Source organism: Chaetodon trifascialis, chromosome 8, assembly GCF_039877785.1.
Source record: "Chaetodon trifascialis isolate fChaTrf1 chromosome 8, fChaTrf1.hap1, whole genome shotgun sequence".
Lineage (NCBI taxonomy): Eukaryota > Metazoa > Chordata > Actinopteri > Chaetodontiformes > Chaetodontidae > Chaetodon > Chaetodon trifascialis.
The window spans coordinates 3,716,513-3,848,524 of record NC_092063.1 but is presented as its reverse complement, the minus strand read 5'-3'; the positions used below and the strand labels follow the sequence as shown (position 1 = coordinate 3,848,524).

At 43.9% G+C, this 132,012-nt stretch overlaps 1 protein-coding gene across 1 annotated transcript; it reads right to left on the bottom strand.

Annotated features, from left to right (window-relative positions):
* Positions 1 to 33,204: 33,204 nt before the first annotated feature.
* LOC139334872 (teashirt homolog 2) lies at positions 33,205 to 131,738 on the bottom strand. The gene is made up of 3 exons (XM_070968107.1): positions 131,389 to 131,738; positions 72,926 to 75,356; positions 33,205 to 36,942 (listed from the first exon to the last, which is right to left on the bottom strand). Exons 2-3 carry the CDS (start codon positions 72,963 to 72,965, stop codon positions 33,902 to 33,904), a joined length of 3,081 nt encoding a protein of 1,026 aa, XP_070824208.1. The 5' UTR covers positions 72,966 to 75,356; positions 131,389 to 131,738; the 3' UTR covers positions 33,205 to 33,901.
* Between the last annotated feature and the right edge of the window lie 274 nt (positions 131,739 to 132,012).

Sequence of the window (132,012 nt, the reverse complement as noted above, 5' to 3'; positions counted from 1 at the left end):
AGTCAGGACAAATCCAGTTTGAGAGTGAATTACAGAAGTACAGTTCAAAATACAGCAGCGCTCATCGCCGTGATCCTAAAACACACGCTTGTCCTCATTCCAGAAAGCTCCTCTGCTCGTTCTGCTCCCTTTGCTTTGAAGCTCACATTAATAAATCTGCTGTGCTCGTGGTCACACCCTGATTGCTCATGTCACACAGGTGTTGCCTATCAGGTGTCAAAGGCGACACACCTGGCAGCCTATGACATCACCGATAGCAGCCCTGTTGAAAGTTTCAAGCGGAGCAGTGCGGCTTTTTAAAGCGTCTCCTTTGTGATTTCATGAGAATTCGCTCGTTAAAAAGCTTCCAGAGAGAGGTTTGGTAACAGCTTCCGCATCTGCGAGACATGAGGACGCTATTGTTGAATTTCCACACATCTATAAACGGAGAAGGCTGACAAAACCCATCGCGGTGGCGCATTCAGTAAACAACAAATTGCAAAGGACAATCTTCAGCACACTGAACACTTTAAACTTTGATTTTTTCCCCCCTCCTCCCTTTCTGAGTAGACCACATCTGTTTGCTGTCTGTTCCCCTGGGCCAACACTGTGTAATCTATTGCATTAGCTCACATTAGTGCACATCGCCCATGGGCCCTGGTAATCACAAACGCAAAATGAGCATTTCACTTAGCATCACCCTCATATTCCCCCACACTATGGCAAACTTAGCGCAAACGCATGGCAGTCGACAACAGCTCATGACATGCATCCCGTTACTCTCCGTCCCCGTGTCCAGAACGCCGCGAGGGCGCCCGTGTCAGCGCTCCCTTTGATGGGCAACGATACACTTTGAGTTCTCCCTGTTTACTTCCTGTTCTGTATGTTTTTGTCAGTAATTTTGCGGCCCTGCAGAAATGTTAAAAAGGGAGCGTTTCTCCCAGATTTGTCCTGACCTCTACCTTCGTCTTCACTCCTTGCGGATGAATGGCACCGCAGGCTTTCCTTTCATTAAACTGCATCATCGCCGGCTGAGAGACGCCTGAAATAATGTTTGACTTGAGCCGGTAATGCAGCAGAAGCAAACACGCAGCATCTCTCAAGTTACACAAAACAGATTTTATTGATGATTAGGACTTTATTTATCTGATCTTTTCATTCCCAAAGACCTTGCATCACTGCCAGTTATGCGCAGAGATTTCGAGAGGGACAACCGGAGAAATTAGCCATGTTTCATGCAAATCCACTTGGGATTTCTCCTTTTTTGGCACAAAGCACCTGGGGTCTTCACAGCTCCTTATCGAGCTGCTTTCATCACATTAGCTTTTGTGTGATAAGGATTCGCGCAGCAGCCATTTTGGAGCACAATTCAGTACACAAATGGCATTTTATGCTTGCATTGCCACCCATTCATCTGTTCAGAGTGTTTGGTTTTAGAAGAGGTTATCAGTTGTGGAGACATTCATCTGTGACTGAGGACGTGTTCGGCAGTCCCACCCTCTTTCTCTCCAGCAGTGTGACTATCAAACCTCCTGCCTCCCTCCTTCCTTGTAAAGTAAACTTCATGTTTTTCTGCTTCCCCCCTAAGTGCTCTCTCTCTTATTTTCAGTCCTTTCATCACTCATAATTGTTGCCTCCAGATTGTCAACTTGCATGAATTAGCAATTGGGCCAACAAAGCGGATACGGTCAATTGTTGAATATCCTGTCAGAATTTGAGGCAGAAAGTCTGCTCTGGCTGTGATCGCTCATCATCGTCACCCCATTCCTCTGAGGAAGAGGAGCAATGTAATGGTTCCCACAAAAACAGCCCCTGGCCTGAGGAAAGGGATTTGAGTGTCTGGAGACAACAGGGGCCATATGGAGCGGGCTGAGATAGCAAGGCACATGTACAGAATAATGGATGACGTGTCATGTTTCATGTTGCTGAGAAGCCTTCAAGAGACTTGGTTTGGGGAAATCAAAAGGCTCACATACAGCAGAAGAGACTGTTGGACCATTTAGCAGTTTTTGTTTATTTTTATGTTGGGAGAGTGCTGAACATCCGTGTAGTCTTGAACAATGTGTTGCTCTGTTTTCAGTGCCTTTGGTCTGCTGAGGTTATTTGGAAATAAAAACGTGATGATTCTGGTTGACTGGTGCAGTATGTTTATATATTTATATGTATAATGAGCTGAAGAGGAACTAAAAGGGGCATAAAATAGATATGAAGATGACTTGTTCGGTTCAAAAGATGGATATTTTTTCAGTCGTGGTCTCCAGAGGATGAACCCTAACGACTTTACTGACCCCTGACTTTTCCTCTCTTCTCGCCAGCAGGTTGACATTTGTGCCTTTCAATGGTGATCTCCATATTTTTCACACAGCGCCATCATCAGGTCAAAGGAGTCCAGCGCTTTGCTTCATGACCATGCACCACATCACGCTAACTAGCAAATGTTAGCATGCTAACATGCTAAAATAAGACGATGAACATGGTGAATGTATCTGCTAAACATCAGCATGTTAGCATTGTTATTGTAGGCATGTTAGCATGCTAATGTTAGCATTTAGCTCAAAGCACCGCAGGGCCTCAGTACAGCCTTACAGAGCCGCTCACATGGCTGCAGACTCTGTGGCTACGCTCCAGATCAGACACTAGATCTTTTTCCTTCTATTACATACTACAGCTGCCCATACAAAGATGCACTGTTGCATGCAGCATGCACAGAATTGGGACACACTATTAAATATTGCACCTTGGAATTTGACCGTATTGCTCGTAGGTCTGTTGCAGTCTGTAGCGCGATATTTGAAGCAGAAAGGAAAAGCATGCTATGTGGAGCAGGAGCCAAGACTTTGTATGAACCCTCCTCTCAGTGGTGCTGTCGAGTGACGTGTCCTCCACTGTGCAGAGGATTGTGGGTCAGAATAGCCAGGAAGCATGCAGGCTTGCGTTCTAACAAAATGTGACCTGATGCAGTAGGACGTCGTGGTACGTTTGACATACTGCGTGTGTGAACGTGTACTATTTCTAGCATAGTGATAGTACAGATATTAGAACGCAGCATCACGCTTGTTTCATTTCCAGCAAATGTAAAACTCACACTGCAACAAAACATATTGAAGAATACAAACCGTGAAATTCACTGCTCCAAATCAGCTGCTCTGCCGTGGAGCTAAAAACTCGTCTGTCCAGAGCTCCCCAGTCAGAGGGGCACTGTATACTTAGTCCCTCCCCCTCCTCTGTGCTGTACCTGCATGTGGAATAAGCCCAGCACCTCACCACTGTTTTTCTCCCAGTGTCAGAACTACACTTAAGTGCTGTTTCCGATACCCATGAGTAAGCCCCATAAAAGCTGCCCCATCGCCGCAGCGTTATTGTTTCTTGCGGATGATTGATTGATGGATGAGGGCTGACACTTCAATGAAGCCATTTTCACTGGCATCTCTATCCGATGATGTGCAGCGTATATTTTCCATCCACGCCTCATTGCTCGCCTGTGTCATTCCTGGAACTTCATTTACACCATGTTCCCTGAAGGACCTTTTTTAGCCCCATCTCCCTTTTTCTCTCCCCGGCTCCTCTTTTTATCTCCTCTTTTTTCCATGCCATAAAATAATGCTATTTCTTGTCGACTCTGGAGGGGCCAGGAATCATTTGCAGGGAATGATAAAACCAAAGGCATGGAGGGGTTATTTACAGGAAGTGTAACACTGACAGGGTCCCACTGTTCTGCCTTTTTCACTGTCAGATGCCAAGTCCATGCTGAGACAGGGCAGGGCTATGATATACATTTCAAACGCGCTCGACCTACACCGCGTGCACACACAATCATTTACTGTTATCTCCAGGAGCCAAATAGGACTTCCAGCATTGCAGATTCTTCCAACATGTTGTCCAAACATACCCGAAAAACATGTTAAAGTATATTAGTTCAATGACAGCGTGATTGAGGTGCCTTCTCTGAGACAATTGCCTGTTTTTGCTCATATGGGGAGCAGATGGTAAGCAGGCATCAGTGCGGCAGGCTTTCTGGGATGACAGCCATGAGATTCCCCCTCAGGTGCCATTGGAGCCCCTTTAGAAGGGGAGAGTGATTGGTAGGACATGGCACCTCCTAAGCAACTGTTTTTTCCTGCATCTTACAGTTCTCATCAACAAGCTACAGTGCAGTAAATGTACGTACAATGTCACCTAATTATCGCTTTGGATCACACATGCAGTGAATTATATTTCTAATTCATGATAAGGTGCTTTTCAAGGCGTATTCGCCGTCAGAAAGGACGAGCTGTTTAGCTCCAGATTAAATAATCAAGGTTTCTGTCTGTTTGTGCTGCACTCTGTTTAGCATCGCTCTGCTTTAACCCATCTATTTAGATGGTACATAAACAATTAATCAATGGCTAACAACACTAAATAACACTGTGTGCTGTAGTTGTAAGCAGATATGAGGACATTTATTGTGTTCATTACTGTATTTGTTGCAATCATAAGCAATCATATATCCTCAGTGGCTTTATTTACATTTATGAACGTTTTAAAATCTGCAGCACATGTTTATAAGCAGTTCAACTGCTTTAGAATAAACTGTAAGCTATCTACTCATTCATTTATGACAGCTTAAAACACACATTATTAACAATTTCACATGCTAACCTTAAGCCTAACAAAGGATTTGTGCGTGTGCATGTAACAAATGTTAATTAATTATGACAAAGTTGTCGGAAGTGATTATAAGGATATCTTGAATTTGAATATTAATATTTATGAACAATACAAACATTAATCAAACATGTGCATCCACCCATCCTTCTTTATTTAGAAAAATGTTTTGGCTAAGTTCTTCTCTTCCTTTAACTATGGATTACTTTCCCTCAGTGTGCTGTTGGACACTGATTATTTCTGTAAAAAACTCTGAAATTTACCGAGTTTTCTGGATAACTTTGCAGAGCAGAACTGGAGAATGAGCATTTACCAATTCATACTTATAAATGTTGCATAAACGCACTTGTTAAATGTTTATTACCATGAGAACAGAGCTTCAATTAAACTATGGTTTTTGATAAACTCATGATTAATGTATTTTAAGATATATTTCTATTAGTTCATAATAATTTCACATTGTGTTGTAACAGCTTTCTGTGCAAACCACGGTAAAGGTAAAAGTGTTTATAGATGTTTAAACGTCTGAAATACATATATTTATGTATGATTACAACTATGTTATACTGTGCTATCGAACATTCATTAACTGTTTAACACCTCATAGAATGAGTCACTTAGAGAATAAACACTTTAAAATGTCCTTATATTTGTTTACAACTACATTATAGTGAGCTAGAAGCCATTAATTGTGTATAGACAGCCAATAAATTCTAAACAGAGGGAGTTAATTTACTCTCCAGCTCGTAGATGTGATTACAGAGACAAACAGTGCGGTTCCAGGTTTAAACACAACTGCCTGTAGGCCACATTAAACCATGTTAATGTCAAATTTTGAGCCACCACGTTTGTGTTTCGTTCGAAGCACCTTGAGATCGAAACGAAACGAAATGAGAGGACATAATGCGCAGTTGAACACATGATGCATTTACTGTAGCTGTGTGTCTACCTGAGTGTGTGTGTGTGGGGGGGGGGGGGGGGGGGGGGGGCTCGGTGTACCTGACCTTGGCTGCTGTAGGACATTTTGGTTCATCAGGAAAGATGATTGTTTCCTTTAAAAGATATTAGGAGGACTGTGTCTAAAGGAAACTGACATGGCTCCCTGCATCCCTGATGGTTTCCACTCCGTTTCTTTTATAGTCACTCAATAGGTATGGGAATAGTGTCCCACCACAGTATTTATACATTAAGGTCTCCCTCTCCAGAAACTAGAGAGGAGCAGTGATTGGCCCCAGAGTATAATTTCTCCCGTGTCTACAATGGCGTGCGATCCTTTATCAATAATCACCTTGAAGGGAGGCTGCTCTTGTTCGAGGGAGATTGACCTTTGTGGTGATGAGGGTACGTGCACGGTGGTCATCCGTTACCACAACCATACTCAACCCCGTATAATATCCCCAGATGGGGAGTCTGGCAGGAGCCCCCTTATAGCCCATGATGGGATGAGAGTGGGACCACATACAGTAGTTCCCCTCCTGGCACTGTCACCACTCCAGTAAACCCATCTCAGATCTGTCACTTCCACCACATGCCTGGAAGAAGGAAGACAAACAGTGTCCCTTTGGAGAGAGAAAAAAATGGAAAAAAGTAAAAGAGGGGGCGCTCAGGCCTGTATTTCCCTTTTAAATACATCCCTTAAATCCATTATCTGATTGCAGTGCATTTACATTTGATCACTTTGTTCTATGCGGTGGTGGAACGCAAACAGCAAAAAAAACCAACAACATGCGAATGAATGAGCAGCTAGATGTGGGAGAGGAGGAGCGAGGAAGTTACACATCCATTTCACAAAGCAATAGCCGTGCTCTTCTAATGCAATGTGACACTGAATACTACACACAGAGAAACAAGTAACCTCAAATTGGGTTATTCTTCCTACCTGCCAGTAATCCAGTTGATAAGCACTATACATGTAGATTTCTAGGGAGCAGAGAAATCAGATTACCCTGAGCTGAACTGGGATTTTCAGTCTAAATTGGCTGTTGTTCCTCGGGTCTCTCATTCTATCAGGATGAATGAGGGGAAATAAATGATTTGACTTTGCACCACATAAATTGTCTGCACGGGAGCACGCATAAAGAAAACACTGCGAGGGTTATTTTGCATGCAGAGATGCACCATATGTATACGTTTAATGCAAAAATACAAGTTTGAAAATCTGCAGAATAGTTGGATGATTCATGTAAAGTTGTCTCTATGATGTTTAAAAAAGCAATATGTAAGAATTTAACTTAAACAAAATAAATCTAAATGAACTAAAATCATCAACAGAAAGTGAAGAAATGATAAAGACAACGACATCTAGGTGTTGTCTTGCAGAGATATCAACTGCAGTTAGCATGCTAACCAGCTAGCCCTGGCCTGTCCTGTCTCGCAATACCACTTTGTGCCACATGAGGCAACAGTGAGTCACTGTGTGTCCAGCCTATCCTCAGTCCAACAACATCAAGGTGGCTTTGTTGCCGGTGTCAGTGATTGAGCTAAATGCTAACATTAGCGTGCTCACACTGACAATGTTAACATGGTGATGTTTAGGAAGTGCAAAGTTTTATCAAGTTCACCATCTTAGCTTGGCGTGTTAGCATGCTAACATTTGCTAATTAGCACTGCAGGTATTTGGTCATAAACCTATTTTGAAATAAAACTGATGTTCCTGTCCACAGAGCATATACTAAATAACTACATAAGCAGCTTGTGGTAGAACAGCAGTGACCTCATATTTGCTCCACTGAACTATAGCATAATAGCTCATCTTTGGCTGCAGGTTTGTTTTCAACTAAAAGGCGATAGATATTTCCTCGAGGAGTTGGTAGAGACCACAAACAGAGAATATTGTTGAGAGCTGAGTAAATGGCAGGACACAGATTCAGATGGTTTGGATTAAGAAAAGGATTAACTGTCACAAAAGAGGTAACTGATCACTGGGAGACAATCCATACAGATCCAGGTAAGAGCAGGCAGGTGAGGTGAGACAGCAGGATTTGGACAGGCTTGGCAGGTAGATACACAAGGGAGATGATCCTGAGACACAACAGTTTAGCCATTATTGAAAAGGTATACAGGAAAGCTAAATGGCCGAGACGTGTTACTAAGACAGAGAGCACAACGTTCTGGTGAAGACTGGTGAGGACATCCAGGTTTTTATCCTGCGGCTGGTGATTCGTGGATTGGCTGCAGCTGTGGTGGCTGATTGGCAGGAGGATCAGGTGTAAGTGAGCCATGATCGAGGAGGAACCACCCAGTCCAGACACACATGATCAAGAATAGACACAAAGAGAGGACTCACAACACACAACAGGACAGAGGAAAGGGACACAGGGAGACACAAAGAAGGGGAGGACGAGACATCCTGACAAATATCGGACTTTTTAGTTGGCCAAATGAAATTTAAAAGTAATATGTCAGGGTTGTGTTCACAGCTTGTTTCTGCTGCCCCCAAGTGGCCAAAAAAATCAGCGATTTCAGGTTAGTGCAGGTACTTTGTAGTATCAAAGACAACGCCAGATCATTTAATTTATCACAAATAAAAACATTCTCTGAGAAAATAAAGTTCTTTCCTCCTGGGTTTGTACAAGTGAAACAGCAGCCTCCACGAGGCACCAGATAAAAGATAATTATTTGATAATGTGAGGCATGTAAAGAGAGAACAAATGTTAAAAATGTCACATACTGTGAGGCTACAAGGGTCAAGTTGTTTATTAGCTTTATTTTTACTGAAGTGAATTTAAATACACATATTTTGACTTTGCATATGCTTAGTCTGAAAAAAGATGTGGGATAGGACTTTAAATACACCATAAAAACGTGATAACTTCGACCCGTACTGCAAATTTGTTCATGTTCACAATACAACAGCTGAGGAACATTTGGTGCGGACATGTGTTCGAGTCCGGCTAAGCTGCCCAGAACCTGGCAAGTCTGGAGCAGTAAGTGTCCATAAGTGAGGTCGGACTTATTCAAACGACTTCATGAAAGAGATTTCCTTGAAACTGAGCCTGGATTACTGAAGTAAGCCTGGCTTAATTAGCAATCTTTCTAAATGATGAAGGCAGTCGGCACTGAACATATTTGTTGCCCATTCGTAAAGACAACAACTACAGATTACATGCATTAACACATGCATCATATATATATATATATATATATATATATTCTTTTCTGATGGATGAAGCACCTACAAATGCATGACTGAAATGAATAGAGATTAAATTCTAACCTTCACCTACGTGGTTTTTGTTAATAATGGTGCATTTAATGCTCTGAGAATGCACTGTTTAGCCAGAAATCATTACAATTCAAGCTTTTATACAGACTCTGTGCATCTGTGCATGTGTGACTTGCATCTCAGCATGATTCATGTCCTAAACGGCATTTTCTTGCATTGCAAATAGCAAGAGCCTCAGCCTCTCCTCTCCTGTTTTTGTATTTTCTAACATGACACATGAATCCCCGGTGGCCCTGGAAATCAGACAACCCAGGTGCAACACTAATATCCTCCCAGTATCCAAACATTTCCTTTAAAAGTAACTGGCACATTGGGGCCCATAAATTAGAGCTGAACGCTGCTCAAGATGTCTGGCTTCCAATAAGACCGTACCCAGAGCAATAAACTTTGACATTGCTGCTTGAAAAATGCCTGCCCTTTTTCATTGTCAAGTGTTACAAATTGATGAAATGAGTTCATCGATGTTCCCTGGTCATTATCTCTCCAGTGGCACTTTGTTTTACAGACAGTGGGAAAAGGGACAGTGCAGATTAGAGGCCCAGGCACAGTTTATCAAACAAAATCTAATATCATCCATAAGAGAGGAATCTGGAAATCAATACTTCATTACTAAATTGTTAGTGGGGATGAAGAGTAATTGTGTGAGTTCAGAGATGTGTCTCGGCGGCCGGGGCATAGGAAGTTCAATGTCACCCGGGAAGTGATAAGTAAAGGCACTGATGGGAAGAAACATTTCTGTAATGGGGGGTGCTGGAGGAGGGCAGTGGCCTGAGCACAGAACAGACAATAGACACTGGTTTGCCATTGATTGGCTCAGCTATAAAGATGGAATGGTTTAAAGAGCCAGAGAGAGAAAGCGGGGGAGACAGAATGAGAGGAGGGAAGAAAAGAGCACCACCTTCTGAATTTACCCTTGTCTTGTCACCGGTTTCTGTGCAATGCGTGAAGTCTTCTTCTGTGGTCACCGCGATCAATCGTCCTGTGCATTTGCATCCTGACAGAGATAAGTGCAATGATAAAACAGTTCCTCTGCAAAAAAGGAAGAGCGCCTGATGACACGGCCATTACCGCCGGCTGAAGGTTTGTCTGTGAAATTGCTCCGTGTTAATGAACGTTAATAAATAACTTCGATGATTAATCCTAGTCGCTGCTGCTCGGTGTTTACAGTACTGTACATCCGGCTGTCTGGTAGGTGTGCGATCTTAGCCGAGCCCTCCAGCTCCTCTTTTGTTCACGCTGTGTGTGAGGTCACATCAGTGCAATGAGCACATCACCTCGGTGCAGCCTGGCACAGCCTCATCCCTCTAAAAGCTTGTGTCTGGAGTCCCTCTGACCTGTTCCCCTGCCTCACCATGTTCAGCCATGCAAATCAGAGTGCCTTCAACTTGAACATTCATGAGCCGAACCTGCAGCTTGTGTCTGGAGCCGGTGGGAGCTCGGAGGGGCCACGGTGCAGCCTGATGTGGAGCGGCGACTTTTACATTTTGGTGAAAGGACAAAAAGTGAGGTGCCAAACCAAATGTGGAATGGCATAAATTTTTCTACATTTATGTTTTTGCTTTCCACTTTTGCTTTGGGGATTTTTTTTTTCCTTCATCTTTGGTAAAGTGAGACATTAAGCAGAGCCAATTAGGGCTGGAACAGATGATAATTATGTTTAATTAACCTCTTAATTTTTTTAAATTAATTGTTTAGTCCATAAAACGTCACAAAATTGTAATAATACCCATTAGAACCTGCAAGAGCCTAAAGTGACATATGTAAATGGATGGTTTTGTCATACAAACGATCCAAAATTTAAATATGTTTCATTTACAGTCATATAAAACTGAACACAGCAGCAAATATTCACATTTTAGAAGCTGGAACCTGCAAATGTTTATCATTTTTGGCTAATAAATGACTTAAACTAGTTACTAATCATGAGAATTGCTCTTAAAGGCATCAGTTTACATGTTCGTATGGATTATTTCTATGCATTATGGGAGCTGATTCAGTATTTCTGAAGCTTGACTCAAACTAGAGAAAAAAAGTCAGGATCTCTTTTTTTAATGTGTCTCTAATTCCAAGTTGTATAACAATAAACAACCAGATGATCCCTTTAACTTAATATCTCTTGGCCAATAATGATTTCATTAATAACCAATATATGTATGTATGTTCTTCTATGTGAGGACTTATACATTAGTCATTTTGTACATTTCATCCCATGAATTTGAGATGGATGGATGAAGTGCAGGACATACGGATTCTTTAAAAGTGCATTAACTGATGTTTTAGCCACTTTTCGGGAACACTGACATGAAATTTTAGCTTGAAATGCTAGCAGTTTTAGCTAACAGTTGCATCCAGCACACATTGAGCAACATTATCCTTCGTTTGGAGTCGTGTTTGTGTCCATCTGATCAATGTAAATCCAGTAGTTTCTCTCTTTTAGCTCCGTTTTTGGTCTCCACCAGCTCCTTCACTGCTCAGCAGCTAGTTGCTAACTTTGCCTGCCGTTTGGTGCTGAGCAGGTGGGGTCCGGTGTCTGGAAATGACGCTGATGAGATCGATGAGATTGAACCAAAGCAATGAGCTGAAAGACGATGAAACTCGTGGAAATGTGGAGTTTTCGTGATAATTCTCTGCGGGTTTGTCTCCACAGGCGACGTCTTTCCGATACACTCGGCCATTTGATCCATTCTTAATATAAAAATATTGATTATAGCGGCTTTAAATCTTCCGACCACCAGAACTCGGATTATGAGCGAGCGCGAGGCAGTAAATTCTTCCACCTTTCATCCGAGGTATGTGTAAATATCCACCGCTGCAAATTCTACAGATGGAGTGTTTTTCTAATTAACAAAAACACCACCTCGCTTATACATCAAAAACTAGTGGCGGGACTGATATAACAAGCTGCTTGAGTCCAGATACTCTCATTTCATAACATGTTTGAATGTTCAGCAAGTACACTGCTCCATTTAAAAAGAGCCTTTCGCCGCTGTTGACAGAGATAAACATTTTTTTATCGCAGTGCTTTGACGTCGGTGAAGTGGAGCTGACAGTCCGGTAACAGGGGCCGTTTGCTAATGATTTTTGAGCAGCCCCCAACTGAGTCCTAAATGTCTGCAATATCCATAAACAACTCTATACTGTCCAATTAGGCAGACAGAGATGTACTGGGCTGTCAGACAGATTTGCATGGCTAAGCACCTGAGATCCAGAGGATGATGAGGGGGATGGTTCACCGGCCAGGGAGAGAATGTGCACAATGGATGACTTTCATTACAGCATTACCGCTTTACATACACACTCATCCAATTACTGCCTGGATTAATTGATCATCGTACCTTTCTTTTCCCAGCACCGGAGCCGGAGCTGGTGCGTTTTTCTCCCTTCTGCAGCAACTACACGACCCGCTGCTTTCATTCCTTCTGCTCTATAGCTCCTGTCCCAGGTTTACAGCCGGGGCTCTTCATAAAAAGTCTGAGGGGACATTTTGAGAAGGGGGAGGGGGAGGGTTTTGTTAGAGGAAACCGTCGCCGGCCACCACTGCGAGGACGGCCATTTGCAGGATCGCATACATTGGGAATAATTAGAATTTATGTGTGCTCGTCAATCCCGCCTCATCCTCTCCTCTGCTGTAGACCCATCAGTGGTCAGAAGGGTTCACCGGAGCATGACTCATCCCTGAGTGCGTTTGATCAGAATGAATTATGCCCTTTAGATTCATTATGGCACTTTATTTCTCCTCTCTGTCCTCCTCCCTTGTCCGTTCAGCTCCGGGAATGAAATGTACAAGACAGGGTACATATTTTATTGTATGCATGCTGTCATGCACGCACAGTTAGGGATAAGAGGTAGGCAGCGGCGGTTTAGCCGAGCCACCCAATATAATACACTTCACCAATCTCCTCTTATGAGAGACAAAGTGTTTCAGAGGGAGCAAAATAGAGATATTCCAGAGTATCTGTGATCCCGGCGCACAGGCCTGAAACCTGGCCGAAGATCCGTCGGAGGCATCTCGAAGATAATTTGGAAAAAGCACAACTGGAAGACTTCAAAAGTGGCATCGTGAAACCACTTTAATGTGACAAAAATCTAATTGAACTCACGCTGTTTAGTGTACAGGACTATGACAAGTGCTAATGGGATCATTTAAGATCATTTAAAATACAAACGAGTCTTCGCTTTCTGTTCATTAATTACTGCTAATTATGCGAACAGCTAGCCTTGTCGGGGCAGTGCATTTGGCTGTCTGAGTCGAGAACATCAGGTCTGAGCGAGAGGACGTCCCAGTTCCCGCCCGGATGACTGGCTGAGGGCTGCTGCGATGGGATGAGGAAACGTCACAGTGCTGGAAACTGATGACGCTCTTATGTTTATGCTTTTATTTTGTCTTTTTTTCACGTTGTAAATGCTGTATCAATAAAGTTTGTTATCATTCATTCTGCTAATTGCGCCAAAGGAGTGAGATATTTGGACACGTGACTGAATTTTAAGCTTCTTACCATCATTTATCTTGAAAACATTGGACACTGTCTTTCAGGTATCAGCGTTTTCTACATGCAGTCCATACAGTGAGATTTCAAGTGCACAGCATCGTTTAGAGAGAGCAGATTGCATCAACTAATTTCTGTATTTTTAATTGTTTTCTTTCTCTCTCTCCCTCCATGGCCTCATTCCCCTCCAGGGAAGGAGCCCAGTCGAACAGAAAGGTTCATAATCTCTGATGCAAGCAAGCTGCTAGATTTCAAATCATGTCAAGTCTTTCCGCGTTAGCGTTTTCAGCCTGCTTAATAATGTAGTTACCTATCCTCGCTCATTTGTGCGTGCTAACACTACCTATTCAGATTAAAACAAAAAAAGAGGTGATATCTGAAATAATTACCACTTCCAAGTGGTCAATCTTTTTTTTAACTGTTGTTTTCAGCTTCTGTTCAGAGCCTCATCAGTAATCAAGGGTTAATTTCACACCTCACTGGATTGCCTGCCTTAATCTCTATTCAGTGTAATTAAATCTGTCCAATAAAGTGAGCTCTTTTCCTCTTTGTTCTCTCCCATCTCCTACTCTTTTTTTTTTATTGTTTTACACCCATCACATCTCATCGTCTGAACTACAGGCCATCCAGCCTCGCTTGACAGGCAGAATCTATCCCTAAAATTAAAACATTCCTGACCGAGATTGCAAGAGGGAACAGAGGGAGGGAGAGGGGGAGTGTGCCGGGCTCGAGCCTGGTGGGAGAGGAAGAGGAAAGGGAAGGCGAGCTGACACATCCAGCGTCTATTTTACTTTCTTTTTTTTTTCTCGTTTCAGCAGAACGGAATGTGAAGATTTGACCCTGTCAATCAGGCCTCTTGACAAGTTTAATCACGGTGTGCCCTCTGCAAAATCATGGCTAAATAGGAATGCAAATAATAGAGCGCTGGGGCCTCTTATAAATGGTAATCAAGAGGACTAATCAACTGACAGGTCCACAGATCTGGCTCGCTCAAGGAGTCACTCAAACTTCTTCCCCCCCCTTTTTTTTTTTTGCATTTTAAGCCCTCAGACACTTTTTAGCGACATTAATGTGAAGGAAAAATTAAGTACATTAACATGTCAGCATGTCAGCTACATGTGTGTCTGTTTTCTATTTTCCAGCATTTTCCTGCACGGGAAATGAGACAAAAGGTTATATTTAAGCCTTGTAAAGGGTGGGATCTTTCTTTTCAAGCTAGACCAGCCTGCCATTTCTGAACAATGTAAATGAGCCTTGCCAATCCACTCTGTGATCTGCCACAAAAGTCAAGGGCTCCATGAAGACTTTGAAATGTTGATTCGGTTGAGGATGGTGACTTCCCTTTGCACCTTTAAAAATACAGCTGATCTAAGTTTTATGTGCGCTTGAAAGTTGTGAAGGTTGCCCCCCCCCCCAATTGTCAAAGTTGTCAGAGCTAAATATGAAATTCCTTCTTGCCCTGACTGCATCAAAAGTCAGGGCATTTTTTGCTTTAAGTCCACAAGATCAGAAAGACAGTTAAAGAAAAACCCCAGCGCTTTGCCACAAGGTCTAAAATCATCCAAGCAAATCAAGTCATCACTTAAAATCACTCATTGGCACAAGTTACATTCATTGGATCCAGAGATACTATTTGTGAAATACTGCCGTTGCTTTAGGTTTCTAAATCTATAATTTCATTTATTTAGAAAACCTTACATTCAGACGGGGTAAATTGGATTTGCCTCGCCATAATTATACATGATTTTAGATGGTTTGGTTTGTCACAGGGAATAAAAGGGGTTATATGGCACGTCAGCTGGATCTAACATTTTAAAGACTTACACTTCTCCGCTCGCTAATGATGGTTTACAGGCCAATTCTCTGGGGGCAGTCTGAGAGCTTCCAAGATATCACGTCTTCACAGGCAATCCACATAACTTAGTCTGGCAATGCCAAAGGGAGGTTTAAAGACGAGCCAAAAGCGTGAGTAAGAGACGTGTCAGAAAACAGCACCGTATATAAATCTGTGCAAACAAAACATTACAAACTCAAATCCTCTTTCACCTTCTCCCTGCTGCTTTGGCTCATTTCTCTTGGTTGCACAATTTAAACACTGATGGGGACGTTTGAGGCTTCGCCGCAAATCCAACGATTTCCTCTCGCGTTGCAAAACGCGGCCGCTGAAGCGCATCCCTGAGCCGCGATGGCATGTCATAGAACGTGAATTAAAAAAAATAAATCCCATCGCTGATATTCGCCCTGTGTTGGATTATAGTTCAGTTGCATTCAGCCACCTACCTCACCTGCACAGGAAGATCAACATCCAAACAATGGAGCAGCCAAGACCAGACATCATTAGGCTTCTTAACACCTCACAAGACACAGACAGACTGACATCCAGCCAATTTGGACATGAGCTGAGATAGCTACTAGTAGTCTGCAACCTCGCTATGGACTAATGATGGTCTAAGCCTGTCTTGGCCCCTCACAGGCCTGTTTGATCAGGTACAGTGGAGATCCAGTGTGACATGAAGTTCACTATACATTCAGCAGTATTTACCTGCTTGAATCCCATCGTGAGCTTGGCAGGTGATCAACGCATGCGTTATTTAAACTGATGTGTATCACCTGTCACCTGTCACTCTGTCAATGCGGGATTATGCACTCAAATTAAGAGAGTGAGAGATTGTCAGGAAGGGGAATAAATACATGCAAAAGCAAAGACGCATGCTCGCGAATATGCTGAATTTTACACACCAAAATGTGCTGCAATTAAGCATTTGTTTCCTATCAAGCAACCGTTTTGTCCATTTTGATTAAATCCAAATAGCAGAGATCATTTGGCAGCGAGCAGACCATCTACTCAGCTCTGCAGGCAGCTGGATGGATGCTACGATGGCAAATATAAGCAGGAATGATGCACAGTATTTATAGCATCCAGATAACACTAGGTTGGAAATTGACAGGCCCACCTAATGATGCTCCTCAAAGTGGCATGGATGCAGACGAGTGGACCTCTTCAAATGGGAGGCCAATCCCTGCTGACACAGGGGATAATAGCCCAGCATTGAGCCCATTGTCTGGGCACCCCACACCATGGCATTTGGAACTGAGCTGCCCCTGTTCCCGCGGACAAATGATCCGCGCTCTGCCAGGGAATGTCAGCCATCACGTCTCTCAGTCAGTCCGTTCACATGAGGGATGATGGCAGAGGCCACTCTCTCGTAACCATATTGGTTTATGAATAATTAGCCCTACAGCGGCAAACAGGGTCACTATTTTTAATGGTATCATACCACATCTATCTATCTATCTATCTATCTATCTATCTATCTATCTATCTATCTATCTATCTATCTATCTATCTATCTATCTATCTATCTATCTATCTATCTATCTATCTATCTATCTATCTATCTATCTATCTGGAGTGTAACACAAAGCCACCATCTGTGTCTGCTCACTTATTCATTTGGTTGGAAATCGTCCTGACTCCTTCATTTGTTTCCACTGAACTGCTCACAAACACATAAACTGAGCCTAAACAGTCTAAGTGTCCATGTAAGTTTTAACATTGTCCCACTGCTCAGACAGCTTAGAGGTTAAAACCTAAATAAAATCTGTTAAAAGGCATAAAAATGACTTAAAGGCTGGAGGCCACGTGTAGAATATGTTTTGGAGGAATTGTAATGGCCCCTGTATTACAGTTTTATCAACACAATGTGGAAATGTTAATCAACTTATCTGACAGGCTGCAAAATGTTGATCCTGAACGAATCAGTGAGATGTTCATTGACAAGTTATTATCTGATCAAACATTATCTGCTCTTGGTAACTGACACAGCGTTTGATATTGAGGCTCTTGTGGGTTAAAGGTTAGTAAAAGATCACTGAAACCACCATCCTTCTCTCATCTTAACCAAAGTGCTTTTTCTGCCTAAACCAAACCATCTAGAAGGATGTGGACCCAACAAATGGGTACCATGTAAAGCTGGTCTGAAAAGCCTTTTTTCATGTACTTCTTCATGCTCTTAATTTTCCCTGTCGAGTCACAGAGTGGCAGGCGTCCGTCCGCCGTCACGAGGTAAAAATAACAGCTGTGCAACATCAGTCAAGCTTCATCCTGCAGCGCAGAACAGATCTGCCGAAACCTGATGAAACGTTTCAATATTAACCTGAAAAACTGTCTAAATATAGAAATTTAATCTACCTGCACCTCTGTGTAGCCTTTGGCCTGTTCCTTTATGTGCTGCAAATCTGCAAAGTCATGCTGCTTCGGCTACGAGCAGATCTGCTCTGAATGTGATGAGTCTGAGAGGAAGAGACGTTTGAGAAAGAGGAAATTATGATTGTGTCCGTCCACATCCCAATAAAATATTTCTTATAGACAAAAAATGCCTATCTATCTATCTATCTATCTATCTATCTATCTATCTATCTATCTATCTATCTATCTATCTATCTATCTATCTATCTATCTATCTATCTATCTATCTATCTATCTATCTAACCCTGGATCTGTATTATAATTGCGAGTAAACAAAAGAAACTCTCTGCAGTCATTATAAACCCACCCACAGCTGCCACTGGGACCTCCATTAAGCCCAGTGTTCCTGAGATGCTCTGGTCTTATCTGATTCATCAACAAGACGTTGGCTGGCATGATTTATCTATGCCACTTACTTGTTTTCATTTTGCCCGGGGGCTGCTGCCAGCATCGGGGGCTTCTTTTTACAATGTGACAGCTCCATCTCAAGAGAAAAGACTCCCCATGCAAAAACAGTGCATCAAAACAAATAAGGCCCGAGCCACTTAAGAGAAGTGGCTGCGTTCAGGACCCATTTTCACTACATGTCAACCAAATGATGCAACGGCACGCACGAATCTGCTTTACTTCTGTGCTTGTGCCTTTTGTCTGGATATTCCAAGTATGAGCCTGAAACCAGGGGCTGCATACAAACACGCTCTATGGCGCCTTTGCTGCTGCTTTTATAAACTTGACCCCAAAATTATGCATAATGATTTTTTTTTGTATTGATTACCTGTGTTTTTGTTCTCCGCAGGCTTCCACTTACCCATCTTCTTTGTGAGGATTCTCTACCTCCTCGTTTACATCTCCCTTCCCCTTCTCCTCTCCCCAAATCTACAGGCAACGGGACGCTCTTGTACATTAAATAAGAACTGTCACCCTGGGCAACTTGCAGCAATGAAGCATTTATTCTGCCTCACATTTCCTGGCACTTAGAATTATTTCCTTCATGCCTGATAACCAAATTACAATATGGCAGGTCTCCCCGGAGCCACAGGATTGTTAGTGCCAGCTCACAACATACTTTCAACTGATGTGGCATTTCATGTACAGCTGCCAATCAAAGCCGGCAGAAGGGAGAGATGTAAATGAGGGCGGGCCCGACGGTGTTCAATTACCGCTCTGAGCTCTGCATAATCCCCCTTCCCACTGACTGACTGACTGACAGCTCCACATTCCTCCTCATCCCCAGCTTTCTCCCCTAATTTCACTACCTAGGTTTTGCCTCATACTGGGACACGGAAGCAGACATTGGAGGGAATTTCTGTCGTTTCCATTTCCATTTAGAACAGCGCAAAAAAAGTATTATCTGACATCTGAAGGACTGAGAAGGAAAGTCGTGTGTATTCAGAAAGTAAATTATCGCTTGCAACAAATTCCCTACAATTTGTGACCCAGAGCTCAAAGCTAAACAAAGTCTCCTATAGTCTTTGGCAGGGCCTCTGTTGAATATCATTTTCTCTTTCCCATTATAAAAGAATGGGAATTTCAACAGCTGAGTGGGCTGAGAGATACTCTTAGCTGCCTACTCAGCATCAACCTTTGGTAAATACTCAGATTAAGAAGATCCATGAATAGTGCTGGTATCTTTTGCTCTTCCTGTCATAAAGACGCCTCTAGATTCCTCTTAATCCCCGTGTTAAAGGTGCGCCAGCCGAATGGCTTAAGCAATGTTCTGCTTGTGACTGAGAAATGATGCCATTAGGCCTGCCGGATTCAAGATGCTATGTTTTTGTGCAGGAGCGTTTTAATACCACAATGTATCATCGGACGTAATTCCATACAGCGCACCCGGCTTCATTTAATTTTAAAATATCAAATTGTTTTTCTCCACAGTCACCTGATTTCGTCTGCCACCGTCTGCGTCATTTTCCTCTCTCGTCTGTCTAAAACTGGCACTTTTGTTGCATTCCGAGAGGTTGATAAATCAATCCATCAAAAAATTCTTTGCGGTGAAACTCAATCAAGAAAGGTCATGTCGGCGGGAAAAGAACAGATTAAATTAGCATTGAATTAGACATGGAAAGTGAGCTCTGTCAAAACCATCACTGTGCTCAGCACAATTAGAATATGTTAATTATGCATTTCATTAAGGGGCCTCAGCGCTCTTTGAATGTGAGATGAAATGTCACTGGTGTAGGCAGCCGAAAAATGGAAGATTGCCAGGCACAACTTTCTTTGTGCAATGTGTGACACCTTCATTAACATCAGGGATTGCTAGTCTGATTAGACTTTTTGTATTAGTTTAAGCCTTTAGGCTTTCAAATGCTATGCCTTTTTTTTTCCTCCGTTTTGATGTGGCAGCTAAGACCCTTCTCCATTTCCAAGCAGATATTGTCTATGGTTCAACTCTTTGTTTAAATTCTCCGACAGAATGCCGTGACATTGGACGTAACATCTCATTGTCTTTGTGCAGATGACGGCATTTGCTGGGTCTTTGTTTCTCTGTAATCTTGGGTCACTTTCAGCGATGCGAGACTTGAGGAGTCCCAAACTGTGCGCTCAGATTGGGGATATTCAGGGTGGCCTTTGTGCTGATGCACACGGTGGCGACAGACACGGTGCATGGTCGGTTGTAATCGCCAGTTTTGGCTTTAGAACATTGGCATTGTTGTTATTTTGATCCACCTTGCACGGAAAAGTACACAGATGGATGGATAGATAGATGGATAAGCTTGGTACTTACACTTCCATATGTGTGTGGCTCTTCATCACAGCAGAGGAACTGCAGGACAGACTTATTTCTCTGCACCAGTGATTAACTTCTGAGTGAACTCAGGAATATCCCCCACACGGTGTTATGGTTGACAGGTCATCATATCGTATTCTGTGGCAGTCACACGGAGAACAGATGATAGGTAAGTGAAAGTTGGACCGCGGCAGCAGCTTGCATTACAGATCAGCCAACTTTTAAAACTTCATTAAAACAAAATGAAAGCACTTCCCGGCACACTTAAATTAAATCGAAATGCTTTGGGAAGAGATGATGAAAGCTAGAAGTGGGAGCTGTCTGACAATTTCAGCGCTCACATACTTTCATGACACAAGATGATTCTTGTGTGCTGAAAGTGAATCGCAGGAATGATTGTCTCTGGAAGACCCCATCTCACAGATGTAATATAGATGTCTTGAATGAGTGACTACCTGCTGGTCTGTCTTTGCACCCATAACTTAGAATATACAGTACCTGTAGAATAGAGCTCCCAACGCTGCAGCTACACCACAATATTGCCGTCTTATGCCAACCACAGGAGGGTTAAAGAGGTGAGACCGAAGCTGGGGATCAATTTCTTTATGTCTTTATGGTTTGCAGTAGAACGGCCATTAATATAAAATCAATCACTGCTTGGATATTACAGTTTAATAGCAAAATTTCCCTTTTTTTATCCAGGACTTGAACCCATGCAGCATCCTCCGCACAGCCCTTCATCTCGGCCTGAAAGGATGTATTACGGTGCGTGACAGTTCATATTTTGTGTGGCTACTCTTCACTTTATCCACCTCGCACGGTCAGCATTACGTTCCACATGAGAGATGGTTCAGAAACATCCACAAGGATGAGGGTCCCGTAAACGATGAAGTCGGATCATTCACTGTCTCGGCTCCGTTTGAGCTTTTGCTTTATGGGGATCCTGCGGTTGATGTGTGCAGGACTGACTGCTCACACGGGAGAAATTCAGTATCTTTCGCAACTTTGCCACAGGTGCGTCATTTGCCTTTCTTGTTCCTCTGTCAAACGTTTGTCACATTAATACCTCAGCAGCCGTGACAGTCGCACTCCTAAGAGAAGTGGAGTAATTAAAATGTATCAATCACTCGTTTCAGCACATGAAGCCATTTTTCCTGTTTTTGATCTGATATGGACAGCGATAACAAAACGAACAATGAAGGCGTCATGTTAGAAAATAATCTACTTACAGGTCCAGCACTGCAGGGAGGCACTCGATCAAAAATGAAAAATGGAAGTCTGTGTCCAAGGCCTAAATGTATTCCATGGCCGGAGAATGAACTTGCTGCCCATGTGACACATGATTTACACAGGAAAAGGCCTGTGACTCTCTACAATGATAGATCTGCGTCTAAGTCTGCCTGGGCTCACTCTATGACATATAATCCTTCTCTTTTAAGTTGTGAGATAGAGATAGATAACAAAATGCTGTATTGATTTCCCTGTCTGCACAGTGGCTGGGTTTTTAAGACTGCACATGTCCACGTCTGAATCTTGACCACTGTGACAACTGTCTCTGCAGCTCACGCCATCGCCATTGCTCACATTTGCATCATGAGATCAATGCAGCATCTCTGATAGCCGATGCATGTTCTGCATGAAAACTAAATAAAAAAAAAACATTGCAGTCGTCTGGAAGATATCGGATTTTTTTCCTCTTTTTCCTTTTTGCAGAACCATTTACCGTGGACACCTGCAATGTTTTCTGAATGTTACAACATGCCCGGCGTGCACATCTAGATTCACCAGTGCAGTCTGGTTTCCGGGCTGATCTCGGAGCTGCTCCTGTCGCTGCTGTTCACGCTTTGAGAGGTGACTTTTTCATAATTCGGAATGTGTTATGACTCTGTGGCATTATTTCTCACACGCGGCTGGAGAGGAGGCGTGTTTCAGATACGCAGATAACGATAAGAGATAAGCTGAGACTTGTGGCTCACTTGATTTAACAGTTCCATGTGTCGTCAGTAGGCTCGAAAGCAGCCTTCCAGGCCTTGAAAGAGAAGGTCCCAAATGTTGACGAATGAAAAACTACGAATGTCTTAAATTCCCTTTGACATTTTGGACATTTACTGGTCGATGAATCATCATTTGTGGCTAAAAATAAACCACTGAAAAATGAACTGAACACATAAATATGCTTGCCTCTTGACTCTAAATCTGTTGATAAGCATGAAATCATTTATTTTTGTATTGCATGTCTACATATAGGCAACAATATGCTATATTACAAAACTGACGATGTGTAGTAGGTGTGTTAATCTGCATAAGAATATTAAGTAACTTAGATCTGAGGCTTATATGTAAAATTTTAATTTGTCAAGATTTCTGTCAAATAAATGAATTGCTGTAAAAAGTACAGTATTTTCATCTGAAATATATGAGATACAAGTATAAAGCAGCATGAAGCAGAAATGCTAAGTATAAGTATCTCAAAATTGCACTTAAGTGCAGTACTTGTGTAAATGTACTTAATGGCATTCCACCACTGTTACAGGGTCATTTAAAGAGTTCTCACAGTGTAATCTTTTTTATCTGCAGGTCTTCCTGAATGCAAATGTGCAAACACACCACAGACTTTGTAAGTAATAAAGGACGGAGCCACCGTGACGTCACCCGTTGGTTTGTGGACTCTAGTTTGGCATTCTGGGCGTCACCAGGAGATGAGAGGATGGAGCCACACCCTGAAGCCCAAAGCGTACCCTGCTGTATCATCTGTTTTACTCTGAATTGGACCACAATTTGCAAAATGAACATCGTGCTGTACAAAAGGAGACTTTAAACGAGGGACTGAGACCATAAACTCATTCAGAAACTGTTTAAATCAGATGAGAAGTAAGATCATTTTCTCATAAGCTTACATACAAACAGACTTCTTTTTGCAACCAGTGGAGTCGCCCCCTGCTGGCCATTAGAGAGCACTGGCTTCTCTTTAAAGGACCAAGACCAAGTAAAGTATCACAGATATGCAAATGTTTACACAGTAATTTGCAGGCTGTAATCACTAGGGGCGCTGTGGAGCAATGTAAACAATGCAGATTTTTTTATATATATTTTGAAAATCTGCCTTGCAAATGTTTTTTTTTTTTTTTTTAGGAAGGAAATAAATTCTATACGTGTATTTCGGTGAGAAATACCAAACATGCTTTTTGTTTGTTTACAAGAAAACTCCACGGGGCACCTTTAATGTTCATGTTCATGGTATCCAGAAAAAAAAGAAAACTGTCTCCACTGCAGAATCAAACCTCCAAATCTGCGACAACGCGCCAATCTGCACAGAGCAGATCGAGCCAGACAGAAAGTCAGATGTTGTAACGGTGTAGTGAATGCAGTGAAACACCCTGTGCAGAGTCCCGTACTTCAACCATTAACGCAAGTCAGGAATATAAAGCAAGCAAAACTCTGAGGGTTAGCCGACGTATGTCGCTGTGGAATTTTTGCCTCCATTTTTCAGAACCTCTCGGCCTGCTGGGAACGATCTGTACGAGAGGATAGTGTCTACTACAGGAACAGGAATTTCATTTCCTCATCGTACACGGGCCTCATGGTAATTCTGTCGTATATCATCAAAACACTGTGCGTCAAACTGATGGGAGCTTTACTGCCTGTGTTTCCTCAGTCTGAAACTGTGTCCTCATCGGGGGCTGGAAAAGTGAGTTGCAGCAGCACGTCATGTCACATTAACACAACCTGATTACCATTCCACATTTAATTGGAGTTATATCACAAAAAAACAAAACATGTCTAACCATATTCAAGCTCTTATGGGTCATTAGACAACATTCAGTAGTTTTGGGTGGTTTTTTTTGTTGTTTTATTTTGCTAGAGGCCCATGGACCCAGGCTGTGTTTACAGACTGAGAGAAATAGCTTAAATCTGCTGGCGTCAATGCTGATTCATGTCAAACTGAGTGACAGGTGACCCGAGAGCCGGCAGCCAGACAGTGAGACGGATTACAAGTGAGCAAAACGCCAACAACCTCTGGCCTGCTGTGGGGCAACAGATGACAGCGGAGGAGGGCAAGAGGTGGAGAGCTCTCTATTCAACCCCCCCATCCCTCCATCCATCCATCAACCCATCCCCCTCCTGGCCACCATCCACTCACGCTGACTGATAGACAAGGGAAAATGAGAACATTCAGTTGTTGAAATAACACAGCTCTGGCAGGTATTACGTCACACGTTACAGATTCAGTGCACTCTTTAACAGAACTGCTACCATAACTATGTGGCATGTGGTTAGGATTAGTCCAAATTAGGCCGAGTGATATTTGTTACAGCACGCGTGCAGAGCGGCAGATTGTAAAAACGCCTGTCAATCAAAAAGCTCATTGTTTGTTATGTGGTGGTAGCAGCTGTAATTACATTCTAAGCGAATACAAATGAGGAATGTGTGTTTCTGGCTGCAAGTCAGGAAGCGATCTAACAATAGGAAGGTGTGAACAGCGGAGAGGAAAGGAAAATGCTTCAGCTAGCTTACAGAATTTACAGCGGCAAACAGAAAGCATTCATGTGCCCTCGGTGACTGCTAGCGACGACTGAGCCAACGCACCCTGAATCCTCCTGACAGCATCTGAGGGTCCAAATCCAATCCAAATCCAATTCTGGTTGTTAGTTTGCGGCGAGGACAACCTTGCACTGTGCTGACCGACAAATTCTCTTTCTGTGAGTTTTATATTTCTTGTATCTCGCTGCGCAATGATGTTAATAAAGAGCATTAAATGTTTGCAGCTGAATGTTCACGGAAATGAGTCCAAACTCTCATATTCTATAATGTCTAAGAAAAATCCGCCATTTGAAAATTTATACTGGCAAGACAAAGTAATAGTAATCATGTTGTCCCCAAAATGTCCCCATCTGGGCCAATCAGCGACAAATGCCTCGCTTTATTTTGAAATGTAATTTCCCCTTGGACCTATCAGTGTAATTCTAAACTCCAGACAGCAGTGGTGAGATGCATCATTTTCCAAGTTTTGTCAAAGTGAGATCAGTCATGTCTGATGTTTTGTGTTTGACACATAAATGAGCAAACAGATGTTGCACAGCTCCTCCTTGGGCTCACCCGTGTAATTCTGAAAATCTGAAAACGCAGCTGTGAGCTTCATCATGTTACCAAGTTTCAGCAGAATCCAACAAGTAAGTAAACACTGTGGTGTTCGTCTAATAGGAAACTCACTTTCATTTTAATAAGGCCTCGCACACAGAAAGCTCCGCCATTCCTCTGACTGTGCCTCTTCCATTAACCCTGAACATTACTTTTATTCATTAAAGCTGCTCTGATCAATATTTTCATATTAACAATAGATGAAATGACTACTACTTAATGTTAAATGACAAGACCACAGAGAGTTCAACTCACAAATCACCCTCAGTTTTTCAGCTTTAAGCTCGCTGTTTTGGTTTTACGACCCACAAGATTACCAGAAGCCAAAGAAACGCTCCAGAAAACACACACAGTGCTACAAAACGCTAAACAGGCAGACATTTCTCTCAGAATTTGGTGGAGACCAAAATAGAGCTAAAAGGAGAATGAGTGGCAGGTGCTGCAGGAATGAGTCAATTCCAGCTCCCTCGCTTCAAAGTCAACTGGCTTAAGAGTTTTTCACCTTTTGTTTTACAATATAAAATACGTCTGTAAATTCTCCGCTGGTGAATTTTGAAGCTTTTACTTGACTTAAAAACATGGCTGCTAATGAGTCTTTACAGCCTTGTGTTTATATTTGTGCTCTTGCAAGCTATTTTAAGTCGAACTTTGTGTCTGGTGTAGTGTAGCAGGAAGCTTAGTAATGGTGACTATGAAGTCATGCTACTGTGGCTAATTTATAGTCTAATGTTAGCTTTTACTGCTGGTGACTGCATTGACGCTTTCAAAATCATAAAAGTGGTGTTCATTTGAGAAGATTTTAGTAAGTAAGCTAAACTTTTGTTTGCCACAGAGATTTATATATTTATATATTTATATATATATTTTCTGTAATAAAATCCAATGGAAAACTCCCTTTGGCGTTTTGTTGAGGGAACCGCGGCGATGCTAAAGTCCAGGTTGGCCTACAACGAGGCATCACACCTGCAGTGCTCCATATTGGGCTTATGTGCAGTCATCAGGTCCAGAAACACGCCAAATGAATGCTAATGTTGGTTTGCATCTGCTACTGTCTACACAGGTGAATGCTTGCTCACATGTTCACCGCAACAACTTAATATGATGATACTGCGTCATCGAATTTAAAGCTGATTTCCAAGTGTCCAAAAATCAGTTAGTGCAGGTTTAAAGCTAAAGGGAACATGCTATGCTAAAGCTCCTGACCTCATCTGGAATGCACCAATCAGATGTACTTGATACCCATCCTACAGGGTGAGCCATCAAGTGAGCCTCACTTTCACTGAGGCCAACTTCAAGCTGGATTTTACACCAACAACACATCCAGTGGGTGCCTGGTCCCGCAGAAAGCTGTAGTCAATTGCTATCTTGTTTCTTTTGGCACTGGCTGTTGAGTTCAGTTTATCTTTGAAGAACATTTAAAGCCCCCTTGTCACACACTTTGGCACTCTCTGGTATCAGAGCCTCGTGAAAAATGGGTTTCTGTTGGCTAGAATCTGACAGAAAGTGACTGGGTTTCTGTTTGCTCCCAGCAATAAGTCTTTATGGTTCCTGCTGGGATATGTTTTGTTTTGAGAGCTGTGTGTCTGTGTTGTCCACACATCTTACAGCGCAGGATGTAACGAGGAAGCTCAGAAACACAGTCTGGACCACAAACGTCTGCACTCAGCTGTAGTTTCTTGCCTTATCCACATACGAGGACCAGTTTGGCATCAAGGCTGTTGGACTCATGACGGACGGTTAAAAGAATTGGATCAAAAAACCTACATTACCCACAATGCAACTCCACGACTGACAGCTTGGTCAGAGATTCAGGGGTTTTATGCCAGTAGCAGCTAATGTAGCTTCAAGCTGCTAGCCTCAAGAGCTCTGGTAAATGCTCACTTCTTTTCTTTTTTTTGTCTTCAGCCTCAACCGAAGCTGACTCAAGTGACATCACTCGAGGCAATTCATTAGATTTCACGCAGCTTCTTCTAGTAGCAGCTAATGTAGCTTCGAGCTGCTAGCCTCAAGAGGTCTGGTAAATGCTCACTTCTTTTCTTCTTCTTTTTTGTCTTCAGCCTCAACTGAAGCTGACTCAAGTGACATCACTCAAGGTAATTCATCAGATTTCACGCAGCTTCTTCTGGAGCCAAAAAAGGACTTAAAACAACTATTTTCACATATGCAATACTACTCCCCGAGACCTGTAAACAGACTTTGATGTGCAAAATCAGTGGCGTTCCCCTTTAATGAGAACTGCGTTTACAAATTTATATATTCACACGGTGTAAATCATTAATGAGCTGGTTACACTGGACTTAATGAAGGAATTACGATTCATTTAAAACATGAAAAATCAGGTCTTAGTGCTCAAAATCTGATCTTTTCATGTTTATTCGGATACAGAAATGCAAAAAGCTGCTTTAGAAATGTTGAAATTCACTATTTTTATCTGCGAAAATGTGTTGACAACGTGTGGACTTTTTTTTTTTCGCTGTCCTCTATGTTCTTTTACTTTTCTTCTTCAGCTCCGTCCTTGGTTGCAGCGCATCTCTGAGATTCCAAACACAACTCCCACACAACTCCCCACTACAAGGTCAAATGCAAAATATCAAAAATATGAAATGTGAATGTACAAGTTGAACAACTGAATAATCCAGTGAGTCAGATGGACATCTGCTTTTCATCTATCAGAGATCCAATATGTTGCAGCACGTTTCCAGATATAATCTCTATTTGCAGCGCATCCGTGGATTACTCAAAGCACAGTCCTGTTACATGAGTCGCACATGTTCTTAGCACCGCGTTCAAGCCTCCTAATAAGCGTAGGTGTCACCTCTGTCTCTGGTGTCTGGCCATTTGTGTTTGCTCTGTGAGTCCAGAGATGCTCGGGAGGCACAAGCAGCCAGTCGGCAAGAATTAGAGCAGCGTCCATGATTGTGCTGACGTCTGCAAGGGGCTAGGCTGGAGATTAAGCCCAATAAAAACGTGTGATTTGTTGCTTTCATATTTGGAAGATGTCAGCTTCAATTTGAGCTAGCACGCTGCCTTGAGGCAGGCTGGGTGACAAATATGAAGGATGCACTGATGAACTGCTGGCAATCAAGTGTTAGTTCTCTCATCCACTATATGATGGCAATGAAAACCTCCACACATTGTTACACAGAGGCTCGGCCGCAGCTAATGGCATCCATGTTTTATATATCATAAATCAGCTAAAAAAGAAGGGATTATTTATTCATCTTTTGTTCACTTGTTGTGAATCAATTATTCATTTATGTTTCTGCTAAATGTTCCTCCTACTACTGACAAAATATGATGCTTCACTCAAACATGCAGCACTGCAACCATGTAAAAAGCAGAAGGTTGGTTTTCAATGGTCACCGTCACCTTAACTGAGCTCTGGATTTGTATTAAAAAAGAGAAAATTTTAAAAATCCAATAAACACAGGGTGGAAACTGTAGGTTGGGTTTAAATAATCTCTATAAACAGATGGATGCTTATGAAGGCAGAATCCGCAGATAAGGGGCACGATTTTGGTATCGGACGCAATCTGGCTTCCGTTTGTAGTCCATTTGTAGTCCGAGTAGCATTAGCCAATCACATTTGAGCGGGTTTTGGTTGCATGCAGGTGAAGAGTCATGTGGAGAGCGGAGGAGGCGGAATGCGTTGGCTGAAATCGACGAGTCGACACAGGTGTTTAAAGAGATTCGCCAAAATGTCGTCTGAAGTAGCTAACTGGAAAATAAACAATGGCCGTCACATGGGTGAGGAAACGGTGGCCCAGATATCTGCTGGCTACACCTGAAGCCGACACTTTGGCTAATGGGTTCCAAGACTGGGGTTTATATATCGTAGATGTAATACTGGATTAATTGGGTTGTTTTCACCCATTTTACTTTTTTTTTACTGCTGGGTCATTTGCCCAAACTGAACATTTTTTGAATGGTTAAGTTTTACAGAAAACGGTCACAAAGGTATTGCAGAGTTGTCACTGCACCAATTAGCCCACAACAGTATTCAAAAATAACGCGAACACTGGGTGAAAACTACCGACAGCTGCTGGGCACAGTTAACCCATCACTGCTGCGGTGCTATGCATTGATCTCGTCAATTTTGAGCCAGTGTGTAGACAAAGCCTGGCTCACTGGTAAAAGTTATAAAATGAATCAATAACCCTTCGCAAAGCAAGCCAGTGGTGAATATTTGCAATTATTAAGCAATCATTACAAGCAAGCGCCTAAAAGACGAGAAAAAAATGGGGAGAAATAATCCAAAAGCCAAACGTGGAAAGAGCTTGGATCATCTGAACGTTATCGGGAGCAGTGATCGACTGACTGTTTAAGATTCTGGAAGTTTGAAAATACCTCATGCATTATAACTGAAGCACTACCCCGAGTTCCCTGAGTTTAATCCTTTTTGCAAGTGCTTCATCAACCTTCAGCTTTTTTGACAAGACAGAAGTTTCAGCATGTATGATTAATAAGATACAAATGTGCAACTGATATTTGATAAATGACTTTGGTTTCATATTCATGATGTACAATGAATATGCAGCACCAGGGGCTTAGGCCTACTTGATTGATCAAATGTATTCCATTCATCACTTATTTTTGCTTAATTAGCATATTTGAAGCAACACCATTAACAGCGGAGGACTATGGGCTATTTGGAAGATATGATGTATGTAGGAGAGCAGACATACATGCATTCTTCTTTGTCTCGAGCTCACGTTCTCAGGAGACAGAATTCATTATAAAGCACATTTTACAGCTTATTATTTACCAAAAAAAAAAGAGAATGAGCAGCATTTAGGTGCATCATTTTTCACTGCCTTGATGTTCTGCATGTATGTTGCTCCTCCACATTTCCAACAACATCACGTCTGTGCATCTGGTAAAAGGATAAATGCTCTGATATCTCTGAGAAAAGGAGCTGTAATGCTCTTTCTGGGATATTTCTCAGAGGGACGTAATAACCTGAGGACTTTGGGGAGAATAAATGGGAGAAAAGGGAGTTAGGATGTGGGTCATTATAGCTATAAGTTCTAAAGCCCTTCATTAAACACATGAGCTAGTCATTACCCTGCTGCTGTGTGATGAACATTTTGAACCCTGCTCCCCCCCTCCCCTGGTTTACAGGCCAGATGATGCAGAGAATCCATGCTTGTCTGGCACAGGGCGAAGCAAAGTCAGGCACAGTGTAAATGTTTTGTGTGTATCCAAGCAGGCAAATTCTGATGCACATTTGGCCTATTACAGCACATCAGCATCAGGGAGACGCACGCTAGCGCGAGCAAGGAGCGTGCACTTATCATTATTTGATAGCATGTTTAATGACAGATTGACAAAGGATTTGCAAATGCGAGCTGGCGTCAATTTTGCTAAGGTCGGGTTTCACTGCGTCTGCAATGCAAGTGTACTTATGTGCATAATTTGATTTTTCAACTACACTATTAGAACTGTTTTAGAGAGTAACTCCAAGCAGGGAAATGCGGGCACGTTTGATGTTTCCAGTCAAACAGCGAGACATTTACGACGCTTTAAGACATTTTGACTTTGGTAAAAATCAATGATAATAATTGTGAAAATTATAAATTATACATGTGCGGGGGTTCTGACTGGTTTCACTACATTCAGAGTGATATCTATGAAGGAAAAGGTCTGAGATGTGACTTCATCCATTTTTTTCTCGTATCGTTTTGTATTGTTTTTACGGAGAGGAACCACAATAAAGGGACAAACACAGCCAAGCTTCATCACTGTCATCTGCCCAGAGCTCTGGCTAATGTAGAGCACTGCAACAACAAAACAAACGTGTTTACTTTCTCTATATAAACTCTGTGTCCATGTATGAGCATGTTACTGTGCTTAATATCTATCATAATCAATCAGCTTAAAACCAAGATTGTGTGTGTAATTGCAGAAAGCTGACTGTGTTCTGTAATTAGCCGTGACATGTCAGATATACAGTGTGATTAACTGTGTTAATATGCAAACATCCAAAATGAATTAATATAAAGCATCAAAAGAATTATGGGTTTATTTCACTTAATTACCTGCGATGTGCTACCTGAAGTATATCAGTATTTAATAACTCAGGTATCCCTCTAGAGAGCATCATGTGCAGCAGCTGATATGTATTTTGATTCCAACCAATTACAGATTATGCACCTTCAAATGACGGCATTATAAGAGTCATAATAACGCTGCAAAGTTTAGAGCGTTTTGTGGACTAACAATAAATCCCACATTGACTTTGACTTATTAGAGCAAATTATGGCTGAAGACAACTAATTTCCTTCTGTGATTGCACTGATGATAGCATTTTTCTTTGGTTAGCTTTGCACGAATCTCTGCTAGGCTGTGCTGAACCCTCAAAATGTACTTGTAGCCTAAATACGCTCTGAGCAATGCTTTGCATGCACGTGTAGGGAATTTGTTGTGGGGGACATTAAGGGAAAATAAAACAAATGTTCAATAAAAAGGAGAAATTCTGTTGCATCGTGGCTCCTTTTGTTAGCAAAATAGCAAAGAGTCTCACTTTAAATTTCAATTAATAAACACAAGCTGTAATATTCTCATCCTTCTCTTTATCTGCAAAGCTTTCTGCTGCATCTTAAGGACAATGCTTGCTTCAATTTAGAATAAGTTGCTCCTCTACAACATAATGGCCCTACAGACAAATCAGAGATCCATCGGCGAAGAAAGGCACTAAATAATTTATAGCTTTAATCTGCTCACTGAGGTGTGTGGTCTTTGACAGTAATTATAAATGCAGGGAGAAATTATAGCTGAATACTTTAACTGCATTAGGAGTCGTCTGATGAACAACGTGATTGCCTGCTCATTTCCAACAATAGGGGGCAAGTTGGTGTCACAGCATTCAAATCACCACAGTGCCCATGTGCTTTTTCCCATTTACCATCAAATGTCAGTTGGCCGTTATAAAATAGAGATTTGATGGGTGGAGGTAATTGAGGACTTGATTGCTTGAAAAGAGATGAATTGCATAAAATGTTTATGAATTTAGAAGGCAATTATTTTTAATAGCCTAGAAATAATAGAGCTGGAGGAAATATGTTTAATTGTTATGATACCATCTTGCAGCAACAGCAACGGCGTTCGCGGGAAAGCAATAAAGTCTGACAAGGAGATGTATCTGCGAGGGGTATCTAAGAGTCACAAGGTAAGAGAGACAATGCAGTGTACAGTGCGAGGATGCTGGCCTTCGTCACTCTCAGCTTCTCCAGTCGGCTAAAAAGAGGAAGATGCTGTGAATGTGAAGACGAGATATTTGGGTTTTATGGGTCCATAATGTCTGAATGTTCTTCTGATAATTCCTCGGATGTTTGCTGGAGATAACTGTGTAATTTGGTACTAATTAAAGGGAAAATGTGATATTTCACTGAAAGAAAGGCTCACTTTAAACCAAGGTAAACATTAATTCATTATTCATCTATTATTGGAAATTTTATGTTCAATATATGTTGAATTGTGTGTTTGCCTCCAGACATATTTCACATTTTTGCATGTTCAGCTGAAGACTCTTCAGGATTCACTGGAAATTAGGTGCATTATTTTTGACTGGAAGCTTTTCTAGTCCCAAAGTACCTGATTCACTCTGGGGAAACTTTGTTGGAATTTACCAGGAAATTAGCTAATAATCTTATTGTCCAACAATGATCTCAGTGATGAGCAGGAAAGTCTCAAAAACAAACTCGAGCTGCTAACTTTTCAAGAGAAAATAAAGATAAACAAGCTGTTATCAAATGTTAACTCTTTATTTGAAGAAGTAAAAAAAGGTGCAGGTATCACAGGTATCATCTGTTTTGCTGTTATCCTTGTTGCATGAAACGCACTGTTTTTTTTGTCTTTTTCTTCTAAAATATATTTACATGTGAAGTATCCTAATCATTTTTGAGCCATGTACAGAATCCGAGTCTAAACTGGTGATTAAACATTTATTAAAGTGCTTTTTTTTTTCTCTTCTATCATTGCAACACAAAACATCTTTACATAGCAATACACTGTACAGGTCTGCGTGTGTGTTATCATGTGTCGGGCTACCTGTTTCAACAGCTGCACGTTTATGCAGGTGGACTGTATCACAGAAGTTGTAAAGTACAATTAGTTCATTATTTTGTCTTTGAAATACAATTGAAACTTGACATATCATACAAATAAATAGTAGTCATAGCCAGGGCTATTGCATGCAAACATCAGCAATTATGTTTCTTCAAGCAGTAATACATTTCATTACTGGTGATGCATTTGAGCAGGGTGCAAAAGTATCTCTTAGTGTTTCCTTATACAATTTCTAACCAGTGTGTCTTTGCTGTACTCCATGAAATGTTTTAAACGTCATAATGATGCACACTACACAATGCTAATTGAAAAATGGTTGAAATATTTGACCCGTGTAATAAAATAAAAAAGGAAAACAAAAGTGACAATAATATGAAAGACTACTCCTTGTCCATCTCCACGTATTGTGAATGGTTGTCGGGGGATTTGCTGTGAGTTTTACTCAAATGGAGTTTGACCGCGTGATTGCTGGCAAATGTCCGACAGCAGAGCTTACATTTGAACTTCGCGTCAATGTCCTCCTCCGTGACCAGAGCCTCTGTGGCTCGGATACCGAGGGCCTTCGACAGTTCTGCGTCCTCTACCTTCGTCTGGTGCTCTACCGGCATTTTGCACATGTCTTTGATTTGGAACCCGAGGTGGGATTCCAGGTGGGAAATGAATGTGCTCGGTGACCTAAACTGGGAAGCGCAGTCATTGCAGTAGAAGACCGGGTGGCCCGTGTCCATGTTCTTCAGAAATTTGGTCCCTCCGGTTTTCCGCAGTTGGTATTTTACATTTGCTAACCAATGGCTTATGGTGGTCATGGACAATCCAGTGAACTTGGAGATGTGCATCCGTTCCTGAGGGCCGAGGTCTGAGAGCAAGAACTTCCCCTCAGAGGTCTGGAAGAGGCTGGACGCGAACTGAGCTTGCAGGATGAGGAGATGGCGAGGATTCCAGTTTGACTGCCGACCTTTACGCTTGTGGACGGAGTACACCTCAGCGGACACGTCCTCAAAGCGCCGGACGTCCGATTCCAGTTTCATGGTCGGGATCCTCGACGGTATGGAGGGTTTTGGCGTCGTGGCTTTCGGAAGAACTTTAACCATGTCCGCGATGTCGGACAGAGCGTATTTCTGCGGCATCGGGGTGGAAGGCTGCAGCAGCGAGGAACTCTGCTTGCTGTGTTTAGATTTCGTCAGGTCTATCGGCTGGTCGTCGCTGACGTACAGAAAGGTGTTATTGGGCTCATTTCTCATAGCTTTTCCAAGCCTTAAAGCCGGCTTCTCACTGCGTCGGTTAATGTCAGCAAAAATAGACTTGGTGTGAGCAGATAGTTTATCTGCTCCTGAGTTATTGGGCTTATTTGCTTTGCCCAGATGATTGTTCAGAACTGACTGCAGTGCACTAAGAGGGTTTATGCCAAGTACAGCTGGAGTGTCACTGAGAGGCTCTGAAGTAGTGCTGCGTCCATTGCTGGCAGAGGGGCTCGGTGTCTTGCCTCTGTCAGAGAAATCTGGGCTCAACTTCCCTTTGATCGCTTCACTCCCTTCATTCACACAGTCTGCATCGAGCTTTGAAGAGGAAGAGGAATCATCCTGACAATCGCTGTCATCATTCTCCACCAGATCAAACTTAATATTCTGACTTTCTTTACCATCGCTAATGCCAACCTTTTCTTTTTTGATGTCCACATTTTGATGCTGTCCCTGGGGAGCCTCGACTCCCACAGCACCGTGGTATAACTTCCCCTTTGGGGCAATCGGCCTCAGCTTGTGGTTAAATGTCTGCTTAAGTTGAGCAGGGGGAGAGGCAGAGAGGGGGGCGCTTTTGATGATGCCGGAGAGCTGATAGGCAGCGTGAATGCTCGGATAGGCGCTCCAGCTTGGCGTCCCTGTTTGAGCTTTATTGATGGCAGAGGCCACTGTGTTGGCTAAAGATTTAAGGATGTCCCCTCCTCCTCCTGAGTCCTGTTCAAGATCCTCCTCACGGAGATAAGGGTACTTAAAAGCTCCATTGCCTGCCTTCTGATCCTCACTCTCTTGCTTGTCATCTTTAGCTTCAGCTTCTTCCATTTTGTCTGATGTACCTTCCCCCTGGCTATCCTTCTCACTGCTCCCGGGGGAAGGGTTTTTTGGAGACACCTTTTCTCCCTCAGTGTCACTGGCAGCAGGCTCAGCTAACACCTGGATCTTCTCTATGGCCAGGGGGTCGAGTGCTAACTGTTTACCCTTTTTAGAGGCTGAGTTTGTGACTTTGATGAAGTGTCCAGTAACCATCATATGCGTGGTGAGTTGCTGAAGGGTGTCATGGGAGCTTCCACACTCCATGCATTTAAGAATCTGAGACTTGCAGGTCTCAAACTGCCAAGTGTAACTGGCTCCGTTCTGATAGCCGTAGCGATTATTGTTAGCATTTGTCATGGCGGCGGCCCGTTGTGCCTCGGTGTAGCCGGACACACCGGTGGTTGAGTCGGGGGAGCAGGGTCTCACCGTTTCAAAGGCCCGTTTCTTTGCTGGTGGCAACAATTTGGGTGTGATTACTGGGATTGGCTCTTTTAAAGGCACTTTTTGGTAATGCTTAGTTTTAATCATGTGGACGCTCAAATCCTGGAGTGAGTCAAAAGAGTGGCCACAGAACATGCACTTCAAAACCTTCTGCGCGTCCTCTTTTCCTTCCATGTCTTGCAAATTTCGTTTCCTAGATTTAGAGGACGAGGCAGAGGAATTACTCTGTTTGTTGAGGTTGTTGTCCTGGTAGTGTCCACTCTTGTTCATGTGGACCGTCAGCTCCACCAGAGTGTCATAAGCAGCGCTACAATCCTTACAGCGAAAGCGGCTGGCTCCTGTGAACACCGAGCCGCAGGGTTTGGTGGTTTGCCTGTACAGGTGGACAGAGCTAAAGAGGTTAGGTTTGGATGCAGGCTTTGGGGAGAGTGTCTGCTGCAAGGTCTTAGAGAGCGCATCCTGGTGCCAGTCGAACTCACTCTTGGCGCTGCCGTTGGTGCTGTCACAGTTGGCTTTGCTGGTGTTTTTGTCCATTTTCAAGTCCATTCCTATCCCCGTCCAGTAGGAATCCGAGAGAAAGTTTGCATAGGCTGCCCTCATTTTCTCCAAGCTGCCGCCCGTCTCCTCTTTATGCTTGGAGCTGCGGCTTTCGTCATCCCGCTGGCTCTCAGGTGGCGAGGAGGTTTTGAAGTCGGAGAGTCTGTCACTGCTGTCGCTAAGGCGGGACTCCAGCTCTGCCTCTTGATTGGAAAGGACACTAATGGGAGAGTTCTGGTTGCTATAAGTGTTGGTGCTCTTGTTGTCGAGCTCTCTGTCCTCAGACACTTTGGGGCTGGTCTTCTCTGAGCATTCCTCTTCAGTCTGAGTGTCGTTCTCTCCGTCTTCCTCGGTGATGGCATCCTGAAGAGCGGCGTCTTCATCCGGCATGTACACTAGAAAAGGAAGACACAGGGAAATTAATGGCATTAAAACACATTGCGTAACAGCAGTTGAAAGAATTCGTCATTTCATTTCCAAAGTACAATATTTAGACACACAAGTAGGATTTTTTTGTGAGAAGTCACAGAAGCTATTTAAGACAACATAATGGCGGCTGCTCTGTGCCCTGGGAGGTTGGAGAGTATAGCTGGACATAATGTCTTTACTAACAGACTGCTGCTGGTGTAACAGCACCATGTGATTCACGACAGGCCATTGACTTAGTGCTGTGTCCAAGGTTTTTCTGGCCTCAAGTTGAGATGTTTACAACAATCACTGGCCACTGAGTGACAAAAGGAAATTGATTCTTCTGGGGCCCGTTAAGTGTTATTGTAAATGACCTGTTCCATGGTGATTATGGATGCCTCAAAACTGCAATGAAAATGTATGCCTTCTGTTCTTGATAACACCTCAGCCCGCCTGAAGCCACATGTGAGGAATGGCCTAACACAAACTCAGACATTTTAATATCCTGCATTGCTCTATCAATAAATTAAAAGGCCTGACTGAAAAGGATGAGAAAACATTACTTTAGAAGACATTTAGCCATTTAGCAAAATAAAAATATCTTTCCAATGCGAATGCTCGTGAAGATGTTGATCAAGCTGGTGGAAAAGCGGACTCAATTATCAGTGTTAAAACCAGAATATTTAAAAAACAAAAAACAAAAAAAAAAACGGCTGGCAATCTGTCACGTCATTAGATTTTCCCTGACAGTCTCATAAACAGCAATTACTTCTTTCATTATTCACCTGTTCATTCTCCCAACTCATAGAGCACAAACATTATTGCTTCAATTAACAGATAATTAAACAACAGTATTTCTAATTGACACATTTCCCATCATCCAATTAGTGGAAACTCTGACTCAGCATCGAGGGCTTTTCATGTGGCTGCAGGGTCTGCTTGACATAATATCAGCACAGCCACAGAAGATTAAAGTGTCCTCTCTGACAATAACTATTTCAGATTATTTAAAATCTAACCATCCGACAACCCACGCAACAATATCACAACCAATGTTTGCATATCTTTTGAAGACATCCTGCAATAAATGCAGTTTGTCAGTGTTGTCACATATCTGAGATATTTTCCGCCTCACAGTCATGCCGGAAAATGTGCATTTTGGGAGAGACGTGGCAGATGTGCTCTGAGTTAAATATGAATAGGACATAACAGCCCTGTCCAGGCACTTATGCATTTCACGTGGTTAATATTTCCTTTCTGAATAGAGGGCACTGCATGTGGGGACGGCTGAAGCCGAGCACTCAGGAGTCCCACACTGGGCGGCCCGTAGAGTGTCTTCCCTTCTTTGCCTTCTGAAAATAAGACTTTTTTTTATCAATATTTCACAAGTGCCTCCAGAGAAACCCCGGAGGTGAATTGCCTGCCAGCTAATGGATGGAGATGGAGATGGGATTCGGACTTTCAAAACAAACATGGAGAATGGGGCCTCGCGAACAAGAGCCGGCACACACACTCGCACCCAAGAGCCCCGATGTGCCGTGACCTTGATCCACCGCAAGAGGGATGTTTTGATTGGCCAACGGAGATCTGTGATGGCCTCCAAAACACCCTTGATGCTAAGGGAGAGAGTTGTCAGGAGCACAGAGGTATGTTTTATTTATAGTCTTATATATAGTATTCACAGCAAAGGAGAACACCAATGGCTATGACAAGCTCCCAGTTGATGTCCCCTCTCTTCAAAGTCGCCACTAAAACTGAAGGACTGGTGAGAAAGCACACCAAAGAGGGGGGAGATGAGCATTTTAGTCATCAGTCCAGTGATGGTTTAATAGAAATGGCTCATTCCTGGTATGTAAAAGCTATTTCCTGCATATTTTATGCAGCTTAAAACTCACCAACACAAGCAGCTCAGTTTCACCTACCCTATTTGTAAGATAAATGTGCTTTTCACAAAGAAGGGCTAAGTGCTGTTTTCCTGGAAATAACCACTTGCATGCACTGTAGTTATATCAGTTTTAATGTGAATGTTTGTGTCTTATCGTGGTATTTGAGGATGGAATTGACAGAGATTAACAGCTGCCCTTCCTGCTGTTCTATGCCTTTCTATCAGATGCCCCCGGTAGCAGACATCCAGAGGCACCAATTAACCTTCTGGCAGGGATCACTCCAAGATACCCGCATGTCTAACTCCGCTCCTCACACCGTTTGTAAATGCGCTCTGCCAGCTCTCGGCCTACCACAGCACTGCAGCCACGCCAAGCCGCATTACTCTTTAACACAAGATCAGATTCAAGGACAATGCCACGAAAACAGGCAAAAGGTCATCATGCCACGACAAACAAGTTTGTCGAGATTACAGATACACTGCCAGCATGCTCCATAAAACGTCTTTGTTCAATGTATAAGAACCGGTGTGTCGCTGTGTAAACCAAAAGCAAAGAACAGCAGGCCTGTTTTTTTTGCTTTTTTTTCACAACTTTTAAGAAAATAATAAATGTTGTCTCTGAGGCCAAGCAAGGCAACTCCCAGCCTAACTAGCCTCAGAAAACAAGAGGCTGGCATGCCTTGCCTGAGATTTAGCATGTCATAAACTGCTGTAAAGCCTCCAATCTGTGTCACTACAAATTTATATCTTCAGACAGAGATATGCAAAGGTCAAAAAACCTGAGGTGTCCATCATAAATCAGGCAGCTGAAGTGTTTATAACCTTTATCCGTTAGAACAGACTCTTGGCATAGCAGGGCCTGGATTTACAGAAGCAGCAGCCTGTTTCTGAGCCAAAAGGCCTTTTTTTCCCTCCTCACATCTAGAGAAACCAGCTAACTGCATAGGAAATAGTAGATTATATTTACTGCTACATTCACGGCAGCATGCTGTCCAGCTGGATCGGTGCAAAAGGCCCGCATGACAATATATTTACAACTCAGCTTTCAGCATCAGTATCTCCATCAGTCCCGTCTCCCTTGTGCGAGTGGGTCTGCTCAAAATGTGTCAATCACATTAGAAAAGTGCGTGTCAGCTGTAAAAGGGCGTTCTGTTTCCAGTGTTAACATGCCAGCAGAAACTTTTGTGAATTTGAGAACGTCAACGTTTATCCCTCGGAAGGTCAACATTTCCTTCATTAATCTGACAAGCCACAGAGAGTTAGCAGCCTGAGGAGCTTAGCTAATGGACAGCTGCAATACCCAGTGCAGGACTTTGTGAGTATCCGAGGTAACACTATCTTCAGAGAAGATTGGGTAATTCATAGGTGCCAGTGACAGGTCTGCACGTCTGTGCCACTTTCCCCAGCGCTCTCTGGTTGTCTCAAGCTACAGTTTTTGCTGCTCGCAAATCAATATCTCTTTTTACTTCTCATTGATTGCCTAGTGGTGGGACCAACCTAAGCAGGACTGTTATGACATTTCTAGATTTCCCCCTGTCCTTGGAACAATCAATTACACGCGCATGGCAATCAAAACCTCTTTGCAAAATGAACCTGCTCCATGACATTTTCATCTCCCGGATTTATGCCATGTAGAGAAAAAAAGGAGAGAGGAGGAGAAAAAAAAAAAAAAAAGGAGGCCTGCTGGATAGGCACGCTAACAACGCAGGTCAGGATCACTGAACAATCTCCAGGCTGTCTCAGGAACCATCATCTGCTTCTCCTTCCCGTTTCCACTCACATGCAAGCAAGGCGCCCAATTAATTGTGTCTGTACATTTAAAAACACTTAGTCACTCGCTCATCTGTTGTTATAAATAGGTGTGAAATGTCAGTCAAAAAGTACTCGGCGTACAAAACATAATTCCAAAGTTGTGACGCTCTTTTGTGCCTGCGATGTTGGAAAGAGGGTGGAGTGTTTATAAAAGTCACCATGATGTGATTTCCTCAGCGAGCTATCATTAGAACGAGACACACATGTCACAGGGTTTAATATTTGACAGTGATATCTGACTAAGTCAGTGAGCAGTGCACGTCAAGATCAAACGCATACATTGTCAGACATCCTGATGATAGTCTTGATGACACATCTGAAGTTGAGTCTGAACTGAATCACATGAGAAATGGCGAAGAGCTAATTCTGAGCCCCGGAGCCATCTGTAAAGATCTGTAAACACCTCTCTCTTCATTGTTCCCTGTCAGGAAACAGTCTCCCCGAGCCCAAGGACACTGCAGAGCAAAGAGAGAACAATCGCATCCCGGCTGCTCCCTTTGACAAAATTTATCTGGAGGTTAATTGATATCAGAGAACGAAACAGTTTTTGACTTGCGTTTGAATAGGAATGTGTCATTAGTTCCCATCTGACCCATTATTTCATTTCACCACTTTAAAGGACTCCGGTGATGCCCTTAGCAGACTTCAAAACTACGCAGACGCGCTGAAACCGAGTCTACATCACGCCGTGTTCAGCACCAAATGGTTATTAACAGTGCTGTGGTGCACATTCTGGTAAAAATAAAGAGGACAATCCATAGATTAGGCAATTAAAGTGGGTTTAAAAGCAGCCGTGAACCCCCACAAAGCGGTTTTGTTGGATCTTTCTGAGGCTTTGGCAACAAAACCATGAGACAGAAACACTCATGTTAATTTTTGTATGCATGAAGGAGATGTTACTTAAAGCGCATTACTTACTTCACTAAACACAAGCTATTCATGCAGATAAATGCCTTGCTTTCATACACCCTCAACTTTAATATTTAATAGTCTAATATAATCAAATAAAACCTTGCAGCTCAAAAAAGACATGGACAACTTGAGGACAGATTGTGAACACAGCAAACGGCGCAATGTGTTCAGATGGACCCAGAGCCAGATTAATATGATAGGATCGCAAATATGACACCATATCCTGCCATCTGGCTGTTCATTTGGGCAAAAATGATCACAATAATTATGGCAATTAATCAAAAATGTTTTCACAACCAACATTCTGTTAACTAAAAACACAGAGAACTTTGGAATGCACAAACAGCACACGAACAGACACGAAAACGCTGTGTGAAGGCGGCCGGTCTGAGCTGCCTTTCAGCGGGTTTGGTTTGAGTTATGGGGGGATTTTTTTATGTAATGATCCAAATGTGGGAATTTCTAAAAGTCTGTCCTTGCACGCCATGCGGATTGCTTATCATTACATTTACCGAGCCGCATCAGATGGCCCCCGCCTGAAGCTCCAGGAGCCCCTTCCCTCCGCGATGTCACCGAGCGACGCCGCTCCTTTTGATGCCTACTAGAAGCTTGTGCTCCGAGACGCATCAGTCGGCCCGCTGCCTAATTGGAAGCGAGCGGCGGGAGAGCTTTGCAATCTGCGCTCCAGCACCTAAGTCGTCGCTTTGAACGCGCCACAGCCGCCGCATCACATGCAGTTGCCTGGTGTTGCATCTCAGCAAAGGGTCCCCCATCAGCAGGGGGAGGAAAAACTCTACACACCCCATCCTGTCTCACAGAGCGGCAGCACAAAGCCAGGTGGACATCTGTGTGAAATACATTATTACAAGCATGGGAAGAGCATTTCTTAAAGGGTGGGCTCATCCAAATGGCCACTTTATTAGATACTCATGGAAAATCTGATGACACTGTTAGAGAGGTATTACTTCAACTCTATGTTTGGCTTGTTAGCATGCATGTTAGTAGCATATTGGCTCTTGCTTAGTCATTATAAAGCACTTATTAATCCCTTATTCTGGTCATTTGGGATTATTAAGATCATAATTCATACACAACAATGTCCTTACTTACTATCAATAAGCAGTAATTAGGATGGAAAACTCTTAGCTCATGGCTAACAAAGAGCTAATGCTACTACTGTGCATGCTAATAAGCAGCTAGTTAGCAGTGACTATGTGCATGTTAATATAAAGTTATGATGCAATAATATCCTTATTGCTGAGGTCGTGGTTTGCAGTGGTGATGAAGCGGCCTACATTAGAGCCCTGAGCTGAGTGAGGACATCTAACTGAGCTGAACCCTCTGCGAAGGTTTTCCCAAAACCTGATTATGACTTTCAGAAATGTGGAGTTTGTGGCAGATCTGTTGAACTGGGCTTGAATTACAGCACAGGTGCAGCTAATGAAGAGGCCGGGGAGTGCATGCAGACGTGCAGCTGCTTTCTTTACTTCAGCCTCTGACACGTTTCAAATGTGCAGTGGTGGGCAGTACCTGAAGTACATTTATATACTGCATATACTACTTTATATACTACTGTACTGCAATTAAGAGCAATTTTAGAAGTAGGTATTTCTACTTTGAGTATTTCCATTTTATGCTGCTTTACACTCTAATATTGTACTTTTTACTACATTTATTTGCCAGCTGTAGCTACAAGTTACTTTTTATATATAAAACATGATCGGTTTATAAAATATGATGCACTGCAGTTTATAATCTCCTGTGGTATTTTAAGCAGTAAAACCAACTACAACATTAAAGTGCAGCTAACACGTTAACGCAGCAATAATACAGTACAATCTTTACACATTCTGGAGTATTTTCGCAGACTCGTAAGTGGTCTGAGTACTTCCAACACTACTGCAAATCTGTGAGCACCAAACAAAATTCCACTCTTCTGAGGAGGCAGCAGATATCTGAAAAGCAGGGCAAATAAATCACGAGCTATCTGCATGGCTGGACGCCACTAGAGATAAGTGAGAAAAGGGTTTTTTGTTGCATTTTGGGTGAACAAGCCCTTTAAAATGTTGTGCTGCTTTGTCTAAGCAGTTGGACATATACTGTACGCGGCATGCCTGCTTCCTATTTGTCCTCTTCTGCTAACAAGGAAAGGTAAATATAAACAATTTGGCGAGCACGCAGGATAACGTTACAAGCGGAGAGGCTTAAAGGCCTCAGTGTATATTTGCGGGATGATCCTTTCTGCCCTGCCTGATGCAGAGTTCCAGTCGGTGGAGCAGAAGCAGGGCGGCTTCAGCTGCACTGTATTTTCCTGTAGAGCGGGAGGGGAGCAGCCTCGCGCCGCTCTGTCACTTGGTTTCTGAAGAGCCTGTGACACGGCTCTCCAGGAGCGACATGATGAGGTCTGATGGTTCCTTTCTGCAGAATAGCAGTTTACCCCTCATTCACCCTTATCAGAGAGTGAACCCATCATCTTACAGCGTGCCACTCAAACCGCTTCGCATATTGGAGCTGACCAGTCGAGCAAACAGGGCGGTACTAATAAAAGACCATCTTGCTTTGGTTCAAATTTCCCTGATTGAATGTCAGTCAGGAATGTTTGCGTGGCAGCAGGGAGGAAAGTGGGCCATCGTTTAAAGGACCACTGCCTCGCACACATAAGGCCTTTGTTCTAGTTTTATGAGATACTGAGTGAGAGGTATGATGGCCTACGCTCGGCTAACGCGCTGTTTGTTTTTCATGCCCACTAGCCCGACTAAATAAAGAGCTTTTCGATCCCAATTCAATCACTGTCTGATGTTTTGTAAACATTCGCTTCATCGTATGAATCTGTTCTATTTTGCATTTGAGGGGCGACACCAAGGATTTAATTATCTTTGATATTAAATCGGTGGTTTATTTCCTCGCGATGGCGTCCGCTACTTTCGTGACATGACGCTAAAGCGTCACAAAAAGCAGCGGACGGCGAGTCCCCTTCAGCCTTCGCTCCACGGGCCGTGTTCCATTTAGTCTTCCCCTGAGATTGGCAGACGTATACAGCACATACAGTCCCTGCATCATAAACTTTGCATGAACCCTAAACACTGGCCCTCCCAAACAACAACAGCACTCCATCAAGGTCAGGCCTTGATGGATCTGATAGTGCAGCTGGAGGAGACTGTGTGTATTCTATTAAAACAATCTGCATTTCACTAACTCTTCCCGCCCGCTCTGTCCCTGTATGGATCTTTCATTAGATTCTGGACGGGCTCCAGCCAAAGCTTTCCTTGTACAAGCAGTTTTATGCAGTTTTCAGCAAAGGGAGGCATTTTTTTACATTCCAAGTTCATTAATAGTAGATTGCCACTTTTTCCCTTCATTAAATACAATGAGGCTACAGAGTGAATTTGCAGCTGAAGCGTGGTACTGTCAGTTTCTAGTGGGACCAAAGGCTGCTTCATGGCAAGCATAAAGGGAGAGAAGCGAGCCCGCCAAACCTGGAGCTCTGTGGGACAAGACGAGCAACAGTAAGAGAGGCAGAAATGCTTCAAAACAGCCCTGCTCCCTCCTATTCAGATTCATTTTAATGGCAAATTTGTTGTCAAGTGTCCTCCACAAAATGATTAGGGCCCGCTGTTTTCTGAAAAGTGCAAACTTCTGGATTTGCCTGGTGCGCATTGTCACTTTGACAGCCCATTCTGAGAACAATGGCTGCCCAAATAGTGAAATGTGTTGGCACCCAATAGTTGAAAGTTTCCCCTCAAAACAGGCTTTCTGCTGTTTGTGGGTATTCTGCTGTGTTGATATCTCGATGTTGATTAGAATGAAAAAAGGAGCCAGTGAATTGGGCTCCCCGGAGCAGGCACATCAACCATTGTAAGAGATTGACAGTCACTCCATTGAGCCAATTATTTCTGTTCATAAGACCTGTTTCTATAAAAACTGGTTAAAGACTACAGTCATTGTTGGAGTGTCTGAATTAAACTACTGGTGGAATTTACAGAACACCAACGGCATTTAATAGCAGCACTGCCCACTTAGTGTTGCTTTCACTACGTGGAATAATTACAGACATAATATTGTTTCCATTAACGGTTAAAGATGAATTTCAGTAATTCTCAGAATGGATGCATAAAAGACAGATCGTGAGTCTCGACTAGGTGCGCGATCTTTAACTGTGGGTTCAATTTTTGGCAAATTATCCTCAAGTCACCTGCAATAAAAGAAACATAATGAAGGCAGATGCATCGCCCTGCATGAGGAGAATATACTGTATGTTCATTAATACCACACTGCAAACATATCAAAGCTGTTCAAATATTTCCACTGCAAAAGTCAGTGCAACAAAAATATTTTCTCTGTGCTATCTCCTCATTTAGCCCACGAGTCAGCGGCGTGACATTTGTAAGGTGTTCAGCTGTAATGGAGGAGGAGTAGGTGCCGACTGCAAGACGAGTGCAGAGCCTTTTTATTCATTGCATGGGAGAAAGTGGTTAATTTATTGAAAAGAAGGTAGGCGGACGGAGCAGCGGAACGGAACTGATACCCTGCGTGGCTGTAGGTTGTGCACCGAGGGGGAGGAGAGAGAGGGGTGGAGGAGGAGGGGGAGAAAAAAGGAGGTTGAGGGAGGCGGAGACCAGAGCGACAGAGGAACGGTTAATGGAAATGAGTGACAGGCTTTCAGAATGATTTACAACGGGTGGCGCTGCGGCAGAGCCAGCGCTTGATGGATGATCCTGAAAGACGGAGACGAACCATAAATCATGTCTTTGAATCATTGACAGAGATAAAGGAGGGGGAGAAAAAGCAATGGCATTGACGTTCATTCTTCCAATAATGTACATTGACGAGTTACACTACGGAGCCTTAATTAAAAAGTGAACACGGGTCTTCTCCCTCTCTCAACTCGCCCCCCTCCCCCTCCTCCTCCTCCTCCTCCTCCTCCTCACCCCCCCGCCGGCTACGCTCCTCTTTCCCTCTCCTCTCTATTGCGATATCAATGGTAATTAAAGATGCAGTATCCCCGGCCCCTGTCCCACAGCCACTTCCTCCAGCTTCCCACAGCAGCCAGATTAGATAAGTGCTCTGCTAAAAGATAATGTCACCCCTCAACAATATCAATGTGGCTCTGGCCCATTTGTTTCTACATCTGTAAACACACACGCATAAACCGAGATGAGCGGGAGACGGGGAGAAGGAGGCTAGCTTTATTTCTTTAAAGGAGAAAACAAATAGGAACTGCAGGCTTTTCTACACATGAATGGAATTAAAGCTAAACACGACCAGTCTTCAGTTACAGAGGTCACCGCGACGCTTTTAACCCATAAAGCAGCATTCAAAATTAAGCGTGAGAGGAATATTAGATTTTTTTTTTTTTATTCTTCCCACCTAAAAATTGTGTTGCTCCGTCTTGAGTGCAGATGGCACTTTGATAAACAGGAGGAGCCCTGTAGGAGCACAGAGCCCGAATGAGTGGCATTCCACATCAGCTGAGCTCCCTTAAAGTGCACACAATAGAGCAATGAGGTGAAAGTAATCCTAAACATCTGTCTTATGTGTCCTACACGCACAGGCTGTTTGTTCAAGTTCTAGGAAAGACATTAGCGCGAGGGGAGAGAGACGGCGAGCGAGGAGGATATATCAATTCATGCACTAGTTCTCCAAAGGGATTAAGCAGGGCCTCTGTTGTCTGCTCTGGCAAACAAAATGGAGAAGACTGCCCCACTAATGCAAATACCCCTTTTCATGACTGTAGCAAGCATGTGTTTAACTGAATACTTAACGCGACAGAATATCGCCATGATCGCTTTTAATTATTCAAACTTTATATTTGTTTTATGGCCCAGTTTGTGAGGCTTCTGCAGGAATCTCGGCACGACGCAAAACTGGCGACTCTTTGTTTCGGAGGGCAGGATTCTGTGTTTCTGGAGGCCTCGTGTGAGAAAAGACAAGTGATGAAAATCCTGCAGGGTTCATGCACCGTCCTGTTTGACGGCCACGCAGGGAGACCGGGGGCAGTCGGTCAGCCCGCTGCGTATGGGGATATTCACCGACACACACTGAAAGACACACAAAGCTGTCGCTCTCTCCATCCCTCTCCTGCTGTGAGAAGACATTTTGGCAAGCTAAAATGGAAATGAATACACAATGGTCATCTAGCATTGAAAAGCTGTGGCAGTAATATTGGTCAGGCAAAAGGCTGCCCTACCCAGTGTGTGTGCGTGCGTGTGTGTTCATGTGTGTGTGCATGTTTATGAATGATTCATGCTGCAGTGCAACACAAAAGCTCGCACTTTGAGAATCGCTCTCATTTGAAGGCTTGAAGTTGTTAATATCATGTTTGATCGCATCCTTGCATCAAAACACAGTTTGATGGACAAGGGAAATAATTACTTGTCATTCATGTGTCTGAGGTTCCTCTTCTCTCCTCTTTTGTTGCTGTTAAACATGTTCCTCTGTTAAACACTTTTCCCTCGCCAAACTCCGAGACGCTACGACTCAACTTTCAAGTCGCATTTTAAGACAAATATGAAACAACTGCGCTCGGTTCACAGAGGAGAAAAAGGAAGAAATCAGAAAGAGCGAAAGTGACTGTTGAGCCGAATGAATCAAAGGGTTTGAGTGTAATGAACTTCTCTGAGTCTCTGCCGTTAGCGGACAATAGCTCCCGTTGATCTTAAATGGTCTTAAAAGATGATCCATACAGTAATGAAGCCAGCTCTGCTGCTGGCCAGACGCCCGAAACAGGACATAATCAAAGTCACAGGGGAGACGCTGGAGCTACTGTTACCAAACAACATCCCCGCACTTACCCACTGCATCCGCTTTGAAAATCAAAAACAAGAGAAATCTGTTTGTGGTTACTCTGTAGATTCTGCATGCGAAATATTCAAATTCATAGCATGTGTTTCGGGGCCGTCAGCTGGGACCACAGAGCAGCAGGACGGCTTACGACCAACTGGGCCTTTTGGAAAAGCAGCGTGCGGTGTCCAAGGCCCACCCTCCTCCTGACTCTTCTGCCTGGACCACCCTGCTCGCCGCGTTACACGACATGACAGGACGATGCTGCTCAGTCCTTGGACCCATCGCATTGTTTTTCTTGGACCATGGTGAAAGCAAATAGCAGCTAAAGGGCCCCGGCGCTCGCAGTAAAAACCAAAAACCCGTGCAGTCATTCATCAAAGCCCAGACAACTCGCTTCTCCCCCACCAACTACCAACCCCCCCAAGGCACGGCCATCTCCCCCCACTCTGGGTTTTAACTAGGACTCCAAATAATTCCAGAAATGACAAATGATACTTATATCTCTGGCCTGTGCCGAATCAATAAGCATGCAGAACAACTATCCATCTTGAGAGGTATCGACAGACGCGGCTCGACATCGGCGGAGAAGCGCTTGGTGGCTTTATTCAGGGTTGGGATGGGAGGGACGGAGGAGAGCGGGAGAAACAGTGCGCTTACTTTTAAATTACAATAAACCACCCAACACTGTCAACGATCAGAAAGCTTTTAGAGGAACTGCAGCATCCGGGGGTTTTTCCTCAAAGGCACGTGAGGGGGGAGGAGGAGGAGGAGGCCGACCGGCCATTTGTGAAAATATGCATCGTGAACTGGGACGGGGGTTATTTTGACAGAAGCACCTGCACATGTTTACATGGCAGTTGTGTGCTGGGTATGAGCTGATGGGTGGCGATACGGCCCCTCTCTGGTCCCCCGGCTGGATCGGAGCAGCTGACAGATAGCACTTCAGAGCAGCTTTAGCTGCAGCTCCCCTTGAGGGGCTGTGATTGATGACTCGCACTGCCACCTAGATCCATTTTCTCCTCCAATCTGACTCCTCACAGGTAGAGTGGAGTCCTGCTCTCCCCCCCCACCCACCCACCCCCGCCCACCCCCAACCTCTCTCTCTCTCTCTCTCTCTCTCTCTCTCTCTCTCTCTCTCTCTCTCTCTCTCTCTCTCTCTCTCTCTCTCTCTCTCTCTCTCTCTCTCTCTCATCTCCCTTCAAATTCAAGTGGGCTCATTTTTGCAAAGGAGTTTACCAACAGAGCGACATCAAAACATCCACTTTGAACAAATTAAAAACAGAATCGCACAGAGGAAATAATTTGAACTAAATGCCTCGCGAAGCCATTTTGATCCTGAACATTAGAGATCAGAAAAGTTAAAGGAAAAAACACACAAAAAAAAGGACGAGATGTTTGCAGGCATAATGTCATTAGCAGGGAAAATGTTAAGACCCAGGACCCCTGCAGGTCTGAAGGCATTTAAGAACAGTTAGCTTAGCCATCTGGTAGACAATTACACAGGAACAAACACACCGCCTCAGCAAATAAAGCTTGGCTCATCAATCACCAGAATGGCCAGAAGTTGGCCTGTTATTCCCTCTGATTTAATAACCCGACGAACTGCAGCGTTATCCACCACAAGTCCTCAACATCCCAACATTTACCAACAGCAATGTGTGGCAGAGAAGCTCAAAGTGTGAATAACACGCAGCGGCAAATTGCTTTTTTAATTTAACATTTACGATATATTTAATCAAATGTAGATGTTATGAAACATCTCCGTGCTTAACCAAAGAATGAAAAAAAAACACAAAGTTGATTGCGTCTCTAAAATTGTACTGTAATTTCCACCAGGCTGCCAATATAAATGGAAGTGAAAAAGAAGTGCAAGGTTAAAAGTAAAAACATTTAAAACATTCACTCTTTCCAGTTTCAAGTAGTTTACTTAATTAACATTTGCCCTGCGCTTTTAATTGCAATCATACTTCCCCATGGGACCTGGACGTGGATTGTCTGGTAATTGCAGATGTTGATATGAGATGGTGACACGATGTCAAGTCTATTTCTGAAAATTACAGAACAAAAAGGAGGATGATCAGCAACGCGGGGCCGCTGAATGAACCTCCACAGTCGCTAACGAGGGGATTTTAGAAACTTTACACATAACAGGAAGGAGCACTGAACCAGAGTAGCGCCGTGCTATCACGGGCGGCGAATGAAACAGATCCCCGAGCGCAAAACGGCAAAGACGCAGCCTGGATTTCACCTGGATGGAGGTCGGTCTTTGTCACTTTCACGGGGTGTTTTCTGAGCCAAGAACACATTCGTCTGTGTTTCTGGGTTGCGGCCTGCGTGGCCTGTGTGGAAGAAAAGAAGTAGGCCACCGCTGCGGTCTCCGATTCTCCTCTGAACACGCGTCACCTGCCAGCTCATGTGGCCCAGCTGAGATGTGAACAGGTCTGGCAAGAACCAAATGTTTTCATTTACCTCAGGGGCATGTACACTCTTCTTTAGCAGGCGGTGGCAGGCTAACATGTCAAGATACTGGCCCGGGACTCCGGGCCTCTGGGAGGGGTCACGCACTCAGAGCTCGGGTTCAGAAAACATCAAGATATAAACTCTGTGAAGAAGGACGGCGGCCCAGGCCTCTGCGCCGAAGCCACATAGCTAAATATTACCAAATAACGTCAATATCAGATGTCTTATTAATGCGGATGAAGGCAGAGCAAAGGTAGCTCTGGATCGCTCTGTTTCCTAGCAGATTCCGACACCTTGAAACCTGGAAAATTTGCTTCATTACACCTTTCCGCTCAGATCTGATGTGTGTTCACATTGTTTGATGGATTCACATTCGACTGGGCAGCAGGGGGTGGCGGCGCTTCTTAGGCTAACCTCAACACATCTATTTCTAGCTGAGGACTTGCTGACAGCACATTTAACTTTGTGATCTGCACATGAGAGACAGCTAACAGTTGCTGACAGCTGAAACGCAGCGAGCCCCATTTCCCTATACGATACCTTATTGACACTTTGCATTTGATGAGGAGTTCAACTAACTTTCAGATGAAAAAAACAAAAAGTCCAGATGGTGGGTACAAAAATATCATAAAGAAAAGGTTGATTTCCAGCCAGCTCATGGAAACCAGTAGCTCCTTTGGGGAGGCTCTGGGAGGGGCGGGGTGGGGGCAGCGGCTGTCTATAGAAGCCTGATTTATGATCTACTCAGTTTTGCATGTGTGTTCACAGGTTTCTGGGAGTTACACTCAATTAGAGCAGCGGGGGTTAGGAGTATGTTTATGTGAGGATAAGTTAAAGCTTGACACGTTTATTTCTGCCAGTGCAGCTGAGGAGCCGATGACAGCCTATCAAAAGTCGTTTTCTTTGATCACTCGACTCAAAGTGTGGGAAATAGTAACCGTCCCTGACAAGTGAAAAGAGAAATCCAAAGGAACACAAAATGTTTATAAAGCACAATCTTAAATACCAGTCAACATAACCGAGAGCAGAAAATAACTGTGCGGCGAAGATGAAAATGTCATCACTTAGCAGGACAACAAGACGCTGACAAACGCGCTGCTAATCAAATTTGTAAATTCAAATTTGCTTAAATATAATTCTCGCAAAGCATGACCAGAGAGCTTGAATCGGACCAAAGACTGAGGGGCGGTTTAATGGATTCAGCAGGACAAAATCCCCAATTACAAGTTAAATGCCATGTCCCCTCACCATTTATATAAAACTAGTAAATCTTATTTTTGAGTCATTTAATGATTGAGCCAGCCAGTGAAACGGGGGAACAAAGTACCAGCGCGAGGAGTTACTCATATCCCTGTTGAAAAACTCCTCCGTTTAATGATTCACCACTAAGGAGAGTCCACACACTTCCAGAAGAATTCAAATCCCTTTTCCCACAGCCTCTTTCAGTCCGTATGATAAATGACACCCGTCATTCCGCCGTTGCCAAACAGCACAGAGGGGAATTGTACTGATATATGATTCACAAGAACAGGAAATAAACTCTGCCTTTCTCTGTAGCTCTCCCTCTTGCCAAGTAGGACGGACCTGGACAGTGTCAAGGCTCTCATGGTGGAGGCAGTGGGAAGGCTGACGGCGCTGAAACTAAAAAAGGGAATAGACAGTGGGTTTCCAAGATGAACTCTCCCCTCGCTCGAAAAGCCGGAGCTTCTGGTGACTGATGAACGACGCGAGAGCTGCCGCGTTAAAATAACAGCGGCGTCTATGGGAACGGGCTCAGGAGGATCAAAAAAATTAAGCAGAGGGCACGCTAAAGTCTGCAATTATCAAACAGGGGAAAAAAATACAGAATGAGCCGCCTCCTTCTGCCCCCAATTACAATGCAGCAAGTGAGGCTAATTACTGCGCCTTGATTATTTCACATTTCTGAGTGAGTGAGAGTGACAGAGACGGAGAGAGACGGGGTGCGAGGTCAGACGAGGCCGCTTCACGCAGATTTAACGTATATAAACGAACGCAGCAGATGCTGAAAAACGTTTGCCTGAAAATATCCGGCTAATTCAATACTCTCCGCTGTCTGTTCTGTTAATGGCCACCGAAGCGCTCGCACGAAGTTGGCGTTCTTGTGTCAGAGGGACAGAAGGAGAGGCACATCCTGCTGCTGTGCGGCTGCTCGCCTTCAGGCTAGTCCCTCCAGGCCAGCGCTCAGCGGTAGGCCTCCCGCTCAGGCTCAGAGCGCGGGGATGTGCCCAGGGCCAGGACCAGCAGCACTCAATCACCCAGACAGCGACATCCTTTCGCCATCACCATCAGAGAGGCCCCTTTGGGGTGGCGTGAGGGGGGGCTGGGAGAGATATTTATGAGCAGAGTGTTCACGCACACGCCCATGCGGCTGCGATTCTGCTGATATACTGTCGGCTGGACGGTGGGATGGAGCCATGTAGTTCATCTCCTCCTCATTTTTAGCCCCTAACCAGACCCCTGTAAGTGCTCCTCTGAGCTTTGCAGGTTGGGTCTGATGCAGGAAGCAGACAGCGAACGCTGCACCACATGTAAATCTTTTCACTCCAAACGCGAACGTGGAAGCGGAGTTGGGAGGCAGTCATTGGACCTCATTATCAGAGATTGCTTTGTTTGAACACGTGAAGCAAATGTCCAAAATAAGTTGCAGCAGAAAGGAGAAAACTACACGCAAGCTGCAGTGTTTTTGGGAATATTTGTTGCAAAAGACACTCAAGTCGAGGCCCTCGTGATGAGCAGCATATGTTTACCTAAGAGGTGTATTTTAATGCCTCTTTACCTTTGATTTCAGAGCAGAATAATTACAGAGGAAGCCATGTAAAACCCTGTGGCAGATTAGGGAAGTGAGTTGGAAATGGGTTCAAATTGTCGTTCTGAAGTAAAGAGGCTACTTTGCACCACAAGGGGTTTCTTTCCTCAGGCAGGCCAGGGGATTAAAAGAAGCCATAAAAGGTCTCTGTAATGGCATCAGTAATGTCTTGCTGCCATTAAAAACGGTGGGAAAAACATCTGCTTTGCATTTTTCACTCCCCTGCTACTCATTTGTCTTTCAAACTATCTTAGAGAGTGCTTTGGTTTCAGCATGCTCATATTTTTTCAGAATAAGGTTATTTTACAGACTTCATCCGATGAACATTCGGCCGAAATCAGGATTTTATTTGCAGAAAACAAGGCCAAACTTGCAGAGGTCAAATATTGCAAAACAGTTTGTATACTTGTTGGGACTATTCATTATCTTCACCCTCAGCCTGTAATCTGCATCCAAACCTGCAGAGCATCAACATTCTTCAGCGGTGCTTTGTTTATGAATATCGTCTCCCCCGCTTTGGCCAAAGATTTTTAAACTATCTGTATTCACACCCAGATCGCATAATGGGAGCCAGCTTAGAGTAAACACCTTGATTGCTTTATGGCTAGCCCCTAACCATTAGAGGTGCGCTGCATCCTCCTTCCCAGGGCTTCTGGGAAGCCGAGGCCCCGCAGTAATCTTTTCTCTGCTAACCCTTTAATAAACCATAGCCTGCTTCATTAGCTTCCCCTCACAGTGATTGATCGGTGCCAGTCACAGAAACCCCATCCTCCTCCTGCCTACCTCTCCGCAACCAACTAAATGAGGCACTTTTTTGTCAGCCAGCTACCACCCATCACACTATTAAAGGAGAGTATTCAGCGTGAGCCAAAGAGGGAGTGGCATCAGCCGTGGATGGCAATGCAACAGTGTTCCTTTTGTTCAAAGGCTGGGTCAAAATCAATTTATAGGATGCACTATACTGGGCTCAGTATATTAGATTCTTACGGGTTCAGATTCTGTCTCGACACATGAAAGGAAAAAGGGGGGAAAAAAATAAAAGATTCAGTGAGATTTCAACAATGAGCTTTTCATATTACGCTGACGAGAACGCAGCCCCACTGAGAAAAATTAGGTGGGATTAAAGGTGCAGTTTATAGACGGGATGACTCATTATTTTGCCTATTGCTTAACAAGTCTCCCATTATTATTAAATTACGTCCACTGGGATTCCATTTCACTCATTTCAAGTGGTGGCTGTTGGGATAAATATAGACAGCTAATCACTGAAAATCAGAAAAAAGTTTGGGCGCATTCTGAAAATGTCCTTGAATTAGACCAAAAATGAGATTATTTGAGAGGGAAAACAGTTACGTGGGAACACGAGAACCTGCACTTGATAATAAATCTGAGAAAACTACCATTTGATGAAAAAAAGAAAATACTATAAACGCTTATCCAGATACAAGATGTGCAAAATACATCTGCAAGAGGAAAAAAGAGACAAACACAGAATTAAGCTGCTAAACTTAAAGCAAAATCCAAGCGAAGAAACATGTGAGATTATGATAAGAGCGGATAAAACAGCATTACTGTAATGGTGACATATCATTTCTGCGTCCCCCTTTAGGAGCAGGACTCTTTTCTCTATAGTAATACCTGTGTTGTGTGATCCTTCACTGCTCTACAGTGGAGGAATAGAGAGATACAGAGGGGAGAGGTGCTAGATGCTGCTCAGCTGCAGTGATAAAGTCAGTAATATCACTATCTCGCCCTCCTCTCCCAAGAATTGCTATAAACCTATTTCGAAAATTGCACCCATATATTCAGCGGAGACAGTTAGCTCATCCCGGTGACAGTGCAAACTTTTAGGCTGAATTATGTCAGTGTCATTCAGAGGGGTTTATCAAAGAGGGTCAATAACTCACAGACCCAAATCTGCGATAGGCCAGCCCAGCGCCTCTCCCGCTCGGCTGCAGGCAGCTGGTGCGCTGCCATGGAACAGCCTGCTGCTATTGCTCAGGACACAAGATGGTGCCCAGTCGCACCACTACATGGCAACGCTGGAAGCTGGACAGCTCGAGCGCAGGCAGACACAGGAGCGCAGCGTGAAGCGTCACGAAAAACGCCAACCTGACGCTCAGCAGCTGACTCTGACGGTCCGACTGCGCCATTAATCAATCAATCGCTTCGATCAGAGCCGGGAAAGAGTGCAAATGCCCATAAAATGATCATATTCAAATCTGTTGTTTCATCCGTCCAACAGTCCAAAAGCTATGAATCTTAAGCTCGCTGACTGATTCATTTTGGACCAATCGATGGATGTTTGCTGCTTCTCTTTGGAGCGAATGCATGAGTGGAAAAAAAGCTCTTCATAAACAGTGTGTGCAGGCATGTGTCTCTCTGTTGTTACACCAAATGAAGTTGTCTGTCTTTCTAAAAAGCAGCATGATTCAGCGCTGCCACACGCCGAAGACGCAGACAAACATTTCTCACCTTCTACGAGCGATCTTGTGTTTTTAGCACGTTTACCAGAAACCTTAGGCTTCACCACCGCTGCACCGAAAACAAAAAAACACAGGACGCCATTTTGCACCATCTCAGGCTCCAAACACATTTTCACCCTGACACTTATCTGCAATTAGCCACGTTAGATGTTTGTCATGTGCAAACACTTAGCAGAATTTGACATTCATTTGATTCTAATGGGCTTTCCAGTGGGGGTTTTGCCTGTAGGACGTTGCAGTGCAAACGCATGACTGTTCACAAAAACGCATTTGTCATTTGGGACAGACTAAATTGGTGTCATTTATTGTTAAAACAGACACTTCATATTTTTCCTCAGTAGGCCAGGCTCGATTCAAGCGTTCCTTTAAATGCGGAGCTTTTCTCCGGGACCTTTTGCCCCCGCGTTGTCTGCAGTCTGAGGGGTGATATCACCTGCAGCTGTTTACAATTAGCTCGACTGTTTCCCGTAGTGGTGCTTAAGTTTTACTCACCCTCTTTAAAAATCTGTTTTTTCCAGATGGTCTAACATTGAAGCTCCTTTATATACTGTACGAGCCCGATGCAGCTCGACCTGCGCAGGCCGGAATAAGACTTTTATTAATTCTGCGACGCAGTCATGGAAAAAGTGACTGGATTTGAAGCGGACTATACGGTTGAGCTCAGCTCGCTTTGTCAGATTTTCTGACTGAAGGCAGTCGCATGAACTGCATTCATTTCCAGATTGTGGAAACTGCTTTATATAAACGCACAGGTGACGCCGCGTCCACCAAAATATCACCTGCCCTCATGCCGAGGGACGCGCTGGCCGCTTTGCGCGAACTACTTTGCCGCGTCGGTCAGCAGGAAAAGTGTGTTTGGGTCAGAGCGATACGTGCCCACACACTCTCTGTGTGGAGCTAAAGCTGCACTATGAAAGAGAGCGAGGTCTATCAGACACCCACAGCCACAAGCTATTTTGCATCTCGCAGACCTCAGATGACAGACAGTTGCATGAGTATCCACATGCTTACTGTACAGAAGGATAATTCTGTTATCATATGTGGCCCAGATTTGGAGCCCAACAATACAGACTGAGTTCTGAGCTCTATAAACCCACTGGTGAAAACTATCAAGCGCCATTTTTGAGAGTGAGCTGTCAAACCGACTACAAGAGACAAAACAGCGAGGCGAGTATCTGATATAAAGTTGTCCAGATCACCACTTCAGAGCGTTTTCACATTTCAACCTTCCATTTTGGAATGAAAAACAGGCTGAAAATCCTCCAGACAGATTAATAACTTCAAGCCATTTACTGTTTTGCAACCAGATGAATTTCCGTGCTCGCTGAAAACCTCTGTGCAAACGTAATCTTTGATTAGCAAGAAAGAATCTCACTTAATTCGAGCAAATCGTAGTTTTGTAATAACTGCTCATGTGCCCCGGCTCCAAATTCACAGAAACAGTCGCATGAACAACGTGTTCTCGGTGCGGCAGCGGGAGTATAAACCTCGGTGAATGGTGTGTCATGAATAATGATCAGTGTGGGATGCTTGCAGACCATATACACGCTCTGGTGTATACGCCTGTAGGGCAGGAGTGCATTCCAGCGAGCAGAGCGACACCGCTCTTTATCCAACCAGAGGTGGAGATGATCCTCTCTCTCAGTGGGGCCTTCCCTTTGTGTACATGTGTGTTTAGGGTTGTCTCGGCAACCGAGAGCCCGCTCCTTCACTGGGCCGGGTCGCCCCGCCCTGAGCGCTGTCGTGCATAGCGGAGGGCAGGATCCTGCTAGCGGAGCTAATAGTCTACCTGAGGTTTGGTTAAGTAGGTGCGTGTGTGTGTGTGTGTGTGTGTGTGTGTGTGTGTGTGTGTGTGTGTGTGTGTGTGTGTGTGTGTGTGTGTGTGTGTTGAGTATATATGGCACCATCAAAGCATGCCAATAATTACAGAGTTGGGTTATTACTGTATGTGACTGTTATTTTCATTAACATTCATTTCCCGTCTCCGGTAAGAGTAAATACCCACCCACCAGTTTAATCACAGGTTTATTTCAGACCAATGCAGTTATCTCCATGATATCATCAGGCCCTCATAACTTGATGGTGAATGAGATATTTATTTTATGAGAAGCAGACGGTGTGAAGTAAATACAGACAATAGTGAAACTCGAGTAATTCAGCATTGAGCCAGTTTTAAGACTAAAGGATTAATATATTGTACTGTGTAATTATCCACACAAAGAGTCTGACACTAACGTACTGTATTATGACAATAATAACCCTGGGCCTCTCTTTTTCTTTTGGACATGGCAAGATACTAATAACACGGAGCTGGTCGTGTCCAAATGGGAACGTGTTTGCAAGTCTTTGCAGATTTACGTTGCATTGAAATGCAGGCAACCTTGGCAGGAAATAAGAGACGGGAAAAAAGCCAGCCTTTCATCATTTTCCCCAAATCAGTGGAGGAAATGAATATGGATGCCCTCAGGCGTGAGGGGAAGGAAATTCAGGGGCTGATGAGGTCCCTAAAGGATGCGTCTGGACAGTACCGGAACTTTTCAGCTGGGTCGCTGCCAGAGTGTGAGGGCTGCCATGGAGCATGTAGGAAACACATGCAAACATAAAGGCGCACAAACAAGTGCACGGGCACATAAACACACACGCGTATGTACACAGAGATCAGCTGAAGGCTTACAACCCACATGAAGAAGACACAAGACAAATGTTCCTAAACCATGTGAGTGAATTCTGACTAAAAGGGGAATCTGTTCATGTGGCATCTGGCTGTGATTCTCAGGTTTCAACAGGACAATCAACAGCACCCTCGTCAACCCTCGCAGACATACCGTACAGAAACTTAATCAAGCCCAGCTAAGCCACCCTCCGTCACAAGTCTCACAGCGGAGGAAGAAACTGTTATCGCGCTCTGCGAGCCGTCGTATGGCAAAACTGGTTGGCTCCAGTGAGCCAGAAGCCGAGGATCAACAGTGAGGCCGGAGAGTCAGAGCGGCCCCCCTGGAAGCTGGGTGCCACGGATCCACCACATCAACAACTAATTCACTGAGGGAGTGAGGAATTCCTGGTTAGGGATTATAGCAGGCTTCAAAGGAAGCTATTCAGTGCTGCAAAAAGAGCGGTGGCTCTGAATGGAAAGAAGCAAACCGCATTCCAACAGGCGGAAGTGCACATCGGGACATATGAAGCGGATTGTGATCACTGATCTGACTTCTTCACATCGCTGAGGTTACTGTTTGCCGCTTTAATGAGGTTTCGGCCCACAAGGTCAGCAGTGCCATTATCCTGTTGGTAGAGACCAACAGTGAGATTAGGAATAATTTGGTGCAATGTTAAGTGTTTCAGCCGACCTGCATCCAACTCCACCCCATGAAACCCAGAGCAGAGTCAAAGCTGAGGGAAGGCGTCTCATCTTTACATTCAATGAGATGTAACATTTACTCCATGAGTCCTGCTAGTAAAAAAATGCACAAATGACTAGTTTATTCAAGAGAGAAAGGCCACTCTGATCCTTTCTGATATTTAAACACTAGCAAAAATTGCATCTTTTTGCTGATCACAAAGTTTGACAGAGCAATGAGTTGCAGCGTTAGCACAGCGTGCTCGTCATTTTCCAGTATTTGAATAATGAGCAACGACCGAACTGTAGTTGTTATCCTTCAGTCATATGTTTAATCTTAAACAGGATCTCCAGCAGCTAAAGTGTAGATGGAGAGACAGCAACACAGCATTTGGAGTTGCCGCCTGTCCCGTATGATACTGAAGAATAAGATCCCTCCTGAATGAACGCAGGAGGCCATTTGTCCCAGTCTAATGCACGCACTGTGCTGTCACATGCTTGTGATGACACGAGGAGTACCAAAAACTGAAGATTTCTCCTAGATTGACATGCAAGTTCAGATCTGAATGGCAGACGGACCGTGAGCGGATCAGTCCTGCCACTGGGAATCAGTTTAAGGCCATAGAGTACTTTCTGTCATGGTGGACTGTCTGACCTGAGCAGGGGACGACCACGTCCGAGCAGCCCAAGGCCGGTGGACGCGGACTGGAATCACTCACTTCATGACATCCGAGACTTCCCCAGAGTGAGCTGCTGTTGGCTAACGTGCGTCCTGTTTTTAGATCGTGTTCAGATTCATCATGTGATCGTTAGCTACGCTGTGCCGTCCTACCAGACAGACAAGTTCACAGCTCTCTGAGGATGTAAGCAGAAGGCCCGCCCCCTCTGCAGGTGAGTGTGTCTGTGCATGAATGACAGAGAAATTTAGCCAATAACACACATCTTCCAAAGGCTGGGCGACCCCTTCAATGCTGACGAGCTACCCTGACTCCAAAACAGTTAGGACGCTCTGAAAAACTTGCTAACCCTTTTAAACAATTGAAAGCAGCACAAAGACGATATATTTAATGTTTGACCTCATCAGCTTCACTGATTGAAGTTGGGACAGGAGCAACTACAGACTGGGAAAGATGTGGAACGCTCCAAAAACACCTGTTTGGAACAGGCTCATTGGTGACAGGTGATAGTATCATGACTGGGTATGAGAGGGGCATCCTGAAAGGCTCAGGTCGTTTTCACACCTGACCAGGCGGACTCGGTTCGATTGGGGAGCTGAAAGTCGCACCACTGTTGCATTTATCGCTTGTTTCCGTTCTGCTTTCACGCTGTGATTTCTAAAGCGCACCGAACTTTCTGAGCAGCATCACGTGGTTGAAAGGGGCGCTCGTCGATTGGACAAAGAAGGAGGGGAAATCCCTCCCTCCCGGCCCGGAAAAACAACAGTGAACGCAACTGTTCCTATAATGCTGTCGTAGCTCGTCAGGGATTGATTCTGTTACTTTTCTAACTTTGATGATCTAACATGTGACAGCAGATGAGCTCAGAGTTTAAGGACTGTGACGGGTGGTAGCTGTGATTTGATTTTGTTTAAATATGCCAAATTGTGAATTTATGGGTTATTGTTGTTCAGACAATTGAGCTAAGTTGGCTAGCAACTGCTAATGTCCGCGGTCACTTGTTGCCATAGCAACAGTAAACATTCACATAAGGACGAATGAGCTGTAAATAGAGATGCAGAATCAAGCTAAATTATTAATGCAGATGAGATACGTTGTGTTTTAGCATGTGTATGCACTGCATATAGCGTCACTACGTATATTTGGTCCTGTGTTTGGTCCGGTGAGCTCTCACACTGCAGACGAACCGAACCAGGGTTCACTTGCAAGCGAACCGAGACCCACGTTTTCAGGCGGACCAGATTTCGCTTGTTTGGTCCACACCAGAGTTCGGATGAGCTTTCACACCTGCCCAAACGAAGCGGACTATCCGAGGAAACGAACTCTGGTCCGTTTAAAGCAGACCAACAGCTCTGGTGTGAAAGCGACCTTAGTCATTCACAAGCGAGGATGGAGCGAGGTTCACCACCGTGTGAACACATGATTGATGATTGGATGAAGGAGATTAATACATGAGCTCAGGAACACCTTGTAAAACAGTTTGTTTGTCAATGATTGAAATCTGTTCTTATTTATGTTTCACAGTGTTCTGACTTTTTTTGGATGAAGGGTTTTAAGCTGACGTTGCGAGCGGCAGAGGACTTTGAGACCGATGCATAAAAAGCACAAAGGGGACGAGAATTCACCAGAACGCAGGAAGTGAAGAGTCTGAGGGAGGACCCCCACACCCCCCGCATGATCTGTGTCCCCCGGGCATGGGACAGCTGTCCTCGGCGAGCCTAAAAGCAGTCACCGCTAAATCTGTGTGCTGCAAAGATTAGAAGAATGAAAAGTCTTTTAGATATAGAAATCAATGTTAGCTGCAGTAGATTTGTCTGGTTTTCCAGATAACATCAAGTGAAACACTGATCTCAGTATTACTGAGTGGCACAGCTCTGGTGAAACACTGTACTCCATTGATCATCTTTTTTTATCCATATAATTTTAACATTTCCCGAAAATTCTCATTTGTATGGTGTAATTGAACTCGTATGTCTAATACAATGTGTGTATTATCACCTTTAGGCCTCTCTCAGATGAGCCTGGCTCAAACACTGCACACTAAGACTTACAGCAGCCTAGAAAAGACCACCGGTCCACCGTCAGTCCCACCTGTCCCTCTCATCCAGACCAGGTCTCCACACACAGACCAGACTCCCTGCGATAGTGATGATGGAGCAGATTACGCTCGTGCTATTTCCAGATCCATCACTGACCAGACGCTGCTCCTGCGCAGGTCACTCTGTGTTAAAGTCAGGGCCTTTGGCGAAAGCAATGATCTGTGCGTGACCTCTGTTACATTTTAGGGATGAGCTGGCCCCGGGCGACAGTTACCAGGGCGGCACTGCAGCACAGAGAGGACATGTCAGTCACTAACAGAGCGGGTGAGACGCAGAGCTGGAGGGACAGGTAGATATTCAGACAGAATGAGAGCTGGATATAACAAGAGCTGCTTCTGACAGACGGAAAAACGGCCACACAGGGCGGGAGCGAATGCAAATATTCAACAGGGCTCCCGCGTGTCAATTTCCCGGGCGAGTTTAAAATCTCCGTCGGCTGACAGCTGAGCAGCCGTCGGCGTGTCAGGTCTGAATGCAAGTTTGGAGATCTGGAAACAATCTGAGCAACGTTTCAAGCTTTTTTAGACTTTCTACGAGAGCCGCGAGTACAATGAGACAGGCATGAAGACAGACAGTGAGAGGCGACTACGCCGGACAAAATGTCTTTAGGGGTCCCAACAGACTCTGTTTCACCAGACTGAATGGCTTTGCTGACTGCCACGGCGCTGACCTCCCACTGACACAGAGAAAATGACCACTTTCTACAACTTTAAAATGGCCTGGGGGGGGGGAGCACGAGATACCAGCACTGAAAATACAACAGACAATTGCTGACTCAATGTTTGTCAGGATATGGGAAGGAGGAAAATGTGTCCTTGACAACTTAAACGGTTTTGGATTGAACACGACTTATTCTGACAGTTAGTTCTATATCAATGACTTTTTCGCAGGCAGACGCAGAAGCACGCGTGCGCACATACACACACACACACGCACACACACTTCAAGACAAAAACATATTCTTCAAAGGAACGCTCGACGTATTGAAAACAAGCTCTGGAAAAAAAAAAGAAGAAAGGATGGAAGGAACAACCTTGTCAGGTCTGATGCACTGCTCTTGTGAGGATGACCAGGTCCGACCAGGTTTCCTGTGACGTGCACACCTGTATTATCATCATCAGCCTAATGAAAAACAGCAGTCCCCGAGGTGCAGCGCAGGCGTATTAGATCCTTCAGCTGATCCATCCACACGCATACTTGGCCCCACACGCTAAAGGCCGTAAAACACCACTGTAACATATCGTACTATTGCAGTTTGCTTTAAGAGGTCTGCCTGTCACTCAGTTAATCTTAAGAATGCTGTTCTGGTTTACAAGTAACAGCTGAAAATCAGGCCGAGAAACGCGCCCTCCTCTTGATGGGCAGGATGACTTACGGCCGGCCTGGCGAGCAACCTCTTGAATGTCTGGGCTGAGATATATGATGAACAGGCAGACGTGGGAGGACATGGAGTCCCTGAAATTCTTGTAAAGGGGGAGGGGAGGAAGGGCGGGGGGGGTGATGAATCTGCATCTGCTCTTAACAGTACAGCGAATGTGGACATACTGTAGATATCATCAGTGAGGTCATGGGTATCGTAACGTGTTTGGTCGACAGACACAGCCTTGAAAACATGAAAAAGGCGCTATTGACGCTAAATCCCATATGCCTCCAGTGTTTCTGGGAGGCTGCTGCCAGCTGGATGCACTACACTGAAAGGCTGACTTCTGCCGTTGCTCAATCAGTTGTGGGCTTAGCGTCACGAAATCTGGGCGACGATGACATCACCCCGCACCCACACGTTTCGGGTGACGTGTCAGCGCAGTTCCTGCTGGCAGTCTCTGGCATCGTGTTTGCTCTCAGCCAGACACAGTTGGACCATAATTAGACATGCTGCCTCCTGTACAAAGACCTCCCTGTGTAATATTAATCATGTGAGGATAAAGTTGTAAATCCATCCTCTGCGGAAATTCCCCCCTCTTTCATGTATTCTCAAAATGGAGAAAAGGGCTCTTTCTGTTACGGCGGTTTAATCAGATGTCAGCAAAGCGAGGAGCTACACGGGCCTGGAGATGCACGAGCGATAAAGGATTTTAATGTGGCGTTTTCTCCGGGGCTGTCACAGCAAACGACGCAAAACAAACAAAAAAAACCCAAAATCAGATTATTGCGATGACTCGAGTGTCTGCCACACGCCCCGATGACCTGATCTCCACTGTGAGAAGTGGGTTTCTGTGACGCTGAAGAACAATATTGTGGGCAGATTTTGCGGGGTATTTAGTCAAATTAGTTAATCTTAATGCAATATCATGGCATATAAAATGCTGCGGAATAATATTTTTGGTTTCCCGGCATTCATTTTCTTCTCTAAATTATACCATTCGTCATGCACTCGTTACAGAGACAGTCAATTCTGAACCAATTCCAATTGCCTCTAATTTTTAACTGAAATAATACAAGATGCACATTTTTCATCCGCCTGACATCCATTGACTTTATTATTGTCTGGAAATGAATAAACACAAAGCAAAGTCAACATAATTCACATTTCTAGATGAAGTATTCTTAGGTGTTCCACTCTCCGAGTTATCAAAATCAAAGGCCGATCAAGCGTGAGTTTATTTTAATACTTTCTCAGTTTGGAAAGTTGTTTATTTCAGACACGCGCGATTACAGCAAATGAACCTGAAGGTGGTCCGCAGGTAGCTCTGTACAGACCGAGCCATAGGCTGCAACGCTGACATGTTGTGTGCTTCTCCTTAATCAAGTTGTAAGTACACCCGAATTATTCTACATTCATCAAGGACACCTAAGCTGTCACTGCTGTTTAATGAGTATCAATTAAGCTGTTTCAACAGACTAGCTCAGCACATACTGTAGACACAAACAGGCGAGCGCAGCCCCGAGGAGCCGGCCCTGAACGCAGCGCGGTGCAGTCTCCGAGGCGGTTTAGGTACAGGATTAGGGTTAAAACAAAGCACATGTTCTGCATTTTGATTCAGATGACAATCGAGAGAAGCCTCGTGTCTTTCAGTTACATAACGCGCTCACACACACTCACACACACCTGCTTCTATCCTGTTAAAACACTATCCATTTCAGCATGTTTCTGACATGTTGCTGATGCTGTGCTGCACTATACGTGTTTGTACTGTAAGTTCATGACAGAAATAATCATTATTTGCACACGCGTTCATCAGATGCATCTTAATCTCAAATCCTACTTTATCAGTCGTGCAGCAAAAACACTAAAGCTGCACCTCGAGGTGTCAGGGGCCGAATGTTAATGTGTTTAATAGGGTGCATGATGCGCCGGACCCCCCGCCACGAGGAAAAACAAACTCTTTATTCTTGTCACTTTACATTCAGTTTGACATTAAAACTTGTTTGCTGCTCACAAAAATTATCAAATGAGCCATTCAGCATTTGAAAGCTTCGCTAATTAGAACGGCGGAGTTTCTTTCCCCCGAATCAGTGTTTCTATTGAGAGAAGAGTTTGTTAGATAACAACACTGAAAGCATTAACAATACATGGAACAATTAGCCAGCTAGCTGTGCTGCGTGCTTTCCAATTCAACTGCACTAATTCAGACGGTTACTAAGCTATCTTTCATTTGTAAATTGAGCTGTTTCAAGCAATATGTACAATTAAAAGTAATAATCAAAGTTAAACCACCTGATTGGTTAAATACTTCCTGTGAAGCACAATGGCTCATGATACAAAAAAAACTTTACAATGCTTTATCTTATATACTGAGATGGTTTAGTTAAGCTGATGTTTTGTTAAATATGACTCGCCCTGCATGCTGTCTCTATGGCTGAGCCACTCAAACACAGCAGTTTAAACCACTGAGCTAAAGCTGTTTACATGGAGTTCATTACGGGGCGTGATTATTCTAACATGCATTGTGAATATAAACAAAGATCAGAGACAAGAAAAGAATAGTTTGGTTTAATACGCTGGATTTTAGAAATGCATTGTTTTTCTCTTCTGGCTGATTGAATGACTCTCTTGGACTGATGTTTTGCCAAAGTCATTCAAAGCAACTGCAAGAACTTCGCAGGTTACATGTTGGAAAAGATCCTGATCTGGCGAGCGCGTGCATTTGTTTTGGAAGATGCAGGATACGTCAAAAATAAAAACCTCTCAAGAAAAATCTCCTCCTGCTTCCTGTTAACTGACTAACGTACGACTAACGACTCACTGGGAAAATAAACATGGCCTCCTCCTCCGCTCTGCATGCCGTGAGCTGCCTGGTGCGATGCAGACATTAAGAACAAGGATACAGAAATAGCCAATCTTCTTACTGATGGTCTGCTTTGCTGCTGGTCTGTTAAGCTGAGATGCTTCACGAGCAGTTAGAAACTCCTTGTAGCTGCTTTAAAACAAACCCACAATAGCTCATTACAAATCAGCACATTCTTGATTGGCTGTAATAACAGATTTTTGCTGCAGTGTGACTGAATTCTACAAAGTGTGAAGCCTCTGTTTGACCCGCGTGGAGAGACGGAGGATCACGGGCCAGCGAGGTCACCGCAGCCGGTGAAACACTGACTTGATTCATCAAATTAGGTCCGATGTAATTGCGCCGCATGACGACTCATAAAACACAGAGGCCATAAAGCTGTCAGGAAGCCATCAGCCTCGTGCTAAATGAAGTCACAAAAGGTGCAAGGTTCACAGCTTCATACAGTGGCTGAGTGAAGTGTCCAGGAGCACTTCCTCTGGTCGTGACCTCGCGGCGTTCGTTCACCGTGGCGATCGTGATGCTGAGACACATTGCACTCCTCCATTTTGAGGACGGTTCATAAGCAGACGCTGCGTGAAGGTGGGTTTTCACATTAGCCTTCCTTTGTTTAGGTCACATTTTGCCAGGAAATTTAATTTTCAGAGGCAAAGATTTGACGCTTTAGAGGAGATTCTTTATTATTAGGACATAAAGACTGCAGTGGAGCTTCTTAATGCTGAAGAACATGTCCTTTATCAGAGATACTGTCACAGCTGTAGCTGCTGCTGTCTAAAACACACCATGACAAAGCCTGAAGAAACAAATGTACTCATTTCCAAACCTCCAGAACACCTGAATGCACATTTAGCGGGCTGACCTCTCAGAGACCTGCGGAGCGTGCAGTGTGAAGGCAGTTTACCTTTGTAATTGTTACAGATCACACCATTAGCACAATATTGTCATAGCTCCTGCTCCTGCAGTCAGTAGCAGCTGAGGGTTAATTTGCATAATAAATCTTAATTGAAGCTCATTAAGGATTTGATAAGAAGCAAATCAGGTACACCGCGGATAACTTAAGATGAATGTTTTCTCACATATCGAAGGGAAATGTCACACTCATTCGAGGCTGTTTGCATCGTTGTGCGGTATATTACACGACTTTTAAATTCAGCTGTAACGTGCGGACCAGAGGAACAAAAGGAAAGCTTTGCACACGTTATCGTCGTCATCCACACCTCTGAAATCAGAGCACAACCATTTTTAAAACTGCGAGGGACCTTTTTAAAAAACATGGAAACTTGAGTCGAAAGCATCTCAGGTTAGTTTAACCTGATCCGGCTGTGATTGTTTTTGAAGACCCTCTAACCATCTGGCCTGCATGCATGCCCTCTGACTGACTACACATGTAGGTCAACAACTGCAAGATGGATGTCCTCACTTACAACTTCTTGACTGTGTGGAAAGAAGAGATGATATAAATTACAAAGATATAAACTTCGATGGGGATGTCTATCATTACAATAACACAAAGCACATGAGGTGCAGCGCATCTGACCATAAAGCATGTGAAACGTTACCATACCTCCTCTGTGTAATCAATACCAGGCCCACGGTGCTACTGTATTAACCGTGAGCTTGCCTTGCATTCTTATCCTCTAAATCCACACAAATGAACAGCCCAAGCTCTGAAGTCTCCTCCCCGTATTTTCCTCTGTAAATCATTATATCTGCTGGGACCTGGACAAAATACCATAACATAATTTCTTTTGTATTTGGGATGTCTAGCAGAAATAATGAGTTTTAGCCTGCTCGCAATAAACTCTCCCAATATTCTAGTTATTGTCAGACTTAATGAGTAAAAAAAAAAAAAAAAAAATCATAACAAGAAATAGTCTCTTTTCTGCAGTGATGATCACATGGAAACATTATCCACATGAATCACCCCAACGGCATATCAAATTGTGTCATTTGCCTGGAAACTAGTGCAGGTCTCAGAGGGAAGGCAAGGTGAATGAGCAGTTGCTGTAGAGAGGTGCAACACTGCACAGGCACTTGCTTTGAGACCAATCATAACAGGCTGTTTTTCCACACAGGAGAGCGCAGAGCGGAGGAGAGAGATCACTGTGCTGGAGGGCACAGGAGTCTTGGTTCTTATCACCTAGACAGTGCACCACCCTGTCTGCCTCTCGCGCAAACAAAAGCCTTCGCAAACTATTAGCTATCTACACCTGTCACCTAACTGGCATGCAGGAGGAAATGCAATGAGATCACAGCGAAGCCACCTGACTTCACATTACTCCTTTTCCTCGCTGTATTAAGAACATCCAGCGTGAAAACTAGCTGATGAGGAGAAAGTTATTAAAGGGTATCTCTGTGGGGAACGCCTGCAAGTTAGAAAATTGCAAGCGTTGCAACAAAGTGCAAGAATACGGTTTGGTGTGCTCATGAGCCAATGAAAATTTCAAGGCTGGATTTGATCAAAAAACATTTGCCTTGTTGACACCAATCGGGAGAGATAGGGCGCAGGGAAAAATACAAAGATTTAATGCCCTCTAATGATGATATCACTTCATTTGAGGCAGAGCTTTGCACTTGGCTGAGTGAGGATGAGCTAAAAAAGCTGACAAAGTGACCCAACACTCTCACAAACTACAGTATCTGCTATTAAGTGGAGCTTTTCACATTTAATTGTATGGACTCTGAGCTGCTGAAGAGGCACGAATTCCTCGTTCAGCCTTGAAAAGTACATGAACGGGAGCTCCACAGCAGCACACGTTCCTACGGTATTCAATTCACATATCAGTATGATTAAAATGGTCGTACAGCACGACTTCCACGCTTTGCCTCATTGTTTCCATGTTTTGTTGTTTCGCTTTGGACCAGCAGTGAGATTATGTGTCTCACAACAACACATTTCAAACCCTGAAAGAGGGAAAAAAAAAAAAAAAAAAAAGGTGAAGCAGTCGCCTGTAATTCTATCGTTCCATTGGCCGTCCTCGTAATTCAGTCGTTAACTGGATTACAGTGATGCTAAACCAGTAATGCTACAGCCAATGGGAACTCGTTTCCTGCAGCTCATCAGATCGTGGACTAAACTTGGTAAAACACGAGCTGCCACGCACGTGAAAAATGATTCGAATCATCATCATCATCCTTATATTGTGGTTATCAGAGATCAAACGCAGAGAAAAACGAGAAAAACACACGGATTTAAAGGCACCTTTGTATTGAAGCCCAGTGAGAGCGTCACTCTCTTTTAGATCTGAATTCATAAGAACGGTTAAACAAATGTAAGCAAATGACAGAAAAAAAGAAGAGAAGTGTTGTTATAATGGCTGCAGACAAAAGCACAGTGTGGTGATACAGAGAAAAAAAAACAAGAGGGTGGTAATCTGGTATTAAAAAAATAAAATAAGACACCCTTGTATTTGCTGCCATTTTCCTCGCAGCTTTTGTCATTCAAAATGGACTTCCTTTTTCTACCTAAACTGGATAAACAACATCTGCCTTGATCGTAGGATGTTTTCTGAACAAACCACTTAGGAGGAATTTCTGCTAGCCAATTCCCACAAGCTGCTGTCAGTCACTAGCTGGCACTGCAACACTTAATGCCTTTGTCTGTTCTCCAATTTATCTTGTTAACAGCAAATTGGGCTAACGGTTTGAGGCACAGAGCTATTGTAAAAAAAAAAAAAAAAAAAAAAACAGTAAGAGGAATACTCCCACGGCCGCAAAATAACATATGGCTCCCTTCACTCAAAAATGCATCCCGTGCACTTATAGGGCTTTAGGTTTACACCATATATAAAGCCGATACACAAATTTCATCCTGGAATCCGGAGCCTGATAGCTCCCTGTCTTAGTGATGCTTTCCCAGTGATAAAGCAAAAGGTTTAGTGCATCCTCTCCTGGACCGGTGAGTAATTGGCATTTTAAATTACCATACAAACCATGTATGCAAAAGAAGTAAATCAGATACAACTGGCCTTTACTACAGCGTCTGTGGTCTCACGTTTACAAATATGCCTATTAATAATACAATTCCCAGAGGAGATTGCAAGCACCCTGGACGCCGAATGTCCTCTGAATTGATGCTTGAGCTGGGAATGGTGTTTTCTTACAATTACTATTTCCGCCAAGAGGGATACTGCATCTTTAAGAGCCCTTAAAAAAAAAAAAAGAAACCTATTCCTTTGCATCTTCCATGCTCTTATTTCAATACTCCTCTCTCCTTGTTCCCCCTCCACACATCATTAAACATATTATTATAACATGACTGTCAGCCTGCGTCTCTCTTCGCTCCATTCTTGCTCTGCCAGGTAATCAATTTGTCGTCACTCTCTGTAACCCCAGTAAAGTCATCAAGTGAAATGAGTTACAGCTGCAAAGAGCCTTCAAGAATACGGGAGGAAAAAAAAAAAAATGAACGCGAGAAAAATGACAACACAGCCCAGGAATATTCCACCGCTTGATAGCACATCCCAGGTCTTGAAGATGAAATATTAATGCACAATTTGTTTATCTGCAGGCCCACATCTCTCCAGTGCCGAGCTGTTAATTTTCTATCGGCACAGACAACGGATCAGTCAGTCATGAACTCTTCACAGCCATTACCGGGAGACATTTTGATTAAGTATTCCTAATGTAGTGGATAGGAAAGAATGAAAACACTCTGCCTGCCAACTTTTGATTGACCATTAAGCCACTGATGAATGTGCCTGTCAAAGAGGAGACAATTACCTCAACAATGAAGAAACTCTTCTGGAAGGCTTATTTCTCTATAGGGCTGACACATTTACCAGAGCACAGGCGAGGCAGCTGAGAGCGTGTAAAGGGATCACTTAGGCATCTTCTCAAAAGTTCTCTGAATAAAAACCGGGGGCATTGTTTTTAAGAAAAGGGGGCTTTTGGAGGCCGAAATGTGGGAAAAATATTTAGTGTGTGACTGTATGCCAACGGGTGCGTGTGTGTGCGTACGTGTGTGTGTGTGTGTGTAAACTGAGAGTGTGCCGGGCAGATAAGGGTCTCAGTATCTTAAGCGGGTATAAAGAGACGCTATTATTGGCAGAGAACAATCGCCATCTGGTCGCTACATCCGCAACCATAATAAAGACTGATAACTTCTCAACACGCCACAACCGAGTAATTGCATCCTCATACGCCGAAATACCATTGATCAATCTGGTTTTAATCCTCCAGCTCCGTCGTTACGAGGCAGTCTTTGGGAATTCGGATGGATGGAGGAAAGTGGCCGAGGCCGCAGAGGATAAGGTCAGGGGTGGCGCTGAGTCGGTGACCTTGTGGATTCTGAATTTCCTTCAGGAGAAGTTGAGCATATTTCAGGAAACGATATAAAATGTTGTAGTTGGAGGGAGGTGAGGGTGACGCAGAGATTCAGTGAGCGAAAAGAGCAGAAAATCTTACAGGATTACATTATGGAAAGACAAAACACACACACACACGCGCACACACACACACACACACACAACCAGTCTACAACTGGCCCACGCTGTACGAGGGCCTGCTTCAACGTGAGATTATTAATTCAACAAACTGTTAATTTGACACACAAACACTCGGCTGCACACGAGCAGATACGCACATAAAACATGGTGGATTTTTAAGTGAAATCTGTGTGTTTTGGAGGTGTGTGTGTGTGCGTGCGCGTCCTCCTCTCGCTGCCAGCAGCATGGATGGAGTACATTTGTGTGTGTGTGTGTGTGTGTGACTGAGTGTGTGTAACCCATTCTCCATTTGTCCATAAGATTATGAAGAGTTCACACAGAGTTCATCTGCTACGGATACAGCGGCTGCACATCCTTCAGCTCCTCTCCACACTTCATGCGGGTCAAATCAAACACTGCCAGGAAGGTTTTTTTTTTTTTTTTAAACTGTGAGTAAAAAAACAAAACTTTCTGATCAATCAATGAATAAATACCTCCTGACATGTCATTGGATTATTGAGGAAAACCTACAGAGCCTCCCTGAAACCCCAGTCAGCTGTTTTCTTTTGTGTTTTGTCTTATTAGTCTTATTAACATCCCCTCAAGTGCAGGAGCAGCTCGCGATGCTCTGACTCCCCTTCCATTGTTTTAACATTTGACTTTTACAGCAGCACGGTGCCCAAACTGGGGTCCGAGGCCCCTGCTGGAGCCCATCAGAGGCTCCAGAATTAGCTGAATTTCAGAATTATTAAATTCACTGTAAGCACAAAAGGCAGCTGTGTCCATATCCTTCACCACAGCACACAGTTATATAACTCCAGCCTACTAAATCCTCAGCAACTACAAAAACCTGCTCAGATGAGGCTCCTCGGGACAGTATCTCTAAATGCGGGGGTCTGATTCGTATCTAATCGGGGGTCCCACATGATAAAAGTTTGAGGGGGGAAACCCTGTTATAGGCAAGCTATCCGCAGAATCCTCACAAAAATAATCCAGCAGTATCACACTGATATGAAACAGGTTCTTTGGGAAAAATCGCTTACCCGCAGCCCGTTTGGGCGCCTGCTGTTTCCTCCGTGGCATTTTTAGGAGTCGCAGTTCAATACTGTGCCCAGGTGAAATCTGAATGCGGTCTACGATAGTCCATGCATAGAGAGACCGAGAGAGAGTGCGAGTCTTTATTTTGGCTCTCGGAGTTCTTCAGTCTCTCTCACTATACAAAAAGAAATCCAGTTCGGAATCGCTTTCAGTGCAGGAAACAGATGTTAAATCGGGCTTGTTCTTTCACCTTCTTCTTCTTCCTCCTCCTACGGGGGGCGAATCGTCTCCGTTCACCATCCGTTTTTGTCCATCAGTGCCACATACGCTGATCGACGCGTGTCAGTCAGTCCCGCGGGCAGTTTTCGGTGGATAATATGTGCGGGGAATGCGCGTAAAAAGCGTTTGGTAATGGTATTACGCACGGTGCGGGCGAGGGGGAGAGGCGATGCCAGCAGACATCGATCCATAGAACAAACTGAACATTAAAAACTCCTCCCTCCTCGCCTGGACTTGATGATGGCAGCGAGACATTTGTTACACTAGATAACCATGAGTTTATTAAAGGAACAGAGGCCAGGGAAAAGAGAGCCGAGCCGAGGCTGCGAGCTGCTGCTTTCTATCACTCCGTGCTCGCCGCCTTTTCATGCAGCTTTTTTCCGTTTTAGATCCTTTCCTGCAGCTTCCGCTTTGCTCGCTCAATGACAAGACAAAGTTTGTGAGATTTCCAGCAGATAGAAATGATCCTCCGCAGTCACGAACGGCACTTACCGCTTCGGTAGAGCTGAATAATGCGCTTGATGTGAGGCAAAAGCTGCTCATGAGAACATGTTTTTAAAAAAAAAAACAGATTATATCAGCTCATCGATCTGCTGGTGAGTGTTTCCAGGAGTGTCTCAGTGCGAGACACACAACAAAGGTACATTCTTAATTTTCCACACTCAGTGCAACTTGGGAGGCCTGATAAAAAAAAAGCCACATGCTTCACAGAATGACTTTAAAAACGCACTTTGACACACTTCAGACTGACCAGGCGTCGTCTCAGTGGTGTAATCTGATTACAAGTGTGTAACTTTTCACAAATGAGGCTACTTTGTTGCAGTTTTATCAGCTGGATGGAAACAATTAGACCACCTGACGTTTCAGGATTATGTATATTCATCAATAAGGTCACGTTCAGTTTATCCTTTTCCCTTTTGTCACATGTAACGTTCTGTCATCAGATTACTTTTAATTATTATTACAGCTTAAAGGCGTCAACACAGCTGAAAAGGATTTGATCTAAAGCTGCAACTAACAGTTTTATTTCATTACTGGTTAAACTGTCAAGTGTACAAATGTCAGAAAATGTTTCCTAAACCTGACACGAGGTCGCCAAAATGCTGCTTTTCCCTCACAAACACTCCAAAAACTAAAAATATTCGCTGTTGAGTAAAACAAAGAAAGGCAGCAAGTACTTCTAATAAAGATCTGATCATCCAAATATCTGCAGATTAATTGGCCTTTTGATAAATCAGCAAATCACTTCTGGTTTAATTTAATTTTCTTCCCTAAAAGGAACTAAGTATTTCATTTGTGTACTATCAGGTATTTGCATGTTTACTTGTGTAGCTACACAGCAGGACTCTGCAAACCTGAGACATGGCAACTGTCAGAGCTGACATCCTGATGTGGTAAAAAGCTTTTATAATGTTTTCAGAAGTTTTTGTATGTTTTTCTGAAACCCTGGATTTTCTCTTGTAATGGAAAATTTTCACTACGTTTTTACGCTACAGCCTCTAACCGGCTATCAGACTGCGAGCTCAACACTAAAGCCTCTCTTCCTCTTTAAAAGCTACTCATGACCTAATCAAATATGAAGTTGAGGTGATGGATGACTTCATTTCAGAGAGACAACACCCCTTAGAGATCCAGGCTCGCCCCGGATTACAAATGGCTTCCTGATAATATTCCATCACCCTATTTTGTGTCTGTCACTCATTTTGCCAATGATACCAGAGACCTCCCGTGAACTCCACCTGAACCTGTGCGATCAATCACGGCTCAGATCAAGCCTGAGCCATACCTGTCTGACAGCTCTTAACACCCCGTGTGTACACAAAGCATGCGTGTGCGGTGACAGGCGTTACACCAGCGCCCACCACCGCCTCACCTTATCTCTCCGGGAATGGCCCCGCTCGGCTGCCGCTCGCGCCTGCCGGATCCTCACGTCATCTGCATCGCCGCGCTGACTTTCCCACACCAAGCTGCCTCTGAGAAACTTTCTGCTCGCCATTCATGCATCAGTGTCGGATCCACGTGCAGATGGTGGAATTTGTCATCCCTTAAGTCTTGATGAGCTTTTCCTCCCTCACATGGTTGCAATTTTCATACCTGGCTGCCTGAGGATTTTCCGGGATACAACTTCAACAGATTTCACTTAAGTGTGATCCTCCTCTGCAACAAAATGTGACAGACATATGTCTTGTTAGCGCTTTTGCGGAGCCACCTGTGGCTCTCTTTGCAGTAAAGAAGCAGACAACAAAACTTAATTAAAGTCTGTGAACTCTGACCTGTGTTCGGTGACAGGCTTGTTAACCTAAAGTGGAACCGAAATCATATATAAGAAAATCTTCCCAGTTACACAAGCAGATGTTTCCTGAAGCCTGAAATCAGATAATGAATTCTTTTATGTAAGGTCTCATCAGGAACTGGAGCGGCGTCTCTGACAACGAGCAGTTTGTACATTCTTTGAATGTTTGTTTGAGCTCTTACACCCATATAAGCTCGATTCCCAGTCAGCTCGGAAACACAAAATGTGCCCACATTCTTTGGAAGTCACCCATGGCACTTCTGGAGCGTCGACAAAATCAGCCTTTTATTTATTGTCAACAAAGCGGCTCCAGAAAGTGTCTTTTGACAGCAGCCAGAGTTCTGACCTCTAATCGTTTTAGCTTTGGGAGAGTTCGATTCATCTTCTCAGTGTATTCTGGACCGATCAGAGGTGGAGGAACGCTGTTTTGGGAGTGGAGATTTGGGTTAACCTTGAATGTTGCCTCTCACATACAGTCAGCGGGATAAAAGTACAGGAACAGCCAGCTGTGGGGAGTTTCTGATTGTGTAATGTCAAGTCTGGAACTGAGTACACAATATGTGAATCATGGCTGCTGATATCAGCCTGCAGGCTCGATCACATTTCTAATGATTTATTGCGTATTTGTCTTGTAAGTCATTCATTGATGTGGCAGAGATATTAGTAAAGGTTTCATTGATGTATGACATCCTCTGTTGATGCTAATTGGAAATATTTTTAGATGCTCAGATTGACTGACTGAGATTCTGGAACGTCTCGTCCAAAAAGAAAGTCAGTTTTTATTGTTTACCTTGACTTCAACAGATCAGAGTGAGGATCCTCTGTGACAGGATTTTTTTTGCACTTAAGTCCAAAAATCTGCGAGTGTACATAAAATCTTCCAATAAATGTCTTAACATTGATCATTACTGACCAGCAATAAGAAAAAGATCGTTTTATTTTGGAAATGCTTTTTTCTGACAATAGAGTGAAGCTATGATGACCTTAAAGTGGCTCTAATCAAAATTTTATATCAGCAATTTATCAAATAACGATGTTTAACATGAGTCGCTCATAATGACGAAAGAATTATCAGCCAGCTCTGCAAATCTCCTCGGCCCTGTGTAGCATTTTAGCTTCTTTCCGCTCACTGTTTTCGTTTTGAGGCCCTCGACTTTGCTGCTTTGGTTCACTCTCACGGCTCTCATTAGCATTGTTTTAGCAGGCAGCTGGTTTGAACTAAAAAACTCAACACTGTAAACTGTACACTAACTGCCCACAGTGTAGCGTTGAGCAGCTAAGACGGCAGGCGTTTCCTTTAGGTGATGGTGGCGACCAAAACGGAGCTAAAACGGGACTGAATACTGAACTTATAGCTCTATGTGGTGATAATATATAAGTGTTGTGATTACAGCTTGTTTTGCTGCCCCCAAGTGGTCAAACAATCAATGTGTTAATGTATGAGAAGAGTCTAAAAGTCGAGTTTTCATTGGTCAGCTAGTCATTAGAAAAAACCTGTCAGACTTCATTCCAGAGCTGCGCCTTGTCGTGGTGTAATTTAAGCTATGCGTGGTTTCCAATGTCAACATGCATCAGAGTTCAGGGGTCACATGGGGGGGGGGGGTCCACGCAAGAGGAGCCATGAAAGTCAATGTCAGTGAAAGAGCCCAACATGAGTTTCCTCTTCCAACATTTCTTTTCTCTTTGAACACGGAAATCAGGAACAAGCCCACACGAGGTTCACCCGTCACTCTGCAGCCGAAAATCAGCCCGAGCCGATCAAAAACAGATTTTCACTTGGTAAGTACAAGACAGAAAAGAGAAGTGCTGAAGACTGTATCATCTGTGAGACGGGGAGGGACGACGTCAACACTGCTGACATAAATTAACAAAATGTTCAGTTTATTTGCTGGTTTTTCTGACTCATTCAGCATCATTACTACTTTTTCTGTTAGCATTACTGTTACAGGCCGCTTGCTTTGTGCATGTGCTTGGAATTTTTATATTTTACAGGCTTGTTATCATGGTTTTGTATTTCAACATTAACAAATATATTAAATGCTTAAATTAGTAACATATGCAGTCGACTAATGTCTTGAACTAACAACTAGTAGTTGACTAGGAAATCTACTCAGGGGCAGTCGTACAATTTTAACACATTTTTAAGCAGACTGGGGATTAAGACTGAAGTTCAATGGATGAGACTGATTAAAGTATTATTTGTTATTGGCAGTTGAGCAGATTTATCAACTCAATGATTAGTTTGTCCTTTTTCTGTTATGTTTCTCTCTGCCAAAACGTGCAGTCAGAAACCAGAGATCTGTCACATTTCTGTATCGCGTGCAGATTTGTTTCCTTATGAATTTAACGGCTTTCAGACAAAATGAACTCGGACTCTTCCTCTGGTTTGAGCCTGTGCGATGAGAATGAGGACAATGCTGCAATTAAGCTGTTTTATTTCCTCTTCCTCATCCCTGACATTTATGTCTGTCTTCTCCCTCTTTCTAACATTTCAAACATCTAATTGGTTGGATCGGAGCTCGCATAGTTCAACTATTAAAAACTGTATTTCAGAAAACCCTTTTTTTCAATGCATCTTTGCAGGAATTCTTCGGGTCTGAAATGACTGCATTGCCCGGTTGTTCATTCTAGCCCTGCGGTTTGATAAACACTAACTCTCAAACAGGATTTATGGGCCCTGTTTCTCAGGTCAGAACTGTAATTCTGGAAACAATGTCCAAATAACGACTCTACGTATAGCTTTGCCATATAAACATTATCCAGGGCAAAATGGTAAATCTTCATATTCATTTACAATTTTCCTGACAAGGCAGTAGACTCCAACAATCATCTGATAAATAGTGATGTCCAGGAACAGAATGAGCTCAAACTGAACACAAAACGAGCCCAGTCTGACTACAGCCTTCACAGACCTGCTCACATTATGAGATTTACAAGCTCTCTGTTAATGTGGAACATTAAAAAAAACACAAAATCTTTTTGAGGATCCGACCGGTCAATTATCCATTTGAGCAAAATCTGGACTCAACCTGAGACTGTTTCCAATATCATCACACTGGCCTCATTCATATTATGCGGTTGAACTATTTCGTGGCAGTCTTTGGACAATGGGAGTCTAATTTTAATGCTCTCGTGATGATAAAAGGAGGATGGTCTCGGAAACCTGTCTTTAATCCAAAGATGAAATTTCATGTACAATGGACAGCCTGTGATTGAAGTCTGGTTTCATAATTTTCAAAGCGGAACAACAACATATGCATACAGTCAAAAGCAGCTGCTTGATTTTAAGATGTAATTCATGTAATGCTTGTGAAAACTTACCAAAGCTAAAAACAAAGGGCTGTTACTAATTCAGAGGATGTCTAAAAAAAATTAAAGTTTCCAGTTGCATGATTGACAAGCGGATAAAAATAAAATTTCCCAGAGTAGGACTGTACTGAAACAACGTAATGATGCAAGCCTAATATGAACGCTTCAAGGACGGGGAAAACAAATCACATGAAACAGGATGGTGGTAATCTGTGATCATACAGACGTCATTGAAAACATCTTGAAATCACATTTCTGATGACAGCATCCAAAAGTTTCCAGAAACGGACTAAACAGCACTAAGTGTTTAAAGCCGTGTTTGCCGTGTAACAACTCATTCAACAAGGCAAAGCTGCAGAGGGTATTCGCGGTTATACACACAATCGCATGTGGTCCCATCCTGTGTGAGAGGAACACAGTTTAGTTGAAAGTAGGTGAGCTCGAACAAGCTGATGTGAGTGTTGTTGTTGTTGTTGAAAGCTCAGTTAAAGGAGCTTTGTGGGACTCGGCGTGTTTGTCCTCAGGGCTGAATGTAACAGATGACAGAGATCATTGGAGCTTTTTTTCACATCAGTCAGAACTTACTCCTTTTCGCAATTTCTTAGTGTACTATAGAGACACAGAAACCATTGTGATGTTGTTGCACCGTTTGTAACTAATGCTGGTATTTGACAAGTGGGTACTTGTCGTTCTCCTCCTGACAGGTGTTAATACCTCACACTTCTTCGAATATTCCATTTTGGTGACTGCTTTTGAGTCGGTGCATGCTGAAAATAAAGGCTACAGTTGGTGTGTATAGTGTGTGTATTCACTGTGCGTAAAGGCCTCTGACGTGTGATGGCAGCGCTTTGCAGGTTGACTGTGCGAGCTGAATCTAACAAAATTACGGCCACATCATGTAAAAACAAACGCCGGCAGAGACGTAGCAGAGGCATTATGTTCAACGTCACGTTGACCTGTATGTTCGGCATCACGTCACGTCGTATTCATTTTGGTTGGTTTGCAGATGTGGGTCGTAGCAGCAGTCACACAGTGAGAGTTTTGGGCTTCATTCTGTGGTATCCAAAGCTCTAAATCGCCTGCCAGAGGATCTGTCTCTCTCAGGACCAAACATTTCACCATATTTCTACCAACGCTAAATTCCACCGGGCGCGCTCCATCCACGACGCGTCCGATGGAGCTGCCTTTTTAGGACGCTTCGATCCACGGCGAATACGTGCCAAGTCTATGTCTGACGGACAACAAGTCAAATGCACAGAGTAGATCAAGGCAGACAGGAAGTCAGACACAGGAGCGGTGTAGAGAATCCGGTAAATTTTCAAAATAAAACACCCTGTGTAGACTCTCAATCGTACATCAACAATAAACACAAATAAAACCATTTAAGTATGAAGTATAAATACCCATGGTGGAGCACAAATATCAGGGAAAAATGACAACAAAGTCAACAAATCAGACAGGCAAATAGAGAAAAATCTAACTTTTAACATTACGGCCAGTCGATGTTTCTTTTCAATAGTTACATCTCATTTCAAATGATTTCTTATTATTTGATCTTGTCTGTGAAAAAATAACCACATTCATACATTTAAATGGTGTAATTGTCTGTTTTTGCCTTTGGTGTGCAGGGATAAGTTGTCATATTATTTCAGGTGGGATGGCACTCTGACCCAGAATCCATCTGTGCAGGAAAAAAGGGTCTGAGGCCGAAGCTGTCAATCATTCTGCAGACTAAGTACAGCATATGGGCTATGAAGGGTGCGGCGCGTTCTTCTGTGTTTTTTAACCCAATAACAGCCATGAAAACAATCTTCCTAACATTGCTGCTTGACCTATTTCCTCTCATGTAATATATCGTTAAAGCAGCCTTGTGAAATGGCTTAATTATTCATGCTTGATTTCAAAATGAAGAGCTTTGAGAACATGGCTCCACAGGAGGATTGACACACGCAACGGTGCTCTTACAAGCACACACACTGAGGCACACTGGGGCCCGGCTTACTCGAGAAAAAAAAAAAAAAAACCTCACACACCCTTGACTGACTTCATCCACTGTGTTGTGCACAGAGCATTAAAGCAAGAGTGAAGATAAATGCCCTGTCAGCGCCTTTAATGATTTATTTCAAACATTTCACTCGATCCAATAAGGTTACAATCTATGGCAGGTAATTGTTTATACAGAAATAGATGGCATTTTGTTTGTTTTATTGAGCATTGAGCAGAGTGAACACACTAACCTCAGAAATGGATGCGCTGTCAGAAATATCAATTTGCTGTTTTCGAACACACTCTGCACACTCGTCACACGTATGAACATATAGCGACGTCTCCGCTGTTTTGACTGTTTCACGTTGGGTTAAAGACCGCCTCAGAAGTTTGTTTAATCTCCTTTTGAAGGATGCGAGGCCCGTCGGTCCATATGGGCGAGCGTGCACGTGGGTGTCCGATCCGCCACGCACTGTTTTTGCCTCCCTGCGTGCGTGTGCTGCAGTTAAGTAAGGCATCAGAGCAGCCTGTCACTTGTCCCTTGGTATTGCTTTAGCCTGCGTCGACAGTGTGTCCACCCTGGGTTTGTCAGTGTCTATTCAGACCTGACCTGTCTTGTTCAGCACATGGCAGAGGATGCTGATGGACATTTCCAGTTCTCCTTCTCAGTGTCCATCACTCGGTGCAGGATGCATCCCTGACGCATCTTAGTTTGAGCTCCTGAAATTTGTTGACAGTTGCAGAGGGTGGTCTGCAGTTCTGCCACCCTCAATTATGGGAGATGTGATCTGATTCTGACTTGAGGGATGTAGGTTGCCTGCTGTGCATAAATGCTCAATTGTGGTCGATCGATATCTTGCTAATAGGTTTTGAAAATTGAAAACAATGCAAATAGAAAAGATGCGTAAACCCCGCTGAGGGACTCTGAAATACAGACCCAAAGGGCTAAGTGAAGGTGGGGTAAGGGACGTCATTTATTTATTTATTTCCAGTCCTGGTGGATTAGATTCATTCATCCTCTTTCATGTTTGCTGCTTTGCTGCCAGTCAATCTCGTGTTTGTTCTCTTAATTTCCTGCGAGCCGCTGATGAAAAAGAAGGAGTATTTAATTAGCACTCCTTCTCTTCTGCTGAAACAGTTAGTGTATTTTTATAGGACCAGGAAAGGAGCATGAGTCTGTTTCTAATGGAGATGGAGGCAATCAGATAACCAACATTGCCACCCGTGCTCTCTTTTACTCTTCTTGAAGAGGACAACTTCAGCTTTTAATAAACATGTAATAAGAAGGAAAACAGCTGGTAGCTGCATCACAGATGGTGCCGTTCTTGGCATCTCCAAGGAAGGGACCACACATACAGATGGCTCATTATTCCAGCATTTGGTTATGCATATTGCACAAAATTTTATTCCAATGCTTAACAACCAGTATAAGCAATACAGGTGTTACTATTTTTCACGAGGCTCCCCCTGCAAAGCAAGCAGCCGGGATCTTGTTTTGGTCATATCTTTTGATGCGGATCACTCGCGCCAGCCTCAGAATCTACTTCTGCCCATCAATATTTCAGTGCTGTCTCTGTTTGTGAGGAGCGCCACGTTAATCTACACTCAGGTGTGATTCATGGCTAAGCAGCTGTCAGTCTCTGCCCCGACTGCAGCTCTGTTTTTCAAAAGTGCACCTTTGTGTCATTAAGGTAACAGCCCGAAAATACCTCAGCGGGTCGTTGATTAAGACGGAGGGGGAGGTATTGATCACCGAGCGACGGCAAAAACAAGTCAGCACAGCCAGCCGAGAGCAAGGCCAAACACATCAGCGCGCAACCTTGACCTCCGCCGAATCCCTCAGACCCACTCTTTCATCTCAACTTCCAAACTCCTACCGTAGGCTGGTTATCTGCATATCTCCGAGCTGGGCTGTCCTCTGTGTATTATTTAGATTCGTTCAAATAGAAAGTGTCACTGGTGGAAGAAATAATTTGAATGAAAACAAGGCAAAGGATTCGCTCCCATGAGAGAAATGTGTTCTTCGTTGAGTCTTTTTTTAGGTTGACTGTTTTAAATTACAGATGCTCTCTAATTGGCTACGGTCAAATAAAGCCCGCCTAATGAGGCATTGCATTCATTTGCTTATTTCCTTTCAAGCCGCTTCCCTTTGTATCTCAGAGCAAAAGTCTGCTCTTGTGCTTAATGTCGTTCTGGAGTATTCTTAGTCAAAAGACTATTATGCCGCCGATGAACATGTAAATATGTATTTGTTTCCGCAACAGAAACGCTGAAACTGTGAATTTACTCATTAGCTCTGCAAACAGCAGCCACAGTAAACCCCGAACCTCAACTTGTGTCCCACCTTTCCGCGTTATTTTGATGACCACTGGCAAGGTTTAAAGTGGAGAGAGAAGCCCGCATCCCGCTCGCTGCTTCTCCATTATATGATGAACTTCTCCTTTAATGTGATGATTAAGTGCGCTAATTACAAGTGAGAGCGAGACGTAGACACTTTTATCCGTCCGCCTGTGTGTGTGTGTGTCCTGAAACATCCGAGGGATTTTCTTTCAGACCTCCTCACACTTGACACTCCATGTATGCTGGAGCTGTCCTGTCCAATTTATAACAGGAGTCAATGTGACCTTTATCCTGGCAATGACTATAATGTACTTTAGCACATGTCATTCTCGGGTCAGGATCATCCCCTGTGTCATATGTTTTGTCTTGCATGTTTTACAGTCACCGGGGACGCACTGCTGCTCCTCTGTGCTGCAGCCAATTCAACTTTAAAGCGAACTTAGACAGGTGATAGCTTCAAAATGCATGTAACCTATTATTACCATAGAGGCAGCTTCCAGAAGCCTATTTAATACAGCGTGCCGTTATGGAGCAATTATTCCTGCATTATTATATTTTCAGAGTTATTTATAGCTCGCATAATGTAATTAGACATAATAATTACGCAGAAATAACTATTTTGAACCCCAGTTTAATAATAATAGCTTTGCTTTCTACTCTATTCAAGTCTGCAACAAATGCAGGAAACAAAGGAGGCCAAAGGATTTAAAGTGCTTAAAAGCATAGGTAGGCTGCACAAAATAACTGTCACATGTTTTTGGCTCTAATTTCCCCCCTCATACTCATCTTATTGCTCATCAGCTAAGTTGTCAGGTCTGCTACATCCCTTTGATGGCATCACTGACAATTAGCAAGACGATGCCACACAAAACCATCTGGACAGGCACATCTCTCGTTGCTGAGGGAGACGGTTTCTGGTGTGACAAAAATAAATCTCAAGGTCAGTCACTGTCACTTTTTAAAAGTATCAGATTGCTTCAGAGGTAGATTTATGGGATTGGATTTATTTTGAGAAGGTTTACCGGCTAATGATGAGACGTCTTAGAGGCTGTTAAGTGGAGATGAGGAATTAAATCAGCAAAGTGTACAACCCTGTCGCTGCGTACTGTGTTCTGTTGTTTTACATGTTACCATGTTTTATTGTCAGGGCCCAGAAAAGCTGCAGAATTTCTTTAAGCGATGATATGTGTAAATATACGTTAAATGTTTTTACAGATAGACGGATGGGTAGGTAGCTGTTGGCGGCTTTACTACCATTCAAAATATGATAGACCTGGCGTGTCATCGTTCTAGTACACAATCAATTATCAGCAGGGGTGGGAAATTGATTTTCCCCTTCCCCATACGCAGCAAATGTTCCACATAAATATATGAAGCTTTGACAAACCTCTTTGTATTAAGCTGCCGGTGAAAGTCAGGACAAATATAACTCTGTTAAGGCGAGGCGAGGAATCTCTGTGGACTTTTTTTGGTGACATGACACGTACAGCGTTGACCAGTAACAAGCAGTGGCGTCAACGCTTGCCTTTAAGGAAACAGAGAGCTTATTAGCTCTTAAGGCTAATGTTAGCGTATTAGCTGTGTTGCTCCATCTACTTTTATTTAAATCGCTGGAGTATAAACTGCACCACAGAAGAGGCAGTTCGCAGTCAGCCACGAGAGAGGAGTCGATGGTATAAATACACCTTTTCAATAAAACGTGTGAATTATTATCTTGTTAGCAGCCAAGCTAACGCACTTGCTAACTGACAGCTAGTTAAACAAGCTAGGTGGCTTGAGAAGCATTTCGCCCCTTCAGCAGCTCTTTAATGAATGAAATGATGAATGTTTCCATAAAAGAAGACAGGCGGATCTTCATCTTCACGCCGAGTGGTCCCACACATCCTGTGGTGTACAGACCTGGGAAGTATACAAAGTACTTAATGTCACCATCTTTTGAAATGTGTGAAAACAAAGCACATTTACTTCATGATGTCTAAGCTAGTTTTCATTGTACCTAATTCTTTCTTTGCTTCGTTTTTATAGATGCATTTTTGATTCTTTTTACATGATTATTGTCTGCTGATTTGGTTAAATCCCCTTTTTATTTTGCGTGATTCCTCTGTCATTTGCTTTCATTGTATTTTGTTAATCTTCCAAGTATTTTCCAGCGTATAGGCCTGTAGTCACATCTGTTTTATTTCTATTCTCTGATTTTATTTTATCTAGCTGACAAATCCTGACAGCAAAATGTCTGGTAGGAGTTAACAGTTACATAGAAACAGATAATAGAAAGAAACTCAGAGACTTGTTGTAGCATTAGCATGTTTCCGGCCTGCTAGCCTGTTAGCCGCTAACTCAGCAGCTACTTCAGCTCAGCAACGAGCGGTGAGAGTAGTCCTGACGTCACCACACTTCTAGCACGTCCTATTTCATCTAAACTTCATCATCTTAAAGCACCACGTGACGTGTTTTATTATTATTGTGGTTTTCTTATTCTTCCCACCACAAGAATTCAAGGGATCTACGGAGGCTGGAAGCTTTAACATTACCTACATTCCTTCCATATTCTATTTTTAATTGCTTTATTTTTGCTGACAGGTTTTGATCAAGGTTGCAGGGGCAAACGGATCGTTAAACAGAAACTGGAACATATTGTCATTGTTTTGAAGAGCGCGTTCGATGCCAGCCCTGCTCTCGCCACAGCAACTCATCCGCAGCTCTTCCATCGCGGGGTCCCATGATGCTTCTCTGCTTGTGTGTCCATACATCATGTTTGTGCGCGCTGCACTAAAGCAGATCCCCTGCAGAATAGGCTCCGGAGTGTCATCCACACAGAGTTATCCCTCACCACCGGCTGACCGTGGCATTATTCCGATGGGGACTGTTTGACTAATAAGCATTTTCGCTTCACAAGTGCTGGCTCTAGTCAATGCTGCTGCTCTGGATATACATACTGTACAGAGGACACCTTGAATTGGAAAAAGAAAGGTGGCCAACGCTATTAAAAGCACCCACTGGTCCGGAAAACACACTGTGATTTCATTACAAAAATCATATAATGGTTGTAAACACAATAACAAAGTTGCACTTTCGCTTGGAGAATTTGCAGCGTATGTAGAACAGGGACGCCCCCCCGCGCCCCCTCTCCGGGTGATTTTTCTTTTTTTTTTGACAAGTTACGCTTGAATGCGCAGGATGTATCCCTTTGTTTGAGTTTCAATCTTACAAAACAGTTATAGGGGTAAACAAACACTTTACAGAAGCAGTCTAATAAAGTTTTAAATAAACACAGAGCAGGACTCCATTTTCAAAGCGCCGTGCCGAAAAGAAAAGGCTTAACGCCGTCCACACATCCGCGGGTCAGCTGAGAGCAAGTGATCCAGCTCCACTCTGCTGCCAGTCCTGTCTTTAAGTGGGTTTTACAGTATAAAAGTTCAGGCATTTACATTTAGAAAACGCGGCTGTGTTGCAGACGTTACATAAAGAGAAACAGAAATAGTACATTTGCTCTGGGATATCCTCCAGTGAAGTACATGTATTTTAAAAGTGCCTCTGCATTTCTGAGGTTATGTGCTGTTAAAGCAGCCGTACAGCGCAATACAAATGACACTCGTACTGTACAGAGTCTCTGATGGATCAATAAAAACCTCACAAATATCTGTAACAAACTTCATGTGTAGTCTGCTTCAGGTTGACCTTTTCTGCTTTGAGCTGAAAAGGAGAGAGAAAGCAGCAGAAACACCTCATTGACCCTCTCTGCGCTGGTAGACGCGGCATACTTCCACAACCACCCGCTAAAACTATTTTAGCTCGATGATGCTACCTGAGTGCTTCCCTCCCACACGCAGTTAAAAAATGCACATGGCAAAATGACCTCTTTCTTCCCGCTCAGTTTGTGGAGCGCAGCATTGGCATGGTTACTTGCAAAATCGTTTTTCGGTCTTTATTAATATTTATGTCAGCGCCGCTGATCGTGTTTGTTGCAGCCACCAAAATAAATTCACCCTGCCCCGATGAGCCAATCGTGGTGCTGCGTCCGGGTCCGAGCCTGCTGTTGCTCGGGAAGGTGCCGCCATCACCTCGGCGGACCACCCTGGCGACCTCCCTCTCTGCTGCTAGACTTCCCTGCAGAAAGCCTCGCAGCGCAGGGATTCGGTCCGCGGAGGCTTCCACCATCAGATGGTGTGTAACGTCTGGCAGTCTCTCACGGTAGGGCTTTGGTAGAAGTTCAGCACACATGAGACACCATCATTTGAAAAACATCTGTCACTCTGACAAATAATAAGTGCAGAGGGCCTCCAGGGAAAAGGGAATTGCAAGCTCCATATTTTATTCCTTTCTGTATAACACTGCGACTGACTGCTGTTTTTGTGTGTGGTGAACTGTACTTTATGTCTAATGCAATGCATGCTCACACTGACAATTGACATTTTAAGGGCATTACCCTTGACAAGGCGACCTGGACAAATGAAAGGAAAAGGCAGAATGATTTATCAGGGGGGCTGACGAAATATTTTGATTTACATTTTTTCTGTGCCGCTTGAAATGAATCTGGGAGACGTGCACCACACCCCTGCTCCTGGCTGTGTGAGCTGTCTGCAGAGCAGCCTGATGACCTGAGATCAGGTAGGGCTATATCTCCCCAGGGCGCTCGCACAGCCAAGACAACGCCGCACTGCTCTCCTTTTCTAATTCTGCCAGTTCCTCCTGGCTTAATTGAGAATTTGAACAAACAAATTAATCATTGCAGCCCATAAAAATGACAGGATTCATGCAGTAGCATTCTTCATTCTCTCTAATTTGTTGTGTGTTGTCGTCCCCCCCGCCCCTCTTCCCGTGCCTTTTCTCAAACCCCCACAGCATTTTTTGTGCTGAATCTGCTGGTTTACCCCCTTATGAAAATTACAAATACTTGTCAAGGTTAACGAGTTAATATTCTCATTCAATATTTATTTTATGGGCGAAAGAAAGCGTCTCCCTTCAGCGCGTCCTCTTCCAGAGCGAGGATGGGTTTGTTAATCAAAATGACAAGGACAGTGTCCTTTTGATAATCCCCTGAATCATCGAGAATAAAAAATGAACTTTATTAATCAGCGGCCCCTGATTAATTGTTATGAAGTGTTGCTCATCCATTTCCCCTGCATTTCCGTAATTTTCACAGAAGCCTAACAATCTCCCCAATGATTTGAAGCCTTTTGAGCTGGCGTTGCATTCAGCAGCATAGCAATAAATAGCTGGGCAGCACACTCTTCTTCCTGGATGAGCTTCTGCACAGCAGACTTTTACAAAAACACAAAGCTTATTTTCCCTCTCTGCTTACAGCATGACTTTTTTTTTGCACAACTTCTTTTTTCTGCCTCTGAGTTTGCATTTTTAAAATGGCATTGTCCAAAAACATCAATACTGACACTAACATCAGTTTAGTAGCAGCCATCAGTCTGCCTTTATGTTTGTATCCTGCATCAATACTGCAGTTTCTGCCCACTTAATCCTGGACTCTGAGGCACAAACGTATTCCTCTCCAGGTGGAAACAACAGCACAGCTCAGCAGTGAAAAGCAGGACTTCATATACAATCAAACATGAACGATGTGCAAATGAAACCATGTTAAGCATTATCTACGCATTAACAGCTCAGACAGAGAAGACCTCCACACAGCCTCAAATCTTACTTTTTCTTAAAGAAGAATGACAATTAATACTGCATACATCTACGGTGTTTATGATTAATGCATGGCGCTGAATGTCGTTTTCACAGTGGATGGTGCAAGGTTGGGAATCTGATGTAATTTACATGAGTGTGCGAGACGTGTGGTACTCATTTGCTCTGAAGTGATGTCCATGAAACAGAATATACAAACGATAGGAAAGTTTCATATCAGAAGGGTGCTTCTCTTTTTCTTTCTGTCTCCTCAAGGCGTATTATTACAGAGGGGGGCCTGATGAAGAGAGAATATTTCATGCTAAGCCCATTAATCAGCAGCCATCTATTTTACTTTATTTACCTAGAAGTTATTATTTTCATATTCAGCCCCATATGTAAAAGTCCAGTGTAAGGGAATTATACATTTAACGAGTGCACGCTGTGAATTTCACTCTCTTCAACAGATTTAAGGGGGTTGGGTGGCTCACATGCAATTAATTGTGGAGGTGTTTTATCCATCAGGATGAATAATTTAAAGGGAATGTTAATAGGTATCCCAGACTTGGCCAAAGGAACGGAGACAAAGTGTTGTTGAAAGACGTTTCATTACTTTCCCTCTGATGCTGCTCTTCATTCGTTCTCCTGTGTCTTTTTTGGGTCAGCCTCGTCACAATTAAAAGTGATGAAAAAGTAATAATGATAGCAATATTTACAACAATAAAGATGCAAAGAACAGGCAAAATGTTGATTTAAGATTAGCGCTGCGCAGCCATTACATTTGATTCATCTGGAAACTGGATAATGGCTCGGCGTCAGAATCATAATCATTGCCGCACAAAGCCAGAAGTTAAACTTTCCTCATAAATAAAAGCAAGTCTGGTTCACAGCACATGGGAACTAAAGTAAATCTGAGCGAGAACTTCCCCCTGCAGAGTTACCTTTGAAAAATCTGCTTTATGTAACATAAATTGTCACAGGGAGGGGCTTTAAAGCCACAATCTGCCGCTTTTTTGGTCCACATACTGTAAATGTTAAATATGTTCACATAAATAACCGACGAGTTTGACTTGTAGATTAAAAATCAGCTCAAATATTACAACTGTTTTGCTATTTTCCCAACAAAACCTTAATAACTAAACGCTTTGAAGGACATTAATTGTTACTGTATTGTACAAAAAGGCCTATACGTGACAAAAAGTACATTGTGTGCGTTCTCCAGCTGAAAAGTTTTGCGAATGCTAACAAATTTATCACATTCGCGGAGAAAGATTATCTCGGCCTGAATTACCATACAGTCTTTTAACACATAAAACCGCAGCTCCCCTTGAAGGAAGCATTAAATTGATTATGTCTGAGACTTGATCTCGGCCCAGCTTTGACTGATTCCTCCTGTGTGTGCGAGTGTGTCTCTTCTGCTGGAGAAACAATGTGAGCTGCACTGACTCCCCCGTGCGCAGAGGGATGACATCAGAAAGAAGTCGTCTCTGTCAGATGCAATAAAGGGACGTCCACATGTGCACGGTCCCCCATCCTTCACACTTTGTGTACACCCAACGCTCAACATAAATTAGCTATGGTGACTACTCTCTCTTCAAGGGCCGTCCAAGACAAGGACGTTTGGAGAGAGAAAGAGGCGCACCGAGGGCGTGTTGCGAGCCAGGTTTCCCAAAATCCGGACAGTAAATTCAGAGGAGATGATGCAAAATTTATTTTCTGACACCATCCTTCTCCCCTCGGTCGCACGCGTCCGTTAATTTTTCACAAAAGGATTCGCAAAATACACGAATCCTTTTGTACAGTTTCCTCAGATGGAGATCTATGGCATTGTGAACAAAAGACACTCCTTCAATGACAAGTGCCAAGTGCATCAGCCAGTCCCTCTTTTCAAGTAATTCCAACCCTGGCTATTCAGGGTTTGCCCTGTGGCGAGACCGAGCACTTCGTTCTCCAGAAATAGCCATAGCTCATCTTTCACAAGGACTCAGGTCGCCTTATCACGGGGAGAAGGGTTCATTTGAATTTCTGTCTCTTCAATATGCCTGGCAATCATGATGCCCGCTTAATATTGAAGTTTGGGGAGCGCTTGGTGTTGCTCTCCCCCCTCCAGGCTCTGCAGCAGGCACAAAGAACTTGTAACTTGCCATCAAATATCTTATCACATGACTTTATCTGCCAGCGATGGCTGACAGTCGCACCTCAGCAGCTCTCCGCCGGGGAGGAATCACGATGCTCCACGTTTGCTCTTTCCCGCCCTGATTGCACTCAACGTGTGTTTGTCTCTGCGAACATATTTTTCAATGGATATGCTGAAGTGCTGAATGCTAAAAGCTGAATAATTGTACACCACTGGCTGAAGACAAAGACTTGGCTTGATTTGCTGGCTTTGTATTTATCTGTTGTCCACCGCACCTCATGAAATCTGAATTTCCTTTTGTTCTCCGTTCACAGCAGAAAAGCAAAAATTGGCTTACCACATCTAATTAACACCCGAACACACCTTGACAACTTTTGCCTGACACTCACTCAGCTAAAATCTTTTTAGAATAACAAAAAAAATCCACACTTCAACTGAAAAGAGAGGCGTTTTTCTTGATAAATTTAAGATAAAAGACGTGGCAGTCATTTTCTCCCATGACATATTTGTTCTTTAACAACAAATCAATGGCTGTGAAAGCTTGGCACCTGAATACAGAACAATGGGGAGATGAAGCGAAGATTGTCTTCATTAGGCACATTAATATTCATAGAAAGTAGAAAATCTGACACCACAGAGGACTTGGTAACCTTTTCTCATATTAGATTTTTTTTTTCAACTTCTTAACACAATTAAAGTCCAGCAATGACTTAATTAATGCGGCTTTCTGTCAGGCGCTTTAAAGAACTGTCAATTTGGCCTGGGTCTGCCTGTCAGCAGGGAAGAAAGACAGTCATCCCACTCTTACAGGAGACAGTCGGAATCACAGTGCCGGATAAAGTCACATTCTCAGACACCCTGCCAAATTGATTCTTTTAAGGGTTTTCTTGCAGATTACCATTTCTTCCCTCCTGTCTCTTACTCTGCACGAGTGTCAAATCTTAGAGAAAATCTAAATTCAGTTTTAGGTTCTGGCTATTACCATCCTCTCCTATTGTGCTCGTTGTTGCTGATACCCTGTTAAATTATGATTTGAATGAAACATCTCTTGTGCGAGACGGCGTCCTCGGAGCTCTGAATCAATTACCGAGGTACTGGGAGCAACGCGGTGTGGTTAGAGCGCGCGGCCCTTGCGGTTGCGAAAGTTACTGAATCAACAGCGTTAACTCAATTACTCCTTTGCGTGACGTTGCTGCACGTTTTTAGGCTCGTTACGCATTTTCTCAACATGCTTTCATGATAACTGATATCGGCTGTGATGCACCATGAAGATCGTGCGGTGACGTTCTTGGTAAATCAGCCCTGCACTGAGGCTGTAAGGAGGTTGGTACCTCAAAATTGAGGTAATGGGCCTTCATTTAGAGGCTGACGCAGCTGCAGGATGTGTTACCGCTTTGACGGTGATCACTCACACTTTATAACACCAGAGCTGAGATTTTCAAGAAGTCCTGAGAGCAGTACAGAAATTGCGAAATCGCGTCATTGCTGCTGTTTTGTGAAGCTAAATTTTCAAAACTCCTCCTCCTCCTCCCCGTTCGCTGTAATTTTGAATGGTTTGAATATCGAAGGGGAAATGCAGTCAAAATCTGATTTCTACATTCTTTTTCTCATCTACCCACTAGGTGTGACTGGGGTGGATTCATACACTGCCATTCTCTGTATTAATGAACCAGTACCTGTGATCATTCTGCAGGAGGTGTAACTGGCTTGGCAGGTGTGCTGCCACTGGGAAACAGATTAAAATAGTCAGGGTTCCTTTCAAGGCTTGTAGAGAAAACAATGGAGGCTTCACAAGGTAATCATGCCATTATATGAGACGGAGGGACTAATTGGAATTATACTAGAACAGGCAGGGAGCTCATTAAAACCTTGAGCACTACCTCATGATAAACAGTCACTTTAAGGGCTGGCACTAATATGATGAGGCAAAGTCTTTATTTCTCACTTTCCAATGAACACATCTGATGTTTAAGCTCCTTATACTCTCTCAGCAGGTATCATGTGGAATGTAAGACTCCTTAATTGCCACTGGAAATTAGTCAGATGGTTATATAGAGAGCTTTTGTCGTCATGCAGAAACACTGACTGAGATGATATCGCGTCTGCATCGTTTCGAATTCTTCTAATAGACTCATACTGTGCTTTTCAGACTTGGTATTAACGTTTCATATTTTGTCACCTGCTTTTCAACATGAATTTCATTATTACAAATGGAGCCGTGTGTTAATAAATTAATTGTTCAACTTTACTCATTACAAAGCTATAAAACCTCACCAATGCAATACCATAATAACACAGCGAGCTTGTTATGGACTCTGACAACCCCTGATTAAAATCAGACTCATTTTGCTTGATGAGAAATTGGCTTTACCCAAAATAACTTTATATCCCCCTGCTTTCCAACCACAGTTCATTTGCTCCATCTTGCTCAGGCAGGATTCTTTGTGCCATTTTGACTGTATTCAAATCTCTCTAATGCCATCTCATGTTTAAAGACTGGCCATAAATCCCATATCAGTTCTTAATGACCACTGCCGGCCAGCCGGTAATATGTCATTGTTCGCAGGCGATCACCCAGCGGGGAATAGACCATGCCAGTCTTTGTAATTGCACACCCAGAAAGATTTATATTGCCATTATGCACACCCATAAGAAATAATTCAAACATATCATTGAAAAAAACAGCCTGCACATTGCTGATCCCCAAATCTCCACTGAGCATCTAGCTAGTATAATATTCTAATGCCTCTGCTAACATCGCTTTAATGTCTCCTAGTAAAGATGTCTTGAACACTCATATTCCATATGTCTATTTAGTAGCGATAGCGTTTCTCCTTCTGCAGGGCACTTTGGAGGAGTATGCAAAGACTGCATAGGAAAACACAAGGTGCCATAGAGCACTACAGCGGCTGAGTGGCTGGAACGGCCCTCGTACATCAATCAGCCGGTGCGGCGTGCATCCTAAACGAACTCCTCCATGTTTTTCTTCCTTAACGCCTGCAATCCTCAGATAGCTCTGAGATGTGGTGATTGAAGACGCAGTTAGCTGAACTCCCTGAGTGTAGCGCCGGAGCTTTGTTGTGCAGCCCGTCCTGGTTCCTCCTGAGAGGGGAGGCAGGTGTAGGCTGACGCAGGTTTGATCACCTTGGTGAATGTGGACCTAAGTGGCTTCTCTGCGTCCGCAGGGAGGACACCAGCAGCCGACTGCGGAGGGACGGGTGTTTGACTTGGGCTAATGAATTGCCTGGTTGAACAGAATTACATCATGCTTGTTTTCTTTAAGAGGATTTGACAGGTACTCAAATATGCTGGTTGACGTTATAATTTAAACTACGACGCCGCATGAGGGAACAGAGGGAAAATGTATTTGTAGATTGATAAAACGTAACGTCGGCCAGGATATGCGGGATGTTTATTCATGAAAAAGCCCTTATAAAGCCATATACTTGGCTTGATGTGCTTAAAACTTTAAGAAAATGGACAGCTGGTCGCACCAGAACGCTGGTGGCCTCTGCTTGTTCTCTTTGTCCCTGGTTAGAGGGCCGGAGAGGTAGAGGGGAAGCAGAAATGCCCTGCTGAAGTCAGCCATCAAAAGCGGGCCAGTCATGCAGACTCCTGTTTCTGAGTCTACTGAGACCGCTCCCAGGGACTCTTTGTTCCTTTTCAACCAGACTGCTGCTGTCTCCGTGCTCAGGGGGCTCACTCACCAGTGACAGCCACAGTCAGATCATACCCCCACAATCAAATACAGTTTTATTAGATCTGTCTTGCAGAGCGGCACTCCACTGCAAAAACATGTTTTGTTCTCTTTAACCTATTCCACCGGGGACACAAACCAACAGTGACACTGTCATTTGTGAGCAATGCAGTATGACTCCCTTGTGGTACAAATGTCAGATTATACCGTGCAGTACTAGTTATCCTCCCTAAATATAGCCTCTCTGGTATCATAGCCTGTCGCAAGAAATTCATGGCTTCACACACATGGCCTTTAGTGGAACCCCAGACACTGTCACAAACCTTAAGAAGTCGCCAGGATGAGACTAATTGTAAATTCATATCTGTCTGCAAACTCTCCTTGTAATTCTGAGAAGAGAGGCACCTGCCCCCAGCTTGATCCTGGCTCGTAATGTGTGATGTGCACTTTTCAGTCCCCGTAGATATCAAATTGATTTGCACATGGAATTGCCATCTCTTATTAAGCTGGCATTTAAGTAGCGTATTAGAATTAAATAGGCACGTGTATTTGGAGGTATGACCAGCCGTGAGATGCTTTGGATACAGGTCACTTTGCAGTATTTTACTACTCTCACAGGTTTAATTAACCAGGCTTAGAGCCCCTGACGACGGATTTTTCCGATCTGTTTCTTACTATGAGTGATGGGATCCTGCATGAACACACTATTTTCTGCCCATGTTGGAACAGTTTCAGCTATTTCACATAAGAGATTTCCGTCTTTCTTTTGCTCTCATTGGTTTGAAGTTGGCAGGAATCGGTCGGAAAACTGTGACATCACGTACTTTTGTGTGCCAATCAGGATTTAGCTAACCTGACACGCCAGATGGTTTGTTACACAGAATAATCTAAGAAGTCGTCCAGGGCAGGCGCCTGCAAAAAACACTTGGCAGGTGATCGGATAAACCATCTATCATCGTCTATCATGGGCTAACATCAACCAATCAGATCAATGAACCATATGGCGCAGTAGGAGAGCGTTACCAGCAGAGCCTTCAGTGGTGTTCTTTGTCTTCTTTGAATGATTGATGCTATAGAAGCATCCACGCTAATCTCTTTAGGAGCCACCATTGTTGTTTTCGTATGGCCATAGCTGCCAGTAGTTCCTCACAGTGCGCTAACTGGTCTGAACCGCTGTCGCTCGGCCACAAGCGCATAATTTAAAGCCTGGCAAGATGGACCCTCTCGCAAATCCAGCTTTAGCAAGATCTGAATGGGGATCTGATGATAGTTGGAGGGAGGTTACTGTCAATCAAATCCAAGCAAACCAGTGCATACCGCTTAATAAATAGTACCTTATAGCACCAGGGATAACTGTGGCACCTGATTTAAATATAGTCTTTTGACAAAAATGTGTAGTTTTAGTCCAGTTTTGCAGCTTCTAATTTTGAGGCTTCAGCTGCCGCCATCTTTGTTTTGCACAGTTACCATGGTAACACGTGTGGTGGAACAGGCCTTGTTTACGTGATCCAGTTTTCATTTGGCAAACTCTGGTATCTTGAACAGAACCGCTCCCTCTCTCTTCGCTCTCCTAGCATTAGCATTAGCATTTCAGCTACCAGCAGCGAATCAGTCAGAAGCTGGAGTCGCTCACATCTGTCGGCGTTTAACAAAGCCATATTTCTTAAGTGAACGTCAAGAGGACGATTCAGACGGACAGATGATATTAACTGTGGAAAGTAACATTACATCCACAGCAGTTGATAAAGTCACATAACTTTACCTTTTTTAAAAGTACTGCATGTGTTAGTTAATTGTCTGTCTTTGAGTTTTTACTCCATCCATCCATTATCTATACCGCCTATCCCTTTCGGGGTTGCGGGGGGCTGGAGCCTATCCCAGCTACAATGGGCGAGAGGCGGGGTACACCCTGAACCGGTCGCCAGCCGATTGCAGGGCCACATGCAAAGACAGACAAACATTCACACTCACACTCACACCTATGGACAATTTTTTAGAGTCATCAATTAACCTAATGAGCATGTTTTTGGTCTGTGGGAGGAAGCCGGAGTACCCGGAGAGAACCCACGCATGCACGGGAAGAACATGCAAACTTCACACAGAAAGGCCCCGCCTGACCCGGGGATCGAACCGGCAACCTTCTTGCTGTGAGGCACGCACACTACCTGCTGCGCCACCGTGCAGCCCGAGTTTTTACTCATTGATGAAAAATGTAACACATTCTGTTACAGTTTTTGTTTTCAAAGCTTAATTTCTATTTAGTTTTAGTCTTGTTTTCGTCATGACCAAATGTTTTTCATCGTAGCTTCTGTTGACAGAATTGACACTGGCCCCTAAGTTGTTTCTCGCAGCTTAAACTGATGCCTATTTAGTCACGAACAGTCAATTTTGTAGAGAGGCAGTTAAGATTTGAAGTGAGGCTTTAAATAGAAAAAACTACAGTGAGATTAAAACATTACAGCAGCGTCTTTATGAGAAATAAAAGGAGCTGTTGGTGATCTGAAGGCGACATGAATGAAGAGCACACATCGCCGTAACGTGATCATTTCTTCCTTAAGAGCCGCTTGTTTTTCTCTCTTCTCACACACTAGGCTTAGTATAATTCATGGGCTCCTCATGCTGTTATCACGGGAGGGAATTACACACAAACAGCAGGTGAGGTCACAACAACAAGGTGAACAAAAACACCACCGAGCAGCGGCGGCTGTTCACATTCACACGTCATTCATCTGACCGGGATCAGCCCGGGCATGACGTGTGTCCAGCATGTCAAGTCAGGGACGGCGTGTCATGCACCGGCTTCTCACTGACGCTCAGTCCAGACTGCTCAGTGTTTCCGTCTGTTGTGATGGTCGCTGTGTCAGATTAGACGATTGTGGAGCCATAAATTCTTTCCGTTTCTTGGCTGAGAGACATGATAGGCTACACGTTGCTGCCTGGCCAATCATAGCTTGCCGTCTTGCACATCGTGAAAGACGGAGGTTGTAGGGACGAAGACACTGACCTTTTCTCTGACAGTTCTGCCTCACAGCACTCGCCATCTTTACAGTCGTGCACAGAAGAGCGTTCTGTACTCCTATTGGTCAATGTTTGGAACCTGCTGTGGAATCAGAGCCATCATGGAGGGCAAAATATTCGAACAAATGATCGATAGTCGTGTCTGACGCTCGCTGTCACCCCCACCCGACCCGACGCCCGACCCCCTGCTGGATTCGACTGATCAGCTGATATCGTGTAGTCTGAACTCTGCATTTGTGAGGCTATAATCCATCTGTAAAATATCTGGATGTTCAGCGTCATTTGCTCTTCTGAGACTCTAGAAAAGTTTCATTTTGCACTTTGGACTTTTAACTAAAAGAAATCTTCATTTTCTGAGTAATAAATAAGACTTTCAGGCCTTAAAACAAAAAAAAGACTCATGGGTTTACTGCTTTTTCCCTTTCATCTTCCCACAAAACTGATAACTGCAGCGAAGATTTTAAAAGAATAATATTGTTGTATTATTACTAACAAGAAATTATTCAAAGTCGCATATAGTATTTTTTTCTTTTCAGACATCCAGCCCTATAAATAATCAAGGCTTTCTCCGATCCCTCAGAGTCATTATCTGTGTTCTCTGACAGACACAGGCAGCAGCAAACTGACAGGCCTCCATGAGGGAGATGCTGTGTAAATTTTATGAGTGACAAAGAAGATTAGTAGCGCGACTCTCTACATGTAGCTTTGACCTCCTTGGAGCTGTGCATGCGGGAAGGTGAGCGGGAGCTGCCCAACGACCCAAATCTGCACGTTTCATTTTGTGCCGAAATCCTAATTCAACGCGTGAAGAGAAATATGGTGAGAGCTGTAAATGGAGTTGAAGAAAAGACAAATTTGTGCGTGAAGACAGTGATTAGACGACCACGATGTCAGCGAACCTCCGGAATCCGTCGCTTGTATGTGTCGCGTATGTAAGGAATCTCAAAAGATGTGTATCAGTGTGTTTACATCAGTCTGTTGTCATATTTTGGCAGATGGTTGGGGTATTGTGTTGGATTTGGGGGAAAGCAATAGTTTTCCACAGATATAGTGATTCTGGAGAGGCACTCATCAGTTAAATAGCAACCTGCCTCAACGATTTCTGTCTCCGAAACTCCCCCTTTATCATACTCCTATTGTGTGCCGCCACCAACGGGCCAACCCTACGCATTCTGTGCTCTGATTTTCCATTGATGGTCTCTCATATAGTGAGTCTGCTCAGAGAGGCTTTGTTCCCCATAATTACAGGGCCTGTGATTTCAGCACGTATGTACGTATGTCTTGCCTCCGGCTCTGTGATTGTCAAGGAGATTTGATGGAGGCATCAACCACATGTGAGCGAAGGGGAGCGTGGTCGCGCCATCACGCCCTTCTGTTTACCCTGAGTGTCAGAGGGCTGATGTCACCCTGAGAGAGAACAGAAGAGGTGCGCCTCGGCAGATTCCTCTCCGTCTCTCTCAGTCTGTCTGTCTGTCTGTCTGTCTGTCTGTCTGTCTCTCTGGACGTGTTGTAGGAAGCGATGATAACAGGGCGGTGCGTGGAGTTCAGCGGACACGCATTGCAAATCTCCCTGGCCATCTTGCACGGCTCACGCTGTTCAAACAGGTTCCGCGCCGGCTTGTGTCTTGTCTTGTCAAGTGGCTGACATTCTGATTTAATCAACATCCACGCCTGCCAGATGAATTAGATCACTATCAAAAATGCACAGGGAGCGCCATGTCCCTCACTTGTCAGAACCAAACTCATCTGCTCACTTATTTATTACATTCTCCATGAGAGGAGCATTGTAGCACTGTGTGGGCTTAAGGTTGTCTGTCCTTGGTGCTTTGTTAAACTTGGATGAGCCCCAGGGACGTCTATAATTCTATCTCCGACTCACATCATATTGAAAACACATAATGGTGGTCTGGAGAAGAAAAACAAACACGGCATTCCTTCCGCCTCTCTTTTGAACATCGACCACAATCTGCTCTCTGTGGAAAACGAGCCCGCTGCTATGTTTTAATTTCCACCCTATCTGGCTGTTAATAAATCTAAGATCCGAATAGATGGGGGACGTTCTTTGAATGAAAAGAAATGTTTAGACATGTGCGTTGATAGTGCTTCCCACCTATTACTCCTCGTTTTTTAGTTTCCTGTAATGACTGAAATAGATGAGGAGGCTGAGTGCGTGCTGGCAAAGCAACTGAGAGCAACATTATAATCTAGAAACAGATCAAACGGACTGATGTTGCGCTCTCTTGATGGCATCAACATTAAACTGCTCATCTGCTGAATGGAGATCATTTCTGGAACTGTGTCCTCTCTTCTGTATATCACTAAACTCTGGCTTTTTCATTAAGTTCACCATTTCCCTCAATATTTGAAAAGAGCCAGTGCTAGAATGGATTCAAGTGATGCTTATTGGACAATTGTACATCAAAGTGATGCAGCAGTAGAAGTCCGTTTCATTTCACGTTTAACAGCATTACTGAGCTCGATGCTGCCTGCGTGTTACTGCAAGGAGACTGCATGGGGACGGTTCAGTGTGCTCCTAATGTGAGTGTATGTTGCATGAATTATCAGTGGGAGGACGGCTGTGGTTTAGCTGAGCTGAAGAGATTCAGATTGAGATGTCCACTCACGGCTCACTGGTTTGATATTTCCATCATCGACAGCAAAGGAGACTCTGACAGTTGGGCTGCACAAAGCCAGCTGTTTTCATGGTTTGAAGCGTCCTGAACGTGCACCCAAGTTGAAGGATTGGTAGGAGATTATTAACCAAAGTGACACGCAGAACGCAGGCATCCACAGTTGGAAAATCACTGGGTCTCTCTCCTTCCCTCCTGCTGCCTCTCTTTCTCACTCTTTAATTTTGGAGCTGCAGCAAAGTGCTCCGGCATGTTTGCGTCAAAAGTTCCAAATTGAAAAGTGTGATAAGGTAGGAGGAACATTAAAAATAGATAAACGCACATCTGTGGGCTAATCTGGGAAGAAAAAAACAAACAAAAAACAATGAAAGAGGCGGGCTGATAATCACGGCCCTGCTTATCAAACGACTCAGGAATAAAAGGACAGATTAGGTCTGTGATTGGTCCGATGGATTGAAACGTGTGTGATTTCTTATTTAGAAGCACAAAGCGTCTGGTATCCATTAACACACACTGCTCTGCGCCCGCTTCACCACATGCAAATAAAAAACTAGTTTAACTGTATTTATTCGATAATGACACGTTGGTAATGCAGAAAATGAGCAGTGTTTTTATTTTCATATCCGTTCACGACAACTCGAAACGTTTTTGAGCGGAGTGTTCATTCACTTCTAGACTTTATAAGGGAAACAACGGCACCACTGAGGCTCCAATCTATCGCAAACCCTTAAGCAGAAACACACTTCTAAACGCTGAGAGTAATCATCCAAAACAGCTCATCCGTAATATTCCAAGTGGCCAATTCTTTAGAGTATTCAGATGCTGCAGCGCTGTTACTGGTCCTGTCTGAAGCTGTTGAAATTAAAGAGCGTTTGCAGCAGAGGAGTTACCCCCACAGCACACTGTACATCGCTTTGACCTATCATAAGAGCCCTTTCCACAGCTGCCCCCTCCCTCTGGATCCCCCTCCCCAAACACATCTTAATCCTAGACTGCACCGTCAAATCACTGATCAACACTCACCTTTTCAACTGCTTTTGATTAATGTTGTGCGTCATATACTTATACGTGTTGTTTTGTAAGACCATTTCAACTTAGAACTCTGAGAAGTGCTCTAGAAATACAATGTATTGTTATTATTATTATTGTTGTTGTTGTTGTTGTTGCTGTTGTTGTTGTACAGACAGGGAATCCCTGGTAGTTAAGAAAACAAGAGCTACTACATAACTTCCAGATTTTTTTTTTGTTTTGTTTTTGGCGGCCTGTTTTAATTTTAGTCTTAGTCTTTGTGTCAAGCTGTCATTTTAGTTTTTATTAGCTTTAGTCAAATTCATACTCTCTTTAGTCTAGTCAAGTTTCAGTCGACAAAAAGTCTGAGCATTTTAGTCTTATTTTTGTCAAAATTTTTTAGTCAAAAAATGGGTCAAACCCATTTCACAATTCAAACAAGGTTGTCTTATTATTATATTGTTGCCTTGCAGACTCAAGACTGCATCCATTCCAGACACGAAGACACTCTGATTTGAATTTACAACATATTTATTTTACCAACCAAAGCCGGCTGGCTGGCCATCAGTCCCGTTATCTGCGTTAGCTGTCTGTCGTTAACACTAACCTACCGCAGCTGCATCTTCTAAATAACACTGCGAGCGGAAGTGACATCGCTGCGACTGCGTAGTGCGACCTGATGCATTTAGTCTCATTTTTATTCGTCAACAATATTGCATTATATATTTAAATATAGTTATCGTCACATGACCAGCATTTACGTTGCATCTTGTCTCGTTTTCATCACGTGATAAAGGTTCCTTGACGACGACATTTAGTCATAATTTTCGTTGACGAAAGCAACACTACCTTAACCCTAACCCTTTCTTTGGCAGGCGGGCTCACAAACTGTGGCTCTGTACACAACTTTGCGCACACACACACACACACACACGGTGGTAAAAAATGCACCATAAAATCCTTCATAAACTGCATGCATGTTGTCGACATGCTCAGATGTCATCCGGTTTACATCGGACAAACTGAAAGAGCTTTAATGATGCACACATGCACACGAAACAGGGACTGTGCTATTGCTGGACATTACATTACACACAGGCTAACCGTGGCTTTGCAGTGGCATTGAGGTACTGGGGAGTAAAAACATTGAGCCTCTCCTCGAGGTGGTGACATTATCAGCTCACTGCTTCGCTGAGAGGCAGACTGGAGTCCAACTCTTAACACAGCGGAGCCTTTTGACCTAAATGCAGAACTGAATTTGTCATGCTTCTTTTAATTTAACACACTCGATGAATGCAGTACTTGCATTTTTTTGTACTTTTATCTTTGCATCTTGAAGATGTATCAGTGTTCTTTTGTTTCTGGTGACAGTGCAGGGGGTGTGGTACTTGGCACCAATGGGTGTGCTCCTGCACAGCAGGCATGTCCAAACTCTTCCACAAAGGGCCGTGTGGCTGCAGAACCCATCAAGAGGACGCAGTCTGACCAATCAGCTGTCTGAAGACTGAGATCAGCTGATGAAATGAGTCAAGTTTGGTGTGCTGCTGCTTGGTGGGAAAGAAAACCTTCAGCCACTCGGCCCTTTGTGGAATCGTTTGGACATGCCTGCTGTACAGGAAGTTTCTCAGATGAAGAAGCAGCATAATGCTGGAATATGAGCCAGTTTAAACCAAAAGTCAAGTTGTCTTTGTTGTATGTATGCGTTGTGCTCTGGAAAAAGATCAGCAGATCATTTAGTCGCAGGCTGCCTGGTGAAATGGCTTCAAGCCGTCATGAGATGTCATATCAACCTTTGCCAGTGAACACAAAGTTCATATTTCTTTCACTTTATTCTGTGAAGAGCTCAAAGCAGAATGGTGTGAGCTGGCGCTGATCCTGTCATCTGAAGTAAAAATACTGGAGTGATTATATGGAGATAAGAGTTAATACTTCACCCATTTTTATTACTTAATTATCCTCCAGGAATACTGGATGAACAAATCTACACTCGGTCAAAACAGAAGTACTGTAGCAAAGTACGCCTCCTTTCTGCAGCACTGCAGGTGTCTCTGAGGGCAGCACAGTAAAGCAAAACAAAACAAGGCCTTTGGATACCATTAACTCTATGGATGGACCCTCTCCCCATATGTGAAAAGACCCACAGGAAAAAATCCCAAATCCCCCACCTCACGGTTCAGGGCTGCGAATGAGCACGCGGACAAATACCTGAAACTTGGATTATGCTGACTGAGCAGTTTGCAGGAAGTTCTTCCAGACATTTTGATATTGCTTTGCTGTTATTAAAACGGTTCTCTGGTAAACTTTATTATGGTTTCCACTTTGAAGCTCCTCCTGATAATACTAATAAAAAACTGTTTGGGCTATTTGGGTTTTGATTCCTTCCACAAAGCCACTGGGGGTCGTTACGGCGCGATAACATAACGCTGCTTTTGTGAGGCGACTTTTACACCCGTGCAGCAACGTGTAATAACGTTACAAAAATGAGCATTTTAACAACATAAAATCTGAGTTTTATTACATTTTTTAAATATTGTACTTAATTAACTGGTAGCCTGTAAATGATGCTCTCCTATTGGCTGTACGTAATGAAATAAAGGCAAAATGAGCTTTAGAAAACGCCTACGTGACGGTATATTCTCTGTGAACTTAAATGCATCTATCAGTTGCAATGAGCTTTTGTTTATTTTTACGATAACTGGCCTGGACCCCTGCAGCCTACAGCTGTAATCACTGCAGGCGTCTGTACCTTTAAAAAATGATGCCAGCATTATCTACCAAAGGTCCAGTTCTCATCAGACATTTAGTGATTTCTCAAAAATCTCTTGACCACGACTGAGTATCATTACGTGTCAATTGAGTAAGAGCCAGTGCAGAACGGCTGCTGCTTCATTGTTCTCCCATCCAGGTCAAGCCTCGGTCATTCCTGAATGTGATCTGAAAAATGGAACAATCGTCGGCGATGCCTCATACATGCATGGGAAAAAAAAGGCGTCTCTGGATCAGCATTCCTCTCAGGCCCGCGCACGGGAGCGAAAATACAATATCATTTCGGAAGACGCTCGCATTCATCTCTGAATGAGCCTCTCTACCTAACCTTCACTTCGAGCCACCTCACAGGAAAGAAAGGGAAAATCCTGAGGTTTAGGAAGAAATGAAACCCCCAGCGCTGCTCACTCATCTAAGAAACATTAAATGTACGGTTTGTTTACCCGCATGTGCACTTATGAATCCCAGGGGTGCCGCAACCTGTGTATAACTCACCCTTAGGGCCTTGGAGTATTTTTCACTATGAAATGAAATTTTATAGCATGCGAGATTAGCCGACACTAATGCAAGGTCAAAAATAATAGAATCAATAGGCAGGCTTGGCGATGTTAACATTTACAGAAAATAATGGGCTGAAAAGCGCTGTTGAAAACAGAATGAAATGAGTCTCTGCAGAATTCTTATTGATGGCTTTTCATTATTTCTAATAATTTGACTTTCTTTTGTGTGCTGTTGCCGGGGGTATGGCCCTCGCTGTGGTGCTGTGGTTTATCTCTCTCTGTGTAGGTGTTTGTGTGTGTGCACCGGCGCTCGTGTGAGTGTAAGCGTGTGGGCGTGTGTTTGTGCTTTTATGTGTGCACACGCACATGTTTTATGGTCAATAAACAGCTATTTTCTGCCAAAGTCTTTCAGCTGCTGATCAGATCTCTGGTTGCAATGCTGCGATGGCAGTTTGGAAGACGAATCTCAGTCGATGGGCCAACTTTGGAGATTTGGGCCTCGCCGCACATTCAGATATGTTTCAGAACGCAGGGTGTTTATTGCCTTTGACAACGCTCACTCCTTCAGAGAGTGGGCCAGCATCAAACCAAGTGTCCAAGATAAACCCAAATGAGAGTGACCCCGCGTTTAATAGCCTACATATCGGAGGATTCGGTATCAGCAGCTAATTCAAGTGTGATTACAGGGGTCTGAGATCCCCCTCTCATATAACCCCACTCACTGCTATTGTCTTTCTCTCCCACTAATGAAAATAATGGTTATGAATGTTTTTGGTGCACTTTGATTGTCACATCAACTGTTTTTATTGCTGTCATTATGGTTTAACATCGCACTGTTAATTCTGTTAATTAAAAAGCTGATTGCGTTTGCCAGTCTGTGATCTCCATTTGGTGAGTCCATATGGTAGAGATTGCTTGTTGTAAATTTCAATGAAGCCTTATCACAGCGCTGCTATGTATAATCAAGCTGTACAAGTGCCTCAATTGCCTCGAAACCCCCATCATCCTCCCCTGCAACTCTTGTCCGCAACTTCACTCAAACTACCGTTTTCCTTAAATAGCTTTTGTTTGAAATCATTGTGGAGATTACAGGGTCATTGTGTTAGCAAAGCAGGCACATTTCAATGCACACGGTACAGTACACAATATCTGATTTAGATAAAAACCTAACCGCGTCCATTTGGAGGTGACACTTCCAGTCTTCGATGACCACGCTAAATGAAATGCTGCAGTAATTTCCTGATGGTGCAAACTGCAAAACCGACATGAAGGAAGCTGCGTTTAAAGTCAGTGTGGTGTATTTGACGCTCTGAGAAGTGGCATTCAAAAAGTACTCCTCACACACACACACACACACACACACACACACACGGCAGCTTCAAATACATGCATGTGCTGTATGTATGTATCTCGTACACCTTGCAGTTGCTCAGGGCTCACAAGCATTGACCTACTTCAGCAGGATTTTGTTTGTTGTTTGCTTTTGTGGAAAGTCCCCCAGTCCACTCCTCCGTCTGAACACAGGCTGGGTGAATCCCTAAAGGACACGTTCCATTTGTTTTCAGATGTAAAGATCAACGTTAGGTCCGAGGGCCACGATTCATCGACCGAGTCAGAAAAACAGTGTAAAGTTCCTTTGCGATTTTGCTAAATATTAAAATCTAAATTGTTCTGACATTAACACGAGCACACGAGTACGTGTGGTTTGTTTTTACCAGACCAGATACAGTATTGGGACACGCTGTCAGCTGGATCAAAGCCTCGTTTCCTGTATCTGTCCTCAGAGCAGGTTTGTACATGCAGACGTGAGAGTTTGGCTGTACTGGGCACAGCTAGAGCTGAGACTGGAATTAAAATGCCAGGAACTGAGCTGTCATCTCGCCTATATTTGGACGCTTGCCAAAAGCAAAATTCAGAACTTAAAAAGTTGTCACTACCACATTCCCCGCAACCACGCAACACCCAACCTGAGCTCAGGGCCCGTTTAACAGCTGTCCGTGTTGCCACCACCCCCCCCCTCCAAACCGGACTACATGCATCTCTACTCTAAACAGAGGCGTTCTCATGAGCCGCGGAGCAGCATAAAACACACCATTCTGGGCGAGCCGCATAACTCTTGTCATTGCAGGTCTTTGAATTCTCGACGGGGCTTTTGCTAAATGACGTTCTCATGCGTGTGGAATGTCAGTGTTTACAGAGGAGACAGGGAGAGGGTGCGCTCACGGACACGTCTGCCCCCATCAAGCCTGCCGGGGAGTGGACGTCGATCAGTTCAGAAGTCAGTGACTCGCACGAGTCATCCATTCCTCATTCTCATTCCCTCTGACGGGCCCGGGCTCTGTCTCTTCTCTGCAGTATTTACAGCGGTGGAATCTGTTTATGTCACACTGATGTAAATGTTTATACTTGACGAACGCTGGCTGAGTTTTTACAGTCCGAAAAGAAGCGCACGGTTTTGAATGTGCAGAGATAGTTTGGCTTAATTTACTGTCATCATTAGGAATGTGAGATGTGTCTCAGACACCAGCTATTGGGCTGAAAGCACGCTGCCAGGTTTACATGTTTAATAGTGGTCTGTTTGTAGTGCCAAACCCAGCAGCGTCCTTGTTAGGCTCTCGTTTGCAAAATGCCAGCTGATGTGGAATAAATTAAGCCGTTTATAGTTTTTTATTTCACACGTGAATAACCTTCTTAAAGCATGTTTTACTGCAACCACATATTCAAAAGATTCAGTCTTGTGGAATTAAAGTACGACAAACTGAACTGGTAGGAAGCATGCAGAGTGTGATAGCGGTTTAAGTTATCCATAAGGGAGCGTGACGACCATAATGGTGAACTACACACTTTGTTATTGCTGCTTGATATTTTGGTGAGAGGAAGAGGAGCAGCAACACCTTCGGGCAGAGGACTGCAGTCTTAATTTGTTAAAGCCATTGTCCTGAGCTCTTTCAGGAGGCGAGCTATTTATCATTTAGGCGGCCGTTATTTTTAATGAGTCTGTTATCATTCATTTTAGGGCATCCCACCTTTCCTTGACACGGATAGTATTTCTTTTTATATAGGACATAGGATTTATGTCTCCCTCTCCCCTCAGCCTCTCTTCCTCTCCCTTGGCTGGAGCTGTCAGCTGGATGGCAGTTGGGGAAGGTGCGGTGGTCCACTGCACTCCACCACCCAGCACACTGGGACCACGGGGCTCATAGAGCTCAAGCTACAACCCGCCTCTGTGAAATCACTTACACGACAGAAAATGTGGCCATAATGTCGCCCTATTCTTCCCTCTGTGTGTTTGTAGCAGAATACAAACATGTGCATGTATTTGGAAATTAAAATCTCTAAAAGATGGAAATAAACTGCGAACTTTAGAGTGCGAAGAGAATGAGAGCAACAGCTTCGACACGACTCATGCGCCACCTGAAGGCTAAGAGCTTTATAGCTGTTATTTTCTTTGTATGCACATTTTTCTAGATCAGAAATTTATGTTAGCTGTTAGTTAATGAGCAATGCACAAAAAACAAACACTAAAACTGTCCGTGGATACCAAATGTTCCCTTTTGAAGATTTTGTCCTTCAAAGGCACAACACTGAACTTTAATTTTGTTTTGATTCTGGCGACCCCTGTGGACAAAAGTGGTAGTGTTTCCTTCTGTTGTAAAGATCTCGTTCTGGAAGCAAGTGAAGGAAAGACTCACGTTATTTTTAAGACTATTTTTCTTGTTTCCGGGATGCACGAACAGATTTAGTTTCACATTAACAGTAATTTTAATGAGAAAGCTGACGTTAGCAGCGTTCCCCATATTACAAACCTGTCTAAGAACAAGACAATCAATCAATCTTCTCTCATTTACTCACGTAGGTCGTATAGAGACATCGATATTAAACTGACATTAGCCGTGTTTCCAACTATTGCGGACAAATTTTCAGCAAAATTTTGAAATTTCACAAAAAAGAAAAAAACAAAGAAAATGTGAATTAGGTGCGTTTCCAAGCATAGTTTCATCAGACGTGCATGGTATAAGGTACGTTTCGCATGCCAATAATAAAGATGAAGAACGTTGAAAACCAAAACTACGCCATAGGCACCTCAGAGGACAGTGGAACGACGCCGTTTCCATGAAGTGCAGTGCGTTACCTCATGATGCAGTGAACGTTGCGGGGTAACGTTGGCCTGAAGACAGCGTAAAGTGTTATTTGTCTGGAGAAACAGTCATTTTTCAGGATCTGACTATTCTACTAATTAACTCATTATTCTAATAACACTCACGTTAATTGTTCAAATATGAGTCACCTTGTCCGACTGTGAAAGCACCAGAGCTCTACATCACCATCACAGATCGGGCATTTCACATTCTTCACTATTACTCGGGTCCATGCGAGTGTTTATCAGATGTCTTAGAAAGTATACGTATGAGTGTTTAAATTATGGCCGTTACTATAACATTATTATAACGTATTAGCAGTGAAATCACTCTGCAGCGGCCCTCACAGTAATGTACCTCCTGAGTGCATGAGTCAGAAGTGGCACTTAAACGTGTGCCCTCAGTGTATACATGTCCTGCTCATGGCCGCATTAGACATGTGTTTGCACTTGTACTTTACCAAATCTTGGGCTCTGACGCCTGTTCCCTGAAGGGTTGATCTGGGCCATATGTAGAGCTGGCAACAAACTGTATCTGTACGAACTGTTGGCATCTTGCTCACTCTCTCCAAAGCACACACACACACATAAACACACACACACAGGACATTGGCTCAAATTTTCTTGCTATAACAGAAATGACCCGACAGGTTTTGCGCAGCGAGATGTTTTCTGCTCTACTACACTTTTGGGTGGTGGTATCAGGATGTCCCCTCGGTGCCAACGCCGCCTCAGTTCCTCACAACATCACATGCCACTGCTACATCTTTCTAAGAAGGCCTCGACAGACCTCGCGTCTGCGATTCCACGTATGAAAACGCGTCTTAATCGACCAGCTGATGCTCGCGGTGAAGGCCTGAGATGTGAAGTGGGATAAAGAAACAGACTGTTTCACTCGATAGGCAAAGCGCCCTTCATTGAAAGTTATTGCCAGGCGGCCGGGGGTAATACATCACAGCTTTTGTGAGGACAATGCTACGAAGCCGAATCCAAGTACAGATGCATCATAGTTGCACAGTGAGCATTTTGTTACAAATAATGTTGTCATCAATTTTCATCTTTTGTTTAAACATATTAGTCTTTTGGACAAGATAGGTCATATTTCAGCAGGTTGATAAATTTTCTCCCCTCTCCTCTTCACAGAATGTGCACTTAATTAATTACACAACCTTTAATTGGACAGATTATTCCTAATGGTGGTACAGTGCTAAATGTACAAACTCTGAGAGGGCTCACAAGTAATTATTTTAATGCCATTTCTTGGCTAGCTGTAATCAGTATATTTCACATAATTAGTAGTTTTCATAGGGTAAGGTACAGATACTCTAAAATAGACAAATTACATTTACATTTGTGTGTTGGAATTTTTGCAGCTGATCCCTCGTCTACTGCATCATGGCCATGTGCTGAGGCTGTGCAGTGTTAAGGGGCGTATGATCACCCCGTGATATTTTACGATATCTGGCTGTATTACCTCCTGTTTAATTACCTCAGTAATGTGCATTGATGTACATGATGGATTTTTACGGAAGCTCACTTCTTAACTATCGGATGCGGCGACATGAATGATCATCTCTGCCGCAGTGGTCTTAAGAGATAAATTAATAATTGTGATAGAGGAAGCGGAATACAATTAGCAAATGCATCTGCAGTCAAGTAAAGAAGACAGACATGAACGCAAACATGCTGCTGGATCGCTTGCACTGCCGCCATCCGCGAATCATTTCACGACATTCATAAAGCAGCTTTAAAAAGATAAACTTTGGCTTGTTGACTCGAGCAATTCGGCCCATTTTTTTTTTAACTAAAGACCACATTATGTTTAAGTACACATTCTTAATTTACCTCCGTGAGCATTCCTACGCTGCAATGCTGCGGAGGTGAAACAACTTGGAGAGGAAAAAGGGGAATGATGGCGCTGTTAAAACCTCACAGCTTGACTCTGAGATAAGGAGAGCGTGGTTGAACTAATGGCTGAGGCCTGGTTTGAGGGTGCCTAGGCCTCAAAGTCACATAATTCAAAGCATGTGTGTCAGCCTCGCGCTCATTACCATGACTGATCATACTGTCTACCAGTATCCTGCCCGCCTGGCACCCAGGACCTGCAGGTGGTACTTTATCTAACGTCCATGTCGATTTTTCACAGAAGATTTTCCTCTGCTAAGCAGTCCGAAATCACAGCTTGGCAAAGAACAAGGAGCAAAAACAATGCGCTCAAATGAATAGGTGAACTACTGCGTGCAGCTCCTGTTTGTCCGGGGCAAAGACAAACAGCGAAGGCGATGCAGTTGTACTGGGGTATATCAATTTGTTCTTACAGAAGGGAGGACTATTCCTTTCCAGCCGGAGTGGACAATATAATACCATGAAGTGTATTTCATGCATTTTTTATGTATGTTATTGCTGCGAGTGGCCAAATACCACGCCACCGCTCCGTTTTGACAAAGCCTGATTTCATATATCTAAGTGCTCAAACGCCCAAAAATCATGCGTCACCGACCATCATTCTTCCCTCGCCGGCATCGATGGATCTTTTTTTTTGTTTTCCCCTCGTTCTCCCCCCTCTGTCTCTTGTCCTTCTCTTTTATTGCTTTGTACAGCAAAGCACCATTACTGATCCCTTCCAAAGCACAAACTAAAAATCTATCCCGTTGTCATTTGCTGCACCGTGCCATCTATCATCGGGGGTGCTTGGCAGCGTCTCCATACGAGAGAGGAGGTGCTGGAACAGGAGGCAGAGTCAAGGACTTTCACGCGCAACAAAAAACTTGTCACAATTATTTATGGCTCTTGCTGGGACACATAATAGGACACATCAAACTGCTGTTTTTTTGTGTGATGAGCGCCCTCACATCGCTGGCTCCCTTGTCGAAGTGGGTCACCGGCATCTCTTGCCTTACACATACAATTTCCAAGACAATGGCGGAGCACTTGGGGAAGTGACAGTGACAAATACTGGAGCCCCCACGGAAAGCTGGGCAGGCTGTTACATGAGTGATTGCGCCAATAATCATGCGGAGTCGTCACGTGTCTGTGGAGCAGGAGGGAGATGGGCAGCAGGGGTGGCAGGGGGTGGGAAGAGACAGAGAGAGAGCGGAGAGGGAGAGGGAGTATATGAGTGTGTGCGAGTAAGACGGGGAGGAGCTGGGGGAGCAGCAGGCCTGTGTGGAGAAGTGGCTAACAGGTCCTGGCAAATCATTTTTTATTTCCTTATCATCCATCTCCCACTTCCTCCCCTCAGATGAGTTGCTGCTAAATGACTGTCACTTTGGACGGTGCTGTGATATGTTCTGCTGTAGCGCCCGTAATTGGGAAGGGGTCACCAGTGCCTGTTTCTCTATGTGACCTTTCTTAAACTCGGCCGCCCAGGGAATTGGGCAGAGCCTCAGATTAAATTACTTCTCCAGCGCCTCGGCCCTTCACCTTAAGTGCTGGCACTTGGCTCCAGTTCATGGGAAAGAAGCCCCTCGTTCTCGCTTCAGCGCTTCAGGCGCCGAGCACAGACTTGCCCAGTTTGCCAGCCGGAGCTAACAGGGGACACGGCATCGGCCTGTGCTGTGGACGTATGGCTAAAAGACTCTCGGTCTTTACATTGCACCTACAGATACAATTCCAGATGAGCAGTCACCGCGTTCAAATTGGATCACTTCCTGGTGGGATGTCCACAGCAAAACTGCAGTAAATATGATAAATTTTTGTGCCAGACATACTGGATGTAGAATAAAGTGCAGGCTAATTCCTTTGTTTCTTCTGTTCGTTTCTGCTGTTGGTAAACAACAACAAAGAGTTAAATGTGTAATCATCATCTCGCTGTCAACAATATACCCCCACCCCCTCCTTCCTGTCACCACTTAAAAAATGGCACATTGACCTGACACAGCAATGTGAGGAGAGAGGCAGCTATTCACTGCTCTGTTAGATATGATATAATGAGACGCCAGCGCTCTGAAAGACTGACAGAAGAAAAAACACCACCCAATTGTTCTCCAAACATTGTGGGGACGTCTAAATAAAAATGTCACATTTTGGCTCGCTATCATGCAAATTAATGGCATATCTGGCTGTAAAATAGACATTATGTGAAATCAAATCATCTCCGAGGACATAAAAATGCTCTGATCAAGTGTTCGTCCTTCCCTTTGAGAGCCTTCAACAGCTCGACTACCTCCTCAATTACTTTGGGTGTCAACAGACAGCTATCTGCAATGAGGGCATGTTTTCCCACATAATGACAACTGATAGCTGGTGTCAGACAGGTTATGCTTTTCAATTTGTGTCTGGCAATAATAACAATTACAGCTCATGCAAGTCCTCATTACATTACAGTATGAATTCATTTTGCTGCGCATATTTCCCAAAACACTCAAGTCCACGCCCGTCATCTGAGACAGGCAGCGGGTGGGACGACGGGGAACGGGAAACAAAATGGTAAACTTTGTTGTGGTCGACCGTGGACGTTAAGAAAAATCAGCCTGAGCAGACCGGCCTCATTCTGGATTTCTGGTCTAACCTCAGCTTTATAGGCCGCTCTGTTCCGGCCAATCAGAAGGAAATAAAGGATTTGGAAAAGGTGGCAAAATCAAAGCTCTGGGCCGCTCAGTGAAACAGACTCTCCGGTTAGCGGAGAAGCTCTTTGTGCTGTTGAACTAATTATGACAGAAGTCTTTATTCCAGCGTCTCTGCAGCATGCCAGCGATGGCAGTTTTATGCATGTGGAGATGAACAGCAACATTTTCAGGCTCTTGGCAGTGCAATTTAAAACAGGTGGCGTGGCGTGGATTTATGGATTTAGTATCAGAGAACTTTGAATTTACACATACAGACAAATGCGCAATGTTTTTCACATAACGTTCCAGATCATGTGCTACACCGTGTGCTTCTGACTGAGGGGTCCCTTGTGGGATTTTATCAGGTAAGTGTTCCAGAAGGAAGATCTCATTCATTTTCTCTACAAAGTCTTCCATTCATTTCAACGAGAAGAGAAGCTCGCCACATCACAGATCACAGATCGCAAATAAAAGGCCTCAATTCAGCCTGTCAACATCAACTCCAACTTCGTGGGCTGAAAGAGAAAGCCACATCAGCAGTTGTGTTTTGTCAGAGGGGGGCAGCTACTTAGCTGCTACGCCGACGACTAAGTGCTCCAGCAATAACAATGGAAATATGGCCAGATCTGGTCAGACCACAGTCAAAAACAGACTTCAAAATAATGCCAAAAAATCACTCAAAACAAAAAAATTCAGTAATGTGCCACAGCCAGTGCAGGTTTGGATAAATATAGCGTCTAGAGTTGTTTTGTTGCTGGTTGTAGAAACTACCCTGAACCATTAGTGACCAATGAGAAAACTGCTAAATTATCCAGGATGCTCCTGCGACTCTGCGTCAGAAACCAGTGAGATGAACGTCGAAGGTAAATTTTGAGATTTAATATGTGAGAAAGTACTTACAGGAGCTCCTTTAGCTACTCATAAAAATGAAAATAAAAAATGGAATATAAATGTTCTGTCTGAGGTGTGAAAATGTGCACATACGTATAAATCATGATAGATCCACTCTGTTCACACCACAGGAGCGTTTCTTAACCACTACTTCACCTCAAAAGGGAAGAGATTAACCAGAGGAATGTGGCATGCACACCCGGTACATGATTTCTGGGTAATGAAGTCCACCGCTTCGGGCTAAATGCTATTGTTAGCGTGGTAGCATGCTGATGTAGCAGGTTTAGCAGGTTTGCGATCTTAGCTTCATGTGTTAGCATGCTAACATTCGCTAATTAGCACTAATTAGCAGTAGTAGTTTTGCAGGAACTTAGTCATAAACCAAGTACTGGATTAATTAAGATTTGAAGGGAAAGTTAAGGGATAATGGAAGTATGAGGGCAACTAAATGTTTCTGAAATCGTGGGATTTTTATCTTTTAGTTTGTCTTTGTTCTAAAGTCTAATGAGTCTATCGAGCCCGCACAGTAAATAAAACACTCCTGTAATTTGTCTATATGGACTCCTGAAAATGTGTATGAAAATATGCCGTCCTCTAACAGAGCAGCTTTAAAAGTGGGTCATTACTGCAACAGTACATCCGTAAACAGTAAAAGATGGTTGAGTTGAGGGTCATTGCTTCTGTCACTGAGCTGCAGCCTCTCACTTTCTCTGCCTGGCATCCAGCCCTGTAAGTCACTGCCCTCAGTCTGGAAAACGGCTTGGCATATACAACAAAGACAGACATGTCTGGGCTCCATTTAGTGCTCCATGGTACAAGGCCCACCCACTCTGAAATGCTTGTTTTCATTTTATAGCATGAACTAGGTATTGTCCATCTGACAGGACTTCCCCAAACACATTCGTCCAGGAGATGAATTAAACTGTTCATCAGGATTCTTTATTTCTATCTGGGCTGTAAACTCTCCTCCGCTCAGCTGCATGGAAACTTCCATTCCTATTTATATCTCCCAAACAGTGCTTAAATATGTATCCAACACATTGAAATAAGAGCTGCAGCTTAAACCTGACACACCTTATTTTTACACAGGCTACAAACAAGTTACATTTTGGCCAATCAAATCTCAGATATTTCACATTAATTAGTGAAGCTGATATGACCGGCCCCCAGCAGTGCTCGTCATCTTAACCAATGAGAGTCAAAGAGAGCGCCGGGGCTCCGTGAGAGAACAGATTCATTAGCGTAGGATGTTAGCCAATCTGGAGATCGGTCGGCCAAATAGTTTTTCACATCAACACACTGAATCTCAGTCGCATATGACATCAAGTATTTGGATTTGCACACTAGCAGGCTGAGGTGGACAAATCACGGTCAAGTTCAGTAAAGAAAGGATCAGAATCATCTCCGATCCTTTAAAATATACCCGGATCGGCCTGATGACGACCCTCAGCGCAGGACATCTCTGCTTTTTCCACTTTTCATACCAATAAACAAGCCTACAGCCATGCTAGCAGCTCCGTGAGGCTGTACTGAAGCACCGCGCTGCTCGAGCTAAACGCCACCGCGGCACAATGTTCACATCTTAGTTTAGCGTGTTAGCATGCTAACATTCGCTAATTAGCATCAAGCGCAAAGTACAGCCGAGGCTGATGGGAATGTGACTAAAATTTGGACCTTTTGACCCACGTGTGTGTCAGATATCACAGCAATCTATCCAAACCACAAACGTGATGCTCAGGGTCACCAGCGTCAGTAGGATTCATCCTCTGAGGACTGCGAACTTCATGGCTATGTTAGAGACAGTCTTTAGATATTTTAGCAGCGGACATTAGCATGATTCAAAAACTCACCGCAGCACGTTAAGACTACCCATCAGAAGCCAGCCTCTACGTCCCGGCCTGTGGAAAGAGAGATGTGGCTTTTAGCTGACCTCGCTGCTTGAACATGAACTGGTCCATGCTGGGGCCATGAACCACTATGCCACCCTGCTGTCCACAAGGCTGTAATTTGGTTCTGGCCCATCAGTTTTTACGATCAGTGTCGGAGCAGAGCAGGATTAAGGAAAAAGAGATCCAGGCTTTCTAACAAAGTGCTCGAGCACACCTGTATCAATGCCACTGGAAAGCCTGAAGGACTTGTTCTGACCACACACGCTGGTGTTGCATGTCTGTGTTTGGTGTGACTGGAGGTCAGTGCCAGAGGGCAGCAACAGGTCATCAAAAGCACAGATGCTCAACCAGACACTGATCTAATAATAAATATTTCTCGTGAGGTTAATTTAAAGTGATTGGGACTTTTTTGAAGGCGGCAGCAAACGCGTTAAATGGTCAGCGTTGAGGGGTGTTTGGGGGATTTAACATATTCCTCCAGCGTCTTTCCTAATTCTGGCTGACATCTTCTAGCGGAGGGATTGCATTGCGCTGGCATCCGTCTGTGTCTGCTCCTTTTAAACGCCATCCATGTGTGGCCGGAGCCGCGCTTGACAATGACGCAGAGTGATGCCCCCTCAAAAGCAGGGAGAGAGGGGATCTGTGATGAATCACGTCCCATGGAGGAAAAACGTGTTAAATAGTACTTGGACACTGCAGCATGATAATTTTCTATCACAGCAGCCTATAAGTATCTGACAAGCCCTATGCTGACTCGGCAGTCTGTTACAAAATGGCAGGCGTGCCCTTTATCTCGGTACATGTTTCACAGCAATTGGACAATCAGCCACTGCAGTGAAAATCCATAGTATTGATCGGCCTGTATCTTCTCTATAATTCTCCAGCAGGAAATCCCTGATGACAAATTATATCTGCACCAGTTTTTGATTGGTGCTTTGATGTAAGCGATCTCCAAGGGCAGACTGAGGAACTGGTTGAGGCTTTATTAACTGAGCCTAACCTGGCTCTTCCTCGTCTCACACCTGCCCGAAGCCAGACCTCCTGTCAGACGCCGGGACCGCAGGCGGCCGGTCAAAACCGCTTCGGCGGCTCGGAATTTACAGCCGCGCACGCGTGCTGCCCGCCATCGTCACGGAGAGAAACGCAGGCGGGCTGTTCGTGGGGACAGCTGGCTGTGAAGGTGACTGTCTGTCTAGACTTGAAGAGCACACATGCCGATACGAGCGTGACGCAATAAATCTTGAATCAGATACGGCGCAACTTTTTCCTGTTTGTTTCCAGATCAGGGCAAAGTCGTGGATGTATTTCATTACAATTTACAGCATGCACGCCGCTTTTTAACAAGTCCACCCCGAGCTGGTCGCTGCCTTTTATTGTGACTTTGTAAACTGTGCCGCAGTGTTAAGTTTCAACTTCCAGTCAACGTAAGCGGCCATTTCACTCGAGCCCGTAATGGCGATGCTACAGCGGAGCTAGCCATCTCCTCCGATCTGCTGCTTATGAAATTAAAGCGAAGAGGTGGAAAAGGCAGCGCAAGACAAATTAAATGTGATAGTGGTCGCTATTGATTCTAAACAAACACACATGCTCTTCCTCACTCTCGGCTTTCAGCGCTTGATGTGTATAACGAGCCTTATCATCATGCACTATGTGCTGCTGCCTTTTTTCCTCAGTTGATAACCCTGACCACAATGCACTGCTCAACACACTGGAGTGCACACATCAAGAGGCCTCCTCTAATCCTGCCGGGGTACTTAGCAGGCATCAAAATTGGCGCAGAACTTTTCCGAAATCCCCTGTCATAAATCCGATGATTTTTGAAAGGAGAAGGGGAGAGAGAAAGCCCTTTATTGGAGAGTCGGGTGTGTGTGAGGGGGGTGGATAATGTTGGACATAATCCAGCCTCTGACAGAGGAGGAGGGGGAGCCAGCATCGTTTACAGAGAGGCATATGCTCCCTCCCTTCACACAGACATGAACTACAGCAAAGCAACCTTTTACCAGCCAGTCAGAGAAGGATAATCTTTCCCCTCGCAGCACAATGCAGGAGATTACATGGAGAACATGTCAGTCTGCACTGGATTTGCTAGACACTAGATCTCTTGTCCCTATCGATTTGCAGGCTGCTCATTCATGTTTTCACACGGGTCTCACAGGCATAGAGGCCAAAAGCATATGGTTGGGGAAGCAGCCTTTCTTTTCTTCCTGCTCTCTCACCCTTTGTGTGATTGGGCGCTCCAGTTTGTGTGTCTGCGCGCTTCAGTTTGCACCAGCATTTGCACATACATGATCGCAAGGGTGTCAATGTAACACCTGCTCCCGGGAAATGGGTTTTGTAATCACAGGACAAGTTAACCTCGACACCACAGACTGCAGATGTTGTAATCCCTGGTGCTATTCTGTCGCTGCTGATTTGCTTCGGCGCGAGCACAATCATCGCCCTCATTTTAGGGGTTATAGTTTTCCCTAAAGCTCTGCATTATTAATCAATTATTACATCGCATGCCCTAACACAAATAACAGAAGCCACTATAGTTTACACAGCGCTGGACCCAGGTGGTTAGGACCTTCTCCATCACATACAGGCCTCTTTCTCCTGCGTTTTTTCATAACGCATCACAGAAATTTAACTGCTGGAAACAAAGCTCCATTGTTGTTAAGCGAGGCGGCTCAAGGAAGCATAACTCCTTGGTTTATTGAACACACATGTGCTTAAAGACCTACACCGCTTTGACAAGTTAGCAAACCGTTCTTTGACATGGTTGCCGGTAAACTGCTTGTTTCATGATGAAGCTATTAAAGCAAAGCAGCAAAAAGAAAAGGAGCGAGCTCTGCTTAGACTCAGCTGAGAGATTTCTGCCGCACTGTTTAATATAACGAAAACAACAGTGTGTTGCAGCAGGAGACTTTGTTGAAACTTCACTCCAGACAGAGAAGTTTCTTGACACAAAGTAAAGTGGCAAAGAAAGTCTTTGGTGAGCCTCTTGGTCCTGAATGACAAAAGCCATCCATATTTTATGCAACTTTGAAGAGGGCAGATTAAGGCCCACAGCAGCAGACTTTGACAGAGCAGTCCAGTGGACTCACACTGCCCATTTTAAGGAGCAGAAAACAAGAAGTCCTCACTCATGCGTTTCTTGGTGATCAATATGCTAACTCGTGGAATGCTAAAATCGAGGCTGATGCTTGACAAAGATGGATAGATTTGCACCGTCCGTGAAATGTCACTGATTCAGTGGAGGATGTCACCTCAGGATCGCTCGGCTGTGTGATAAGCCTGACACATCAGCTCGGGGTGGAAAGTGGCGTGGCGCCACTCTCTCGCTCTCTCTTCCTGTCAGAGCAGACGGATGACAACGACCACCGCCGCTGCAGGTCCGGTGGGACCCAGGTAAAAATGAACACAATTAAAAAATGGATGAGTTGCAATCTGTGGAGAAAAGTCAATGCGTGGGGTTTCGGGTGGTTAGCGACTGAGTGGTCGCAGGAAAATAAAATCATTAATTTCAAGTGAGGCTTGTCAATCTGGATTTGATAGAAACACTCTGAGCCGCAGAAGTTTTCTCGTTATTTTTAGGGCAGTTCGTTATCCGTGCGCTTGTGTTTATTTGCAGAAAGTGATCAAATTTCAGCTGCGACGCCGCCACCTTAGCGCAGCAGGTTAGGTCCACATGCACAGTGATATATTCACACTGACATGCATCACTTTCATTTTCAGCACATCAGACACTCCTTGCTGGAGATTTCCCTGATAATGGGAACAAAGCTCTGTCATTTTCCATAGATAATGTAATTGCCATAGGGAATGAAGCCATAAAGACGGCCATAAAGGTTTTTAATTTTACTGCCTTCTTCCAGAATTTGACCCTTTGTGATGCCCATATTTCCTTATGCCCAGAGGCAGGCGCTCTGAGACTCCTCTCTCTATTTGTTCAAGATCAAAGGTCTGTCCAACAACAAGAAGCACTGACAGGCTGCTTTGGCATACGCCGGGCCCGTCTATTGGACCACGGGGAAGGTGAGAGAGTGAGAGCTTTCTGCCGTACTATTTTCCTCATCACTCTGTCAGAGAGGCTCGTCTCCGGAGACTTTCGGCCAGTTTGTGTGGTCAAAACAAGAGAGTCACACGAGGGGGAAAACAGCAATCACCAGAGTGGTACTTCAGACTGACCCATAGCTTGACCTACTGTCAAACTCCCCACCTTGCTCTATTCTGATGCTCCCTTTTGGCTGATTTTGACTGATTGGTTTTGTTTTGTTTGGCCTTTTGTTGTTCCTCGGACCCCGCCGACTTCCTCCTTTTCACTTCCAGGCAGCGGGGATCATATCTCATATTGTATCCCGAAGAATTTGATTGTAATCGTGTTGCTTTCTGAAGGAAAAACACCAGAAGCTGACAGAAGACAAAGCACCATCTACCCACAGGATCCCGGGTAACTAATAGCCCAGGTCAAAATCTGTCCTTTTATTTATAATCCTCAACAGCATGAAATATGAAAGGGTAGATTGAGATGCATAACTTCACCCCCCTTTTCTGAAGCAGGAAGCCCTCAGACACCAAAAATGATGAAATGCTTTGGCTGAGAGGTAAACTATTAATAGACTCCTCCACCTGAAACTGTCACTGTGATCCCTGCTCTACAGCCCTGCATCCACACCAGGAGCACCTTTCAGGGACCTGTGAAGGGCTGCTGAGGAGGACTATCACATATGCTGAGGTGCACACAGCACCTACTGTACAGAAGGGACATCACCCAGAGACCAGGACGCTCCGTAATTGATAGAAGCGCGCATGTGTCGGTTACTCGATGACGCGAAAACAAAGTGCGGGCATGCAGATATTTCATACTGAGCTGATTATGGGTGTATAACTGCAAATCTGTTACAAAAGCCTGAAGTGTTGTTGAGTCAAATAGAGGATGATAGTAAAACAGGCAAGCCTGCATTTTTCATGGCCAACTAATTAGCCATTTCCCATAAGAAGCACAATAAGAGCTCTTGTGTGTGTCACTGCCGTCTGCTGTGCATAATGACTAAAATGCTCATTTTAAATATTTTGGGGACAACTTTCAGGATGTAAATCAGCCAGCAGTAAAGTTATGTCAGAGGAAAAGTCACTGCCGGTAGCGACCACATTCCACAAATGATCATTTATTACCCAACACTATTTTTAAGGGGGGAAATGGCAGCCTCCCTTTGTCAAGTCTAACAAGGGAATAGCTTTCAGGTGCTTATACCACTATAACTCATCTCGGTGACCTTTTGAGCAGGAATTAGGGCACTTTCATCCTTGCTCAGGTGCTTGTTGGAGTCCATTAGCATTTTTAAAAAGTGCTACGGAGTATAAAGAAAAACAGGGAATCTTTCATTAATAGACCTAGTGAACTTTAGCATGTCGGCTAAATTATGAAAAATGACCCGGTGAAGGATGATTATAGCATTGCTACAGACACCGTCTAATGACCAACAAGTTGAATTGTGTTTTCTTCTGTATACTTTTGCACAGCGTTTCACCCTGAAGCTAAAATCCATGACAACTTCCTGACTTCATATTCCTTCGTTTCAAACGCTCGGGTCCTCCTTTGTCATTATTCTCAGATTCAACATGCTCCTCCTTCAGGGAAATTACATAGCCAACCACCTAATCCCAGTCGTAGCGAGCGCCATTCCACGCTAGCACACCAAATTAAACATCTGACTGAGATTGCGAGAGAGACAGGACGTGCACGTCTTGTAACCCATTCTCTATTTTTGAAGCCTCTAAATAATTCATAGATAAAACAAAACACAACAAATACCTTGAGACGTGTGCTACCCGGTAAGTTAATCCTACAAAATGAAATAGAACTTTATCTTGCAGCTCAAATTGAAGCAATACCATGATATTAAAGTGTGAAAGAGAACACAAACACTGCAACAAATTACAAAATGCCAGGGGGACCAACAACAGTATTACAGCGGACGGCCAAATACCGTTTCATTTTAGAGTGTGGGACATGCAGCTGAATACTATCCTTATTGTCCATAAATCGAAACATGTAAGCTAGTTGGAGTCATCACCGCCGGTGTCACTTATCAAATCACGAGATAGCTGTATGATCATCGCGGATAACTGTGCACAGTCACAAATATCATGCAAGGCCAGCAGAATTACTGATTATAATAAAGGAAAAGAAATATCAACAGCTCCCAAGTTTAGCTGGAGTGGAGCGCGCGAGGCTCTCCGGGATCCTCATGTGCCGGATTGTGCTGGGACGTCGTACCTTCTGCCGTCCGCTGCTCGTTTTGTGTTACCAGCTTCCCTGTGATCAAAAGCATTAATCTAAAAAAGGGATATCTGAGTGCAAATATCATCTTTATGTGGCCATTACTTATTAATCTTTATGTTCATTCCGGGGCCACTAAGTCACGTCACCTAGATGTCCTCTGAAAGCGAGCGGCCCGACACAGCGCATTGAATTACACGTGCCCCTATTTACTGGAAAAGCAGGTCTTAGAGATAACAAGAAAGGTGATATTTACTGTAGCCTGCAGCTGTGTGATGTGCCCTGCCAAATCACAGCTCAGGTGAGCCAGAGAGCTCCCCCATGTTGGGAGGAGGGCGAGTCGGCGTCGGAGACAGGCTGCAAAGGTGCACTGGAGAGCATGAATGCTCAGTTGGCGCCGAAAAGAGCAAATTTAACCGAAAGGCGATGCTTAAGCGCACTTTGCAGATGTTTTCCTTGGGTTTCCTGTTAATCAAGTGTCTGCTCAGGCAGTTTTTGGTGTGTTTTTCAGTTTAGACAAACTGCTTATGCTCTTTTGATTCTGTCAGACAAACCACTGCGGCTGCTGTTGAGAGGTGACTTCTTCCCAGGAAAGAAGCTGCTGAAGCAGCAAAGGCAGCGAACGTGAGATTTGGTGAATCGCCACAAACTGAAATGCACATAATGCCCTGAGAACACAAACAATAACAATAATGAGGAACATATTCTTCCTTAATAAAGGCTTACGTGACAACAGTTGGACCGTTTGCACTGCAGAGAGCGGCCACGCAGACGCATGTAACCCAGTTTTTGGCCACGAAGACAAAGCTGAGCTCTGTTATTCGTTTAAAGTGAACCATCAGTACCAAGTTGTGCCTCCAGTTGTGATTAGAGCTGAAATGATTAGTCGATCAGTCAATTAGTGGAGCGACAGCAAAATAAACAGCAACTATTTTGATCGTAAATGAATTGTTTGGACGTATTTAAGCAAAAATGTCAACGATTATCTGCTTCCGGCTACACAACTGTGAGGATTTGCTGCTTTTCTTTAATTCATCTGAGAGTAATTTTAATATTTGTGGGTTAAGGACTGTTTGTTGAATAAAACAAGCACTTTGAAGACATCACTTTGGGCATTTTCCCTGTGTTCTGACATTCTGTAGACCGAGCATTAAATCCATTAATCACAGAAATACCGTGAAGATTAAGAAATAATGAAAATAATGGGCAGCTGCAGCCTCACACCAGATGTTTGGGAATCTTTGCTGCAGCTCGCGGTGACAGCGGGTGGAAAGATTTCGGCTTTGGTTTACTGTTAGATTATTTAAACTCTTTGGATGTGGTTGCTGTCAGATTTTGGTCATGAAAATTCACATTTCTCTGATTTCATGCATGAAGCGATGGAAAGTAACTAAGTACATTTAATCAAGTACACGTAAGAGCATTTGATCACAGAGGGAAATACTGTACTTTACTGTCAGCTTTAGGTACTAGTTACTTTTCATATTGCGATTTTTACCCATAAAGTATATGAAGAGCGCATAAATATGATGTTTTCCTTTGCTGCTTGTCAATTATTTTAATAATTTTAATGCATTTTTAACCATTTTGAGGTTCAGTCTGTTGGTTGGAAGAAACAAACATTGTAAAAGTGTCACATTTCTCACTGATTTCAACGTTTTTCCAGATCAAACAATTGATTAATGGAGATATCAATCAGCAGATTAATCCATAATGAAAATCATCATTAGCTGCGGTCCTGCACAAAACTGCTCCATCTGAACCACCACAACAGTAAAATCCTGCTTTTACATCAATGCATGAGTCATAATCATCATACATAACAGTCACAGGGGACGTTTTTCAGCATTGACTACTTCTACTTTTCGTACTTTAAGTATATTTTCCAAATACTACTGACACACTTTAACTTCTGCAGACCTCTCCTCATAACAGAGTATTTTTACAGTGTGGTGTAGTACTTTTACCAAAGTAAAGAATCTGAATACTTCCCCTGCCACAGTTTAAAAGACCGTTCATCAGTAAGCGCGGTGGTGAATGAAGGTTTATCCTTTTCGATGTCTGTATTTTCCTGGTTAATACACATGAGTTTTGACCTCTGCTGCATCAATGGTAATATGCTGCTTCACGGTAATATGAGACTGTGGAACATTTACAGGCAGAGAGCGCGAACACTTTATGGTTAATAAAGTGTTTTGATCATCATATATAGGACTTGGGAAACAGGTGCAGATGAAACAACTGGAACACATGGTGGAAGCCAGAAGCTCAGCACACCTGTTCCCTCCCTGCTAAACAGCCTCGCAGTGGATCGTCTCTGGAGCACAAAATAACTTCCATCTCACACGCGCAGCACACATTTCTCCAATTCTAATAGCACGGAGACGGAGAACAGACATTTGTCCCTTTTAGGGCCAATAGCAATGGTGATAAATGAAAGCAGGACTCTTTCTCTATGCTGCTGGAAGATCTTAATGCGTTTTCCTCTGGTCTGTGTAGACAGAGCACTCCACAGGGAGGGAGGGGAGGATAAGTAACTATAGGAGGTGGTAATGGTGTTGGTACCGGCTGGTGTTGTTTGCCCTAGCTGTATTGAAGCGATGGTCCCTGAGGAGCCTGGCACAGGGAGCTGGGTTTGTCAACCTTGTCTGAGGGACTTAATATGAAAACAACACTAATGAGAACCATTTCCATTGCTCTGTTTATTTTCAGAGATGCATTGAGCGGGGCATACACACGGCTCAGTGATCGCACGTTGCATCGCATTCATTATGGGGCCCTGGATGGGCTACTGATACATTACACACAAACACACTTATAATTGCATTTTTTTATTGTTCAGTGCTACTTTTAATGCCGCACTGAAGCAAAATGGGCTCCGTCTGACCAAACGCAATCATAAGGTTATGCATCTGCTCGGCGCCTTTTATCCTTTTAGAAATTCGGACTAAAAGCTAAAAATCAGGTCTGCGACTGGAGCACAAACGCTATATCTATACCTACACAGCAGATTCTATAGTATCTGAAGACGTATTCTCTTCATCAATAAATGACAAGCTTCAGCAGACAAGTACCATTTCCTCAAGCAAAATGAATCCTCCCGCGTCCATCTATTCACTCACAGACGTGCCATTTTGAAAATCTCTCTAAAGTGACATTACTCTAGAGATTGAAACCACTATTTCATTGAGCAGAAAATTGCTATTGAATTTGGAGCTGAATAATTGGAAGCCGTGTTCCAATGCAACCCGCAGAAAAGGTAGAGTTATGTTTTACTGTCACACTCAAACCAATGACATTCTGAAGCTGAGCGGCACAAATGGTACGGGTATTGTTGGACGGGACATTGCTCTCCTTTGTATATGAGCCATATCAAGCAAGGAGTTGGTGGGCAATTTGGAAAGGATGCAATTCACTTTGATTTGATAGAAGGCCGTGAATGGGAAAAAAAAGAAATCAGCATTTTAAAGAAAAGATACAAGCATTCAGCTGTGTGGCGACATTTGCTGTGTTTGTCAACACGTGGACTACATATCAATTTGGGAAATCTTGGCTATGAGGAAATTTAATCCTTCTTTAACTGTATTTGTGCAGTTTTACAGGAAAATTGTCCGTGCAATCTGTGAGCACAGAAATAAATTAAACGTTTACATGCATCTAAAGAGGAAGTGAAACGCCGCAGTGTCGCAGGCGTCTTCGCAAAATTCTCATTTCAAAAAACCGCCATCGTTTCAGAAAAGAAAAACAGCTTCAGCGGCTCTTTATCTGTTTGCTGTATTTCTTGTGTTGAGGTTGGTGGCACTGCCTCTCTCTCTATCTCCCCCCTCCCTCCCTCCCTCCCTCCCCCCTCCCTCCCTGCCCCTCCCTTCATCCAGTGATCGTTTTGTGAACCCGTTAGCCTGTCATTGGTTTAGAGACTCCAAATGACCCTGTGTTTCTGCAGAAGACTCATTCATCCCCTCCCTCCTCCTCCCCAGGCCACTGGCAATACTGATGACCACCAGAAAGACACACACACACACACACACACATACACGCACGGGCACACATGCCTCTTACATTAGCGCGTGCACGCACACACGCACGCGCACGCACACACCGCTGGCTGCTGCGGTTTGCTGGTGTAATGTGCTTTGTTGTGTGAAGGTATCAATCAGAGGGGAGCAGATTATTAGAGTGTCTGAAAGAGATCAAACAATGTTGCCGTCTGCACCCACACATGGCTGATTTACAGGCAGGCTGATAAAGTACTGCAGCTCTCTGTCAGGGGCTACATGACGGCTCGCCGCGCTCTTAGGATAAATTATTGCAGAGGCCCGCGGTAATGTCTCTCCACCTAGCAACCAGCCGCCCCAGCCGCTGCCAGGGGAGCCCTGCCTCGTCTGCCATAATGGCACTGTGTCCGGGGTCAGCAGTTACTGTATCGTAGCAGGGTGGGAGGGATACACACACACACATATATACACACACGCTTGAATGCATGCGCGTGCACGCCGGCGCGCCGCTCCTCGTTTGTCTTCTCTACACCTGCCATTGGAAGCAATGCCAAAAGACACTCAGGGATGACTACGGGAGGACTGAGTGGACACGGGGGAGGCGCTGATGCCTCGCCGCAATTTTGCAGCAGAGCAACATTTTGAAAAACTGACGCCAAGGTTTCAAACGAGACCGAGGCACAAAAGCAGAGGCTTCCTGAGCCTAATCGAAAGCTAATGTTTTCATGACGAAACGTGGCATCAGGTTGATCCTCTTTCCAAAACAGGGCGACGCACTCTGAGCTGTGCTGTGACAAAGATAGATATATGGACAGATAGGAAGAAATCAAAATGAATAAGTCACCACCCAGAAGTGGATTTCACTTAAAGATGACGCATAACTATTTCATATCCCGCCGACTTCCTGGCCTTTTATTTACTCAAGATGCCATTTTTTTTCTGTACGCTGAGCAAGGTCAGAGAAAGCAGAAATCACCCAAGAAATTGGCAGGAAAGATACGGGGCTGCAAAAAGAGAGCAGAAAAACTATACTGAGATGCTAAAAGATAGATGCTGTCGATTGAGTGTAATGAATATTTTACCGAGGCTTCCTCCATTAGAGCTTTTCAGCAGAATCTTTCTCTATAAAAAAAGAGGGAACGTAAGAAATAAAAAACAAAAACAACTAAAATCTACTCCACAGTCAGGAGTTCAGACGCTGGCTTTGGCAAGTCGTCTGCCATTTTAGCAGTGACTGGGTGATCGCCTGCTCCCTGCCCCCCTCCCCTGTGTTATCTCGCTCAAAGCAGTGCCATCCCTCCATTGTAATAATGCCGCTTCCCAGCAGCCCTTGGAATGACCTTTCTTTAATTAACTGCATCTTGATGAGCAGATCTACATAGAATGTGAAGGTTAATTAATGAAGTATCACTGCTTAGTCTTAAAACCATCACCTAGCGGATGACAGCCAGCCCACCACTCTCAATTTTACCCCCCGATCTCATTAGCAATGGTAGGCCAATGGACAGCTCTGCTCTGGCCAGTGGATCTCAAGCAAATTGTATCAAAGACAGGCCGTTTGATATCCTTCATATGGCTACATAAGACCAGATTCTGACTCCACACTTTGAATAATATATGAGAAAAATACGCACACACATTCTTGCATCACATAATGTGTTCGTGTTTTTTCTCTGAGGTATGAATGTAGTCAGCAACCCCATAAATAATTCAAATGAAGGTAAAATAATATTTCAATTAAGATCCATGTAATCTGTTTCCTGCAAACAAATACATGACGGATGGTGATGGATAATTCTTGTATTATTGCACAGTTTCATCTTGATAAGCTTTCGGTTTCCGTGTGATTTCATTTCAGGGCGCATCTCAGCGTTGCTTATCGTCGCAATTTGGAAAGAAGATCCGCATTAGTGAAGGTTTCCGACGACTAAGAGTGTCTCTGCGTGGCGGTTTAAGCTGGTAAAAGATGGCACCGTGATGATCCGGGGTCTACGGTTACAGCACATTTCCCAAAACCGGCTGTGCTCGCGCAGCTCTTCGTCTATCTATGATCTATCGCCGCAGAGGACGAGGCGAGCCATCAGCCATCGCCTCAGTATGCACAGCACTTAGAGCACAAACACGAGGTGCACATGTGACACCATCCGTCACCATGGATGCTAGTTTCTGTTGCTGTTGATTGCAAGGTTTCCCTCCTGGGTATCACAGGCCAGGCGAGCCACCTGGGCTCATTTACCTTCCCACCTGGCCTGGACATTGGAAAATTAAACTGAAAGTATCCGAGATTACTACCCTGGGCTGAGCTTCGCGGCTCCTCTCATGTTGAATGAGAGCCTCCATCAAAAGGGGATGATTTTAGAATTCATTCAGATTTTGCACAGCGATTGAATATTGTGCACTTGTGTCATTATCCTGCTATGAATCTGCCAGCTTGTGTGCATTGTATGCAGTTTCACTGACACCTGACAACTTCTCTGAGCGTGCTGCCGCGACGTGCACAGGCGTGCACACAGATCTCCACCAGGAATCACTATTGTCTCTGTGTTTCTGAGAAATGATGGCTCTCCAGGTAACCTTGCTTTAGCCCTAAAGTCAAAGCATTAATGCATGGCTTGACTTCGGGTAGCAGTGGAGGCACAAAACAACTTCCACAAGACAGCAGAGTTTGACAAGCGTGTGTTTATGCTTTTTATCCGATATCTGCAGAATAAAGACGAAGGTATGACAGATATACCACGGCCATCTGGATACCGCTGACCCACGAGCAAAGCTACCAGTCTCTATTTGTGTCTGTTAGCACTACAAAGTTATTGATTCTTATCATTTAACACTACAACCTTCTGACAGTAGACACAACCACGTATGTAAAAGCTGACGTGGCTGACTTCGTGACAAGCTAACAAAGAGTGATACCCCCCTGCTGCCTCTCATCGCTGTCTGTGTATTTATAGAATAGAAGACAACAAAATATAATACAAGTTCCTCCTCTGGTGCTCTATCTTTGCCTTATTTGTAGCCAGAATGACAATGATTTCCACGCCTCATTTATGGATCTAGTCATGAAGAAAGACGGAGTGAAATTCCATTTTGTTTCTTATAAATTGTTAAGATTTTGCCGGGGTAAACTCGACCCCTAATTGGTGTAGCTTTTTGCTACCACTGATACGCTGTCACGCCGTCACTGATGACTGTCAGGTAAACTTTCTACATGGAAGTATTTCTCCGTTGAAGCGTCTATCTGATTTCCCTTTCAGCACCTCGAATGACACCCCGCTAAAAGCTGGCACAATACGCTTCCCGCACACAACGCTGTCACCAAAGACAACTTGGGAGAAGCGAGTGTTTTGAGAGTTTGAAACAAAATAGCTGGTGCAGCATTTCCCCATTTCCGTCTGAAATCCTTGACACCAGAGGATTTACAGTGAAGTGAAGTGAGGTGGGTGCTGTATGGAACGAGCTGTGGGGGCTGAGTTAGCTGGGGCGGGCGAGGAGGGGGGGGTCCACACTACACTCATGCTGACAGGGATCCTCCCTGTAGCGCATGCTTTTTTTTCCATTAGTTCCTTACTCACTCTCTTGCCCTCCAGACCCGCAGAGTGAGGAAGATTTAAGTGGCCAGTCAAGTGAAATCCCCAAGGTTTGGCAGGTGTGAGGTCTGGCTTCATTATCTACAGACACCTCTGTCCAATTATGAGCCTTTCTCCCTCTGTGACGATGATGATGCCGCGTGTGTGTGTCCATGGTGTGTCTGTAGGTGTGTGTGTGTGTGCAGGGCATGAATAAGCCACCCTCATTGTTATCTGTCTAACTATCAAGATTCCCTCCTCCACCACGACATCGTTGACAATTTCGCACAGAAAAACGCACGCGTGGTGCGCGCACGCAGGCACATCTTTTGTTTAGATTTAGCTCTGCAGATCTGACCAAATACAAAACACCGAGCGTGCGGCTTCATTTCCTGCTCCGTTCTACTTTGGAGCACGAGGCTACACCTGAAACCTACTTGCTGTAATGTTAATGGTCACTTCCCGGCAGCCGTAATTAGGACTCGTGTTGAAGAAAAGCAAAGAGCCGGAATAAATCACACGTACGCATCCGGTGATCAAAAGTCTCACTGCTTTTGATGCATCTCCGTGCCTTCTCCATTTTGCTGACCCACTGGTTCCAAAATGTCAGCTGCTACAAACTGGAGCAGTGCTTTGGAAGCTGCTTCAAACAAGCACAGGGTCTCTTTCTCCAGCCTGATTTTGGACACCCCCTGCTGACTCTACGGCACAATACAAGGCACCTGCAGTACCTTCCCTCCAAAGCAAACTCCACTAAAAATACTTCAGTTTTGATAGAAATGCGCTTTTCATCAGGAGACAAGAGAGCTAATTTCCCTCCTCTCGGTAACGGTCACATTTTACTGCATTCCAGCTATATGTCAACATCTGCGTGATTCTCCGTATCAGCCAAAACCTGATCTTTATCAGTATCAAAAATACTTATACGACATAAAAAACGGTTACAATTTTGTCTTCATTTCCATCCCAGCATGTTTCTTAGGGTTGAATACTCTCCTCCAAAGGCTGTGGCCTGCTATTGTCTGTGAAGCCACATGTACCCTCTAGTCTCTGGTTAGCCTGCACTCATCTGCAGCCCTATCATCTGCATCAGTTGGCAGATACAAAGAGCATAGCGCTGTTTTGCGTGTGAGCATGTGCGCCTTTTGTGTGTAGCACTGCTGCACTTGCTCGTGTGTGCAAGCGTGCCCGTGTGAGTGTGTGTGTTTGTGTACACTGTCTTTTTATATGATAAAGTGGGAGTGTTGGAGGCATCTGATGGTTCCCAGACTTTGGCTCCGTTTTATCTGATGCTGAGATGGCAGCTGTTGACCAAAGGAATTCATACATGTGTGTATAATTTGTCTTATGGCTCAAAACAAACACGGGACTCGGGACATCTTTTACCCGTTCAATTTGACATGACACAAACAGAAAGTCGCTGTCTGTGTTTGGTTTCTGAGTTGCTTGATTATAATTTCAGGGCGGCCTATAAATAGAATATACCACAAGTCTGAGCACATTACACAGTATTTCATTAGAACGGTATGTATAACGAACTATCAACATACTTGAACCGATGTGGGCTGAAGCATGCAAAGCTTTGAACTCACCATTTTATTTGCCTCCTCTTAATGATAATAATCTTGGGACTGGCAACGGCGAACGAGCCTCCCCTGAATTGCAAAAGAAAAAAAAAAATGACATGAATTAATAATGAGCAAAATTACTCAAACTCTGCACACCACGACCTGCCGCAGCACGGTGAGCAACGGGCCCTAAGGTGACAAAGGTAGATAAATATTTTATTTCTAAATATGATTTTGGGGTCCTGAGCCGGCTGTCTGACAATCCTGCACAGATTATTGCAGCACATGGCAAAACCATTAAGCTAAAAGGAGACTTGGAATCCGTCTGCAGCTCTTGTCTGGACAGAAGCGAGACTCAGAGATCAGGTTTATGTGTAGCAGCCAGCTTCAGAGGCTTGTGTCTAGCCGGCGAAGTGAGTCGACGGTGTTCTTTGGGTGCCCTCAGGTGGAAGCCTGGTATAATTGCTGTTGACAACCTACAAGTCATTGTGCAATTAAAGCATCTGCCGCTCCTGTGTGGCAGCGGGCTGTGATGCCTTGTGACAGCTCGTAGCCATTAAGCAACTGTAAGCAGCTGGCGTGCCTCGGTGGGGGAAAATAATGTGACAGAGGCACTCCCCCCTATTGTTGCCCTTGTCTCATTGGGGA

What these genes read in the sequence shown, in the direction of transcription:
- LOC139334872 (XM_070968107.1), bottom strand. Translation starts at nt 72,965, where the DNA reads ATGCCACGGAGGAAACAGCAGGCGCCCAAACGGGCTGCGG. An exon ending in GGCGCCCAAACGGGCTGCGG is followed by an intron (nt 36,943 to 72,925) that starts GTAAGCGATTTT and finishes TTCCTTTTCTAG; the next exon opens with TGTACATGCCGGATGAAGAC.